The 144,179-nt window shown below is 42.7% G+C and overlaps 1 protein-coding gene across 2 annotated transcripts; it reads left to right on the top strand.

Annotated features, from left to right (window-relative positions):
- Positions 1 to 5,839: 5,839 nt before the first annotated feature.
- Positions 5,840 to 113,023, top strand: TMEM38B (transmembrane protein 38B). 2 transcript variants are annotated; one of them, XM_033918538.1, is made up of 7 exons: positions 5,840 to 6,229; positions 14,923 to 15,114; positions 44,297 to 44,453; positions 47,427 to 47,611; positions 83,673 to 83,760; positions 97,526 to 97,643; positions 112,571 to 113,023. In XM_033918538.1, the coding sequence occupies exons 3-7, from the start codon at positions 44,302 to 44,304 to the stop codon at positions 112,820 to 112,822; spliced, it is 795 nt and encodes a 264-aa protein (XP_033774429.1). In that variant the 5' UTR covers positions 5,840 to 6,229; positions 14,923 to 15,114; positions 44,297 to 44,301; the 3' UTR covers positions 112,823 to 113,023. The 2 variants fall into 2 exon arrangements, with proteins under 2 accessions (XP_033774429.1, XP_033774420.1); XM_033918529.1 differs by lacking the exon at positions 14,923 to 15,114 and having other exon boundaries at positions 5,849 to 6,229.
- The last annotated feature ends 31,156 nt before the right edge of the window (positions 113,024 to 144,179 follow it).

The raw sequence follows: 144,179 nt of genomic DNA on the forward strand, positions 1-144,179 counted from the left end.
ATGAGCAAGATGTGTTGCCCAATCTATAGAATTGGGCAACACATTGACGAAATGGGTTGGAAACTGGCTTGGAGGTAGGCTTCAGAGGGTAGTGGTGAACGGCACCCCCTCCAAAATGACAGAGGTGATCAGTGGAGTGCCGCAGGGCTCGGTCTTGGGCCCGATCCTATTCAACATCTTTATAAGAGACTTGGCAGAAGGGCTCTGAGGTAAAATAACATTATTCGCCGATGATGCCAAACTAAGCAATGTAGTGGGCAAAAGCACAACGGACAAAAATCCAATGCCCGACAACATGAGGCACGACCTACTCCTACTGGAGCGCTGGTCTAGGACCTGGCAACTCAGCTTCAATGCCAAAAAATGCAAAGTCATGCACCTGGGCAGCCAAAATCCATGCAAAACTTATACCCTTAATGGCGAGATCCTAACAAGAACTGTAGCAGAACGAGACTTAGGGGTGATCGTCAGTGAGGACATGAAGGCTGCCAATCAAGTGGAGCAAGCTTCATCCAAGGCAAGACAAATCTTAGGTTGCATACGCAGTGGTTTCGTCAGCCGTAAGCCTGAAGTCATTATGCCATTGTATAGATCCATGGTGAGGCCCCACCTGGAATACTGTGTGCAATTCTGGAGGCTGCATTATCGCAAGAATGTGCTGAGACTGGAGTCGGTCCAGAGAATGGCCACCCGGATGGTCTCGGGACTCAAAGATCTCCCATACGAGGAACGGCTATATAAATTTCAGCTATACTCACTCGAGGAACGCAGAGAGAAGGGAGACATGATCGAGACGTTCAAGTATCTCAGGGGCCGCATCGAGGTGGAAGAATATATCTTCTTTTTCAAGGGTCCCACGGCAACAAGAGGGCATCCGTGGAAAATCAGGGGCGAGAAACTGCACGGTGACACCAGAAAATTCTTTTTCAGTGAAAGGGTGGCTGATCGCTGGAATAGTCTTCCACTTCAGGTGATTGAGGCCAGCAGCGTGCCTAATTTTAAGGCCAAATGGGATCGACATGTGGGATCTATTCACAGAGTACAGGTAGGAGAGGGACATTAGGGTGGGCAGACTAGATGGGCCATGGCCCTTATCTGCTGTCTATTTCTATGTTTCTATGATGTGCATCTACCAATGAAGGGAATTAGTGTCTTCAGCAGCAGACTGGCTAACCTGCTGAGGAGGGCTTTAAATTAGAACTGTTGGGGCAGAGTGACCAAAACCCCCAGGTGATTATAAGCCCTCAAGTAAGTGAATCACTAAATACCTCTACACAAAAGGCATCCCAAGTCCTCTAAATTTTCTTCACACTTCTACCTCTAACCCTCTGTTGTAGTTCCTTCCTATTTCTCCTACTGTAAACCGCGTCGAGCTCAAAAGTGTATCAAAAACCCAGGATGAAGGAAAAGCCTCAGAACCCCTCCCACACCGACTTTAGTTGGAAAAAGTGTGAGAATTCAACTGGGGTGAATTCCTTCATCGGCATAAAAAGCTTCTCAACTGGGTAACGTCAAAAAGAGCCTTGTGCAATGCAGAGAACAGTAGTTAACAACTGAACAAATCAATCATCTATGTTTGTCTAATGAATTTGAATGAAAAGGAGTACTTATCCCAATGTGGAGTTCTTCTCACATCGACGATGGCCAGCATTTCACCGGAATCGGCTACCTCTTGGAATATATATGAGCATATTCATTGCTAATATTTAAATTTCCAAAAGTTCTAAGTATAAATAGTATAATTTTTTTTCATTTTTCTGGTTTACCCATTTGTGTACTCTGTTCTCCAGAGCGTCTAAGCAGCTTCACAAACATGGCAGCAGGAAGCTCCACCCATTAAGTCTGCTATGCATGGAAAAACTAACCAATCACTCTTCTCGTTGGATACATGCCCCTATGACAATAAAGTTCAAAACCTGTGGATCTATCTAGGAATCAATGGAATCCTAGATAGATCTGCAGGAGGATGGGTGGGAGGAAAGCTGCTGTAGAGGGGGAGGGGAGGGGTAGAAAGATGCTGCACTTTGAGGGAAAGAGGAAGAATTGTTGGGGTGGAGAGGAAAGGAATGATGAAACAAGAGGTAGAAAGGGGTAAGAGGGAGAAATCCTGCATATGAAGGGGAGGGAGATATGCACAGAGAAGAGAGAGGGTGAAATGTTGGACATAAGGTGGAGGGCAGGAGAGATGGTGTATAGGGAGAAAAATGTTGCACATGATAATGGAGGGGAGGAAGGGAAAGATGCTGCATGGAGGGGAATAGAGAGGTTTGACTCAGGGCACAAGGCAGTGAGAGATGCTAGATGGTGGGAAAGAAACAAATGTTGGATATGGCAGTGGAAGGTAGAAAAAATAATTTTATTTTCTATTTTGTGATTACAATATGTCAAATTTGAAATGTGTATCCTGCCAGAGCTAGGACTTAAGTGAGAGGAAAAGCCTTTTTTATTTATTTTGTTTACACCACAGTGCTGGTGTGGGGTTGAAGAGGGCAAAGGGGGTGGGGTGGTCGAAAAGGCTACAAGCAGCGGCATAGTAAGGGGGGGGGGGTGCAAGAGGGTGGTCCTCCCCGGGCTCAGTCTTCCACGGGACGCTGGCACCCCTCCTCCTCTCTGCCTCCCTTCCCATTCCTTCCCCTTTCCACAGCTGGTTCTTTTCTGCCCTGAGAGAGACACAACTTTTTAAAAAGTCAGTCAAAATTGGTGTACACGTTGCACAAGAAGCTCTAGCTCATCCTTGCTGAACTCTGGTGCAAGTGCCCGCTTCTTTTTGACCATGGTACTCTGTGACAGCACTTGCACCTCCACCATGTGGTCTGCTGCTCCATGTGCTGTTCCATGCCAATAAAGGGAAATAAAAACATTTGTCGTATGATTGTGTTGCAAAAGGGAGTCACAACACAGGTATACCCAAGAACCCCCCTCCCCCACACACACACCTGCTGTGCTAGGCTAGCAAACAAATAAAGACAATGTCAACAGGGATAAACCAACTCCCCCCCCCCAGCATCGGTAATGTTGCAAAAGGGAGAGCAACCAATTCACAGCAAATAAACCAAAGGATCACCCAGCTATCATACTCACTGATACATAATTATACAGAAAAATAACCAAATAAAAAAAAAGTCACAGAAAAGTCACAACACTGCCTGACTTTTGCTTTTCAAACAGCTGCTACCAGCCTGTTAAAGCACAGGAAAATCATATTTATGACTACCACACGAACAAAAAGGAAAAAAGCTGTAGTCTTTTTAAATGGCTTTTGTAACACGAGTGGCTTACAGCTATAGATACATATGACTTGCTACAATAAGGCACCCCCTATTATTAATGTCCATGTGTAAGTATGGCATAGCTTGTCTTGGCACATGCGCATGTGTCGTTTGCTTTCTCCTACGACCGATCGGATGGGATTATGGTGACCTCCGTGAACCTCCTTTGCTTGCGAAGTTGTTTGAACATCGTTTTCAAATTGGACAATTTACTGGCATCATAGCAACTCACAGGATTTTAACGGTGATTTTAGAGCATCTGGGCCTAAGTGCGTTAAATTTATTTTTTTTTTTTTCTGTTACATAAAGGGCTGGCTTCTGACTAGAATTTATTTTAGAACATACCCTGTCTGCCTTTAAGGCATGTATTTCCTCATATTGCTATATTAATAAACAATGGTTAAACTCAGACTAGAGAGCTGCACGGGAACGGGGATGACGGGAATCCCGCGGGACCCCGCGGGTTCCCCCTTTGGGGCACGGAGATCCCGTGGGGACGCTCCCTAGGGTCGCGGGGATCCCGTGGGGACGCCCCCTAGGGTCGTGGGGATCCCGTGGGGACGCCTCTGAGGGTCGCTGGGTTCCTGCGGGGTTGGATCGCAGTGCACTCTAGCCGCGAGGGTAGTCTCCTTCTCCTTACCTGCCCTGTCGCAGCACACAGCCAAACGGAAGTCTTCCCGATGTCAGCGCTGACGTTGGAGGGAGGGCTTAAGCAAAGCCCTCCCTTCCTCCGACGTCAGCGCTGACATCAGGAAGACTTCCGGCCGGCTGTGTGCGGCAGGGCAGGTAGGGAGAAGGCAATGGCGCACGAAAAAAGGGGGGGGGGGGCAGTCCGCCCCGGAGAATGTGCACAACCGGTCAGATCCCCCGATCGACCGACAACAGGCCCGGCCGACAAACCTCCCTGCCCTGTAGCTGCGAATCTAAATTACCTCTTACAGCAGCTTCACTACTCCAGCTGCTGTAAGAAGGTAATTTAGATTCGCGGCTACAGGACAGGGAGATTTGTCCGACCGGGCCTGTTCTGTTGTCGGTCGGGTGGGGAAGCGCCACAAAGGTAAAGGGCAGGGAGGGAGAAAAGGAGGAAAGGTGGAGTGGAGAAGAAAAGACGCTTAAGGGAAATGGGTAAAACTGAGGGGGGAGAAGGCCGCTGAAAGCACATTGGGAAGACGGGGGGGGGGGAGGGGGAAGGACGCTGAAAGCACATGGGGAAGACGGGGGGGAAGAAGGACACTGAAAGAACATGGGGAAGACAGGGGGGAGGACACTGAAAGGACATGGGGAAGACAGAGGGGGGAGAAGGATGCTGAAAAGACATGGGGAAGACAGGGGGGGAGAAGGACGCTGAAAGGACATGGGGAAAACAGGGGAGGAGAATGCCGCTGAAAGGACATGGGGAAGACAGAGGGGGGAGAAGGACGCTTAAAGCACATGGGGAAGACAAAGGGTTGGAGAAGGACGCTGAAAGGACATGGGGAAGGCAGAAGGGGGAGAAGGATGCTGCCTGACAGGACATGGGGAAGATGGGGGGAAGAAGGACGCTGAAAGGAAATGGGGAAGAGAGAGTGGGGAGAAGACGCTGGCAGGGAAGAAGACAGAGATGCCAGACTATGGAGGGAGCGGAGGGAAGAAGATGGGTGCCAGTCCAATTTGGGAGGGAGGAGAAAGGGAGAGGCACAGTAACAGAGCAAATGGAAGACACAGAGAGAAGAGAGACAGTGGATGGAAGGAATTGAATGAGAACATGAAGAAAGCAGAAACCAGGCAACAAAGGTAGGGAAAAAAATCTTTTTTTTGCTTCAGGATAAAGTAGTATATTAGTTGTGTTGATAAAAATGTATAAACTTTAGAGGCTCTGGTAGAAACCCGTTTACAAAGTATGTATTCTTCCCAATTAATATTTCCAAATTAATAAATTCTTTTTACTTATTTTTAAATGGGTTTCTACCAGAGCCTTTAATTCAGTAGCATAATTAAATGAAATAACTATTTCTGTAGTTTATAGGGACGGGCGGGGACGTAGGGGATTCCTCGCGGGAACGGGCGGGAGTCCTCACGGGGATGGGTGGGGACGGGTGGGATTTCTGTCCCCGCGCAACTCTCTAACTCAGACAGGCTAGTGTCTAGTTACACACCTTGTGTTAAGGAGCCATGTGTTTTCAAGAAATGTACACCCTTCTTTACATTCAGGAGATAATAACAGTAGAAATTTGCTAGAAGGGGAATAGGGGTTACCTTAAAAAACGAATTAGTCCAATAAAAAAGTATCTTATTTTGCGAGGTAAATGCTGACGCTCATGCTTGGATGCTCAAATAATTCTTATGAGCGTCTGAGCATTTATCTCGCCAGCAAGTGCTAAAAACGTTTAGTTAAATCCAGCGTTTATGTCTTTTTTTATTTCTATATATTTTCATTTAAAAAGGTTTAAACACCATGCTCTCACAGCCTTCTAAGTTTTTTTTTGTCTGCATAAACTAAGTTGCATCAAGGCCTCACTCTGCCCAACAGGTTTGCTAACAAAAAGTTTTGTGAAGTTCCCAATACTCCCGTAAGCCAGGCTCCAATGGGGCAGAGAGAACGCAACCCTTCTTGCACCTGTTCGAACACGCTGCTCTGGATACGCCCTACCCAGCTCCGATGACGAAAACGATGGGGGCGGAGCCAATGGACGGCGCGCGGAGCTTCGGCCAACGGCAGTTGGCTCCCTGACGTTTCTCGTGCACTCGGACCCCACCCCCCGCAGCAGTTGTGAGTTTCTTTCGGCCGTCTGCCCCTCTGGCCTTCTTCTGAGTTTCCAACTTCTGAGCCTCCGCAACAGCGCTACCCACAGCATAAGCTGCCGCCGCCGCCATGGAATCTCTGCAACGACTGTCGCTGCACTTCTCCGAGATCTCCATGTTTCCCTTCTTTGACATGGCGCATTACTTGTGCTCGGTGCTAAGCCTACGTGAGCAGCCAGGTGAGGAGCCGCCTACGCCGGGGTCAGTCACACCGACGCGAAGCCCTGGGCTGATCGTGACAACTTTGTACCACGAGAACCGGGTGGGAAGTCATGGAAGGAGCAAAACAAACAGCCAGTGGAATAAAGTGGTGATCTCCATTGCGCGAGATCAAAAATTTCAACACTGAGAGGCTGATAACTTCTGAAATTTTAGGAAGATAAAACAGATCTGTAAGGGCCTTGCCATGAGTAGAGAATGACACGGGAAGTGTCTCCGACTCCTCCCCGCCTGTCCCATTCCTGCAAGCTCTGTCCTCAACTGAACAAACCTCAAACACTTTAAGACAGCTTGCAGGAACGGGAAGGGAACAAATTTGTCCCCATGCCATTCTCTAGTTGAGCTCATGAACTGCCGTTCCCTCCCCCACCCCTTGAATTTCGGAAGGTTCCGAAAGTCAACTATGTAAACGTTTGTCTCTTCTCTCCTCCCCTCCTCTGTCATCTAGTTCAGTGTTTCTCAACCTGTGGTATGTGTACCCAGGGGGTACACGGGCTGGCCACCTCCCGGGATCTCTCCCTGCCTACCCCCCTCACTGAAGCCGCCGATTTCTCCCTGTCTCTCCACTCCACCCCTGAATCTGTCATGCTCCATTCCCCTCCTTCCTCCCTCCCTCCCTCCCCCCCCCCCCCCGCCGACCCTGCCACACTCAATTCCCTTGCTGCTGCTGATGCAGCAACAGAGACGGGCCAGGCACGTGCAGCAACTGAACAAGCGGCCGGCCCACAAGCCTCCCCCCCCCCCAACGTCAATTTTGACATCGGAGAGAAATTTCTGGGCCAGCCAGCCAGCGATTGACTGGCCTGGAACTTCCTTCTGACATCACAATTGACATCGAAGTTGTGGGACGGCCGCTTGTGCAGTTGCTGGATGCGTCTGGCCCATCTCTGTTGCTGTATTGGTGGTAGGGGAATGGAGTGTGGCAGAGGAGGGAGGGAGGAGGGGAATAGAGTGTGGCAGCTTTGGGGACGGGGAGGCAGGGAGAAATATGTGGCGGTGGTGGCTTCAGTGAGGGGAGCAGGCAGGGAGAAATCCCGGGCGGCGGAAATGGAAACAAAGAATGGAGAAAGGAAGGAGGCACTAACTTGGGACATAATGGGAGAGGGAATAGAAAGAGAGAATTGTTAGGCATAAGGGTGAGTGAGAGATGGTGCACATGGGGAAAGGAAGAAAGAGGAAACTTGGGCAGAGAGAGAGAGGACTGAGGTAGTACTGCTGTTATTTCTATAGCGCTACCCAGTGTTCTCCCCAGAAATTTTTTTCCAGCCGAGTGGCATGAAAAAGTAGCCGGGCAGGACAGGGAAATTTGGTGGTTAGAATAGGGTCATTAAATCCAGTGGCGTATCTAGTATATATGACAGCCAGCAGTCAGTGCTGATCATTTTTTAACAACCCCCTCCTGTATATATAAAAATTATTTTAAGTAATAATCCATAAGCCACGCAACAAGGGTGCACCTAGGAAAAGGCAGCATCTTAAACACTGCAGTGAGCACTAGAACACTAACACACACATTGTAAAACTAAACAAGCCAGATCCTGCACAGTCAATTGATTTTGTACAGTCAATGCTAACAGAAAACCATGTCCTTTTCATACACACAGAACACAGAAACACCCTCGCCCAATATGGAATAATCACAAATTAAAAATAGAAATATGTAGACAAAAGTTAAACTAATGCAACACCACAGTGACACATGTCCCCTAATACTGTGCAAAATATAAAGACAGTAGATGTAAATGTGAAAAAACTGATACATAACAATCACCACTTTAAAAATTAACAAATAACGAGAAATAAGAAAATACCATTTTATTGGACTAATCCTTTTTTTAATTAGCTTTCAGAGGCCAAATCTTTCTTCAAGATAGTACAGTATACTGCTGTTATCGTATCCTGTCCTGACCTGAGGAAAGGTGTTTAGTCCAAAAGAAATTGCCTTATTTCCATTTCCTATTTATAAAGTTTTATCAATATATTTACAATACTACTTGATTCTATGTAAAGCAACAAAAAAAAAAATTATTTCTACCTTTTTTAGTTTCTGCTTTAATCATCTTCTCTGCGCTCTTTTCTTTCTATACAGTGTTTGTCCTCTCTCCCTTCCAAGCAACATCTGCCCTCTATCTTTGCCCCTTCCACACAGCCTCTGCTCTCTCTACCCCTTCCATCCACTGTCCACCCTCTCTCTGCCCTTTCCATCCAGTGTCCGCCCTCTGTCTCTTCCATACAGCATCTTCCCTCTTTTTATGTCGCTTCAATAAACTGTATATCCTGTGCCCTTTCTCTCTTTTGTACATGATTCATTTCAGCTTCATCCCCTCTCCATTTTTCTGTCTTCACTCCCTCCACTATGTACTGGCATCTCTCTCTTCTCCTTTCCTTCCTTCCTTCCCACTCCACCCCTCCCCCCTATGGTTTGGTATCTCTATCTCCTTCCCTTCCCCATGCCGTGGCATCAATCTCTCCTATCTCTCGTTCTGCTCTGGCTCCTCCTTCTCCTTCCTTTTCCTCTGGTCTGGCATTTGTCTCCTTAGTTTCCCTTCCCTCCCCCTTGCCCTGGCATCTCTCTCCTCTCCCCCTCCATTATCTGGCATCTCCTCTCCTTCCTTTCTCTTTCTCCCTCCTTCCTTTCCCCTGGTCTGGTATCTGTCGCCTTCCCCCCATGCCCTGACATCTCTCCCTCCATGGTCTTGGCATCTCTCTTTCCTCTCCCTTCCTGGTCTTCCTTCTCCCTCTTTCCCTCTCTCTTCCCAATTGGGTGCAACAGCAGCATTTTTCTTCCCCTCTCCCCCCTCACTCTCCTCCTCCACTGCTCTTCCACATTCCCCCATCCACTCTCCTCCTCCACTGCTCTCCCCTCAGTCCTGCTGTAGCTTTCCCTCTTCCATTTTAAGTCCAGCAGCACTCCTCTGTTCCCAATCCAGCAGCACCTCTCCCTCTCTATTTCCGTTTCCCCCAACGACTAGCTGCAGTACCTCTCCTTTCCACCTCCAGGGCCAGCAGCACCTCTCCTCTCCGACTAGCAGGGCTCCTCTCCCTCCCCTCTGACTAGAAGCAGTACCTTACCCACTCATCTCTCAGGTCTAGCAGCACCACTCCCTCCTCTCTTTTCCTCGCCTCCTATCAGCACCCTCCCTCTTATCTCCCAGGTCCATCGGCACAACTCCCCCCTCCAGATTAACAGGCTCTCACTGGCTTGGAGATTCCCTGGCCTGACTCAACACAGTCTGAAGTTCTGTGTTCGACTCCGGCCAAAGAAAGTAAAAAAGACCCCCCCTCCTGAAAAACCAGGCGATTTTTCAACCCTTCCCGTAACACTAGCCTGGACTAGCAGCAGCACCATTCTCTCCTTATTGTAATTTGCCTGACTGCTGCCGTAGCTTTAGTGAGTCAATTCCCTGCAGCAGCCTTGGGGCCTCTGCTAGGCCGTCCCGCCTCCGAGGAAGAAGGAAGTTGCATCATCGGAGCTGGGGCGGCTTAGCAAAATCTCCGAGGCTGCAGAAGGGAATCAATTCGATAACACTACTGCAGCTGTCAGGTGCTGCTGCTAGTTCAGGCTAGTGTTATGGGGAAGGTTTGAAAAACTACCTGGTTTTTCGAGGTTTTAAAAAAAAAAAAAACTTTCTTTAGCCGGAGTCGAATACAGAACTTCAGGCTGTGCCAAGTCAGGCTGGGGAATCCCCAAGCCGGTGAGAGGGGTTTTTAAAAATGTTTGAGAGGCATTGTCAGCAGCAGCAGCAGGATTTGCAACCTTGATGACAGCTGGGCATTCACCTAAATTAGCTGGGCAGAGCGCCCTGCTAAAACGCTAGGGAGAACACTGGCTACCAGACGCATGCAGTGTTGCACAGAGTCATAAAGAGTAAGAAAACAGTCCCTGCTCAAAAAAGCTTACAATCTAAATAGGCAAGACAGACAAACAGGATGTCATGGATACAGTTAAGGGAAATGGTTAATCAGCGGGCTGGGTTGGAGGGCAGAGAGTATGGTTAAGGATTAAAAGCTATATCAAAAAGGTGGGTTTTCAGTCTGCTTTTAAACAAGGAAAGGGAAGGGGCTTGACAGACAAACTTGGGTAATTTATTCCAGGCATAGGGGGCAGCTAGATGAAAGGAACAAAGTCTGGAATTGGCAGTGGAGGTAGAGATGCATAGAGAAGAGAAGGATGAGAGGGAGAAATGTTGGAAATGGTGGTGGAGAGAGAACAGAGGGACATATTGAAAGGGATGCAAGGGGGAGGAATGTTGGGCATAGTGATTGAGGGAGAGATGTGGCATGGTGTAGGAGAAGGGTGATAGAAGGAGAAATGGGCATGAGGCTGGTGGGCAGTGGTGAAAAATGCTGGGAAATGATCTGGGGAATGAAAGAAGAAGAAAAGTTGGACTCATGGAGGGACAGAGAGAGAGATGTTGGTTGGGGAATAGAAGGAGGTCTGGAGGAGAGGAAACATGCAAGAGACAGAAAGAAATAAATATTGGATGCACAGTCAGAAGGAAGTGGAACCAGAGACTCAAGAAATCAGCAGACAACAAAGGTAAAAAAAAAGTGATTTTTATTTTCAATTTAGTGATCAAAATGTGTCAGTTTTGAGAATTTATATCTGCTATCTATATTTTGCACTATATAGTGGTATCTTGGTTTACGAGCATAATTCGTTCCAGAAGCATGCTCGTAAACCAAATTACTCGTATATCAAAGCTAGTTTCCCCATAAAAAGTAAGGGAAACTTGCTTGATTCGTTCCCACCCCCCGAGGCTAGTGGCATTGCTCTACCCCACCCCAAGAACCGGCATTGCTCCCCCCCCCGCTCACGAAGGCCCCTGATCCGCCATCCCCCCCACGATCCAGGAATCCCCCCCCGCTCGCATTGCTCTCCCCCCCCGCCACGATCCGATATCCTCCCCGTACCCATTATCCACCTGAACACATCACTTACCCCCCCCCATCTGGCACCGGTACCAACGCACAGGACATGCCGGTGCCCAAAGATCTGTCGTCCTTTTTGCTGGGCCTTGATCATCTGCGCATGCTCAAGGCCTTAGTTCCTGCTCTCTCCGAGTGCCGGGTGCCAGATGGGGGGTAAGTGATGTGTTCGGATGGGTGATGGGTAAGGGGAGGATGTCGGATCGCGGCGGGGGGGTGTGTGTGCCGGATTGCGCGGGGGGGGGGGGGCGCTCGTATATCGAGGCATGCCGATTTTGCGGATGTTTTGCTCGTCATGCAAAACACTCGCAAACTGGTGCACTCGTAAACCAAGGTACCACTGTATTTGTCTACTGAGGTGACATTGTATATTTTAAAGTCATCTGCCTTGACCTCTTTGAAAACCCCCCAAATATAAATGATAATTAACATATTTTCTGTGTACAGTGGTGCTTTGTGTTTTTATAATTTTGTGGTTACCATTATGTATTAAGATATTGTGTGTATATAAAAAATGGATGGTAGAAATTGCATTACAATTAGTACTATTATTTATGGGGATGGAGTCAGGGTGGGTCTGAGGTGGGGCTTGGGCAGGGGTACTCGGTTGGTATTTGTTAGGCTTGAAAAGGTTGAGAAACACTGATCTAGTTGTCCTGGGTAAAAGCAGGTGAGCTGGAGCCCAAAGGAGGCTGCTGGACTTTGATCACTGCTCTTTGTAACAGTTGAAAATATCCCCCCCCCCCACCTCATTATTTGTGACTATCTCTGGGAAAAGATAAGTCACTAGAAATGAAAAGAGTTCTGTCAGAGCAAATAATTTGTAATAAAAGAATCCAAACTACATCCTTTTATGTGAGAAAATAAAAAATTAAGTTACAGAAGTTCAGTCATGCAACTTTGGCAGATTTTTTCATGCCATAGATCTAAAATTCTCAATATTTTGATCTGCTATTTTAGTTAACTTTTTCCTAGAGATGGTCATTTTTAATGACAAATTAACTGTTCATGTATGTTCATTGGATTTATAGTCTTGCTAAACCATTTTAGACCAGTGATCATTGCTGCTCTTCCAGTGAGGAATTCTTTTGTGGATGTGGAGACCTTGATGAGTGGACTGAGAAAATGAGTGCGTGGACAAGTCTGATCTTCGTTTGGAGTGTTATTTACTTGTCTTTGAATACTTTGTTGAGAGCCTTCATTGAAGGGCAACCAAGTGCTATTCTGTGGAGTATTTCTTCCCTGCTAGATGCTTCTTTGTTTATAAAAGAGTTCAGGAGATTGTTTATGTTCAATTCTAATCTCATGTTATGACTTTCGGCATGCCTTCTTTGCTGCTGGGGATGAGCGTTGTATCATTTGCATAAGTTTATATTTTGACCACCAACTTTGAAACCAATGCTCTTCTTCCAAACTTTTCTGAGGATGATTTCTCTGTAAAGGTTGAACTTGTAAGGTGAGAAGATTCATCCTTGTCTGACACCATGTTTTACTGGAAACCAATCAGTGTTGCCATATTCTGTTCTTATTGCAGCTTCTTAATTTTCGTAGCAGCTCTTTTATCAGCTGAGTTATGTGTTTGGGGATTTACATTTGTGCTAGAGTTCTCTACACTCATTCTTTCCATAAGTCCATATTCCCTTCACACATTCTCCCCTTGGCTCCTTTCCACTACACCAGGGTTTTAAGGATTTCCCCAATGAATATGCATGAGATATGTTTGCATGCACTGCTTTCATTGTATGCTAATAGATCTCATGCATATTCATTGGGGAAATCCTGAAAACCCAACTGGATTGCGGCCCTCGAGGAGGGACTTTGACACCCCTGCACTACACATTTCTGCAGAACCAAACCAATTTGATTCCACTCATTGTTTCCACCAGTCAGCCTGCTCTTTGCCATCCTGTCTACCTTAAACGCCTTCAAGTTGGCCCTCATTCTAGTGTTTTAATCCCCCTCCACCTTATGTTTTCTGTGGAGACTTGGCAGCCTCTGGAACAGCTATTTTTCTTTCAGTACCATATGACTCAGTAGGTTTGAATGGAAGGCTGTCTTGATGCTCAAAAGCTTTCTGTGCTGGTAAGATTTATTAAACCTGTCTTAGGTGTCACAGAAGCTCAGCCTCTAATGTTTAAAAGGGTTCTCGGGAGCTTCTACTGATCTTTGGTAGCAGCCACTGAGAATCCTATGCAAATGCATTACAAGGAGTTCATTAGTATTTAAATGAGCTCTCCTTATGCACAAAAGGGAATGCTTCCTTTTTACAGGGCAAAATATTCTGGCAGGTCTGGACCTGCTGGTGTGTGTATGTTGTCTGAGTGTGTTTCCTGCGCCTATGTGCAATGGACACATGCACCACAACATGCGCAGAATAACTGGGACAAACTGCCAGGTTTTGGAAATCCCTCCATCGGGTAACCCTAAAACTCCAGTACACCAGGGGACAGAGAAGAGGAGAGGCACCAGTGCCAGCAGTGACAGATACATACATGATCTGTCTCTTGTGGCACAGCTGGAATCTCGCTGCAGCATACTTGTGCTTAACACGGTTTGTAATACACCGCTCTAATGGTTTCAGCACAGACTGCATTTTAAAGCGGTTATTAAATGGCATACTAAAAAAAAAAAAAAAAAATATTGTCAGGTGTGATTAGCGTCGGCAAAAATGACGCTTGGTCTGGGGTAGCTTTAAAAGGGTTGGTTGAGAGAAGGGGTGTCTGACACCCCTTCTCTCAAAACAATCCGACCACTCTGTCTCAAGCAGGCTTCCCTGAAAACCTTAGCCCTGGTGGTCCAGGCAGGACCCAAGGACACCATTTTCTTGGTGGCCTAGGGGCCCACCCCAACATACCTTTAAAAAAATCCAGGAGGTAGGGAGGAGAGAGTAAGCATCCTTCTTTCCTTCCTCTGGGGTGTTGTTATCAAAATGGCAGCATTTAGGGGCCACCCAGTGCATTCTGGCATGCACTGAGCAGAGCCTAACTACAAAATAAGGGATTTTTGATCTAGGAGAGAAATAAGTCGCATGTTAAAAAGAAAAATTACCTTTAATTCTGAAGTGATTTTTATCTCTGAACCCTTTGTTTAAGATTGTATAGCCTTTTAATTTTTGCCTTGTGGAATAAGTCATCTTTTCTAATGATTGATTCTCTTATATATGTTTATATAACTTTATGATGTCATCAGCAAGGGACAACTCCTGTTTTAGTTTTATTTATACATGTATTTTTAAACTAGACTACAATTTAAAATTATCTGAAGGTTCAATGCAGGAAATATGTTTTTAGAAATAAGCTTGAATTCTGTATTAAACAAGGTTATTGCTACTGTTAGAATAAATAAAACTAAAAAAAAAGTGTGGAGTTATTTTTCAGTCACAAAATTTACTAAAAGGAAAGAAAGATAAGACTTCTTAAAGCTAGAAAAAGTATGAAGGTTGCATAATGTACTAACTTATTGCAGGCTTAGACTCATTATTACAGGATTCCTACAAAGTAAAAACAAATAGTTTCACTTTTGTGTTTTGTATGGTAATGAATGTTCTTTTTTCAGACAGGATGATTTTTGGTAACTACTTAGTTAAGATTATGGTAAATCTCTGCAATTGTTTGACCTGGTTGTGCTTTATAACAACTGGTAACTGGAATCATGCTGCTTTTTTGGTCTATGGTTGCTTTCTGCTGCACTTGAAGATACTATCCAACATCCTATGTCATTTCAGAGTGCATGACAAAGCCTGGTAATGGTTGGCAGCAAGTAGGCCATGAACATTTTTTTCAGACTGCAGGATGTTCAACGACTGCGCAGAAGGTTTCATTAAAAAAACATAATCAACCAAGAAAGTCAACTCGCCTGCAGTCAGTCTTGGAACTTCCAGTTTAGTGCAAACAGCATTGAATTTATCTTCATTCAGGTATTCAGAGTTCCATTGTGCTTTGTTTGGTTTCTTGAGATCCAGTCCAAATTAATCAGTTACTTCATCTGTAGCCAATGGAGATTGTTCATATTTATTCCAAAGTCTCTTGTAGGTAATGTAATGTAATGTAATGTAATTTATTTCTTATATACCGCTACATCCGTTAGGTTCTAAGCGGTTTACAGAAAATATACATTAAGATTAGAAATAAGAAAGGTACTTGAAAAATTCCCTTACTGTCCCGAAGGCTCACAATCTAACTAAAGTACCTGGAGGGTAATAGAGAAGTGAAAAGTAGAGTTAGAGGAAAAATAAAAATAAAATAAACATTTTAACAAGACAGCATTGATCTAAATACTTTGGAAGGTAGAAGAGAGGAGAGAAAGGAATAGAAGCAGAAGGGGGAGCCGTTGAACAGTAGAATTCTGGAGAAATTTAAATGATAGAAATAGAACAAAACAAAGACAAAAGGCAAAACAATAGATAAGATTAAAGATAAATCATAAGCTGGAAAGAAAAATAAAATAAAACTTTGTCTTCAATCCACGGTTTCAGCGTCAGTGATGAAGTGGAGCAAGTAAGTTTAGGAGGAGCGATTGACGTTTCCAGAAAGGGCTTCTTCAGGGAAGAGACTTGGCAGACAGTCCCAGGATGCCTATGTCTCCTCCCCTGCGATGTTCTCCCATCCATGCATTCCCTCCCAGACACACTGCCCGTGCCCCAGCCGCTCCAAGGAGGCTGCCCCAGATGAGGCCCACGGTGAATGCAGGATTCTCTCCTCTGCGGGAAAGCCGCCCGGAGCCGACAGTCGATCTTCTTAGCGGATTGCATGGGGGGAAGAGTTCACACTCTTGGTAGGATCGGGTCTGTGTGCTCTCGGTGGTTGTGGCTGGTCTCGTTGCTGCTTAGGTGTAAAAGCAGTTGATCTCCACTGCTGCTGATATTTAAAAGCAGGCAGATTGATCTCTCCAATGGACTGCAGGGGGAGGAGTTCACACTCCTGGCAGGATCGGGTCTGTGGGCTCTTGGTGGTTGCGGTAGGTCTCGCTGCTGCTTGTATGTAAAAGCAGTTGTTTTTCTACTGCTGCTGATATTTAAAGCAGGTAGATTGATCTCTTAAACGGGATATAGGGGGAGGAGCTCACATGCCTGGTTGGATCGGGGCAAGGGCTCCTATTATAGGCTGCTTAGGTGTAAAAGCAGTTGATCTCCTACTTCTGATGATATTTAAAAGCAAGCATATTGATTTTTCCAACGGAATGCTGGGGGAAGAGCTTACTTGTTTGGCTGGATCAGGGCAAAGGGCTCTCGGTAGTGGTGGCTGGTCCTGTTGCTGCTTAGGTGTAAAAAACAGTTGATCTTCCTAGTGGACTGCAGGGGGAGGTGGAGCTCACACTCTTGGCTGGATCGGGTCTGTGTGCTCTTGGTAGTTGCGGATAGCTCCGCTGCTGCTGAGGTGTAAAAGCAGTTGATTTCCCACTGTTGCTGATATTTAAAAGCAGGTAGATTGATCTCTCCAATGGACTGCGGAGGGAGGAGCTCACATGCCTGGCTGGATTGGGGCAAAGGGCTCTTGGTAGTGGTGGCTGGTCCTGCTGCTGTTTAGGTGTAAAAGCAGTTGATTTTCCTAGCGAACTGCAGGGAGGGTGGAGCTCATATTTTTGCAGGACCAGGACTGTGGGTTTTTGGTGGGTTGGTCCCGTTGCTGCTTAGGTGTAAAAGCAATTGATCTCCCACTGCTGCTGATATTTAAAAGCAGGCAGATTGTCCAGGGAGAGGAGCTCTGCACTCAAACTGCCATCCTCCTCGCCTCCAAGTTCCGGAATTGAAATGAAAATCACTTTGTTTTATCACCATCAGTAGTAGACACTAGTGCTGCCCGATTCAGGAAAAAACATTTTGATTCGATTGAGCCTATTGAATGATTTTTCTGCCCAATTGGGTGTTTTTTTCAAACATCCTGGTGGGTTTATTTTATACCCAAACAAAAAACTTGGGAACACACGTAGGTGATACAAATACAAAAATATAAAAAGCCACCCACTATTGCACATATAATACCAATTTACAGGTGTCAGTAGCGCTCAGAACCAATTCAATGGTGTAAGGATCACAAACGGGGTTAAACCCTGAAAAGTTGTGCCTTTAATATTCAGTCACTTCACTTTGACCACTGTGATGATTGCAACAAGTCCAAATACTTTATACTGTGAATAATTTTTAAAAATAGTACTCAACTAGGGTGTCCGAACTCTTCCAGGTTATGATCGCGTTTCGCCAGACCAGGCTTCCTCAGAGAACCCATCATGCAATGCTTAAACAGAGCGTGATCTACAAAACATAAAACAAAATATAATGTGTGAACCAAACCTGTTTTAAAACATATTTAAAAACACTCTCGACGACGCTGGAGATTACTTCATGTTCTTCCCTTCTTAACTTCCTCTTACAGTGGATTACTCCCCAACTGACGTCCATTTACCCGCACTTCACCGGAAATGAAGTCATACTTGTCAGCGATGAAGAAACGCCCACCACACAACCTCCCGATTTAACCCATTGGGAGCCAAGGTCTACCATCTGAAAATCCAGGACTGTTCTTTCTTCCACAACCAGGTTTTTAGGTTTCCCCCCCGGAGCATGACAGGAGCTTCCAAAACAATAAATTTCAAATAATGTTTGGAGTGGCCAGTGTCAAGCCAATGTTGGACAAGTGGGGCAGTAATTTCATTCTGCCGTACCTTACTCAGATGTTCCATGATTCTTACTTTAATAGTTCGTTTGGTGTGTCCAATATAAAAAAGGTTGCATGGATGCTGAATAAGGTAAAAAACAAAAGGAATTGACCCCAAAATATCCACAAAGAAGAAAATCCAGAGAAAACAAAAAAAACTCTGTGGAGTGACGATGTTCCTAAATGGACTTTATTTGAAAGTGTCAAAGTTCCAAAGGTACACTGAAATCATCCACATAAAAATAAATCATCCACATAAAAGCCTTAAAGGACCTAGTCCGCTAGGGATACAGGACCCAACACTTTTTGTCAAAACGCGGACCGTGTTGGGTCCTGTTTCCCTAGCGGACTAGGTCCTTTAAGTCTTTTATGTGGATGATTTATTTTTATGTGGATGAAATTATTTTATGTGGATGATTTCAGTGTACCTTTGGAACTTTGACACTTTCAAATAAAGTCCATTTAGGAACATCGTCACTCCACAGAGTTTTTTTAGTTTTCTCTGGATTTTTTTGCTGAATAAGGTATACAACCCCTGTAGAATCACATGTAGTGTGATGAAAAAGATGGTGTGAGAGATGTAAACGAGAATGAGCCACTACAATGGCATGATCACACACGGTACAGTGTCTACATCTATAATGTCCCCAAAGGTTACTATCTACAGTGCTCACACTTGCCTGGAAATGGGATTTGCTTAATACCGTATTTTCGCGGATATAACGCGCGCGTTATACGTGATTTTACGTACCGCGCATACCCCTCGCGCGTTATATGCCTGAGCGCGGTATACAAAAGTTTTTAAACATAGTTCCCACCCCGCCCGACGCCCGATTCACCCCCCCAGCAGGACCGCTCGCACCCCCACCCCGAACGACCGCTCGCACGCGCTCCCACCCGCACCCGCATCCACGATCGGAGCAAGAGGGAGCCCAAGCCCTCTTGCCCGGCCGACTCCCCGACGTCCGATACATCCCCCCCCCCCGGCAGGACCACTCGCACCCTCACCCCGAAGGACCGCCGACTCCCCAACAATATCGGGCCAGGAGGGAGCCCAAACCCTCCTGGCCACGGCGACCCCCTAACCCCACCCCGCACTACATTACGGGCAGGAGGGATCCCAGGCCCTCCTGCCCTCGACGCAAACCCCCTCCCCCCAACGACCGCCCCCCCCCAAGAACCTCCGCCCGTCCCCCAGCCGACCCGCGACCCCCCTGGCCGCCCCCCACGACACCCCCACCCGCCTTCCCCGTACTTTGTGTAGTTGGGCCAGAAGGGAGCCCAAACCCTCCTGGCCACGGCGACCCCCTAACCCCACCCCGCACTACATTACGGGCAGGATGGATCCCAGGCCCTCCTGCCCTCGACGCAAACCCCCCTCCCTCCAACGACCGCCCCCCCCCAAGAACCTCCGACCGACCCGCGACCCCCCTGGCCGACCCCCCCCACCCCCCTTCCCCGTACCTTTGGAAGTTGGCCGGACAGACGGGAGCCAAACCCGCCTGTCCGGCAGGCAGCCAACGAAGGAATGAGGCCGGATTGGCCCATCCGTCCTAAAGCTCCGCCTACTGGTGGGGCCTAAGGCGCGTGGGCCAATCAGAATAGGCCCTGGAGCCTTAGGTCCCACCTGGGGGCGCGGCCTGAGGCACATGGGCCAAACCCGACCATGTGTCTCAGGCCGCGCCCCCAGGTGGGACCTAAGGCTCCAGGGCCTATTCTGATTGGCCCACGCGCCTTAGGCCCCACCAGTAGGCGGAGCTTTAGGACGGATGGGCCAATCCGGCCTCATTCCTTCGTTGGCTGCCTGCCGGACAGGCGGGTTTGGCTCCCGTCTGTCCGGCCAACTTCCAAAGGTACGGGGAAGGGGGGTGGGGGGGTCGGCCAGGGGGGTCGCGGGTCGGTCGGAGGTTCTTGGGGGGGGGCGGTCGTTGGAGGGAGGGGGGTTTGCGTCGAGGGCAGGAGGGCCTGGGATCCCTCCTGCCCGTAATGTAGTGCGGGGTGGGGTTAGGGGGTCGCCGTGGCCAGGAGGGTTTGGGCTCCCTTCTGGCCCAACTACACAAAGTACGGGGAAGGCGGGTGGGGGTGTCGTGGGGGTCGGCCAGGGGGTTCGCGGGTCGGCTGGGGGACGGGCGGAGGTTCTTGGGGGGGGGCGGTCGTTGGGGGGAGGGGGTTTGCGTCGAGGGCAGGAGGGCCTGGGATCCCTCCTGCCCGTAATGTAGTGCGGGGTGGGGTTAGGGGGTCGCCGTGGCCAGGAGGATTTGGGCTCCCTCCTGGCCCAATATTGTCGGGGAGTCGGCGGTCCTTCGGGGTGGGGGTGCGAGTGGTCCTGCCGAGGGGGGAGAAGAATCGGACGTCGAGGGGGGGCATCAGGCTTTCAGGATGGGGACAGGACTTCAAGGGGGGACAGGCAGATCTTCAAGGGGGACAGGCAGACCTTCAAGGGGGACAGGACTTCAAGGGGGGACAGGCAGACCTTCAAGGGGGGACAGGCAGACCTTCAAGGGGGGACAGGACTTCAAGGGGGACAGGCACGGAGAGGCGGGGCAGTGCACCGAAAGTCAGGGCGGGTGAACGGTGAGTCGGGGCAACCAGAGGAGAGTCGGGGCAGTGCACCGAAAGTCAGGGTGAGTCGGGGCAACCAGAGGAGAGTCGGGGCAGTGCACCGAAAGTCAGGGTGAGTCGGGGCAACCAGATGAGAGTCGGGGAGGGCGAAAGGAGAGTCGGGGTGGCCAGAGGAGAGTCAGGGAGAGCGAAAGGAGAGTCGGGGTGGCCAGAGGAGAGTCGGGCAGCATGCGCGTTATATGCCTGAGCGCGGTATAGAAAAGTTTTTGTACATATCATCGTGATTTCTGCGCGCTATACCCCTGTGCGCGTTTTACAATGGTGCGCGTTATATCCGCGAAAATACGGTAATTGCTGTAGGTTTTTAGAACAGGAAAAGGCAAATCTTGCAGCTGATTGAAAACCTCATGATGATGTAAAATATGCCAGTTCTGCTTGTTGATGCGCTTGATCTTGAACGCATGACAAAAATAAGGTACTACACACACTGAAGCGGGGTCCACAGACCTTAGAGAAGATTGTAAGAAAAACTCCCTGTGTGCATATAATGCCCTTTTATATGCTTTCTTGATGACTCCACTGGGATATACTTTCTTCAAATCTCATACTCATGTCCCCAGCTTGTATTTTAAACTCTGTACATGAGGAACATAATCTTCTCAACCGTAAAAATTGGCCAACAGGAATATTTTCACGTAGATGTTTGGGGTAAAACTTTCAAACTTCAACAGATTATTCCTATCGGTAGGCTTGCGATACAACGTGGTCTTAAATTTACCATCTTGCATTGTAATCAAAATATCCAAAAATGGAATAGACTCCATACTTGTGGTGGCTGTAAAAATTAGGTTGGTATTGCATGAATTAAGCCAAGATATAAAATCAGAAAAAATTGATTCAGAACTAGACCACACCACAAATATGTTGTCTATGTATCTCTTCCAAACAAGGATGATGTTGATTGTAAACAGACTGGTATAAAAACTTATCTTCAAAATTGCTAACATAGAGGCAGGTATAGTGGGAGCCATTGCCGTGCCCTTGATCTGCATATAAAATTGGTCATCAAATCTGAAATAATTTTTCTCTAGCGCAATTTTAGCCAGAAATATTAAGAATTTGATCCTGGTTGCTGAAAGAGACTGAGCTTCAAGGTGTTGCCGTATCACTATTAAAGCGGTGTCCTGAGGGACGTTAGTATACAACAGTGATGTCAAGTGTAGCCATAAGCGCATCCCAGGGCAAATCTTGATAGGACTGAAGAAGATTAAGCATGTCAGTAGAATCTTTAACAAAAGATCTGGCTTTTGGAACTTCATTTTTCAAGTAATGATCAACAAAAGTATGGTTAAATGGATGTCAATTGGGGAGTAATCCACTGTAAGAGGAAGTTAAGGGAAGAACATGAGGTAATCTCCAGCGTCGCGGAGAGTGTTTTAAAATATGTTTTAACACAGGTTTGGTTCACACGTTATATTTTGTTTTATGTTTTGTAGATCACACTCTTTTTAAAGCATTTCATGGTGGTTTCTCTGAGGAAGCCTGGTCTGGCGGAACACGTCAGAACCTGGAAGAGTTCGGACACCCTAGCTGAGTACTATTTTTTAATTATTCACAGTATAAAGTATTTGGACTTGTTGCAATCATCGCAGTGACTGAATATTAAAGGCACAACTTTTCAGGGTTTAACCCTGTTTGTGATCTTTACACCATTGAATTGGTTCTGAGCACTACTAACACCTGTAAATTGGTATTATATGTGCAATAGTGGGTGGTTTGGGGTTTATTTTAAAGCCTCCTCATCCACCCCACTCTCTTTGCACTCTCTTACTCATATTGGTGCTGTGATGTAAACAAAAAAGACTTTTCCTCTCTTAAATGCTAGCTCATGTTCACGGTCTAATACCAGCTCTGGCAGGATACACATTTCAAATCTGACACATTATAATCACAAAACAGAAAATAAAATTATATTTTCTACCTTTTGTTGCCTGGTCATTATTCAAATCAGATAACTCGCTTGCCAGGCAGGGTCTCCTGCCCATTTGTCCTTTTCTTCTTTCTCCATGTTAACCATCCATCTTCCATCTCTGTCCTCGGAGGTCTGGCATCTTTCCTTTTTTTCATCTCCATCCCCACAGCTGCAGCGATGGACCCCCACCATCCCCAGATCCACCATCTCTCTTTTTCTTAACTACCCTTTCAACCAGCATCTCTCCCTCTTTCCCCACCTCTTCAAGGTTCACCAGCTCTCCTTTTCTCTTCCCAACAACCCTCCTATCCAGTATCTCTATCTTCCCCCCCTTTACACCATCCCTTGTGTCCAACTTCTCTCCTTTTCTGTTCCTTCCCTCCCTAAATCCCATTGTCCACCCATTTCTCTTCCTCTCCTCTGTTTTTAGACCCATTATTTCTTTCCCCTGTCTGGCAAATGCATGTTGCTTTGAACCCTCCCCGTCCCTCCCTCCCTCCATGTACTTCTACACCATGGCCCCCTTCCCCCAAAGGCCTTCTTTGTAGCGTCCTCTGGCTTCCCCCCTGGCCTATAGTCTTGCACTACAAAATTACTTGCCCGTATTTGGAAAGCTGCTGTATTCTGCAGACTGAAAACTCCAGAGGGGCTGGTTTTAAACCACGAGCATAAGGTGTGGACTGCAAAAACTCATTTTATGGTCATTCCATCATTGTCTAGAAGTGAGGCGATCCCAAATTCAATGAATACCTTGGTCAAAACTTGAAGGGGAAACATGCAGTAGCCTTCCTTACATTTCGCAAAACCAGAAAAGGAAACCAATAAAGATCAATCTCATGCAATACACAAGAACAACTAAGAGCACGGCTTGCTTTTTGCACGATCCTCCAACTTTGATTAAATCAACGCATCAATGTAATTCTACTCTGGCTCTTGTAACCTATGATTGTTTTCCAGCTGCTGGGGAATGAGGTTTCAACAAACTCTACAGCACACACACATTCTTCCTCTCGAGAAAAAGCTTACTCCTTCCCCATTAGGTGTCTTCCACCTCCCTACTCCCTCTCTCCACAGAGCAACACTGTCAGAGTGTTCTGATTCCTTCTGAGAATGAGCTGTTGGTTCAGCGAAGGGAGGGGAAGTTTACATATTGCTTTGTAGCCCTTTTCTCTACCCCATCCCTTCGAACCTACAGTTTGGCTTGATCTGAAACTACTCACACAGAATCTACACCAGGGCCCCCAACCCCCAAAGGCCTGCATGTTCACCCCTTCTTTGTAGCGTCCTCTTCATTCCTCCTGCAGGGGTCATCAGGGATAGGTTTTTCCTCCTAGACGCATTCCCAGGCCTACTGCGAATTGGGAGGGGAAGCTGTATTTTACTAAAATCAAACAAGTGATTGCGTCGTAAAGCAATGACATTTTTAGAATAAAAGTGTTAACAGTTTATGTAGACCTTTTTTTCTCATTCAGTTAAAAGGGTTGCAATTGTTTTGGTAGATACTTAAGTATGTGGGTGTCTAGATAGACAATTGTCTTTTTCAAAATAAGTTTCAGCTGTTGTCAAAACATGTTTCTGTATCGTTAATCAATTTTGGGTACTTTGACCTTTTCTTATTGAACCAGCACAACATACAGTACTGTTCATAAGTCCTACATCAATTGACAAAATCTAGTTTTATCCCAATTCAAGTGTAACATTAATACTGAAACCTTATCAACTTTATGTATTTGATTATCCAAATAAAATTTAATATACTTATGTATAGTGTGCTCAGTGCTCCAACTCATAAGTCATAATAAAAGAACCAATGATACTGGGAACCATCACCCTAATACCAAGTTCCTCTTGCACACCAATACAGTTTTTCAAGAACATGTATTGATCTTATTCTTTAATAAATGATATAAAAATATAAAAGTTTTCACTTTTCTGAATGATCTTGTGTTGAGTCCTCAATGTTGATATACTATCATTCAGAGAACTACAATGACTGTAAAATTTCATAAATGTTCTCAAGTAACATAATCCATATCAAAAAGAGGGGAAACACAAAATCCAATGTGAAAAAATTATCCGTGAAAAATAAAAAGTCCAAATGTGATCTCAAAATACTAAATATACAGTAAATCCATATATCCATCTCTGAATCCAAGTTATAACTCCTGAACTCAAGCTTAGTTTCTCGTGTGCTTCCAAGTTTATTAAAATTTTGATAAAACGCAAATCAAAACTTCTTCAGGAGGAGTACTAAATTCATAGTTGCAAGCATAAAACAATACGAATAAACCATAATACACTAAATAAAAAATAGAATCCCTCTCAAAAAATCTATATGGAGTAGAAAATGTCACGGTGACCAATTACTGCAATAAAACCGCAGGAACAGGTAAAATTTATATCTGCTTACCATCGGTGTGGGAACAAAGCTTTTTGCCATTCCGCGGAGTGGTAAACAGTTTTGTTTCCTTGGGTAACTCCACCCACCACAGCTCCCCAATATCTTACCATCTCTGCCCCCATTGTGGGTCCTGTGAGTCCAGGCCCTGCCCCCCTTGCTTGTGGGTCCAGTGGCTCCAGCCCACCCACCCTCGCTCGTGGGTCTGGCGGCTCCATCTGGCTTCCCTCCCTCCCTGCCGCTGGCATGTACCTTGCAGAGTGATCCGATCTCTACATAGACTTGCTCGTCAGTGCTTGCGGTTTCCCTCTTCTTGGCTTCTTTTGATGCAACTTCTTTTTTTAAGCAAAGAAAGGAAGTTGTGTCATAAGGAGGAGCCCAGCAGAGGGAAGACCGCGAGCAAGCCTGTGTAGAGATCAGCTCGCTTTGCAAGTGTGTGCCAGCGGCAGGGAGGGAAGCCGTCTGGAGCTGTAGGACTCACGAGCAAGTGGGGGAGCTGGAGCCGTCGGCCCCGATGAAGAGAGGGAGCAATGTAAGGCAAAGTAGATGGGGGAATTGGCCCAGGAGGGGGGTTGGGGCCGGACGAAAGGACACAGGAGGGGAGGGGCAGGAGCTGAAGGTAAGGGAGTTAGATGTGCTTGACCTATGGAGGGGAGGGCTGGAGCTGAAGGAAAGGGAAAGATCTACAGGACCTGCAGGAGGGGGAGCTGGAGGGAAGGGGAAGAGATGTACCTGTAGAAGGGGCCTGATGGAGGAAAGAGAAGGGAAAAGGAGATGCTATACTAAGCGAATGAAGGAATAGGGAATGAAATACTGAACATAGCAGAGAGAGGGAGAGACACAGAGAGGTATCAGAAACAGAGAGGAAATAATGGGCATGGAGAGGAGAAGAGGGACAAGGATACAAAGGGAGATACTGCATGAGAATGGTACATGGATAGAGAGGGCAATGTCAGACATGGGAGGGGGTATAAGGAGCAGCAAAAGGGAGAAGAAAGTCCTTGCCTCGAAAACCAGACAGTACAAAGAAAAGAGAGTCAAGGGAGGCGTCCTATCAGCCAAAAGAATAGTCTTTATTCAAACAGATGGACACAGAGGGAAAGTACTAGATATGAGAGAGAATAGGACTACAGAAGTGAGATGAGTAATGCATGACGTAGAGTAGTAATGATAAATACAGGGAGATGGACACAGAAGAGATGCTGGACAAGGAAGTACAGGGGACACAGAGGAGGGAAGATAGGTACACAAAGATGGATGGTGAACAAAGAGAAGAAGAAATGTCAAATGAGCAGGAGACCCTGGCAAGTGAGTTAAGAGATTATAGAACAAAACAGAAATCAGAGTCTGGGACCAATATTGTCTGAAAAATAAAATGACCAGACAAGAAAAGGTATAAAAATAATGTTTTCTATTTTGTGATTAGAATATATGAGAACTGAAATGTTTATCCTTTCGGTGCTGGTATTAGACATGAGTAGGGCCCAGGGCAGAAATTTGGGAAGGGATTCGAAAAGCCCACTACTACTAGTACGTGCCATCTTCAGTTTTCAGCAGGCTTAGGGCTTTCTCTAGCTAGGGGGTAGTTGCCCTAACTGCACTCCTTGGCCTAACTCCATCCCTGACATATTTTGCACAGTATAGGATTACATGAATCTTTTTATTTCTTTGGTGTTGTACTATATGGAAGGTGTGGCTTGTTATTTTGGTTTAATTTATTTTGATTATTTTTGGTCAGTTATGTATTTCATTTTGTGTTCTGTATGTGTGACAGGTATTCTGTTAGGATGAATTTTCTATTTACCATTCTATGTACCTGATAGTGGAGGGGATATTGTGAGGAGAGATGGGTTTTGTTGATCCTTTTTCTGTATTTATCTAATATAATAAAAGGCTAAGCCACGCATGCGCACTTTCTATGCGTGCGTCCGTTTTCCGTGAGCTGTAGCGACCCATAGGAAGTGCGCATGCGCGGCCTAGCCTTTTATTATATTAGATAAATACAGAAAAAGGATCAACAAAACCCATGCACCCGTTAATGTAACGGGCTAAAATACTAGTGATTTATAAAATGACAGTTGTACAGCATATTATTCCTTTCAATACTTTAATAAAATTATTTCAATATAAAATAGCTGTTCAAGACTTGTGCCACCTATACATTGCCTCTCTCAGCTCCTGCCTAGACCAGTGTTTTTCAACCTTTTTACACCCATGGACCGGCAGAAAAAAAAATTATTTTGTGGACCGGCAAACTACTAGGACTAAAATTTAAAAACCCTGTTTCCACCCCATCTCCGCGAGCTCGGCCACCTTGAACTATAGAAAAATAGACAAATATAGTGCAAAATATAGACAGCAGATGTAAATTCTCAAAACTGACACATTTTGATCACTAAATTGGAAATAAAATCATTTTTCCTAACTGCTGTCTGGTGATTTCATGAGTCTCTGGTTGTGTTTCCTTCTGTCTGTGTATCCTTTCTTTCATTTCTTTCTTTCTGCACTCAGGCCCAAGAATTGTCCCTTTCTATTTCCTCCCTTTTTCCTTCCTATGTCCTTAGTGCCCCTTCCTTTGTCTTTAGTGTCCCCAGTGCCTCCTTCCCATGTCCTTAGTGCCCTCAGTACCTCCTTCCCATGTCCTTAGTGCCCCCAGTGCCTCCTTCCCATGTCTTTAGTGCCACCAGTGCCTCCTTCGTATGCCCCTCTCACTGCCTTCCAGATTTTGTCCCATCTCCACCCCCGAAGCCAGCTTGTCTGCTTGTCTACCTCCCTGTCCAAAGCCAACCTGCTTGCCTGCCTACCTCCTTCCCTCCCTGTCGCGCAAAAAAAAAAAAGCCTCCCTCCTTCCTTTCCCCGGTCCGCTGCTATCTTACCGCCCTGCTGCTGCTACTGCTAAAGCCGACACGAAGTCTTCTTTCCGACGTCAATTCTGACGTCGGAAAGGATGTTTTGGGCCAGCCAGGCAGCGATTGGCTGGCAAAGAACGTCCTCTTCAACGTCAGAATTGACGTGGGAAAGAAGACTTCCTGTTGGCTTTAGCAGCAGGGCAGTAAGATAGCAACGGACCGGGTGAAAGGAAGGAGGGAGGCTTTTTATTTTTTGCGCGACAAGGAGGGAAGGAGGTAGGCAGGCAAGCAGGTTGGCTTTGGCCAGGGAGGTAGACAGGCAGGCAGGCTGGCTTCGGGGGTGATCGCTTGTCCCGTTGTCCTTGAGCACACATTTCGGCATCCCGAAGCTGTGTGTGGGGACAACAGGACAGAAGGTCACCTTAATCTTGCCAGCCCTGTGCAAGAAAGACCGGCAGAAATTTCCTGAAGACCGGCGGTTGAAGAACAGTGGCCTAGACAAACGGCCTAACCTCCTACAGCTATGCAGATGACATTACCATTCTCTTACCTTCAACCAACCAACACTGACCTTGATAGGCAAAATACACAAAACACTTGAAACAGTAGCTACATGGATGCCAGAACACAACTAAAACTTAACCCTGATAAAATAAACTTCATCCTCTTAGAAAACAGCAAAACCCCAACCGTAACAAACCTTGTAATTAACTCAGTCTCATACCCCATTTAACTCACGCTAAAACTCCTTGGAATACTGATTGACAGAGGCTGTACCATGCAACCACAAATCAACAAAATAATAAAAACATCATTCACAACTTTGAGAAAGCTAAGGCAAGTTCGAAAATTCTTCAACAGAAAACAATTCAAACTTTTGGTATTATCTCTCATCCTAGGCATAATAAACTATTGCAACATACTATATCTCCCCTGCCCAGCAACCATGATAAAACAACTACAAACAATATAAAACACAGCCTTAAGACTCATCTACTCGCTGAAAAAATACGACCACATCACAGAGGCATACCACGACTCCCTATACAAGCAAGAGTACACTTCAAATTCCACTGCCTACTATTTAAAGCCATAAACGGAGACAGCCCAACCTACTGGAACAACCGACTAACTCAATCCACTTCAATAAGACACAGGAGAACCCACACACCATTCATACACCTGCCAACCAAAAATGTCAAACGAAGAAAAATGTATGACAACCTAATGGCCACCAGAGCATCAAAACTGGACAGACAGTTCACTGATCTGCTATTTTGGAACACAGTCTACAAAACCTTAAAAAAAAAAAAACCCTACTCTTCAAAAAACACATAAAAACCTATATAACAAAAACAGATCCTCCCAAGCATCACCTATGTTACTATCTACTTCTTAGCAAATCAAAAATGTTCAAACCACTCCTTATGTATCTCCTAATATCTTGACAATTCTCATGGAATCCACTTTATGTATTTTGTAATATCATGACGATTGTATGTAATCCGCCTTGAACCGCAAGGTAATGGCGGAATAGAAATCACTAATGTAATGTCTACCAGCCACCCAGCTATCTAACTGTCTAATGATTGAATCTCCAACTACAACGACCGTCCTAACCTTTCCCTTTTAGGCAGCAGCCCCTGGAGACACCTCCTTGGTGCGAAAGGATATTACATCCCCTGGGTAGGTCCTGGTTACAGGATTGCTTCCTAATTCATCATGTTTTTATCTTTTTGAAGGTGTGGTCTCCAGAATTGTACACAATATTTTAAATGAGGTCTCACAAGAATCTTATATAGGGGCATCAATACCTCATTTTTCCTATTGACCGTTCCTCTCCCTGTGCACCCTAACATCCTTCTAGCTTTCGCTGTCACCCTTTCAACCTTTTGATCATCCCATACTATCACTCCCAAGTCCCACTCCTCTTTCTTGCACAAAAATTCTGTAGTATTCCCTTGGGTTTTTGCAGCCCGGCAGTAAATCTTAGCTGCCAAATTTCAGACTGAGCTTAACTAGATCCTTCCTCTTGTTATTCACACCATCAGGGGTGTCTACTCTATTGCAGATTTTGGTATTATCCGCAAAGAGGCATATTTTAATAGAAAGCTCTTCAGCAATATCGCTTATAAAAATTTAAAAAAGAACAGGCCCAATAACCAAACCTTGAGGCATACCACTGGTAACATCCTTTTCCTTAGAGCAATCTCCATTGGCCACTACCCTCAGTTGCTTTCTACTCAACCTATTACTGACCCAGTTCATCACTTTGGGGCCCATACCGAGGGCACTCAGTGGACTAGTGTTAAAAGCTTTGCTAAAATCTGAATACAAAACAGAAGAAACACCTCCACAGGATAAGAATTCGCACAGATTTGCATGCACTGCCTCCTTGAGATGCAAATCTAGCTCATGCATATTTATTGTGGATATCCTGAAAACTAACCTGCCTGTGGACCGGAATTGCCTACCCCTGGGTTACAGGATCCGAGGCAACATGGCTTTACAAAAGGTAAATCGTGCCAAATTAACCTGATTGAATTTTTTGATTGGGTGACTAGAGAACTGGATTGAGGACATATGCTAGATGTAATTTACTTAGATTTCAGCAAAGCTTTACGGTTCCTCATAGGAGGCTCTTGAACAAACTGGAAGGGCTGAAGTTAGGACCCAAAGTGATGAACTGGATTAGAAACTGGCTGTCGGATAGACGCCAGAGGGTGGTGGTTAATGGAAGTCGCTCGGAGGAAGGAAAGATGAGTAGTGGAGTCCCTCAGGGTTAGGTACTGGGGCTGTTCAATATGTTTGTGAGTGACATTGCTGAAGGAAAAGTTTGTCTTTTTGCGGATGATATCAAGATTTGTAACAGAGTAGACACCGAAGAGTAGTAGGAGAGGAACAGAGGGGGAAAGCAGGAGAAGTTCAGAGGAGAAAAGCAGGAGAGAAGGAGGCAGGAATAGAAGGGGTAGCGGCAAGAGTTAGCTCTGCCCACCCCCCCGACGTCATCCATAGGAGCGCTCCCTTAAAAGAGGAGGGGCCAACGGCGCACAGCTGTTCGGCTCTGTAAAAAGCTCAGAGAGGAGAGTAGCAGAGGAACAGAGGGGGAAAGCAGGAGAAGTTCAGAGGAGAAAAACAGGAGAGAAAGAGGCAGGAACAGAAGGAGCAGCGGCGAGAGTTAGCTCCGCCCACCCCCGACGTCATCCATCGGAGCTCCCCCTTAGCGAGAGTACCTTTGCGAAGGACCTTGAGAAGGGACGAGCCACCACTAAAGGAGAGCAAAAAGAGACCACAGTAGATACAGAGACACACAACCAGGCAGACACAGCAGGTACAGAGGACACAGCAGATACAGAGGACACAACAGGTGCAGAAGAAAGCCACAGCAGGCACAGAGGACACACAACCAGGCAGACACAGAGGGCACAGCAGGCACATAGGACATCCACAGCAGCCACAGAAGACATCCACAGCAGGCCGGCAAGCGGGCAGCAATGGAAGCAGCAGATCGAAGCAGGATACTGAGCTACCCAGTTTTCTGCACCGTCTGCCATATGTATTACTACCTCCCCTCGGAGGCGATCTTATGTTTGCGCTCGATGGCGGAGAACTGGAGAGCCGAAGAAACAATTCAGACTCCTGGAGGGCAGGATACTGGAACTGGAGGCACTTCAAGCAGTGGAGGAGGAGGACAGAGATGCAGAGAACATCAGGACAGAGGACACCATCAAGGAAGAAGTCCAGAAGCTGGAGAACTTCATAGAGGAGACATACAGGGAGGCCATGGAAAAACAGCAGCAATAGTGGAACTACCAGGATACACCTACAGAGAGCGTGGACCACCAGATGGACAGCCACCAGGAGGAAATGGGTGACACAACAGTGAGATCTGGAAACAGCGGAGGGAACTCACAAGAAGACGAATGCCAGGATGAGAGGAAATGGATGGGAACGAAGGATATGGACCTATAGCTGGAGAGATGGACATACACCAGGGACACAGACCTGCGGCTGGAGAATCGAGAAGATAGGACAGCAATTGTCGTGGGTGACTCCATCATCAGGCAAGTCGACAGCCACATAGCGGGAGGAATACTGGATCGGCTGGTGACCTGCCTACTGGGAGCCAAGGTAGAAGACATAGCTAGCCGCATCGACAAGATCATCGATAGTGTGGAAGAAGAAGATATGGTGGTAGTGATCCATGTGGGGATGAACAACGTGGGCAACAGGAACTACAACAGAGAAGTACTGAAGGACCAGTTCCGCATTCTAGGAAGGAAGGTGAAGACCAGAACACAGAGGATAACATTTTCGGAGATCCTGCCAGTACCCAGGGAAGACGAGAAGAGAAGAAGCAGACGGAGCTGCAAGCAGCCAACGCGTGGATGTGGCACTGGTGTGAGAAGAAGGATTCCATTTCTTGTGCAACTGGACAATGTTCTGGGGGAAGAACAAGCTATTCAGAAAGGATGGACTCCACCTCAGCAGAGACAGAAGCAAGCAACATCAAGAGAGAAGTTGAGAAGTTTTTAAACTGAGAAGAAGGGGAAAGCCAAAAGTCGACCGAGAAAAAGTCGATGGTTTGGGAACCAGTATACCCGGAGGATACCGTGCAGCAAGATAAAGGGGAAGACTCACCGGATCACAGGCAAGACAGATCGAAAAGAGGGAAGGAAATGCAAGAAAGGAACAAGCCGCAAACTCAAGTGTATGTACACAAACGCAAGGAGCCTAAGGAATAAGATGGGCGAATTAGAAGCTATGACACAAAAAGATAACCTTGACATCATCGGCATCACGGAAACATGGTGGACTGAGGAAAATGTCTGGGACACTGTGCTACCAGGATACAAACTATACCGCAGAGACAGAGTGGCTTAAAAAGGTGGGGGCATTGCCATATACGTCAAAGAGGGAATTTAATCTACTGGAGAGAATATTCCACAACAGACAGATAAGTTAGAGTCTCTATGGGTCAAAATTCTGGGAACAGATGGACTGGAAACAAAGATCGGCATCTCCTACCGACCCCCAGGGCAGTCCGAAGAAATTGATGGAGAAATGACGGACGAGATTAAATGTAACTGCAAGGGAGGCAACACAGTTATCATGGGTGACTTCAACTATCCGGGGACAGACTGGAACCTAGGCACCTCCGGCTGTGCTAGGGAGACCAAGTTCTTGGATGCTGTATGTAGGCGATTGCTTCCTGGAACAACTTGTCAAGGAAAATACAAGAGGAAATGCAATTCTGGACTTAATTCTAAATGGACTGCGAGGACTGGCACAAGGTGTAGAAGTAGAAGGGACACTGGGAAACAGCGATCACAACATGATCCGCTTCGACCTGGATGCAGGGGTGAAATATCGATCCAGAACGACAGCCAGGGCACTGAAGTTCTGAAAAGGGAATTACAAAGGAATGAGACTCCTGGTGGGGAAGAAGATTAAGAAGAGGATAAGAACTGTAAAAACGCTAGAGCAAGCTTGGTTCCTTTTTAAGGATACAGTCACCGAGACGCAAACTCTATATATACTGCGTATCAACAAGAGATCCAAGAGGAAAAAGAACAAGGAACCGGCGTGGCTCACTGTAGCGGTGAAGGAACGATCAGAGACAAGAAAACTTCGTTTAAGGAATGGAAAAGGTCAAAAACGGACAAAAACTGGAAAAAGCACAAATAGCATCAACGCAGGTGCCATAAAGTGGTAAAAGGGGCCAAAAGAGACTACGAGGAAAAAATAGCCAAGGAGGCAAAAAACTTCAAGTTGTTCTTTCGATATATTAAGGGGAAACGACCCGCGAAGGATGATCATGGAATAAAGGGAGTGCTAAATGATGACAAAGCTATCGCCGATAAACTGAACACAGTTTTTGCGTCTGTATTTACTAAAGAGGATATACACTACATACCGGAACCTGACAGGCTATACGCTGGAGGCGGAGAAGGGAAACTAACAAGGTTGACGGTCAGTCTAGAAGAAGTATGCGGGCAGATTGATAGGCTTAAGAGCGACAAATTCCCAGGTCCGGATGTCATCCATCCGAGGGTCATTAAGGAACTGAAAGGGACTGTAGTTGAACTGCTTCAACTAATAGCCAATCTGTCGATCAAATCGGGAAAGATTCCAGAAGACTGGAAGGTGGCATATGTTACACCAATCTTCAAAAAAGGTTCGAGGGGAAATCCGAGAAACTCCAGACCGGTGAGTCTGACCTCGGTACCGGGAAAGATGGTAGAGACGCTGATAAAAGATCGCATCATTGATCACCTCTATGGACACAATCTGATAAGGACCAGTCAGCATGGCTTCAGTAAAGGACGATCTTGCTTGACGAACTTGCTGCACTTCTTCGAGGGAGTAAACAGGCAGATAGACAATGGTGACCCGGTCAACATTGTATATCTGGATTTTCAGAAGGCATTCGACAAGGTTGTACATGAATGACTACTTTGGAAAATTGAGAGCGGTTGTTCAAGTAGGCAGGGCTGTCTCCATTAATGGTTTTAAATAGTAGACAGTAGAATTGGAATAGTGTTGTTACTTGTATTTGGAGCCAGTTTGATTCGAGGTATGCCCTTATGATGTGATCGTGTTTCCTCAGTGAATAGATAAGACTCAGAGCTGGGTTTTATACTGTCTGTAGTTGTTTTATCATAGTTGCGGGACAGGGGAGATAGAGGGGAGTCTAGAAGATCTAGTCTGTGCTGGGAGGTGAGATGCTGATATGCACAGACGGGGAGAGAGACCTTGGGGTGATAGTGTCAGAAGATCTAAAGACGAAAAAAACAGTGTGACAAGGCGTAGCCAGTAGAAGGAAGAAGGTGTTGATGCCCCACTTGGAGTATTGAGTTCAGTTTTGGAGACCGTATCTGGCGAAGGACGTAAGAAGTCTTGAATCGGTCCAGAGGAGGGCGACGAAAATGATAGGAGGTTTGCGCCAGAAGATGTATGAGGAGAGACTAGAAGCCCTGAATATGTATAACCTAGAAAAAAGGAGGGACAGGGGAGCTATGATTCAGACGTTCAAATACTTGAAAGGTTATTAACGTAAAACAAAATCTTTTCCAGAGAAAGGACATAATTTGAGGTTGTGGGGTGGTAGATTCAAGAGCAATACTAGGAAATTCTACTTTACGGAAAGGGTGGTGGATGCCTGGAAGGTGCTCCCGAGAGAGTTGGTGGATAGGAAAACGGTGAAGGAGTTCAAAGAAGCGTGGGATGAATAGAATCAGAAAATAATAGTAAATATTGAAGAACTAAGGCCAGTACTGGGCAGACTTACACGTCTGTGTATATGGCCTTTTGGTTGAGGATGGGCTGGGGAGAGCTTCAATGGCTGGGAGGGTGTAGATGGGCTGGAGTGAGCTTTGATGGAGACTTCAGCAGTTGGAGCCCAAGCACAGTACCGGGTAGAGCTTTGGATTCTTGCCCAGAAATAGCTAAGAAGAAAAAAAATATATATATTTTTTAAAATTTAAATGGAATCAGATTGGGCATACTGGATGGACCATTCAGGTCTTTTTCTGCCATCATCTACTATGTTACTATGTCATTCTTTAGTGTCTATCTCAAACTCAGTTCTTCTACACCAGCATTTTTCAATGCAATGCTTTTGAGGTTCAGTGGTTGTGCCCATTCATACTCTGATTCTACCCTCTCTCCTTAAAGAATGGGATAGCCATGCAGATGGTAACTCGTAATTGGAAAAATTACGATCGCCTTAACTTTGCTTTTTGGTGGGCGAATTTATGAGGTATGAGAAGATGAATGCTGACATGTTGGGGCATAGTAATTTATTTAAACTGGTTTGGGGCCCGTTGACATCTTTTATTACTTCACTATAGTTGTCTTTTGTCTATAATTTATTTTTGTTTATTTCCATACACATCCAGGGAAGGGTGAGAGTGTGTGTGGGGGGGAAGCTATTTCTATCTTAATTTTAGCCCTTTGATATATACATCTAGGGTGGGTGGGAGGAGGGTAGGATTACATTACTACTTTAAATAGGGAAAGGTTATAGAAAGAATCTATGTTGTGTTTTTAATGGTTAGTCATGGGGGGAGGTGTGGGGGGGATAAAATGGTTGCTTATGTATATTTGTAAGATTAATGTGCTTTTATTGATTTATTATATGTATACATGTTTGTGTTTTGCATGTTGATGTTTGGAAAATCAATAAAGAATTTTAAAAAAATGACATGGAGATGGTTTCCCGTGGGGACAGGAACGGTGATGAATTTTTTCACTGTGTCATTCTCTATGGACAAGACATCAAAAACCAACCAAAAACACTTACAAGTTAGTATAAAATAAACTAATTAATTAAAATATAAAAATATGTCTAAAATACTTAGAATTCAAAACTGAGCTCTTAGGGAGAATGGGATAGAAAACAAATTAAATAAACTAATAGAAAATGTAAATGATAAATTGCAAACACATCAACTGTCCTCTAAAAATATCAAAATAGTCTTCTAAAAGTATACTAGAATCAAATTTCACAAATTGCAGCACAACACCCTAAGTGGCATAATGGCATGCGTCAACTCTTTTAATAAACTAGTCAAGGGTGATTCTCCTTGCAATAGCACCTAAACCCGTGGCGTACCTAGCATATGTGACACCCGGGGCCCATCATTTTTTGGCACCCCTCCATCTGTACGAAAAACATGATTTTTAGTAACAAGCCACACATCACACATGAGTACCTAGGAAAAGGCAGCATCTTACATACTGCAGTGAGCAGTACATCAATACATCCATTGTAAAACTAAACAAGCCAGACTACCAACTGGAAAATAGCTACAGTTACTCCAATACTGAAAAAATATAATGCCAATCGTAATGACGTATCCAATTACCATCCAATCTCCAATTTACCCTTTTTAGCAAAACTAACTGAAAAACTGGTCTTCGAACAGCTTTCGGACTTTATCGAATCATCTAACGTACTACACCCTAATCAAACGGGATTTCGCAAACATCAGAATACTGAATACTCAATGTTAGGTCTCATAACCAACATCCATTATTACCTAGATCATCATAAATCGGTTGCCCTTTTTTCTTTAGATCTTTCTGCGGCTTTTGACACTATCGACCACGCTCTTTTACTTAATCGTCTGGAATCTTTTGGCATCAGTGGACAGGTCCTAAACTGGTTTACTTCTTTTCTCTCTAATCGTTCTTCCATTGTTACAGTTAAAGACGATCACTCTACTTCTTACTCTTCACCATTCGGAATCCCCCAGGGTTCTATTCTGTCACCTCTTCTCTTTAACATTTTCCTTTCCCCACTACTTACTATTTGTCAATCATTGGGCTTTACTTCATTTTCTTATGCTGATGATATTCAACTTCTTTACCCGTTTGATCCCGAAAAAGATGAAGAAATTAAAACAATTAATAGTAAACTGGATACAGTAAAAAACTGGCTCAACCTTAATAAACTATCTTTAAATATACAGAAAACGCAAACAATGATTTTTACTTGGAGAAAAGACATCACCCCAATTTCCTCTTTTGTACTTGACAACACTCCAATAGAACTAGTATCTACTTTAAAAATCCTAGGCGTAATCATTGACAATAATCTAACCTTTCATAATCATATTAGCCAAACCATTAAATCCTGCTTCTACAAACTCCGTCTAATACGATCTATTTCATCATTTCTAGAACCAAAATCTATCAACATACTTATCCATTCTATGATCATCTCAAAACTAGACTACTGCAATTCTCTGCTGTTCAATGTTTCGCAAAAAGAAAAGAAGAGACTTCAAATAATCCAAAACACTGCAATAAAACTCATTCACAAAGCAAAAAAATATGACCATGTAACACCACTTTTGATCAAATCCCATTGGCTGCCTATTAATCATCGGATTACTTTTAAAATAGCATTTTTAGTTTTCAAATTACTGCTATTTAACGAACCACAGTTCATATCTAGAATGATTATTCCTTATCATTCTTCTCGAGCTCTCCGATCTATTATCAGTCCCGTCCTTAAAAATAGTGGGTACAAGGAGAAATGAAATGTTTTCTGTTTTAGCTCCTCAAACTTGGAACGCTCTGCCTCTCTTTATTAGAAAAGAAAAAGATCTTATCACTTTTAAAAAACTTTTAAAAACATTTCTATATAATGATGCGTTTTCTAACTAATCTTCTAAGGCTATGATCATTTTTTCAAACCAACTTTTTATTTTTTCTTTTATTAATTTTTTTTTTTCTCCCCCCCCTTTTGTGTTTTTACCTCTTTTATGTTTTTTACTAGACTAAGATAATTGTAACTTTTTCCCCTTTCCCTTTGTGTATCCTGTTTGTCCCTAAATTATATTTATGAAGAAACCTTATTTGTTTTGATTTCGTTTGTCTTTTAAACTAATGTTTTTAAACTTTGTTAAAATGGTTTTAAGATTGTTTTAAGATTGATTGTTCCCCCATAAGTTGTTTTAAACTGTGCATCGCTTAGAATATTTTTTTATATAGGCGATTTATCAAATAAACGTGAACTTGAACTTGAACTTAGTACAGTTCAATCCTACACCGTCAATCCTAACAGAAAACCATGTCTTTCGAACACACTGAACACCTTCGCCTAATATGCTAGTATGAAATATGTCATCACAAACTAACCCCTCCCCCTTTTACAAAACTGTAGCGTGGATTTTAGCCATGGTGGTAACAGCTCTGACGCTCCATAGTTTTGTAAAGGAGGGATAAAATAGAAATACATAGACAAAGGTTAAATTGAACCAGTAAGAAGCTGGACTCTGTATATAATGCAACACCACAGAAACAGTAACACATGTCTCGAAAAGCAATAAATAAATAGAAAATTTTTGTTCTACCTTTGTCTTCTCTGGTTTCTGCTTTCCTCATCTTCTTGTTACTCTCTTCCTTCCATCCACTGTCTCCCTATATGGCATCTTCTCTCTTTCTATGCCCCTTCCAGAAACTGTATGCCTCCCCCCTTCCATCTCTCCTTTCACCCCCATTGGTCTGGCATCTCTCTCCTCTCCCACACCTCTCTTCTGCAATCCCTTTCTTCACATAACTTACTTCTTCCGGAGCAAAGCTGGCATACGAGTCATCGGTGGACCTTCCTGCACCTTAGCGCATCTGCCAACTCTGCCCTAGAGCAGTGTTTTTAACCTTTTTACACCCGTGGACCGGCAGAAATAAAATAATTATTTTGTGGACTGGCAAACTACTAAGACTGAAATTAGAAAAACACATTTCTGCCCCGTCTCCGCAAGCTCAATCCCCGCAAACCATCTGATCCCATCTGCACAAGTCTCAGTTATGATTTTATATAGAACATATTTTATTAAAGTATAAAAAGAAACAATATTCTGTACAATTGTCATTTTATAAATATAAATATACAGAGCAAGGACCAACAAAACCCCTGTCTCCCCTCCCTTTCACATATATCCCCTCTACTATCAAGAAAACTGAACAAGCCAAATTATTATAGAATGCTACACAGAAATATCATGCTAACAGAATACTGCAGTCACACATGACAGGAATAGTGTTAGGGGAGTGCAACTAGGGCAACTGCCCCCTAGTCCGAGAGAGCCCTAAGCCAGCTAGAATTTAAAGAAGCACTGCCTGGGCTTTGCAGTCCCCAGTTATGTCTCTAGCAGGATATATATTTCAAATCTGATATATTCTAATGACAAAATAGAAATAAAATGATTTTTTTCTACCTTTTGTTGTCTCTGGTTTCTGCTTTTATCTTCGTTTCACTCTTTTCCTTTCAGCATCTGCCCTGTCTCTTCAATCCAGCATCTGCCCGTTCCATCCACTGTCTGCTCCTTCCAGAAACTGTCTGTCTCTCCCTGCCATCTTTCCTCTAGACCCCTCCCCCTTTGGTCTGGTATTCATCATCTTCCCTCTGTTCCCTCATGGTCTGGCATCTTTCTCCTTTCATCTCTCTTCCCCCCCCTGTGGTTTTTAGTATCTCTCTCTTCTCATTTCCTCCACTCAGATCTGATATCTCTGTCTCCTTCCCCTTTCTCTGGCATCTCTCTCTCTCTCTCTTCCCTTCTCTGGTCTTCCTTCTTTATTTTCTGCCTTCGTCTAAATTAAATTCTTTCTTACTATGCAGTCCTCAGTTTCCCTCTTTTCACTATGTCTACGCACAGCATGCCACCCCTTTCCTTCACCCCTCCACTATCTCACTAACTCTATCTTCTTCCCCCATCCAGCATGTGTCCTTTATCTTTATCCCTCTTTCCATCCAGTATGTGTTCTTTTTCTCCACTTTCATTCAGCATTTGCTCTCCCTTCTCCCTCTTCTCTCTCCCCCTTCTCTCAACTTCCATCATCTGCCCCTTCTCTCTCTTTCCCCCCACTTCCATCATCTGCCCCTTCTCTCTCTTTCCTTCCACTTCCATCATCTACTCCTCTTCTCTCTCCCCACTTCCATTATCTGCCCCTTCTCCCTACTTCCATCATCTGCCCCTTTTCCCCACTTCCATCATCTGCCCCCTTCTCTCAATCTCTCCATCCAGCACAGGCCCATCTTTCTCCCTTCCTCACCTTTCCGATTTTGACAACAAGATTGGCAATGCCCCCTCCCCCCCCCCGCGATGACACTTAAGATCTGCAACGGGCCTCCTTCTACCCCCGGCATCAACAGAACTTCAGATCAGCAACGCGGTGCTCAGTCAAAAGCGGAAACAGGAAGCTGAGTCAGAGGGAAGCTTTTGACGTGAGCACTAGAGAATAACATGGGGAAAAAATCTGTCCCCGTCACTGCACCGTCCCCTTCACTGCTCCATCACTGTCCCCGTAACATCCATACAAGCCTCAGTACTGCAATATTTAGCTTATTCCTTCCTTATAAATCAAAGTTCTGGCTGCTGAACTGGAGAAAGAGATGTTCAGCTGGCAGGGCTTTGTTTATAAATTTTTATCAACACAACTAATATAGTACTTTATCCTGAAGCAAAAGAAAAAGAAATAGAATTTTTTTTCTACCTTTGTTATCTGGTTTCTGCTTTCCTCATCTTCTCATTCAATTCCTCATCTTCTCATTTGCTCTGTTACTGTGCCTCTCTCTTTCTCCCCCTTTCCAAATTGATCTGGCACCCATCTTCTTCCCTCCTCTCCCCCCCCTATAGTCTGGTATCTCTGTCTTCTTCCTCCATCTTCTTCACCCATCTTCTCCCCACTCTGTTCCCCATTTCTCTTCAGCGTTTTCTCCCCACTCTGTCATCCCCGTTTCCCTTCAGTGTCTTCTCCCCACTCTCTCTTCCCCATTTCCCTTCAGCGTCCTTCTCCCCCTCTGTCTTCCCCATGTGCTTTCAGCGTCCTTCTCCCCCCTCTGTCTTCCCCATGTGCTTTCAGCGTCCTTCTCCCCCTCTGTTTTACCCATTTCCCTAAAGCGTCTTTTCCTCTCCACCCCACCTTTCCTCCCTTTCTCCTTCACTGCCCCTTACTTATGTGGCGCTTTCACCTCCCCCCCTCCCCAACAGGCCCGGTCTGACAAACCTCCCTGCCCTGTGGCCGGCGATGTCTAAACTGCCTTCTTACAGCAGCCTGAGCATTGTAGTTGAATATGGCTGCTGTAAAGGTTGTCTCTGATGCAACTTCCGGTTGTGTGAGAGATGACCTTTACGACAGCCACACGCAGCTTCAACGCTCCAGCTGCTGTAACAAGGCTCAGAGGCCCTCCAGATATGGCAGGAGCTCATTGGGGTTTTCAAAAACCAGGAAAAAGAGGACATGTCTGGGTTTTCCCGGACGCATGATAGCCCCATATTTGGAGTCCCCCAAACACTCTCATTCCTACAGCAGTCTACAGAGGGTTCCGGCTGCTGATGTTGGCATTCCCTCACCCCACCCCCATAGGCTCAGTTTAATTAGAACCCCTGCACATATGTGATTGGGGTTGAAATGAGCATTCATGGGGGAGGGGGGAGTGCAATTCTGGTGTTAGCAGCTGTTAATGTGCTGTTGACTAATGCGGGAATGAGACTGCTCTTGAGGGGGACTCCAGAGAGGATTCAACTGATGGAGCCTAGGTATTCATTTTTATTACTTCGGGAGGGGGGGAGGGGGTAGCAGGTATAGAAGAAATTAGTGGTTTGTGCCCACCCAGTCCACCCAAAAATGAAGGTTCTAGCTATGCTACTGGGCTGGAGAGACAGAAGAGAGGAGAAATACAGCATAGGAGGAGGGAGAGATAGAGGCAGTGCTGGATGGGAGAAGAGAGATAAGCAGCAGGAATGCTGAATGATTCAGTGGGAAAGGGGCAGAGAGACGGGCAGTGCTGCATGTTGGTGGGGAAAGAGGAGGAGAGACAAGAGGAGATGATGAATGGGGAGAGGTAGAGAGGAGATACTGGATGACGGGGAGAGAGAGAAAGGCAATACTGTATAGGAGACGAGAGAGCAAGACGGGCAATACTGGATGTGGCAGGAGAAAGAGACTGGGTAATGGTAAATGGTACAAGGGAAGAGGAGTGGGAGAGAGAGAGAAAGTGGGGCAATGCTGCATGTCAGAAGCAGAGAGAGAGAGAGAGAGGCATGCACGGCTAACACAATTAGAAAAAAAATGAAATGGCCAGACAGCAATGGTAGAACAAAATTATTTTTAATTTAGGATGAAGTAATGTGGTAGCTGTGTTAATCCAGTTTAAAAGGTTAAAAAATAAATTTTAAAAAGTGGAAAATAAAAAGTGATACCTTTTTATTGACAAAATACATTTTTTGACAAGATTTCAAAGGTCAAAACTTCCTTCCTCTTTCAGGTCTGGACAGTATAGTATTGTTATAGTATGCTTGTCCTGATTTAAGGAAGGAGGTTTTGGGCTCTGGAAACTAGTTAAAAATCTAATATTTGCACTGTATGTCCAGGAAGATGCTGGACTTGGAAGCTAGGCCTGTCTGAGAACCAAGTGCTAACATACCCCCTCCTTCTAGCATGGGTGAGCTTCAGAGCAGATACCCCCGCTGCCAGCGCTAAAACCCGCATTATTCATTAGTGAAAGGGGGATATTTGTCCTCTACAATATTTCCTAATATGTCAAATATTGTTCTGTATTGTAACCATGGTTAACAATAAATATAAATTTACCTGGGGGCCATGACTATGGCAGAAGACTGTGGGGACCCGGCAGCTGTGGTGTTGCTCGTTGCCTAGGGGTGGCTATGAGCCATTGGGAGTGCCGATATGTGACTGTGAAGGCCACCAGAAGCAGGACGCTGAAGATTGCATCAGGCTGTGAGTTTGTTGGGCCGCCACAGGGCCGCCAGTCTGCCGTGAACTTGCTCATTGCCTAGGGTAGGCTTATTAGGGCGCTTGGAGCACCAGAAGTGGGCCCGAGTGTTGATGCGGCCATAGGAGGAGCTGCAAGTGCTGGCCGCGTATATGCTCATTGTCATTGGAGCTCTGGTGGCTGCGGCGCAACTTGATGAGGCCTGTTGGGGGGAGGGGTGTGTGAAAGCGCCAAGAAGGTAAGGGAGAAAGGGAGCCGATTCAACTCGGCGGCGGCAGTAAAGAGGGGAGGGAGCGCGATAGGGACCGGGCCCGCTGTGCACTCTCCCTAAGGCTGCACCTGGGGCGGACCGCCCTCCCCCGTCCCCCCATTAGTACGCCACTGCCTAAACCCCCCCCCAATGAGTACCTATATATCGCTCAAAAACAGAAAGAGAAAAGATAAAAAATAAAAGGAATGGATGGCTGCAGACAGGAGAATCCACAATTTGGATGTCCATTGTGCACTGCTCTGATATTTTGAAGTGACCAATCCCTTCTGCCTTTTGAAAATACTCTTCATCCTGTTTCAGGGGTTGCATAAAGATCTGGTAACCTCTGTCCTTTAGTGCAGTAGATTATGACGGGCTTTGAAACAGCTTACATCATCCATGGAAATGTGATGCTGATGGGCCTGAAGGCCCTTTCTGCCAAAGTAAAGGTACGGTAGCTTCTTGAGCAGAGGTCCAGTTGGTCACAATTGACGACATCTACAAAGTGGCTACTTGCTCATCGCTGCACTCCTTTGTGAAACACTGCAAGACTTGATATTCTGAACAGACTTGATATTCTGAACAGAGCCTTTGGCAGAGCAGTGATCCAGGGGGTCTTGTGTTGATTCAGGGGGTTTTGCTTGGGTACATCTTGTTGGTCTGGACTATTCTAGTGGGACTATAAGAAATATGAAATTTATTCATACCTCTTAATTTTCTTTCCATGAGTCCTGTCAGGCCAGTCCAAGGCTCGCCTTGGAAGATTGCAACATAGTGGATGCCTCTCGGACTAAGCCCACACTCTTTCAGTGTTGTGTATATAGTTCATTGGATGTAGTGTGCTCTTTCTGCTTTCTGCTACAAGGATTTTTATGGAGTTACATAAGCAGATGTGTGGCAAGATGGACCTAATTCTGCTTTGCCAGTGGCATACTGGAGACTAATAGACTGCACTGTCTCTAACATACCAGTCACCAGAATAGTTCTGTATTTACCTCCATTGACTGGTAGGGGGACACAAACCTGTTGGTCTGGACTGGTCAAATAAGACTCAAGGAAATGAATACATTTTACCATATTTTGGAATGAGGAAAAAAATATGTAGCTTACAAAATTTGACAGATTTGTTTTTATTAACAGATTTCCTTTTACTTTGTGTCATTTCAGGAACAATGGAAGTAGCATTGCGCAGTCCCATTGCATGCTGGTTCAGTTCTATGCTTTGCTGCTTTGGTGGGGGAATCCTGTCATCCTTGATGCTTGCAGAACCTCCAGCAGCATTCCTCACAAACACCACTAACATATTTTTGGCATCTGCATGCTGGTAAGCAAATTGCTTTTGTAAGAAAAATTTGAAAGACTAAATATATGCCTTCAGTATAGACAATGAATATTCTTGTACAATCCCACTCTATTCTTGGACAAGTGGATTATGCATCCCATGTTGCAAGAGTGCTTGCAGGAAGCCTCATTTGCATAATTTTTCTGACCCTCTCCTCTTACCTCAGGACTGCACCCTGGTCTCCAGTTGCTTTCCTACAAGTAAAACAGTAGGAGCCAGTCTTTTCTGCTCATGTTTAATTTTTTCTTCTATTCATTTTTTTGCACAAATTCACAGTCTTCATGCTGTAGAGGTTCCCTGAGGGGACAGCTCTGGCTGTGGGAGATTGTCTGCACTTTCAGATCAGGGCTCAGGGACCGTTCCCTTGGGAGCTGGCTCACCCTAGGTTCATACGCTAAGGGGTTTGAGCATAGGCTTCGTGGCTCCATGGAGGTGTATCCGGGATTGGAGTTGACGGTGTAACTCCGCCAGATCGTGTGCACAGTGTGTCCAGTAGGTGGCGGAGGTCTCCGGCTGTGTTGTTGGGTTTGAGGGACAGTTAGAAGACCAGCAGTCCAGGATACAAGGCTTGTTGAGGCAAAGGATCTTCCTGTAAGCTGTTTCAGCTTCCTTTACTGGAGCTCCCAGCATAGCATGACACAGTGAGTACAGGGCTGACAGCCTGTCACAGCAATTTTGATGATCTCCAAAAATAATTTTTAGGCAATTTGGGTGTTAGTCCTAGGTCCCCTCATCCCTAAAATCCCAGGCTATTTTCCTTTGAAAAGTGCTCCCAAGGCAGCCATCTTGGATTTTCCCGATTTGAATTTAAAGTTATTTTTTGCCTCTATTGTTCATTATGTTTATTGAAGTAACAATGAGATTCATTTTTAAAGAGAAAAGCATCCAAAAAATGGCATAAAGTGGCATTTGGATTCTTTGTTTGCTAAAACATCTAAATTGCCATTTTTGAAACATACTTTTTAGATGGTTTCTTATGCTGTTTGTCTGCAGTGTGTCTAAATCTTAAGGGGTGGGGTGTTGGGACATATATTGGACGGGATCATGGCAGACTTATGATTTGGATATTTTTCTGCAATAATGGAACATTGCAGGAAACATCCAGGGCAAAACTTGGATGTTTGAGGTTAAACCTATTTCATTAATAAATAGGTGCCAAAAAGGTGGCCAAACTGACCAGATGACCACTGGAGGCGAGAAGGCATAGCTACCCTACTTCCTCAGTGGTTACTAACCCCCTCCCACCCCCCAAAGATGTGAATGAAACAGTACATACCAGCAGCAAGCAGGTCTCTGGAGTAGCCTATTGGTCAGTGCAGTAGACTGTAGAGAAGGGGACAAACCCATATCCAACTCTAACTAGTACACTTGTGGTGAAAAATGTGAGTAGTTGGAACCTAAGAACTGTACCAGGCAGGCTTCTACAGTCTACAGAAATGTAAGACAATTTAATCATGAATTTATAATTGAATATTCAGGTCTCTATCTGCCTTCATTTACTATGTTACTATGTAAGAAGAAAACCAAGAAAGAACAGAGCCCTGAAATCCAAGTGAGGATAGTGTATCAAGGAGTAAGTGGTGATCAACATTGTCAAGAACAGTAGATAGATCGAGAAGGATGAGGATAGAATAGAGTCCTTTGGATCTGGACAGGAATAGATCATTGGAGACTTTAGCAAGGGTAGTTTCTGTAGAATGAAGCCTGATTGAAGTGGATCAAAAATAGCTTGAGATAAAAGAAAGTCAAGAAAACGGTGGTAAACAGCATGTTTAAGTACATAAGAGCATAACATAAGAATAGCCTTACTAGGTCAGACTAATGGTCCATCAAGCCCAGTAGCCCATTCTTACGGTGGCCAATCCAGGTCACTAGTACCTGGCAAAAACCCAAAGAATAGTTTGGATAAGAAAGGGAGGAGGGAGATGGGGTGAAAGTTGGAAGAACAGGTAGGGGTCCAAGTGAGGGATTTTTGAGGTGTAACTATGGCATATTTGAAGACATCAGGAACAGTTGTAGTGGAATGTGAAAGACTGAGGATATGCGGAAGACATGACAGTTGGAAAGATAGTGTTGAGTAGATGGGTAGGAATCAGATCAGAGGAATAGGTAGTGAGTTTGGAGGAGGAAAGAAAATATGCAATTTCCTCTTCAGTGATTTCAGAAAAGGAAGAAAAGGTGGCAGGGCTCTTTCACTTGCCAAAAAAGACTACTACACCCATTTGACAAACTCTCATGGATCCAACCCTCATCGTCTCTTTGCCGTACTGAACTCTGTACTCAAAGTGCCCTCACCTCCAATTCCACCTTCACTTCCTCCCCAGACTATGGCTACTTCAACAGGGTCAATCTTGTGAAGCTTGTCGTAGAAGTAGCCATAGTCTGGGGAGAAAGTGAAAGTGGGATTGGAGGTGAGGGCACTTTGAGTACAGAATTCAGTATGGCAAAGAGACGATGAGGGTTGAATCCATGAGAGTTTGTCAAATGGGTGTAGTAGTCTTTTTTGGCAAGTGAAAGAGCCCTGCCACCTTTTCTTCCTTTTCTGAAATCACTGAAGAGGAAATTGCATATTTTCTTTTCTCCTCCAAACTCACTACCTATTCCTATACCTATGCTCCGACCGCCTCTTCCTGCACTAAGTCAGGCCTTATCCAATCAGGAGCTGCGTGTCAAAGCAGCTCCTGATTGGATAAGGCACGACTTAGTGCAAGAAGAGGCGGTTGGAGCGTACTGCGAGTGATTTCCTGCACTTGCGGTGCTCCGGCTGCTCTCCTGCTGCCCTCCTGCTGCCCTCTCCTTGTCAGCAGTTCGCGGTCAGAAAATACTGCAAATGACCAGGATAGCGAACCGCCGACCGCGAACGACCAGGGGAACACCGTATACTCTTTTTAGCACTAATTTATTTAACAAAGTTTATCTGAAGAGTCCCTCACAAACTTTCTTTTAATATTACAGGTACTTAATATTTTACTATCCGCGCAACATATTCTATAAATGCTGTTCCTTTCTACCACTTCGACTTATGCTAGCTGGAATGAAGGAGGTGACCAGAACATGGAAAATAGTAAATGGCGTACTGCATGCCAACAGCCGTTTTAGTAATGCTTGGATAATTATGATTGCTATCGGCTGGGCGAAAGGTAAGACTTTACAGCAGACAAGCTGTCATGTTTGAAAAATGTTGGGCACAATATTCAGAAAATACTGAGCTCCTAAATTTATATTGAATTGGTTGCATAAGTTATTGGTTACTAGATCCCATGTAATAAATTTTAATGGAAAAGCATCTTCTGCATGGTCTCTGGGTTGCAGTATCTCTCAGGGGTCACTGCTGTCTCCAGTATTATTAAAGTTTATATGACTATACTAAACTTGTTATCTTTGGGATCAGGTGAATTTCTTTTCACCTGTGTTGATGATATTTATATATTGTAAGGGGTAAGTTCAGATTTGAGACATTGTCTTCTAATATTTGCTTTTGTATATCTAGACTCCGACTGGTTCTTTAAACTTCGAATGAAGCTGAATTCTACTAAAATCAAATTATTATGGATTGAATAGAACACCCAGAAATTCCAGAAAAATATCTTTCTGAATAGTGGAGAACCATTGTTTATTGAAAAATTTACTAGTATTGGGCATAATTCTGGATTCAAATCTTACTTTTCAACAGCACATAAATAATTTACTTAGAAAATGTTTTTTTCAGTTTATGTTGCCTTAAATCAGATTACTTTAACATCAACATTTCGCAGTTCTAGTTTGGTCAATTGTATTATCACAACTGGACTACTGCAATTCAGTTTACTGTGGTATTAGTGCTAGTAATTTGAGAATATTACATTTGATTCAGAATACCACAGCTCCTTTTATATATGGCAAATCAAAATGTGAGAATGCAACACCCCTTTTAAGAAGTCTTCATTGGCTGCCTCTTAATTAAAGAATTAAGTTTGAGAGTGCCTGAATAACTTTTTAAAATTTTATTATTGTCAGTCAGTAGATCCTTTGACATTTCTAATTTTGTTAGACAAACTAATTGTAGATCTACTCACGCATATTCTTTGATGTATCCATCTATTAATAGGGTATTTATTCTAAGAATTTACTTTATCGTTCTTTGTCATTTATTTTTACCTCTATTTGGAATGAATTGCCAGTCAATCTAAGATCATGTACATCTTATCAAATCTTTCGTAAATACCTGAAAGCTTTTATTTTTCAAACACTTTTAGAATGATAATCTTAATTAAAGTATTATTGTTTTGTTTCTAATAACTCTTATTCTGAACTGGGATGATGTGGTATAGCAAGACAAAAGATTAGAGAAAGAAAGTAGGTTATTTATTTATTTTCTACATTTCTATTCTGCACTATCCAAAGTTCTAGGCGGATTGCAAAAGACATGCACAGCATTAAATGAAACAATAGACAATGAGCAGTTAGTGGTAACAAAAACACCGAACTGAGATGGTTAGACAGTGGGTGCACTCATTAAAACTCTATAGGCATGAAGTAAAAGAATAGTTTTCAGCTTTTTTTTTTAAAGATCCAAAGCTGGACAATGTAAGGAGAGTTGAAGGCTTAGCATTCCAAAGTTTAGGTACCATGACATTGAAAGAGATTTTCTATAAGTTTCTAGCCAGACCAGTCATCTGAAGAGAGTTTCAAGAAGATGATCACCAGAGGAATGTAGCATCCTGGTAAGCTGGTAACGCTGCAACAATGCGGAAATTGGCGGGGAGGGAGGCACTAAATTAAGAAGAGCTTTGTAAGTTAGGCAGTTGGAAGCTTAGGGCAGGAGGGATGCCAGTACTAGTGTTGATTCTTTTTATGGCATTTTGAGCAAGTTGTAGGGTTTGAGGTTTCGACTAAAAGGCTATTACAGTGGTCAAAGCAGGTAAAAATTGAGGCCTGAGCTACTGAGTTAGAAAAGGATAGGATCTCACAATCCTTAACTTATGGAAAATCACAAAAACCACTCTCAAGATATGGTGCTTCATGGAGGGGCTGGAATCTAGAATGACTCCCAGATTGCGCATTTTATTCACTATAGCAAAACTGAAATTGCCAATCCTAAGGGATTTTGGAACATCAGGAGAAGGGAGATCAGATAGAAACATGCTACAGATTTGGGCATCATTTTAGCGTCAATAATTTATTGTGCAACAAATGTTCTATTAGGTTCAGATGTGATTTGAAGTTCTAAAATTGTCTCATCAATGTTGTTTTTAACCTTAAGAGAGAACTGAATGTCTCGGCATAGAGACGATAGACAGTGCCAAGGCGCAAAAGCAGTTTACAAAGTGTCAGTAAAAAAATATTGAATAGAGTGGGTGAAAGAATGAAACCTTGAGGAACATCACTAGTAATGAGAGTTTCATTGGATCTGCTTTGGGAAATAAATACAGAATAAGATCTATTAGAAAGAAAGGACTGAAGCCACGTGTATACTGTGCTCAATAAACCAATGGAAAGTAGTCTATTAAGCAGCACTTGATAATGGACATTATTAAAGGTGGCCAAGATGTCCAGGCTAACTAGAAGAAAATGTTTTAATTGACTAAAACCTAGGGCTTCTTTTATTAAGCCGCGCTAGTGGGGTTAACGCGCGTGACTTTTTATCACGTGCTAATCCCCTCGCTGGCCTAAAAACTACCACATGCTCAAGAGGATGCGATAGCGGCTAGCACGGCCGCCCTAGACAGATAAAGTCCAAAAATGATAGAAGAGTCTCAGTGTCTTGATAAGAGCAGAAACCAAACTGAAAGGGGTCAAGGATTGAATTAGTGTGCAAAAATTCAGTTAGTTGGTCAAAGACTACCGTTTCAAGAGCTTTAGCTAGAAAAGAAAGAGGATATACAGTCTGTAATTATCAATTAAGTTGGGATCAGAAGAAGGTTTCTTAAGGAGGAACTTCACAGCTGCTAACTTAAGACTATCAGGAACATGCCCATCTAGCAGAGATGTATTGGTTGTATCAGCAAATAAAGGAGCAGAATGATCCTTCAGGGCCTTTATAATTTTGGGAGAGCAGGCATCAAGGACACATTGGGAGTTGTTGATTTACGAGAAAATATGAGGACTGTTCAAAAAGTATCAGACGCTTATTCATAAAAAATACTCAATTTCAGATATAACAAATCTTATACTAATCTCCTTCAAAGTAGTCCCCTTGGGCTACTTCTTCCAACAGTTCTGCCACTTTCGGAAGCAGCGCTGGAACGGCTCTTTTGAGATTGTTCACAGCTAGTCTGTCGCATTCTGCATGTCTTCTCTTGACTGAAATCTGGTCCCTTTCGGGGGCATTTTCAGCTTGGGGAAAAACCAGAAGTCACACGGAGCCATGTAGGGAGAGTAGAGAGCCTGTGGAATCAGGTCATCAGGTGTGTTGTGTTTGGCCAGGAAACTCCGTATCAAATGTGAAGAATGAGCAGGTGCGTTATCGTGATGGAGCTGCCAATGCGAATGCGATGCAGAACCTCTTGGTAGTACCCCTTGGTGATTTGATGATCCTGCATCATCCTGGTCAATGACAATCTAATTTCTGGATGTTGAGGGCCTACCAGAACGTGCTTCGCTCTCCACTGATGTGCGGCCATTTCTGAAGAGGTTGTACCACTCCTTTATCTGTGTGGTGCCCATTGCTTCATTCCCGAAGGACTGTTGAGTCTTGTGGATCGTTTCCACTTGGGAATCGCCAAGCTTTACACAAAATTTAATGCAGTAGCATCGTTCAACTTTTTCTGTCATTTAAGAACATAAGAAGTTGCCTCCGCTGAGGCAGACCAGAGGTCTATCTCGCCCAGCGGTCCGCTCCTGCGGCGGCCCATCAGGCCCACTGCCTGAACAGTGGTCTCTGACTAATTTTATAATTTACCTCTAATCCTGTCCCTATAACCTTACCTCTACTCCTATCTGTACCCATCAATCCCTTTGTCCTCCAGGTACCTATCCAGACCTTCTCTGAAGCCCTGTAGCGTGCTTCTGCTTATCACATCCTCTGGTAGCGCGTTCCATGTATCCACCACCCTCTGGGTGAAAAAGAACTTCCTGGCGTTTGTTCTAAACCTTTCCCCTTTCAATTTCTCTGAGTGCCCCCTTGTGCTTGTGGTTCCCCTTAGTTTGAAAAATCTATCCCTGTCCACTTTTTCTATGCCCTTCATGATCTTGAAGGTTTCTATCATGTCTCCCCTGAGTCGTCGCTTTTCCAGGGAGAAAAGCCCCAGCTTTTTCAGTCTGTCAGTATATGAGAGGTCCCCCATACCCTTTATTAGCTTAGTTGCTCTTCTCTGGACTCTCTCAAGTACCGCCATGTCTTTCTTGAGGTGCGGCGACCAGTACTGGACACAGTACTCCAAGTGCGGGCGTACCATTGAACGATACAGTGGCAGGATGACTTCCTTCTCCTGGTCGTGATACCTTTCTTAATGATACCCAACATTTTGTTCGCTTTCCTTGAGGCTGTGGCGCACTGCGCCGACGCCTTCAATGTTGTGTCTACCATCACTCCCAGGCCTCTTTCAAGGTTGCTCATTGTAAATGAAAATCGGACAGCGCTTACTTGCACTTCCTCACTCATCGGTGGTCTACCGGTGACTGACAGCTTCTGTAGGCAGGAAAAAATTCAAGCATGCACATTAGGGTCGCCTACATAGGTGCACCAAACCATGTCTCCCTAGCTTTATTTGTTTACACAAGGAAAATTAAGGTCTGATACCTTTTGAACAGCCCTCATATGTACAGTATCTCAATGTCATCGTATGGAAAGACTCCCACAATGAAATGGGATCGGATAGTGGTGGAGATTTTAAGAGTAGGGATCTATTATTGAAAAATGAGTGAATAGAAGAGATTTTAGTAGAAAAACCATCGGCATAGTCTTGACCAGGGGTCCCCAAAGTCCCTCCTTGAGGGCCGAATCCAGTCGGATTTTCAGGATTTCCCCAATGAATATGCATGAGATCTATGTGCATGCACTGCTTTCAATGCATATTCATTGGGGAAATCCTGAAAACCTGACTGGATTCGGCCCTCAAGGAGGGACTTTGGGGACCCCTGGTCTTGACAGTTCAGTAAGCCACGACTCTACATGTGTAATGAGATGAGATTAGATACAATACGAAATAGCTCCTTGGATTGTCTTGGGGAGGTGTCAGTAAGTCTGTTGACGTAATCTTTTTTGAGGAGAGGATGAGGGATCTATAATTTTGTAGTGACATGTTGTAGTATTCCAGTGTATCACTGAAGGGTTTTTTTCCTGCAGCATCGTTCATGATGTCTCAATGCACGTCTGAAAGAGACAAGATTGGCATTGAACCAAGAGACTATGTGATGCCTTCTATGAGTAAAGAGCCTTATAGAGGCTATTTGATCTAAGGCTTGAAGCAAAGTTCCATTTCATGTTTCAACCATATGGTTAGAATCTAGATGAGTGCAATGAGCTAGTTTGTCAGAGAGCCTTTTCCAAGACAGAAAGTTTAAAATAACTACATTTAGAAAAAGTATGAGGAGAAGAAGAGGCGAGAATAGTATCTATTCGATAGAAAAGCTAATGAGATTATGATCTGACCAAGGCACAGGGAGGATCTGATTAATCTGAGTGCCTAGTGTGAGGGTGGAGTTAGTGAAAATAAGATCAAGTATGTGTCCTTTATCATGAGTTCAAGAGACTATCAGTTATGTCCAATCTATGGCATCAAATAAATTAAGAAACTGATCTACAAAAGGATTACAAAAGGATCACAATGCCTATCATCAATATACATGTTAAAGTTCACCAACTAGGATGGAAATTCGGTGACACAAATCTATATGAACCAGCTATTCAATGAAAGCAAAGTAGACACGAGGAATGTTGCTAGGAGCACAATAACAGAGAAGGATATTGAGTGGGAGGACAGATAAAGAAGATCAATGCTATCAAAGACAGGAGTATCACATTTAGAGAAGCAAAAGAATAAGCACTTTAGCAAGAATAAGGACCCTCCCCCCCTTTTTCCAGCATGAGATGGTGATAAGCAATGAATCCAGGTGAATATTAGGAGTTTATAACCACAGTATCTCCTCACAGAAGCTAGGATTCAGGGATGCACAGCAGGTCAGAATGGTAATCTCTAACAAGGTCAAAGATTATTTGGGTTGTTGTTTTTTTTTTACTGAGCGAGCATTTATTAGGACACCATTAATAGTCTGGGAGGATGGATAAGCTGTGTGCTGAATGAATTGTATTGGAACCAAGATATTTAGGGAGGACTTGCTTTTTTGTGAGAGCAACATAAATCTCCATAGCGCCCATATCAATCACTATAGAGATGGCAGATTCCGACATGATAGTCGGTGAAAATGGGACAAAGTAGTTTAATCCAGAGCTACCAGGAGTCAATTACTACAGGAGGGTTAACAACAAGGATTCAAGAGGGAAAAGCCCAGAAGCTTAGTAGAACAGCATATGAAATGGATAAACAGCCAGATAGTGTTTAAATGCCAAACCCTCCCTTCTTCAGTGCCACCTTTGTGATTATGACTAATTCGTAGATTTGTGAGATTGGCCATTTAAAAGTCTGCACTAAGCCCCACATGAAGTACCACACAAGGCAAAACACAGTCTAACAATGTCTCAAAACAGATGAAACACTCTCAAAAGAGCCAGGCTTTTAAAGCAGAGGTGATGCTGATTACATCAGTGGGCGAGGCTAACTTCTCCACTGGGAGATAGAAAATCTCAGTTCACACTGCAGGGAAAAGATTAGCCAGCTGAGATTCAAAGCCAAACATAGTCCAAAAGCAGATGAAACAGTCTCAAAAGTGGCAGGCTTTTAAACCAGAACTGATTCTGATGACAGTGGGCGAGGCTAGCTGCTCCACCAGAAGATACCTAAAGGGTATTGTACATCCATAAAACCTTCAATATTTTACCAACAAAGCAATAGAGCTCGTAAACAGGCCTATACTTTCTCTCTCAGCAATTGCTGATGATGTACCATGCAGCTCCTAGTTGTCAGCTCCTAAACTAGTTTCTGGCTAGTTTTGTTGAGCTTGTCTTCTTGATGGATTTAATGAGGAGAAATGAGAGCAGCTTTGTATGGAAACACTGGGAAGATTCCAAGCCCATTTCTCTGTTTCCCCCTGCCCTGGGTGAGATTTTTTGGGTTGAGGTATCTCTGGTCTGCTGCTGTGAATCTTACTCCTAATTTGTTTAAACAACAGTTGCGTATTGGGAGATATAGGAATTAGAGGGTAATATTCAGACCCTTTCTTCCATTCCCAATGCCAACTAAGCTGCATCACTTCAGCTGCACTCTGACAGCAAGTATTCTCACTATTGTTCAAGCCTTACCTTTCTACATCTCTGAGTTCTCTGTCGCAATTAATGTTTCTTCAGGCTGCAGTATTTCATATTGGAGCACTTCCATTCTAGCTATTTGCATAAAAAGTTTTTAAAAAGGCATTATGCCATATTTTGTTGCTTGTGTCACACTGTAGTTGTCTTCTCACTCCGTTTGTGTACCATTATGTTTAATTCTTTCCACCAGAAAATTGAAGCCTCCGCCATAACCTTTCTTCAGGTGATGCAATCACACGAGTGGCATTATCCGCAATATATTTGGAGAGTGGGCCATCTATTCAGCAGATCTTTTTGCCATTTAGCTCAACAATAAGGTCCTTTAGTTCTTCTCCAGACTGAGGTACACAACAGACTAGCATCATATGCTATCCCTCTCATAAAGAAAAGTCTACTAAAACTTGAGCAGGACCAGTGGGGCCATGAGCCTTGTAGAGAAATATGGTTACCTCATGAAAGACATCTGAGGAAATTAGAAAGTCATGGAATAGGATGTAATGGATTAAGAACTGGTTAAAAGAAAACAGAGTAGGGTTAAATGGTCAATATTCTCAATGGAGAAGGGTAAATAGTGGGATTCCCTAGGGGTCTGTGTTGGGACCGCTGCTTTTTAACATTTTTCAGTGATCTAGAGATGAGAATAACTAGTGAGAGAATTAAATTTGCTGATGTGAGATTTTCAAGAGACTTGAAAGACTGGGAGACTGAGCATCAAAATGGCAGATATTTAATGTGAGCAAGTACAAAGTGTCACATGTGGGAAAGAGGAACCTGATGTAGGGTTCCACTTTAGGAGTCAGGAAAAGGATCTAGGTGTCATTGCTGAGGATATATTGAAAGTCTTAGCTCACTGTGCGGCGGCAGCTAAGGAAGAAAATAGAATGTTAGGAATTATCAGGAAAGGAATGGAAAACAATGATAAGAACATTCTTCACTGTTTATCATTCTTATCACTTCACTGTGCGGCTGTACCTTAAATACTATATGCAGTTCTGTACTCCACATGCAAAAAAGATATATTGGAATTAGTTAAGGTACAGAGAAGGGCAACAAAAATGATAAAAGGGATGGGACGACTTCCCTATAAGGAAATGCTAAAGTGGCTAGAGCTCTTGAACCTGGAGAAGATATGGTTCAGGGGAGAAATAGAACAGAATTAATTTGGCAGAGTTAATAAAACAAGACCTTACAATATGTAATTTGTGGTTGAAAAGTTAGGGCAGAATCAGTATGGACTCTGAGGTACCTCATAGCCTCAACCAGTCAGATAGAGGATGAATGCAAAGAAGGGGAAGCTGAAGGAGTACAAGTAGTACCGATTACCCATAGATCTACAGTTTTCTGAGGATTGAGAACCAATTTGTTCTCTTGAGTTCAGGTATCAATCATATCAAGGCACACCTGCATAAATATAGCATCTTATTTGAAATTCTTGAATCCGGAATGCATGGGCTTTAAGAAAGATGTTTAATAATAAGGAGGAAGTACAGAGCCCTGGGGGATACCACAAGTCAGAGGACAACAAATCAAATTAGTAGAGGAAAAGGATACTTTGAAAGACCTGTCACTAAAAAAAAAGATTTAAACCATTCTAAAACCATATCCGAGATCCCTAGTATTGCTAAATGGGAAATAATAAGTGTCACTAAGTCAAAGGCTGCAGAGAGATCTAAAGAAATAAGAACTACTTTCCCTCGGTTATATGATGAATAACAGTAATTCATAAGTGAAGCTAATATTGTGTCTGTTGCATAATACTTGTAGAAACCAGATTGAGATGGGTGAAGGACATAACACTCAACATGCTGTATTAGCTGTAGAAAAACAAATTTCAAGAGTTTAGAGATAAATGGGAGATCTAAAACTGATCAAAAATTAGATGCCAATGAGTTGTCCAATCAGTGATTTTGAGGATAGGATGGACAGTAGCAGTCTTCCATTCAAGAGAAATAGTGCCTGTAGACAAACTTTTTATCATCATGTTCATTATAAGAGGAGATAACCCATTTCTATATTCCAAAAGCCCAGAATGCGGGAATTAAGTTTAATGAGCATTTGGACTTCCTTATGGAAGAGAGACATTTCTCAAAATTGATAACAGAGGGTATAGTGAAATGAGTCCAAGAAGAAGAATTTCCTAGCGAAGTTCTATCAGATGAAGAAGATGAAAGAACAGGAGAACTAACAGTTGGGACTGCAGGAAGGGAGAATGGAAATAAAGACTGAGGGGATAATACCTTTACATACAAAATGATCAGCTAGGTCATGAACAGTTAGTGATGAAGTTACAGAAGGAGTCGGAGTCAAACTCAATAGCTTGAACATTATTATGAAAAGTTGCCTAGGTTGATTGGAAGCTTTAGCGATAAGTCTAGTGTAATGAGCAAGGATCTCCCGTATGAGGAACGACTGGGTAAGTTGCAGCTGTACTCACTCGAGGAACGCAGAGAGAGGGGAGACATGATCGAGACGTTCAAATATGTCACAGGCAGTATCGAGGTGGAAGAGGATCTCTTTTTCCTTAAAGGACCCACGGCAAAAAGAGGGCATCCGTTGAAAATCAGGGGTGGGAAATTTCATGATGATACCAGAAAATATTTCTTCACCGAAAGGGTGGTTGATCGCTGGAATAATCTTCCACAACAGGTAATTGAGGCAAGCAGCTTGCCAGATTTTAAGAAAATATGGGATTGGCATGTGGGATCTCTTCATGGAGGTAGTTAGGGGGTGGGCCATTAGTGTGGGCAGACTAGATGGGCCGTGGCCCTTTTCTGCCGTGATAGGCATGGTATCCTGAGTGAGCAGATCAAAAAGCTTGCAAGTTGCTCTGGTCTTTTGTCCTATTCCATTGGCATTTACAAGTGTGAAGATGTGATTTAAACTGACAGTTTTTCAAGTACCAGAGCTGCCTACAAGTACTAAGGTGTTTAGGTGGTACAACTTTGGTAATGGCAGCAAGTAATGATAACTCCCATCTTGAAGCCTGAACTGCAAGCGAAAGAGAGGGAAAATCAGAAGGTAAACAAGTAAATAATAGCGACAGAGTTGCAAGATTGCAAGAGCGCATGTCTGAATAGGAGATGAAGGCAGTTGATGCTAGCTTGATCAGGATCTCAGGTGATGCAATGGTAAATTGAAGATAATGATCTGTCCAGGGCAGTGGGACGAAACAGGAAACAGAAGCAAACCAGGAATCTGGAAGCTGTGTAAAGATAAAGTCAATAGTATAGCCTGCTGTGTGAGTTTGGATCAAAACATGCTGTTTTAAACCCAGATCAGAGGCAAGAGAGCAAAACCTAAGATCATAGGAGTTTCTCAGTTCAACAGATGTGGAACTGAGTGCCGAATTGCTGGATGCCCTATACTTTGATGAACTTCCTGATCTTCTAGGTCCCACTTCTATTCGTTCACATTGCATTCACTCCGGTTAAAAGCAATCACGTTCTCACATGAATGAGCCACATGTTTTGAAACAGCAGTCTAGGCCTGGCCAGGTGTTCGAACTTTCAGAACTGCACCATGGCGTTGTGTGGACAAAAGTCTTTGTCTTTGGTTGAACGTGTTGATGTCTTAGAGACTTGACCAATGGGAGAGTCAGGTTTCTATTACAGCATTCATCCTAGCCAGATTTCTCGGATTTATAAAAAAAAAAGCAAGCCATATTGAAAGACTGGCAAAACAATAGCAATCCTACCAGAAAAGAATTGGGAAGGCTGGAGTCGTTAAACAGGTGTTGCTGTGATGGTTTACTGAAGCTAGAAGTTGACAACTGCCAATAAGAGGGCCTCTGCAGATGGAGAAAGCAGCACAGATATCCGAAGAACTGGGCATATAAGACTTCAAAGCAACAAAACGGATGGTTAAAGAGGTGGAAAGTTTGTAATGGCATAACATTTAAGAAGCAGCATGGTGAAAAACAAGACGCGGATGAGTTTGGTGCAGAAAGATGGGTCATGGAAATGTTGCCATCAGACATTGGTGGATATGAACTATGCGACGTTTTCAACGCCGATGAGATGAGCCTGTACTGGCATGCCATCCCTGATGGAACATTGGCTTTCAAACGCAGTGAAACTGTTGGCTTCAAGGTGCCAAAGGAACGATTGACATTGCTGCTTAGTTGCAATATAGACAGTAGTGAAAAGCTCGAGCCACTGGTGATTAAGAAGAATCAAAATCCTCGGTGCTTCAAAAACATTAAACGCCTTCCTGTTGAATATGAAAGCAACAAAAACGCATGGATGATGGCGACACTGTGGATTGAATGGTTACAGAAGCTTGACAATCTGATGAGAAGGCATAGGAGGCACATTGTAATGCTGTGTGATAACTGTGCAGCACACAGCAATGACGTAAGACTAACCAACATCAAACTCGTGTTTCTTCCGCCAAATACGACCTCTTTGATCCAACCGATGGACCAAGGGATAATCGCAAACTTCAAACGTCATTACAGGTCGCTTGTCTTAAGATATGTGATGGCAGTGATTGATGCAGGCACGGAATCCAGCCCCCGAGCTGCTGAGCTTGCGAGAAAAATGACGGTGCTCTTCACATGGTTCGGGAGGTGTGCAGTTGAGTCTCATCATCAATGATTTCAAATTGCTATCAACAGGCAAGCTTCATTCACGCATCTGATCAGAGAACTGAAACTGACACTTTGTCCATTGAACTCCCAGTTGGACTCTCACCACAAGAGTTTGAGTTGTATGTCGTCATTGACAACAATGTGTCCATATCATCTGACAGCACTAATTCCAATATCTGTACAGTCATAAAAGACACAGCAGACAACAAAGGATAGAGATACTGCTGCGGTCATCATGACTAATGAAACTCCTGCAGAGATTGTTTCCTTCTCGGACGTGCTGAAGTCCCTATACACGCTGCGTTGTTATCTGGAGGTAAATGGATGTCACGACTATGGACAGTTTTGCAGTATCAGTAGTCAGATACACAGCCTGAATCGTGCAATCTACTTGCAGAAAACAATGACTGATTATTTCAGTAGAATGTTGGTTTAAAAAAAGGTTTACAGTGTATTGCATTAGACGGAACAGTGCTATTTCTATAACTGAACCGTGTTAAATTGTATTCGGTGTGTTTTTTGTTGAATAAAAGTTTTATTGCATTTGACTACAGCGTTCTGTGATTTTTCATGACTTTTTTTTTTTAATATTCTTCATTTTTAAAATTTACAATAAGTGCAACAGCAGATAACATCAATTTATACTTAAATACATCACTTAATGTCCTATTAAAATCTAATTCAGATCCCATAATGCTCCCTCCCCCATATTCAATGACTTTCATCAAACATAAGAAGACATATAATAACCCCTCCACACACATTATTTGCACTTAAAAGAAAACCAAAATACACCCACCCTTCTCCTCCCACCTTGGATGTGCATATTTAAGGGGAAAAATGATATTCATTCATTACAGTATTTTGTTAATGGTTCCCAAATAGCCTGAAATTTCCTAAAATTCAAATACTGCATGGCATTTACTCTTTCCATTTTAAATATATGACAGAGGGAGTTCCATCAAAAGCTATAATTCAATCGATCCCAATTTTTCCAATTTCTCATAATCTGTTGTATGGCAACCCCTGTCATAATGAGTAATAGCTTGTTATTATTTGAAGATAATTGGCTCTTGGCCCTCATTGATTCAAGCAGCTTACCATCGGAAACAACATCAGTGTTCTCCTTAGGGCCTTTTAGCCAGGCGCTCCGCCCAGCTAATTTAGATGACTGCCTGGCTGTCATCTATCACAATTTCTTCTGCTGCCGCCGTTGCTCAACATTAAAAAACAAAACAAAAAAAACCTCCTCTCACCAGCTTGGAGATCGCCCGTGAGCTCTAAAGTGTGCGTGCCGGCTTCCCTTCTCTTCCCTCCGAAACCGGAAGTTACATCCCAGGGAGAAGAGAAGGGAACCCGGCACACACACTTTAGAGCCCCGAAGCATGAGTTCGCTACGGGCTAAGGCAGTTTTTGCTTTGGGCCTGCCTGTTTAGCTGAAGGGATTTCCTAACTTCTGGTGCCTGTTTTCTGCAGTCCCATTAGCAGTGCGCAGGTAAGCTACTATGGTACTGCATGTGTAGGCTTCAAGGGCTGGAGTTGCTGGGAGCTCAGAGCTGATTATGGGGAGCCAAAGTCGACCTTTGGGTCTGTGCAGGAGGCGAGTTCGGATAAGGAGGTTGAGTTTCCTATGGTAACGACCAGTGCCAGTGGGCTCCTCAGCGGCTGTTCCAGTTTCAGCAGGAACGGCCTCCATTTTGGATTCTCACTGTGTCTTGCTGCCACATACTCAGTCAGCGACGGATGGAAGTTAAAACTCTCTTACTTGCTTCGGGCCTTCCTCGCTGCCGGGTCCTGCCTAATTTCTGTTTCTGCAAAGGCAGGACCTGGCAATTAGGAAGGCCTGAAGCAAGGAAGAGCAGCAAGTTGTAAGCTTCCCTCCGTCTCTGACCTATGGAAGATAGATCAGTGATGGAGGGAAGCTTACAACTTGCCTAGCGACTCTGTCGACGGGTGTGTGAACTGGGAGGGATGGGAAGAGAAATGCTGTTACTGCACCCAATGGGGGAAAGGGAGGGGGAAGAGAAATGTTCTGCTGCTGCACCCATCTGGGGGGGGGCAGGGGGAAGGGAAGAGAAATGTTGCTGCTTCACCCAATTTTTTTGGGGGGAGAGGGAAGAGAAAAGCTGCTGCTGCACCCAATTGGGAAGAGAAGAGAAATGCTGCTGCACCCAATTGGGGAGGGGAAGAGAAGTGCTGCTGCTGCACCCAATTGGGGAGGGGGGAGGAGAAGAGAAGTGCTGCTGCTGCACCCAATTGGGGAGGGGGGAGGGGAAGAGAAGTGCTGCCGCAGCAGCACCCAATTGGGGAGGGAGAAGGAAGACCAGGGAAGGGAGAGGAGAGGCGAGATGCGAAGACCATGGGAGGGAGGGAAAGGAGCTACCAGACCATAGAGCGGGGGAGAGATGTCAGCACATATGGAGGGAGAGAAGGGAAGGAGATAGAGATGCCAGACCATGGGGTGGAGTGGGAAGGAAGGAAGGAAAGGAGAAGAGAAGATGCCAGAGCATAGGGGAGGGGGTGAAGCTGAAATGAATCATGTACAAAGGAAAGAAAGGGCACAGGTTATACAGTTTATTGAAGGGACATAGAAAGAGGGAAGATGCCATATGGAACAGAGAGAGAGCGGACACTGGATGGAAAGGGCAGAGAAGGTGGATAGTGGATGCAAGGGGTAGAGAAACAGGGCAGAGGCTGGGTGGAAGAGGCAAAGAGAGGACAGATGTTGCATGGAAGGCATCGAGGACAAACGCTGAATAGAAAGTAGAGAGTGAAGAGAAGATAATTAAAGCAGAAACGACAAAAGGTAGAAAAAAAATTTTTTGTTGCTTTACGTAGAATCAAGTAGTATTGTAACTGTATTGATTAAAGTTTATAAATAGGAAATGGAAATAAGGCAAATTTTTTGGGACTAAACCCCTTTCCTCAGGTCAGGACAGGATACCATAACAGCAGAGGTGCACAAATGGTCAATCGCGATCAACCAGTAAATCGCAAAGGCAATGTGAGTCGATCGCATTGCCTTTGCAATATTTTTCTTCCTGCCTCCCCGAGCCAGGCCAGGTGCGTACAAGAGCCGGACTCACACGACTTCACCTCCGACGTCAATTCTAACATCGGAGAGGAAGTTCTGGGCCAGCCAATATTAATAATTGGGAGGAGGGGGGAAAATGGATGTTTTCTTTAATAATGTGTGCAATATGGTGTATTTTATGCAATCTGTTAAAGTTATATTAATTGTAATACACTGTCAAAGCTTGAAAATTAATAAAGAATAAAAAAAAAAAAAGAATTGACGTCGGAGGTGAAGTCTTGTGAGTCCGGCGCTTGTATGTGCCTGACCAGACTCAGGGAAGCAGCAGGGAGAAATCGGCGTGGTGGCTTAGGGGGTAGGGAAAGAGTCAGGGAAGTGGAGAAATCAGCGTGATGGCTTGGAGGGGCAGGGGGAGAGAGAAAGAAAGACAGGGAGGCATGGGGAGAGAGAGAGAGAAAGAAAGGCAGAAATAAAGAGGGGGCAGGGGGAGAGAGAAAGAAAGACAGGGAGGCAGGGGGAGAGAGAGAAAGAAAGGCAGAAATAAAGAGGGGGCGGGGGAGAGAGAAAGAAAGACAAGCAGGCAGGGGGGAGAGAGAGAAAGAAAGGCAGAAATAAAGAGGGGGCGGGGGAGAGAGAAAGAAAGACAAAAAGGGGAGGGGCAGAAAGAAATATTGGATTTACAGTCGGAAGGAAGTGCAACCAAGACTCATAAAATCACCAGACAAAAAGGTAGGAAAAATGATTTTATTTTCAATTTAGTGATCAAAATGTGCCCGTTTTGAGAATTTATATCTGCTGTCTATATTTTGCACTATGGCCCCCTTTTACTAAACCGCAATAGTGTTTTTTAGCACAGGGAGCCTATGAGTGTCGAGAGCAGCGCGGGGCATTCAGCACAGCTCCCTGCGCTAAAAACTGCTATCGCGGTTTAGTAAAAGGGAGAGGGTATATTTGTCTATTTTTGTATAGTTGTTATTGAGGTGACATTGCATATTTTAAAATCATCTGCCTTGACCTCTGGAAAAAAACCCCAAATACAAATGATAATTAACATTTTCTCTGCGTACAGTGTGCTTTGTGTTTTTTAAAATTTTATTGTTGGTAGATCATTTTGACTTGGTCATTTAAAAAAAGTAGCTCACAAGCCAAAAAAGTGTGGGCACCCCTGCTTTACTGTCTTGAAGAAAGATTTGGCCTCTGAAAGCTAATTGAAAAATGGATTAGTCCAATAAATGGTATTTTCTTATTTCTCATTATTTGTTTTATATCTATTTGTTAATTTGTAAAGTGGTGATTGTTATGTTGCAGTTTTTTTCAAATTTACATCTACTGTCTTTATATTTTGCACAGTATTAGAGGATGTGTCACTGTTTCTTTGGTGTTGCACTATATGCAAGTCTGGTTTCTTGGTTGTTTAACTTTTGTGTACATATTTCTGTTTTTAGTTTGTGATTGTTCCATATTGGGCAAGGGTGTATCTGTGTGTATGAAAAGGACATGGTTTTCTGTAAGCATCGACTGTGCAGGATCTGGCTTGTTTAGTTTTACAATGGATGTGTTGGCGTTCTACTGCTCACTGCAGTATTTAAGATGCTGCCTTTTCCTAGGTGCACCCTTGTTGTGTGACTCATGAATTATTACTAAAAATATCTTTTTTTATATAGAGGAGCGGGTTGTTAAAAAATGATCCACACTGGCTGTCATATATATTAGGTACGCTACTGGATTTAATGACCCTATTCTAACTTTACTGTTGATGTCGGTGTTGTCCCACCTCCCCACACACACAATAAATAATTAAATTATAGTTGTATTAACATCAAGCAGCTTTCAAATGAGATTATAAGCAAATAAAAATAAAATATTTTTAATACATTGCTAATTATTACCTGCATCTTTACCTAAACTGTTTTGCCCTAGCTCTCACTTTGCACTACAGCAAAATAAAAAAGTAGCAGATAAAGATCAATCACACAGGTCTCCTTCAAGGCTCAGTAACACCTCTCCATAAATTATGTGGAAGAGGTCTGGAGGTAGGGATAGCATCTATTTCATATCCTCAGTGAGACCTCAGGAAGGAACCTGGTGATCAAAATATTATTAGAGGTGCTGTAGAGCCATTTCTTGTATGACTGGATGAGCTATATTTATCTTTTTTTTTTAGTTGTTTAAATTCATGCAGAAATAAATGGCTAGATTGAACCTAATGACTTTATTAACTCATTTCCATTTTTTTAAACCTCTTACCATTTGAAAGAGGGCAAATATCTAATTATTCTCTTCTAGAATTGGCTACTTCTTAAATTTAGCAAAAATATTCTGGCACAAGTGTCAAACCTTAAAAAAGGAAGTCATATTGAGCATTGGAAAATAATAACTAATAAAAATAGTACACATTTAGGGCTCCTTTTATTAAGCTGTGATAGTGGTTTTAGCACACGCAGATTTGCCGCATGCACTAGATGCTAACGCCAGCATTGAGCTGGCGTTAGTTTTCCCGCATAGCGCGGGGGTTTGTGCGCGCTAAAAATGCTAGCACACCTTAGTAAAAGGGGGTTAATTTTCCCCACCACCAAATTTCCCCATCCCGCCTACTTTTTCATGCCACCCGACTAGAAAAAATTTCTGGGGAAAACACTGAACATCATCCAGAGTAAGTATACCCGCCTTCATCTAATATTTCCAGATGACTTTAAATCCGCCAATTTGAATCTTGGAGTTCAGCCATATGGTTTGATAAGTTGATTTATTAATTGGAATAGCTGTTAAATTGTTCACACATTTTAATGTTTTCCATGTATCAACTAGTATTCTATTGTCCTTGTATAACCTTGGCATCTTAATACTTAACACATGACTCAATCTCAATGGTGACATAAGTTGCCATTCCAACAATAACCAATCTGGGAGATTTTCCATGAGCTCTGGGAGGATCCAATATATACCCTAACGCATAATATAGGATTGATGGTACCTATAAAAATTAGGAAAATTTACCCCACCCTCCAAAATTGGTCTTTGTAAAGATACTAAAGCAATTCTTGCAATTTTACCCTGCCAAATAAATTTTGTCAGCATATTGTTCAATTTTTTATAAAAGGAACCCGGAAAAAGAACTGGCAACATACCCATTTGATAACAAACCACAGGCAAAATCATTATCTTTATCGTTTGAACTCTCCCCCACCAAGAAAGATGTAACGGGTTCCACTGCTCACACATTTCTGTGACCTTTAGCAGTAAGGATTTTTCATTTATTTTCATTCTCTCTTCCAGCGTATTTTTTATCCAAATACCTAAATATTTTATGCCCTCTTCTTTCCAAAGAAAGGGGAATGAATCAAGTAAACCTTTTGTACAGTGTACATTAAGTGGAAGAACCTCTGATTTACTCCAATTTATCTTATATCCTGAAAATTTCCCAAATTTCTCTATCAAATCCAATAAATGTGGAATAATAGTTTCAAGATTCCTCAAATGAAATAGAATATCATCTGCATATGCAGGTACTTTGTATTCACGACTTGCATAAGGAATACCCTATATCTCCTCTGCCTGCTGAATAGCCAATAACAAGGGTTCCAATACAATATCAAAAAGCAAAGGAGATAACGGACATCCTTGTCTAACTCCTTGTTTCAGAGAAAAATGCTCTGAGAAATTATTATTAATATACAGTCTGGCAGAAGGGGAGCTGTACAAGGTTTGAATCATTTGAATAAATCCTGAACCAATACCAAACCATTCCATTGCTTGATACATAAAGGTCCATTCTACCTGATCAAAGGCCTTCTCTGCTTCCAAAGATACTGAGAAGGCTGGATCATTCATATTTTTTGTTAAATTCAACATATGAAAAGCCAATCTAGTGTTATTAGAAGAACGTCTCTGAGCAACGAACCCTGTTTGGTGCATACCAATGATATGAGGGAGAGCCTTGGCCAAGCATAAATCCAATCATTTAGCCAAAAGTTTTCCATCTACATTAATTAAAGAGATAAGCCTGTAATTTGAAACCAACATGGGATCTTTATTTGGCTTCGGCAAAACTATAGTTAAAGATTTTGCCATAGTACCTGTAATACAACCGTTAGTTGAACCTGATATAAATTTAACAGATGTGGTAATAGGGTATTTTGAAATGATTTATAAAACTCTACAGTGAAACCATCACCACCTGGAGCGGATCCAACTCTAAAGGACTTCAACGCTATTTATAGTTCTTTCATTGATATAGGATCCTCAAGACTTCCTTTTATATGCTCAGGAATTTTTGGTCCCTTAATTTTAAAAATTCTAAACCTTCTAATTCCTTATTTGAATAAGGCTTGGAAGAATATAAAGCTTTATAAAAATTCAAGAATTGTTTTAAAATAGTTCCAATTTGAGAATGGGTATCACCCTTCTCATCTTTGACTGCAACAATTTTTACCTTTATTTTCTTTGCTTTGAGATAATTTGCTAATAATCTTCCTGCTTTATTTTAGTTTCCATAATACAGGGCCTGCTGAGAAATCTTTCATGACCAATTTAGAAGAAATCTCATTGTACTTACATTTAGCTTTTAAAAAGAGCCTGCAAGGTAATTTATTCCCATTTTCCAGCCAATTTTAACTCCAAAGCCTTAATTTCTTGTTCCATATTAGAAAATTACCTTTTGAGTTGTTTCCTAATATAATCTGAATATGAAATGATTTGTCCCATCATGGTTGCTTTGAAAGCATCCCACAAGGTTTCTAAGGAGATTTCCTCTGAGGTATTGATCTGAAAATATTCATTCATTTTTAACTGAAATTCTTCAAGAAAGTTTGAGTATGCAAGCAATGTATTATTAAATCTCCACACAGGTCTACTACTATCTTGCTCAGCAAATTTAAATTCAATCCAAACTCCACCATGATCTGACAAAATGATTGGGTCTATGGTGGCTTTTGTTACTTGCTGAACTAATTGATCTAAAACAAAAATATAATCTATTTGTGAAAATGATTTATGAACATGGGAGCAAAAAGAAAATTCCTGTTCATTAAAATGAAGGATCCGCCATATATCTTTCAAACCACAAGATTGTATTAGATTTTCTAATCCCAATGACTTCAAAATCTTACTAGGATTTTTTTTCCCATCAATGGATCCATAACAGCATTAAGATCCCCTGCCACTACTATATTAGAAGCTAATACATCTTATGCTTCAAAAAGACGCCTCAGCCCCACCACTCCTCCGCTGTAATAATTTATACTGCGGGAAGCATACCGTGGTGCCTCATCATTGACTGTCCATTTGTTGTATTTTTTAATTTGCTATTATTATTAAAGTATTTTTTTTAGAATAAATAACTTAAATGAATCTCTTCGTGTCTTCAATATTATAGTATAAATTTTAAAAGTATAATGAATACTTATCTCAGCCAAACCTGGGAGTCAGACCCGACATGTTTCACACAAAAAAGTGTTTTATCAAGGGTCTCCCTGCAAAATATAGAACAGAAGCTATCACATCCAATTGTGTCTTGCCCCTCTCCTAACAAAATTCATCCATAAGTATTCAAGTTTCTATATATTGCACTCACCAAGGCTGCCGCTGCCATCCGACTCCAATCTTAATGTGAGAAAAGATGGCGTCGTCGTCCTTTTCTTCAAATTTAAATCCTCCCTCTCTGCAGATACTGTGCCCGCCCCCTGCAGCTCATTGGTCCCGCAAGGAGTTAAGAGGCTGAATCTAATACTAAAGAATAAAGGCATCTAAGAAACAGTATTAAAACATTTGAAAATAAATCCATTCCAAATGAACATATTAAATCAATTGTAAAATTATCAATAAAAATCCATGGATATCCATCTTTATATTTAAATCATGTTATATTTAAACCATTTTTAATCAATTAAATAAATAGACTATTAAAAGTTCCCCTTCCCCATTCTTATATCTAACAATTAATTATAGATCTTTTAAAATATATCATTCCTAAAATAATAGTGAAAATCAATTGAAAATACTCTATAATACCTCACTAATATTCTTAACCTTATTACTCATTCTTTTATTTTATTAATAATAAAATATCAATGTGATAAAATAAACTTAAAAAACTACAAATAGCATTTATCAAATAAGACTACCATATTCTATTCCAACATCCCATCCCCAATGAAGTGATCAATAAATCATGAACTTCCCAATGAACAATTAAGTCACTAAATTCATTAATTGACTGACCTAATGATCCATCCTCAAATATATTTCAATGCCCATATCCCTTAAATTAATATCAACTAAAAATGCCCATAATAATAAAATAACAAATTGATCAAATAATCTCAAAAAACTACAATTACCATATATCAGAAAAGACTGCAATATTCTAATCCAACCTCCCCTCCATAATGATGTGATCAATAAATCAACAAATCATGAACTTCCCACTAAATAGACAGTTAATACCCTATATTCATTAAAAACATGTCAATGTATATATATCATTTAGAATAATACCAACTTAAATGCCCACAAAAAAGATGAGTGCAGAGCCAAGCCTGAAAGAGACCCTCAGTTTAATAAATGAATAAATATAAGAGATCAAATGGATAACGCCTTCAAGTCATTTAGTTAAATTAGTATTTGAACAGATCCCACAGTTTCTGGATCAACTTTACACCTTTCCTTTTGACCTTCTTATCCCAGATCTGCAGCGATTTACAACCAATGGTGTACAGGATAAACTGTAAGACGCTCTGGAAGGTGTTCTTGCACATGACACGGCTTTGCGCCGACTCCCGGCAAACAGGACACCATGTTCACAGTTGGCAATGAGTACAGTCAGCCTCCGAATAATCCCAAAGCCGCCGGTCCAAGGTGGCCCCTGAGTGCCACAGACAATACTGAAATTCAGGGCAGGAACGAGCGATCTTTGTGCTGCTGAACTGCCATCTGGGGCTCTGCTCTGCACTCAATCCTTGTTTGACAATAGACTTTTGGCAGTCAGTTTCAGTATGCTACGGGTGAGGAAATCCATTTAATTCGGCAAAATAACAAGGCAGCAAAAGTAGATAAGAAAGTGTTTCCGTTGTGGAAAGCATCGAACACCAATGGGTTTGTGCTCTGTCGGGTTGCACAGGCGCTTCTGGGGAATATATCATTATGTCAGCAGTTAAGGCAGCATTTTCCTACCTGAAATGCCAGTTCACTTACCCCGGCTCTGTCTGTGGCCACAGCCTTGCCAACAACCCTAAAAGCAAACAGCTGACTGATTGAAAGCGCACTTCCCTTACTCCCGACAGCGGTTTCTTTTCTCAGTGAGGCATTGGCAGGAGTCAGTGGTAACAGTAGAGCAGAATTCAGCTGTACATGTGGGGTAGAAGGCTGCTCTAGCGGCGGAACACTATGCAGGCTGACACGGAAGTTGATTGAGTAAATTTCACTCCCAAAGCCTTTCGGGAAAAGCAGCCCATCTTCACTCAGTCATGTAAAAAAAATAAATAAAAATTACTCAGTACTCAAAGACAAACAAAAATTTTCTGAGTCACTTATTCAAGTCATCGGCTCAGTACATTGTAGAATATATTATTTTAGTTTGTCCGGATCATCACATTGTACGGTTTTGTTTAAGTGTGTCACCAACATCTGAGTTCATAACGTGCCCCCAGCTGCTTTAACTCTGGACATAGGGCTAAAAATCTCTTCCTCACGTTGGCTGTATTTGGAGCAAAATCTGGAAGAAGAGTTAATTTTGAATCGTGCCAGGTAATGTTTTTAATTTCTGTAGCAGAATTTAAGATCTGCTGCTTCTACTCTTTTTTCCAACTGATCCACTCTGGCATTAGAGATTTAGTGATCCTATCCGTGATTTTCTGCAGCCAGTCTGTCATGGACCTCAGCTGATTCAGAACCTCCCTTTTCTCCAATATATCCTTAGGAAGGGGGATTTTAGAAGGAGTGATAGGCTCTTGTTTTTGCCTCTTGGGCTGGAATTCCAAACGAGATTGTTTCCAGAAGACATCTTTCAGCCAAATACTGTATAAACAAAAGCAGCCAAAATAATTACTATTTATCTGAAAAAACCCAAAAAAACATTTAGAATGCCTGGGAAGGAGGAGCAGCACACTCACGTCCATCTTTGTTGGCATCCAAGCCACGCCCCCCCCTGATTTTTCATGACTAAAAAGTGGTACTCCGATTAAGTGCACACGCCGTTTAAGTGCACGTGGTAGTCCAGAGGCCTTGCACTTAAGCAGAGTCGACTGTACATGTCCTGCTGTCCTCAGAGAGCATCTGCTACAGGTAAGTAACTTCACATTTCATTAATCTATGAAAAAAGAGAATGATTATATTTATAGGGGCTCAACTTAATACACTCTAATCTTTAAATTACAACTACAAAGGGAACACATTACTTTTCACATATCAGATATATAATACACATTTCCAAGCCTGTGCACATCAGATAATACCACTCTATTGCCAAATAACAGGCGAAGAAGCTTCCAGATTATACTCAAGGAATCAGAATTGGTTACGTCTTACATAAAAATAACTAGCTGCTGCTTTTTACTTACAAAACAGCAAAAAAAGAGGGACAGGACCTTTGGGACCTTGGAAAGCCCCTTCTTTTTCCGGTCCAATAACTTCTACTACTGAAATATATTAGGAAAATGCCTCCAAAGCTACTGTTGCCCCCCAAACTACTTCTGCCTCTGTCAGACTGAGAGCATGATATAAGGCAAGAGACAGGGGTTCTTCTAGAAGTAAGGAGATCTTGGATTCTCTACAGAGAGAAATCAGCTTAGCAGAGTTTAAAAAAAGGTTTGGATAATTTGCTAGGTACTTGGGACCTGGGTTGGCCACTGTTGGAAACAGGATACTGGGCTTGATGGACCTTCAGTCTGTCCCAGTATGACAATTCTTAAATTCTTACATTCTTAATTGTTTCAGTAGGCAATAATGGAGCCTACTCAAGCTGGGCTGGTTAAAGGAAGTTTTGCCCCCCCCCCCCCACCACACACACATTTTGCCCCAGGTATGTTTCGTCCCCGCACATTTTGTTCCTGGGATCTTTTGTCCCTAACATTCACTGCAGTAATGAATTCCAATAACATAACATAAAATGCTTATATATCATAGCTACCTCGGTTCAGTGCGGTTAACAAAAGATAGAATTACTGAACATTCATAATCATTAAGCATTATCATCATTACCATGTTTGTTGGCCTTGCTCATTTGAATATGCCACTCAAGTAAATTTTTATGGCTACACAGCGTTTTTTTCATTGTGCACATTTCAAATCTTTTGCTATATTGAAGAATTTTTTGACCCATTCATAATTCCACAATGAAATTTTATTTTTCATCAAAAAGTCTAAAATCAAGTTAAAATAATTATAAAAGTAAAAAATACATACTGGTAGTAAACACAAAGCAATCAAGTATAAAGTCAAAGCAACAAGGGAAGCATACAAAACAAAATCATAAATCTTTGTTCATAGGTTACACTGCACTGGCATATTCAAATGAATATTCACGTTCAAATGAATGGTTGATGCTGTTCTCTTGACCCAGCATCACCCTCCCATTTGAAAGTGTTCATTTGAATATGCCATTGTAACCTGTGTTTACTGACCTAGCATTGATACTTCTCAGCAAGTCTTTGTTCATCTGAATATGCCATGGTAATCTTTGTTCACTTGACCAAGCAACAACCTCCCATTTGAAAATGTTTGTTCATTTGAATATGCCATTGTAACCTGTGTTTACTGACTTAGCATTGACACTCTCTGTGCAAGTTTTTGTTCATCTGAATATGCCATCTTTTTTTCATTTGATCCAGCATCAACCTTCCATTTGAAAGTGTTTATTCATTTTAATGTTTACTGACCCAGCAATGACCTGTCATTTTGCGAGTGTTTGTTCACCTAAAATGCTATATAAAGCGGTTCAACTTCAAGAGGTTCAGCATCACAGCAAATCATTCAACATCTACAGCATTGTGTCACAAACTTTCCGGCCGGCGGCACACTAAATCCATTGTCCCAGCCGGAAGTCGACACGATGACATCACATGCGTGCATGACATCATTGCGTCGATGTCCACACATGTGCGGAGGCCCGTCTGGCTGCAATCCCGCCAGTGGAGGGATCTGAGAGGTACCGGGAGAGGAGGAGAGATGCTGGCCAGGAGGAGAGTCATCTGTGATGGCTGACTTCCTACAGGATGCGCCTCTCGCTGCGAGAGGTATGTCCTGTAGGCAGGCAGCCAACCTGGGCGACTCCCTCCTCACCAGTATGTCACAGCACACCAGAAATCTCAGGAGGCATACTGGTGTGTCGTGGCACACAGTTTGCGATACACTGATCTACAGCAATTAGCTTCATCTAACTTCAGAATTTCAATTTTCTCTATATGTGGGAAAAGAGGCTTGTCCATGAGAATCATATCTACTTGTTTTCTAAATGAGTAGCTGATAACGTCCATGCCATTGGGTATGTGAAAAACAATCGACTTGCAAGGGGTGTGTTTGGACCAGAGGAATCAATGGCGATGTTATGAATGTTGTCAATCCCCACAACCATGCAGCACAGGCAGCAAGACCTGAAGCAGCCTGAATCTTCAATGAAGTAACCGCCAGGACAAGGACAATACAGGAAACACCACAGCAGATACTTACAAAAGTTGATTTAGGGGTCTATTCCAATGTTGGTGCGCTTCAACCAAGAAAAGATTCATTGAAGAGATCGATTCGATCAGCAAGACAACGTGAGAGCAAGCCATTGATGAACTTGTCCCCCAGAAGTTGCAGGAGATGTTTGTTTATTATTTTATTTATTTATTTAGTTTTCTATATTCTAGGGAAGCTCAACGGTTTACATTAATTTATTCAGGTACTGAAGCATTTTTCCTTGTTTGTCCTGGCGCACTCAAAATCTATCTAATGTACCTGGGGCAATGAGTGGATTAAGTGACTTGCCTAGAGTCACAAGGAACAACTTGGGTTTGAACCCAAACTTCAGGCTGTAGCTTTAACCACTGCGCTACACACTCCCCTTTTTTTAGTATTTATATACTGCTCTTCACAACAACAGTGTGGTTTACAAAAAATAGAAAAGGAAAAGAATGCCAATATTAAAAAGAACAGGAAAAATAAATCCACTAGGCTGATGGATGCTTCAAGACCAATTTCCCCTAAAATTATAAATTTCAAAATACAAATTTCAAAAGGTAAAAACATTAATAAAAACCTAAGAGTAAAAAATTAAGAAAATGCCAATCCAAAAAGGTAGGTTTTCAATAAAGTCCTAAATTTAGAATAAAAACCTCAAAGCATAATTAATTTGGAAGAGAGTTCTACAAAGTCAGAACAGAAGCAAACAAAGCAGAATTACAAGTTGATGCCAGCTTAACCAGATGAACTGAAAGTTAGGCCAATTGATGAGAAATCAATGAATGCAGAGTATGGGTAGGTCTATACAGCACAAAAAATTTTGCCAAATAATCAGGCTGGTGCACAGCAGCAGTTACTTCTCTGTAACTCAGGTAATCTCTTGCTTACACTGTAGATAGGGAGGAAAGAGCCAAGGGAATTATCCTTTGGATCTGCCTTATGTCAGGGTTTATGATGGTTACTGGTGCTAAAACACGAAGTGCATATCAAATAAATTAATTCAAACCAAAACTGAATCAATTAAAATCTAAATCAAATCTAAATTCTTTATATAAAGGTACCTTGATCAAAATTTGATGCCACATCAAATCATTTGATTATTCATAACCAATGCTTCAAAATATATTTACAATGAACATCTAAGGTAAGATTTAATATCCAACCATTGTGAGATTTAATTCCCTCCTAAAATTTTTGACTATGCAAATATGTAGGTTCTTACTTAACTTTAAACAGTTGAATAATACATTATTGTTATTCACCAGTTCAAAAATCTGACTTTGTTTTTGTATTCTTTTTCATTTTTATTCAGGAAATGAACACAACCTTATGCTGATTTTTGGAACGAAGCATAGAGTGGTTCGCTGATAGAACGTTTTCCACTGTACCAGCCTTGTTTGAGCAACTTTAACACAATCAATGCAGTCCACAATGGCCTTATTGTTCCAGTATTGTATGTCTTGTTGCCGAACAAGACCCGTTTAACATAGCAGAGACTGCTTCAAGAACTGAAGAACATGCAGCCAGGATTCCAGCCACAAAAACTGATGATTGATTTTGAACAAGCTGCAATCCAGGCATTTGATATTGAATTTCCTAGTATTGAAAACATAGATTGCTTCTTCCACCTATCACAGACAGTTTGGCATAGAGTTCAAAATGAAGGACTCAAGGTACAATACGAAGGTGATCACAAATATGCCCGTTGGATTCACATGATATCAACCCTTGTCTTTTGTTCCTCCTGAGAATGTTGTATAATCATTTGAAGAATTGCAGGAAGATCCCAACTTTCCTCATGAAACAGTACCAACAGCAAATTACTTTGAAGACACCTATATTGGCCAAATTAATTGCAGAGGACGTCAAGCACCACTGTTTCCAGTTCAACTTTTGAACGTGTATCAACAAATGTTAAATGATTAGTATCGAAACAATGACATTGAAGGATGGAACCGCAGCTTTCAAGAGACATAGGGTACCCATTCTCCAAATATATACCAGTTTATCAACTGCCTGAAACTTCAGCATGGTGTTCATAATTTGGAAATCACTGAAATCATAGCCAACAATCTGTCAATACAAGAAATAAAAAAAATATGCTGCAATTTCAGCAAGAATCAAACGTATTGTGCAAGATTTTGAGAATCGGAATTTGGTTGACTATCTGAAAGGCATTTCATACAATTTTGAATTTTAGTTTGTTGTAACATGCTTTCTGGTGTTTTCTTTAACTTTTTCTTTAACAGTTATGTTTTTACTGTATATTTTTGACTTATGATTTTTTTAGTGCTGGCTCATTTTAATTTGTTCGCTTTTTTACTTGATTGTTTTGTGTTTACCATGTATTTTTTTACTTTTTGATGAAAAATAAAATTTCATTGTGGTCTTATGAATGGGTCAAAAATTCTAACATTCGCAAAATGAGGATCAAATACATTGTGCAAGATTTTGAGAATCAGAATTTGGTTGACTATCTGAGAGGCATTGCATAAAATTTTGAATTTTAGGGCCTGTTCTACAAAGCCGCGCTAGCAGCTGCCGCGCAGCAACAGCCCAGAAGCCCTTTAAATCTTTATGGGCTTCGGGGCCGTTACTGCGCAGCAGCCGCTAGCGCGGCTTTGTAAAACAGGCCCTTAGTTTGTTGTGATATGCTTTCTGGTGTTTTCTTTGGGGTCCTTTTATCAAGCCGCGCTAGCGGGGTTAGCGCATCGGACATTTCATCACGCGCTATCCCCTGGCCAGCTAAAAAACTAATGCCTGCTCAATACAGGCGTTAGCGGTTAGCGCGGCAGGCGGTTTAACGCGCATTAAACCCTACCGCAGCTTGATAAAAGGACCACTTTGACTTTATTTTACAGTTATGTTTTTGACTTATAATTTTTTAGTGCTGGCTCATTTTAATTTGTGCGTTTCTATGATTTTTTAGTGCTGGTTCATTTTAATTTGTGTACTTTTTTTACTTGATTGTTTTATATTTACTATGTATTTTTTACTTTTTAATGAAAAATAAAATTTCATTGTGGCATTATGAATGGGGCAAAAATTCTAACATTCGCAAAATGAGAGGTCAGTTCTGGGTCAGTAATGATATTGATACTGATAATTACTGCTCAAACTAGATCCTCTCTTCCTATTGTACTTCTCTTAAATGTCTTACTGCTATACATTTTATGGATTTCCCCCATATCCTTCTGTCTCCAATATGTCTGTAATGTCCTGTCTGTTTAGATTTATATTATTAGTTTGTAATTCTTTTTTGTTGTTTATTTTATATTCTGTACACCACTTAGAAGTATGATAAGTGGTATAACAAATTTTAAATAAACTATAACGATTATGATATTGATATGATAATGGGTTAGTAATGATTATGGTTATGATATTGCAATTTAGTACAGCAGTGAATGTTGGGGATGAAACATCTGGGGGGTGAAATGTGTGGGAGCGAATGATCCTGGGAGCGAAATGTGTGGGGGTGAAACTTCCGGATACCAATGCTTATAACTGGGGTGATTGTTTGTCATCTAATGATCATGGGATAGTGTGGTTCAAAATTAAAAAGACATGCATTGGGAAGATTTTTTTTTCCATTTTGAAGGGTTTAGATTTCAAAGGGGGGGGGGCCTTGACTCGAATAACAGGGATCAGATTTGATATAAACTCAGAGTAAATACACAGAAGAAATCTAATCCATTAGCACTTAACTTTCAAAAATGATACTATGATAAAATGAGGAAAATGGAAAAAAAAAGTACTTAAAAATATTGGTAGAATAACATAATGGGAACATCTAGATGTCAGTTTCAGCATTTGATGAGCCACAGACCCATGAGGACATATCATCCTTCTGATTGCCTATGAAGAGTGTCCCATCTAGATTTCTTAATGATAATAAAAAAGATAACATGTATCTGTTAATATTCATAAGAACATAAGATTTGCCACTGCTGGGTCAGACCAGTGGTCCATCGTGCCCAGCAGTCCGCTCACACAGCGGCCATTATGTCAAAGACCAGTGCCCTATTTGAGTCTAGCCTTATTTGCTATGTTCTGTTCCAGTAGGAACTTATCCAACCTTGTCTTGAATCCCTGCAGGGTGCTTTCCTCTATAACAGCCTCCAGAAGGGCGTTCCAGGTTTCTTCCACTCTGAGTGAAGAAGAACTTCCTTATGTTTGTATGGAATCTTTTCCCTTCTAACTTTAGCGAGTGCCTTCTCATTCTCTTCACCTTGGAGAGGGTGAACAATCTCTCTTTCTTTCTTTACTAAGTCAATTCCCTTCAATATCTTGAATGTTTCGATCATGTCCCCTCTCAGTCTTCTCTTCAAGGAAGAAGAGGCCCAGTTTCTCTAGCCTCTCATTGTACAGCAACTCCCCCAGTTCCTTAACCATTTTCGTTGCTCTTCTCTGGACCCTTTCGAGTAGTACTATGTCTTTTTCATGTACAGTGAACAGTGTTGGACACAGTAATCCAGGTGGGGGCATACCATGGCCCAGTATAATGGCATGGATAACCTTTTCAGATCTGTTCGTGATCCCCTTTTTAATCATTCTGTTTGCCCTTTTCACCACCGCTGCGCATTGCGTGGATGGTTTCAGTGACTTGTCTACAAGTACTCCCAAGTCTCTTTCCTGGGGGCTCTCTCAGAGTATAGTACCGGACATCCTGTATTTGTTCATATGATTTTTGTTACCGACATGCATCAGCTTGAACTTATCCACGTTGAACTTCATTTGCCATTTCGCTATTAGTTGGAGCAGTTCAGCTATAACCCCTTTCAGTTCCTTGATTACCCTCGGGTGGATGCCGTCCGGTCCCGGGGATTTATCATTTTTAAGCCTATCAATCTGTCTGCATACCTCCTCTAGACTGACCGTCGTCCCTGTTAGTTTCCCATCTTCATTTACTGTGTAAAGCCTATCAGCTTCCGGTATATTGGATATATCCTCTTCTGTAAATTCAGATGCAAAAAACGCGTTTAGTTTGTTGGCGATGACTTTGTCCTCCTTTAGTACTCCCTTTATTCCCTAGTCATCTAACGGCACCACCGCTTCCTTTGCGGGTCGTTTCCCCTTAATGTATCAAAAGAATGGCTTAAAGTTTTTGGCCTTCTTGGCTATTTTTTCTTTGTAGTCTCTTTTGGCCCCTCTTACCGCCTTATGGCACTTGCTTTGATCTTTGTTTGTGCTTTTTCCAGTTTTCTTCTGTTTTTGTTCTTTTCCATTCCTTAAACGAAGTCTTCTTGTCTCTGATCGCTTCCTTTACCACTACAGTGAGCCACGCCGGTTCCTTGTTCTTCTTCATCTTGATACACGGTATATATAAATTTTGCGCCTCTGTGACTGTGTCCTTAAAAAGGGACCATGCTTGCTCTATCGTATTTACAGTGCTTATGCTCTTCTTAATCTTCTTCCTCACCATGACTCTCATCCCTTTGTAGTTCCCATTACGGAAGTTCAGTGCCGTGGCCGTCGTTCTGGACTGATTTATTGTTCCTGTGTCTAGGTTGAAGCGAATCATGTTGTGATCACTGTTTCCCAGCGTCCCTTTACTTCTATACCCTGTGCCAGTCCCCGTAGTCCATTTAGAACTAAGTCTAGAATTGCATTTCCTCTCGTATTTTCCATGACAAGTTGTTCCAGGAAGCAATCGCCTACAGCATTCAGGAACTTGATCTCTCTACTGCAGCTGGAGTTGCCTTGGTTCCAATCTATCCCCGTATAATTGAAGTCGCTTATGATAACTGCGTTGCCTCCCTTGCATTCATGTTTAATCTCGTCCGTCATTTCTTCATCAGTCTCTTCGGACTGCCCTGGGGGTCTGTAGTAGATGCTGATCTTCATATCCGTTCCATTTGTTCCCGGTATTTTGTCCCATAGAGACTCTACCTTATTGTTTGTTTCCGGCGTGTTCTCTCTAGTAGACCTTTCTGTCCTACTTTGTCTCTGCAGTATAGCTTGTATTCTGGTAGCACAGTGTCCCAGACGTCTTCGTTCTACCATGTTTCCGTGATGCCAATGATGTCTAGGTCATCTTTTTGTGCTATAGCCTCCAATTCCCCCATTGCGTTTGTGTACATACACTTAAGAATGCGGCTTGTTACTTTCTTGCACTTTCTACCTCCTTCTGTCTCCTTTGCTTCTGTCCTTTCGATCCTCCGGGATTTCTATCGTGCCTATGATCTGGTGAGTCTTCCTTACAATCTTCTTACACAGTATCCTTTGGGTATACTGTTTCCCGAACCATCGTCTCTTGGTTGACTGTCGGCTTTCCCCTTCTTCCTAGTTTAAAAACTTCTCAATTTCCCGCTTGATGTTACTTGCAAGTAGTCTCATCCACACTTTGACTGCCTGCAGTTCTGTCTACCTCTTCCCGTCAGCCCTGGGTACCAGTAAGATCTCCGAGAATGCTACCATCGGTGTTCTGATCTTCAGCTTCCTTCCTAGCATCCGGAACTGGTCCTTTAGTGTTTCCTTGTTGTAGTTTCTATTGCTCACATCATTTGTCCCAACGTGGATCACCACCATATCTCCTCCTTCCGCACTGTTGATGATCTTGTCGATGCAGCTCACTATATCCTCCGCCTTGGCTCCTGTTACCAGTCGATCCTGTCTTCCTCCTGCTATGTGGCTGTCAACTTGTCGGATGATGGAGTCTCCCACGACGATTACTGTCTTCCCTATCTTCTCTTTTCTCTCTAGCTGCAGGTCTGTGTCCTTGGTGTACGTCCATCTCTCTAGCCACAGGTCTGTGTCCTCGGTTCACTTCCATCTTTCCTCCTCCCGGCGTTGGCCTGCACTGGACTCATCTTCCTGTGGGTTCCCCCTGCTGATTCCAGGTCCAGCAGCTCTGTCATCTAGTCCTTTCTTGTGATTTTCCTCATATCTTATTTTTTTGGTGACAATTAGCTCACTCTGCTCTCCAGTTGCCAGATCTTTTTCCCAAATGATTCCAGTTTAATTTTAAACTGTGCCCTTAGTATTAAAAAAGTCATTATTATTTATTGTCAAATTGGCTTCAGCCTACCACAATAATAGCATCAGGGTGAAATCCCCGGGTCCGGACGGAATCCATCCAAGGGTTCTGAAGGAATTAAAGGAGGAGATAGCGGAACTACTGCAGCAAATTTGCAATCTATCCCTGAAAATAGGCATGATCCCGGAGGACTGGAAGATAGCTAACGTTACGCCCATCTTTAAAAAGGGATCAAGAGGTGACCCGGGAAACTACAGACCGGTGAGTCTGACCTCGGTTCCAGGGAAAATGGCGGAAGCACTGATAAAAGAAAACATCTATGAACATTTTGAAAGAAACAAACTTCTGATAACCAGCCAACATGGTTTCTGCAAGGGGAGATTGTGCCTAACGAACTTATTGCACATCTTCGAAGGAATTAACAAACGAATGGATAAAGGAAACCCCATAGATATCATATATCTAGATTTCCAAAAAGCCTTTGACAAGGTGCCCCATGAAAGCCTACTCCAGAAACTGAAGAACCAAGGGGTGGAAGGAGACGTACATAGATGGATCAGAAACTGGTTAGCGGGTAGGAAACAGAGGGTAGGAGTGAAGGGCCACTTCTTGGACTGGAGGAGGGTCACGAGTGGGGTCCCGCAGGGCTCGGTGCTCGGGCCGCTGCTATTTAATATATTCATAAATGATCTAGAAACTGGGACGAACTGCGAAATAATAAAATTTGCAGACACAAAACTATTTAGTGGAGCTCGGACTAAAGAGGACTGCGAAGAATTGCAAAGGAACTTGAACAAACTAGGGGAATAGGCGACGAGATGGCAGATGAAGTTCAACGTTGAGAAATGTAAAGTATTACATGTGGGAAACAGTAACCCGAAGTACAACTATACGATGGGAAAGATGTTATTAAATGAGAGTACCCAAGATAGGGACTTGTGGGTAATGGTGGACATGACAATGAAGCCGACGGCACAGTGCGCAGCGGCCGCTAAGAAGGCAAACAGAATGCTAGGCATAATCAAGAAGGGTATTACAACCAGAACGAAAGAAGATATCCTGCCATTGTATCGGGCGATGGTGCGTCTGCATCTGAAGTACTGCGTCCAATATTGGTCGTCGTACCTTAAGAAGGACATGGCGTTACTCGAGAGGGTTCAGAGGAGAGCGACGCGTCTGATAAAGGGGATGGAAAACCTTTCATATGCTGAGAGATTGGAGAAACTGGGTCTCTTTTCCCTGGAGAAGAGGAGACTTAGAGGGGATATAATAGAGACGTACAAGATCATGAAGGGCATAGAGAGAGTGGAGAGGGACATATTCTTCAAACTTTCAAAAAATAAAAGAACAAGAGGGCATTCGGAAAAGTTGAAAGGGGACAGATTCAAAACGAATGCTAGGAAGTTCTTCTTTACCCAACGTGTGGTGGACACCTGGAATGCGCTTCCAGAGAGTGTAATAGGGCAGAGTATGGTACTGGGGTTCAAGAAAGGATTGGACAATTTCCTGGTGGAAAAGGGGATAGAGGGGTATAGAGGATAGAGGATTACTGCACAGGTTCTGGACCTGTTGGGCCGCCACGCGAGTGGACTGCTGGGCACGATGGACCTCAGGTCTGACCCAGCAGAGGCATTGCTTATGTTCTTAAGTGGTCTGTGTTTTTCTTCCATACTGAATGCCAGCTATCCTTGCATCTTCAGCTCTGGTGTCACCCACATGTGGCTGATTATATCCTGCTTATCCTTGTAGAATGTAAGCTTATTTATCTGTATCATAGGTTCTCCTTGCACACCAGGATAAATCACACACAAACACTCCTGTCTCCCCTTACAGTTGAAATAGACTAAGCTTTGGGACAGACTGAGGGGGAGGAACAACAGTCACACAGAAGAGAGGACCCACACTTGCCTAGATTTTTTCTAAACTCTTCTGGGTTCTGGGAGAGCAAATATAGGCCCCTTTTACTAAGTCGTGGTAGAGGTTTCTACCGCGGCTTGGGGTGCTAAATGTTCCAATGCTGCTCTGACGCTCATAGAAATTCTATGAGCTTTGGAGCATTTAGTGCTCTGGGCTGCAGTAGAAACCTCTACCACTGCTTAATAAAGGAGTGGAGGGGGAATAAGCTGGAGCACTCAGGGATGATGTCACTCATGTTGTTAAATATACCATACTGTCAATAATAATAATAATAATAATAATTTTATTTCTTATATACCGCTATACCATAAGTTCGAAGCGGTTTACAAAGAAGATCGTGCAGTGTTTACAGCAGGAGACATATGTTTACAACAAGATACATATGTTTGGAACAGGAAATAAGCTAGGAATTGGAACCAGGGATTTGAGATACATAGGCTAAGTTGAAGAGTGTGCATAATAAGTCGGAATTACAATGAATAATATACAGGGAATTACAATTTGGAAGCGATAATGGGGGAAGTTTACAGAGAGGAGAGGATATTGCAAAGAGAGCAGGAACAAGATACAGGAACAGGAGATGATTACAATGCGATACAGGTTAATACAAATTGAATAGGATATTACAAAGTGACCAGGAACAGGAGAAGTTTACAATACGATACAGGTTAATACAAAGTGAGCAGGTTTACCATAGGACAAAGGAGAAAGTCTGTTACAAGTAAGTACAGTAAACGCTCAGCTATCCGGCACCCATAGGGATTAGTGGATGCCAGATAACTAGTTGCTTGGGAGTTACTGTAAAAATAGTTTTGTCTCCCCACCTCACTCTATCATCCCCCCACCCCCACTTGTTGGTCCAGCATCTGTTCTTCCCTCACTTTCTCTTCCCCCTTCTCACCACTTTCTCTCCCCCCGTATCCCCTCCACTTATGGGTCCAGCATCCATCCATCTCCCCTCATCTGCACCTTGCTGGACCTTCCCCCCACATTTCTGGTCCAATCCTCCCCCCCCAAAAAAATATGCCCTCCTGTGTATTGGTCTGGCATCCTGGATCTCTCTCACCGAAGCAGCAGCAGATCAGCAGAGGCAGCGCTTTAAGCAGGCTACTCTTGTCCAGCCCCGGCAGGGCCTTTCCTCTGTTGCATCAGAAGTGATGCATCAGAGGAAAAGATCCTGCTGGGGCTTGCTGCAAGTAGTCTATTTTCAGTGTTTCCTCTGCTGACCGACTGCCACTGCTGCTTCAAGGGAGGGAGGGATGAGGGGGGCTTCACGGCTCAGGACCAGTGCCGCTGCTGCTGCTTTGGGAGGAGGGAGGGGGTGTTCATAGCTCAGGAACGCAGCCACTGCTGCTGCTTTGGGGCTGGAGGGAGGGGATTCATGGCTCAGAACCGCTGCCACTGCTTCGGGACTAAAGGGAGGGGGGTTTGCAGCTCAAGACTGCAGCCACTACTGCTTCGGGGTTGATTTTCTTTTGCCGGTTGCTTGAATAGAGGTTAATCGGGATTCTGCTGTAACCCTACGTTTAGTTGGTTTATCATAGATAAAGGAACTGGAGAAGCATGAAGCATGAAGTGATTGTCAACGCTAGTATTGTATTGCTGTTAGCATATCCTGCTAGCATTTATACTGTACTGTGCAAGCTCAGTACAAAATCTCACTCATAGTTTTATATTTTAAGGTGCTGGTGGTGGTCTAATCTCCAACTTTGAACAGTTGGTTAGAGGTGTTTGGAAGCCTGAAAGCAATGAACTGCTAAAGATGTCCTAGTAAGTTATGAAAACAATATTCAAATTATTTTAGCGATTGATTGTTTCAGTATTCTAGTTAGGAACTTTTTAAAAATAAAATTAGTAACACTAGCTGATTAAACATACAAAAGTGTGATGTTAATATGAACAAGTAAGGAAAACATGCAGCAGAATGTGGCTCATGGAATTCTTTCCAACCCCTCTTGTTTGTGTGTGGGAATGCATGTATGAGTGCTGTGTGTCTGCATTTTTGTGTTAGTCTCCTGACTTGGAAAAGAGAGGGATGGTTTGAATAGAGGTGTACCCAAACATTCTGTTGGTTTGGAAAGAATTTTTATAAATGAAACCAAGTATGATAATATATTTAACTATTAAATGTTACTGTTATCAGATTTCTAAAGATAGATTTAACCAGTATTGTGTTGCTTTTTCTCCGCTAGATGGCAGTACACATTGCAACCAGTAGCAACCTATGTGGTTAAATCATTAGATGTTACTATACAATAACAGTAGTAGGTTTCATGGTACAATTTATAACAAATATAGTGAAAGATGAGTCTGAATCACTTAAGGGGGAAGTCATCAAGTTACAGTAACAGTTTGCCCTGGAATCAACTACCATTTACACTACGATCTTGTGACCACTAACTCCAGTTCAAGAAACTTCTAAAAGCATTTCTGTACCCATACAATGAGCCAACCCTGAAGTAACTGAAATGATAATTGTAAAAGCCAAATTCTAAACTGTCTAATGCAACTCCTAGGGCAAAACGAAGAACCGCCAATGCCCTCCTTATAACTATATATTCTTTAGCAACCTTCCAGACCAGCATAGGTTAATCTTATAAGCGGGTTATATCTCATCATGACCAGCAGGTGGAGACAGAGACAAAACTTTGGAATAGTACATATCATGTGACTCCTCCCTAATTACCTCAGTCTTCTCTGTCTCCAGCGAGTGTGGTGAGCTGTACCTATCTCCCTTGGCAGGGCTGTTGGAATTTGTTTAGGAATTTTTGTCCCCTTTTTGGTGCTGGATTAAGCTTGGGTGGACCCTGTTTGGGGGTCCATCCGACCTTGAGGGTGTCAAATCTGGCGGGTCTCGAATGGGGATTCTTCCCCCCTTTCCTCCACCTCCCCATTTTTTAGAGGTGCCTCAATGGTAAGCCTTACCCCCTGGTGGGTAAGGCTTAATGTTTAGAGAACCAAGGGGAGTCTGTTCTGTAGCGACCCAACGGACTACCTGGTTCCTACAAAGTTTGAGATTCAAAATCAACTTTCCCAAATCCCAACTTCAGCCCTCACAGAATCTACAATTCATCGAAGCTGTTCTGGACATTGTCCAACTCAGAGCATTCCTCCCACAACAATGTCTGGAAGCTCTTCTTCAACTCTGTCATACAGTGTCTTCCCGCTCTTCCATCTCAGCAACACACATGATGGTGCTCCTGGGTCACATGGCCTCCATAGTACATGCGACTCCTTTTGCCAGACTTCACCTCAGAATTCCTCAGTGGACCCTGGCATCTCAATGGACGCAAGTTTGCGACCCACTTTCTCGACACATAACAGTCAGTCCTTCATTGATGCAGTCTCTCCATTGGTGGATGCTCTTTTCCAATCTCTCCAGAGACTTGCTTTTTCAAACGCCCCCCCATCAGAAGGTCCTCATGACAGATTCTTCGACCTATGCTTGGGGCGCTCATCTCGATGGTCCCATCCCAGTGGGGGATAGGACTACCTTAAAGTGATGGACGCAGTAGTCTCAGCTATTGCTACGCGGCATACTGTGCCCCTTGAAGGCAGTTCTGTCTTAACAACTCTGAGGAGCGTAAGTTGGAGACCATTCTTAAACAGAATTTTGATGTGTCTGCCTTGGGGGTCCAGACAGCTATTTGTGCGGGACTGGTGGCTTGGACCATGTTTCAGTGGGCCGAGTGGGTCCTTGACAGTGAGTCTGATGGCCAGGAGGTGGCGAAGATTCAGTTGGCTGCCTCTTTCCTCTCAGACTTCTTACAGACGTCTGCCAAATCCATGGCTGCACGTCGGACTTTCTGCCTTCGGGCTTGGTTGACGAATGCGGTGTCCATCACTAAAACTCTCTAAATTTTCTTTTTCAGGGGTCCTTGTTATTTTCCAGAGGTTTTGGACTAGCGTGGGACTGCTCCCTACCCAACCTGAGAATCCTTCCACCGGTTCCCCCACTGTCTGTCCTGCCCAATGACTCTGTGCCCGGGCCCCCTCTGGTTCCGGTGGGTGCTTGGCTGGAGGTGATTTGGGACGGTTCTCTGCAGTTTGCCCATTCTCTGCCAGATCATTTTGTAGCTTCTCTTTGTCAGGCAGCGTGGAAGAAGCAGGATTTTTGCCAGAGCCTTAAAAGATTGCATTTTCCTTTGCCCAGCAGCTTCCCAGACTCCTTTCCCTCCTCCCCTCCTAGCAGCATCTCTCATCCTTCTCTCCAGGTCTAATAGCAGCTGTCCCTTTTTTCCCCTTGCCCTGCAGCTTCTTAGACTTCTTTCCCTCCTCCCCTCCCAGCAGCATCTGTCCTTCTCCCTCTCCAGGTCCAGTAGCAGCTGTCCCTTTTTCTCCTTGCCCAGCAGCTTCCCAGCCTCCAACAGTGGCTTTCTCCCCTCCCAGCAGCTCTTCTTACTTGCCAGCGCAGCAATTCAGGAAGGCAGCCTCGGGTCCTTTGTTGGGTCGCGCCGCCTCTGAGGAAAGAGGAAGTTGCATCATCAGAGGCAGCTGCGACTCAGCAAAAGCCCCAAGGCTGCCTTCCTGAATCGCTGCGCTGGTAAGTAAAGGAGAGCTGCAGAGAGGGGAGAAAGCCACTGTTGGAGGCTCCCCATGATCTCTCCGGCCCAGCGCAGACCAGCTGGAAATAACTCGTCGATCTTGCCAGCCCTGCACGGACCAGCAGAAATTTCCTGCGGACCGGCACTGGTCCGCGGACCGGTGATTGAAGAACAGTGGTGTAGTGTGTCTGTCATAGAGGGCTTAGATTGATCAAAAGGTATGGGTATGGGAATGGTAATGTCGTCTGCATAGCTATAGGAGATTAGACCTAGTTTGTCCAGGTATGCACTGAGTGAGGCCGTATAGAGATTGAATAGTGTGGGGGATAGCAGTGATCCTTGGGGTACGCCGCAGGGGTTGGACTGATTTTTCTGTGTCTGATTTTACTCTGTATGTTCTGGATTTTAGGAAGCTTTCAAACCATGAGTATACTTTATCTGAGATACCTGTTGTGTCCAGAATATGTAGTAGAATGTCATGGTCTACAAGGTCCAGGTATGTGGGCAGGTCCAGGTATGAGCAGCATTTTTGTCCTGTGCTGAGGTATTGTCTAGTTGTGTCCATAAGGGAACCTAGTAAAGTCTCTGTGCTGAAGTTGGTTCTGAAGCCCGATTGTGTGGGGTGGAGTAAGTTGTGGTCCTCTAGATAGCTAGTGAGGAGTTTGGCAACTAGTCCTTCTGTTAGTTTGACGTATAGTGGTATTGAGGCAATGGGTCTATAGTTGGATGGTTGATCTGTTGAACCTTTTGGGTCTTTTAGGATCGGAGTGATGATGATTTCGCTGAGGTTGTTTGGGAAAAGGCCATCTATGAGTGTAGTTTGTATCCATTGTAGGAGCAGAGCACGGAAGTTTGTGCTGGAGGTTGTTAAGAGATATGGAGGGCAATGGTTGAGATCACAGGATGCGTGGCTGTATTTTTTGTAGTTTATTGAATTCAGGCCATTGTACATTGGGGAAATGGGATCAAGTTCTTTCTGCTGCGGTTGATTCTTTTTCTGTGGGATGTATTGTGAATTCCATTAGGTGGGTTGGGTACCATCGAGGGTTGCTCTGGCATTTGTAATTTTATTCTTGAAGTGTTCTGCTAAGATGGTGGCTGAGGGGGGAGGGTGTTGTTAGTGGTCAGGTAGGGTTTGGTGTCAGTCAGATCTTTTAATATTTGGAAGTTTTTTGGTGTCTTGGGTTTCTGTGCCTATTAGATTGGAGTAGTGTGCTTTTCTTTTATCCTTTAATTGTAGTTTCTATTGTTTGTTGATTTTTTTCCAGGCAATTTTCATATGTTCTAGGTTAGTTTTTCTCCATTTTCTTTCTAGTACTAGGCAGACTTGCATGGTCTGTGTCCTGTATATGGCAATTTGGTTTATGATGGACTGGGGAGAGCTTTGATGGAAACTCCAGTAATTTAGAACATGAGGAAGGTGCTGAGGAGCTTTGATGGCAGCTCCAGTAGTTGGAATCCAGGGTATCAAACTTTAACAGTAGCTCCAGGCAGATGTCTGTGGTCTAGCATCCAGTAATATATATATATATATATATATATATATATATAAAAAGAAAAGACATTCAGGTCTTTATTTGCCATCATTTACTATATTATTATGAGATGAGAGAGGACAGATACTGAGGAGCTGCCGACTGAATACACTTGTAGGTTAGTAAGAGGAGTTTTAAGGAATCAATGAAGTTACTTGAGGAGAAAGGTAACATGGGCATAGTGACATTGATGGAATATGAAGCATTCGGCAGAGTTCTGAAGGGGAGAGAGATAGTTTAGTGGAAGGCCATCACTTGAACCCTCCCCGAACTTTGTGCAGGCACCAGAACAGATGGATATGCATGTCAGAAATGGGCCTAATCTGACTCATGAAAAGCACTTCAGGATCTGAAGCAAGTACCACAGACATAACACTCCTATATCAGCTCTGTCCAAGATCAAGGCCTGAGTTTGTAACTATCCTCATTATAGTGTGCCACAACTCCCATATCTATGATTTGGAAAGAAAGGGGTGAGGGGAAGGGCTTTGGACAGCACCCTCCAGTGACCAATAGAAAAATAGCCAGCATATCACACCTATTACATTGTAGCCACTATGGCAGGGTAAATAAAACAGTAACCCAAATCAAACCCATGGCCTCTACACTGAGGGCACACATCCCTAAATCCCTACACATGTACCTGACAAAGAAATTTTCAAGGAAGACAGTACACTGACCACAGAGGGCTGTGAGAGCACACATTACTATACATATGAAACATAGAAACATTAAGGCAGGAAAAGACCATATGGCCTATCTAGGCTGCCTAACATGCCATCTACTATCTCCTCTTCTCTTAGAGATCCAATGTACTTATCTCAAGCTTTCTTGAATTCAGTTTCAGATACACTTTTTTTCTCCTCCACCAGGAGGTTGTTCTAAGCTGGTGACCTCCTCCACGGGCAAATATAGGAGACCCCCCCCCCCCTTTTCAATCTCTTCATCTTCTCCTTCTTCTTACAAACAGGGCAGCTATACATCAACCCCTCAACTCGCCCTGCGGAACAGATTCCAGATTCTTCAGGAAGGAACTGCCGATGAGGAACAGGAACAGGAGCAGGCCCAACACACAGCTCCATCTCCAGGGACAACTGACCGGCTCCCCCCAAAGAAGCGCAGAGTAATAGTCATCGGGGATTCCATGTTGAGGGGCACCGAGGGACCAATTTGCAGACCGGATATGCAATCTAGGGAGGTCTGCTGTCTGCCTGGAGCCAGGATACGAGATGTCACCGCCAGTCTGGATAGACTACTCACGCCCCGAGACCACTTTCCTATGCTTCTTGTCCACATAGGAACCAACGACACTGCCAGGAACACACCGGAGACCATCACCAGAGACTTTGGAACACTGGGTGAGAGGCTGAAGCGGACAGGAGCGCAGGTGGTTTTCTCATCGATCCTCCCAGTTAGAGGCAAGGGAAGAGCCAGAGATGAACGTATCCTGAGGACGAACGAGTGGCTACAGGGATGGTGCCGGGATATGAACTTCGGATTCCTAAACCATGGGGAAGCGCTACAAGGACTTCAGGGACCAGACGGACTCCATCTGACCAGTAGGGGTAAGAACGTCTTCGGCCACCGACTAGCCCGCCTGCTTCACAGGGCTTTAAACTAGGTAAGTCGGGGGAGGGTACCCATTCACATATTAGTGCAGAAAGGAATTATCCTGATGAGGTGAGTCGAAACTCCGCTTCCATGTCCAAGGTAAGTACCCACATTGCAAACAGTTCTTTGGGAGTCACACCGACTCGGGTAGGATACGCCTCACAGGGACTTAGCAAACACAAGATATGGAGGGCCATGTATGTCAATGCACACAGTTTAGGTAACAAAATTCTAGAATTGGAGGCTGAAATAAGGAATGCCGACCTAGATGTGGTGGCAATATCTGAAACTTGGTTCACGGACTCACATGGGTGGGATATGGCTATACCGGGCTACAATCTACTTCGTCAGGACAGAGAGGGCAGGTTAGGAGGGGGGGTAGCTCTATACATTAAAGAGGACATCAAAACCACCAGGATCACAGATGTCAAGTACACCGGGGAGTCCCTCTGGGTAAACCTGGCAAGAGGCAGAGAAAAATGCCTGTATCTAGGTGTGGTATACAGACCCCCAAGACAACTGGAAGACATGGATGCAGAATTAATTGAAGACATAGAGAATATCACTCTACGAGGAGAAGCTGTACTGCTAGGGGACTTCAATATGCCTGATGCAGACTGGAACTCATTTTCAGCGACAACCAGCGGTAGCAGGAGGCTCTTAACCTCCATAAAGGGAACACGTCTCAAACAAATGGTAACGGAGCCCACTAGGGCCCAGGCGATCCTTGACCTGGTACTCACCAACGGGGAAAGCGTCTCAGAGGTCTCAGTAGGAGATACGCTAGCCTCCAGCGACCACAACATAGTATGGTTCAACCTTAGGAAAGGCTTCCCTAGATCAAACACGAAAACAAAGGTACTCAATTTCCAGGGCACAGACTTCGCACGCATGGGAGATTTCGTCCATCAGACGCTGCAGGACCAAGCGGAGACCGATGATGTAGAAGCTAAGTTGTTAACACTGAAATCAACCATACATGAAGCAACTAGCCGCTTCATAAAATCAGTAAATAAACGACAAAGAAACAATAAACCCCAATGGTTCACCGCGGAGATCTCGCACCTCATTAAGGAGAAGAAAAAAGCGTTTCTCTCCTACAAGCGCACGGAGAAAAGAGAGGCAAAAGTAGAATATAGGACCAGGTCTACAGCGGTCAAAATGGCAATTAGGGAGGCAAAACTTCAAGTGGAAGAAATTCTGGCAAAAAACATTAAAAAGGGGGACAAATCCTTCTTCAGGTATATTAGTGACAGAAAAAGGAACACAGGCAGGATAGTACGCCTTAGAAGACCGGACGGAAGTTACGTGGAAGCAGATTCCTATAAAGCCGAACTACTGAATGAATACTTCTGCTCAGTCTTCACCTGTGAGGCACCGGGACACGGTCCGCAGTTGAAGGCAACACAAAGCACAGAAGACCCGTTTCAGAATTTTGAGTTCACACCAGGTGAATTTTACAGTGAACTGGCAAGACTCAAGGTGAACAAAGCCATGGGACCAGACAATTTGCACCCAAGAGTGCTCAGAGAATTGAGCGATGTCCTGGCGAAACCGTTGGCTGAGCTATTCAATCTCTCCCTAAGTAAGGGGAAAGTTCCCCTGGACTGGAAATTAGCTAATGTCGTTCCTCTGCATAAAAAGGGTTGCAGGGCAGAGGCTGCGAATTATAGACCGGTGAGTCTCACATCAATAGTGTGCAAACTCATGGAAACACTAATTAAAAGCAAATTGGACACGATCTTGAATGAAGGGAATCTTCGGGATCCCAGTCAGCATGGATTCACCAAAGGTAGGTCCTGCCAATCCAATCTCATCAGCTTCTTTGACTGGGTAACAAGAAAGTTGGACTTGGGAGAGTCTTTGGACATTGTGTACCTGGACTTCAGTAAAGCTTTTGACAGTGTCCCACACCACAGGCTGCTAAGCAAGATGGAATCGATGGGGTTAGGAGAGACACTAACTGCATGGGTCAATGATTGGCTGAGTGGCAGACTTCAGAAGGTGGTGGTTAATGGTACCCTCTCTAAAACATCGGAGGTGACCAGTGGAGTGCCGCAGGGCTCGGTCCTGGGTCCACTCCTTTTCAACATATTCATAGGGGATCTGACTCAAGGGCTTCAAGGTAAAATAACACTATTCGCCGATGACGCCAAACTATGTAATATAGTAAGTGAATGCAGTTTACAGAATTATATGGCGCAGGACCTGCTTACATTGGAAAGTTGGTCCTCAACCTGGCAGCTAGGCTTCAATGCTAAGAAATGTAAGGTCATGCACCTCGGAAGCAGAAATCCATGCAGGACGTACTTCTTGAACGGAGAAACTTTAACTAGGACTTCAGCAGAACGAGATTTAGGAGTAATCATCAGTGCAGACATGAAAACTGCCAATCAAGTGGAGAAGGCTTCATCTAAGGCAAGGCAGATATTGGGTTGTATCAATAGAAGTTTCGTCAGCCGAAAGCCTGAAGTCATAATGCCGTTGTACAGGGCCATGGTGAGACCTCATCTGGAGTACTGTGCGCAATTCTGGAGGCCACATTACAGTAAAGATGTGCGCAGAATTGAATCGGTTCAACGGACGGCCACCAGGATGATCTCGGGGCTCAAGGGTCTCTCGTACGAAGAGAGACTGAACAAATTGCAGCTCTACATTCTTGAGGAACGTAGGGAGAGGGGAGACATGATCGAAACATTTAAGTACCTCACGGGACGTGTCGAAGTGGAAGATGATATTTTCTTTCTCAAGGGACCCTCGGCCACAAGAGGGCAGCCGCTCAAACTCAGGGGCGGAAAATTTCATGGTGACACCAGAAAGTATTTCTTCACAGAGAGAGTGGTTGATCATTGGAACAAGCTTCCAGTGCAGGTGATCGAGGCAGACAGCGTGCCAGACTTTAAGAATAAATGGGATACCCATGTGGGATCCCTACGAGGGTCAAGATAAGGAAATTGGGTCATTAGGGCATAGACAGGGGGTGGGTAAGCAGAGTGGGCAGACTTGATGGTCTGTAGCCCTTTTATGCCGTCATCTTCTATGTTTCTATGTTTAAGCATTCACCAACCTTTCCATGAAAAATGATTTTCTGAAGTTACTTTTGAAACTGACCCCTTTCAGCTTTATCCTATGCCCCCTTATTCCAGAGTTTCCTTTCATACATAGGTATTTAAATGACTCTATCTCCTCCCTTCTGCCTTTCCTCCAAAGTGTACATATTGAGATCTTTAGTACGCCTTATGACAAAGACCACTGACCATTTTAGTATCCTTCCTTTATCATGTTTATATCTTTTTGAAAGTGCAGTCTCCAAAATTGAACACAATATTCTAAATGAGGTCTCACCAGAGTCTTACACAGGGGTATTATTACATCCTTTTTTCTACTGGCCATTCCACTCCTTGTGCACCCAAACTCCTTCTAGCTTTCACTGTTGCCTTTTCAACCTGTTTGACTGCCTTAAGATTATCACATACTATCACACCCAAGTCCTGCTCATCTTTCATACACAAAAGGTCTTCACCCCTAAACTGTACCATTTCATCAGGTTTTTGCAGCCCAAATACATGACCTTACATATCTTAGCATTAAGTCTTAGCTAACAAATTCTGTACCATTCCTCAAGCTTCACTAGGTCCTTCCTCATGTTCCTCATATTCCTCATCAGGGATATATGCTGTATTGCAGATTTTGGTATCATCTGCAAAAAGGCAAATCTTAAAAGATAGCCCTTCAGCAATATCATGTACAAAATATTAAAAAGAGTAGGCCCAAGAACTGAACCTTGTGGCACACCACTGGTACAGGACCTGAAGCAACATGGATTCACTAGTCAGTTTCTTTGACTGGGTGACCAGAGAATTGGATAGAGGGAGTGCATTTGATGTGGTGTATTTAGATTTTAGCAAAGCCTTTGACAGTGCTCCACACAGGCATCTAATAAATAAACTGAATGCCTTCTGTATGGGCCCCAAAATGACAGACTGAGCAAGAACTGGTTGAGTGGAAGGCGACAGAGATGGTCAATGGAGATCACCATGAGGAAAGGGATGTTACACTGTCTTGCATATTTCTCAGACAGATTCCTTGGCTATACTTTTCACCAAATGAGGGGCCAGGGGTGCCTTCAGGACCTTGGCAGGGCAATATCTGACCTAATGACTCGGCTCTGGATAGGCCCCACTCCCAGATGGCCTACAACCATTGTTCATCTGAATTACTTTGCTCCCATAAGGATAGCATTGGAGGAGGTAGGCTTAACCAGATTTAAAGATCTGATGGTACAAGGGTATATCTATTGCATCGCTTCAAGAGCTGTTATACCAGAGGATCCCTTTTTTTTCCAATATTTTCAAGGTAGAGACTTTCTTCATAAGCATTATATACAAGGGCACCTTAAAGAGACCTTAAAGAGACTGAAATAGTGATATTTAAGTCCCAAATGCACAAGAAGTTGTTATCGAAGATCTATTCTACATTATTAATAATAATAATAATAATAATAATAATAACTTTATTCTTCTATATCGCCATAGTCAGATGACTTCTAGGCAGTTCACACTGAAGAAAGCTGGACAATCAGCGAATTACAAAATGCAAATAGAGAAAGTACAACATATTACAGAAGAAATAGACAGAGGAAAATATAAACTTAGTGTGGCTTCTGTTTAGGAGATAAATCTGTCAAATAGTACAGTTTTAATTTTTTTCCGAAAGGCGCCCTAAGTCAGCCTGGCTCCGTTTGATGTAACCAAGACTGCTGTTTGCTTGCTTGAAACATGAAAGACCTATCCAAAAAGGACTTATATTTACTCCCAGTGATCCTTGGGTATGCAAATAAGTTACAGTTTCTGATTGTCCGTGTGGGGCTGTGTAGCACAAAATGAGGTAGGAGATAGGAAGGAGCTAGACCCCAGGCCTGCTTGAAACAAATATAAGCAAACTTAAACATTATTCATGCCTCCATTAAAGTGTTGCCATCTAATTTCAACAACCTCTGTTAAGCGACAGTGGGAAATTTGGTTGGGGATGCTGGTCCCCAGAGGACTCCTGGACTGTGATATATACCCTCACTCATGCTTTCTTATTCCAAACTATAAACAATATCAGATCATTCATAGGGCATATTGGATACATTCCCGCATGTTGCATATTATGTCTGAGCATAGGGGGCTGTGTTGGAGAAATTGTGGGCAACCAGGCTCTATAGAACACATCTGGTGGGATTGTCCTATTATATAGAATTTCTAGATATTAATTTTAGACTATATCTACCATTGAACTGGAGAAGATTACTGTCAAAATAAAGGAATGTGTATACTGCGTATAGCTTCCCAGCAGATGGTAGGAGGCAAATCACTATCATGTCACAAATTTTATTATTTGCATAGCGAGATACTGGAAGACTGCCCTTGGTCCTACTGTGAAGCTCGGGTAAAGGGAACAAGCATGCACGCATTTGATCATCAATTCCTATTAGATTGTCCCACTTAAGTTATTTTGGCAATTGAACAATAGAGGTTTGCCCAACAATTCTACACCTCATGGTAAAAGGTTATGTAACGGGATGAGAATTACACTCTTCACTGAGGGGAGGGAAATTGGGGGGGGAGATGAGGGGAAGGGAGGTGGGAAAGAACAAAGAGATTAGAGGATATTATGGATGAATAGGTTGTACTTTATTGTTATTATTGTTGTTTGTATTTTATTAAAAGTTAAATTTCTAATAAAGCACAGTAAAAAAATAAATAAGAAGCAATCAAAAACTGGTCTTGGGCGATTCCTTACAATATTTTCCTCAAAGCAGTTTAGTAGGAAAACAGAATATCTTAGCGGACAAGTTGAGCAGACTTCTGCATGAGTGGTCACTCAGCTCAACTACTCTACATAAGATCTTTGCGACTTGGGGGACCCAAGAAATGGATCTCTTCACTTCTGTTAACAATCACACTCTCAGTTGTCTGGAGTTTGGATGATTTTCTCCTCGACTGGCAGAACCAGTTCTGTATGCTTTCCCTGTAATTCTTCTCTTTGGGAAAACTCTACTCAAACTTCGCCAAGAACAACCACCATGATTCTAATAGCACCTCAATGGCCTCGACAACCATGGTTCCCTCTCCTCCTACATCTCACTGTTTGGGAACCCATCACACTTCAGATCTTTCCTACCTTACTGACATAGAAATAAGGGTCTCTCCATCCCATTCTACACTCATTGACTCTCAAAGCATGGCATCTCTCTCTCTGCTGCTAAATACATGAACAATATCCGCACCTGTGTCAACCATCATTGAAGCCTCTAGAAAGCCATCTATTCAGTGCTGCTGTCATTTCAAATGGATTGTTTCACAGTCTGGTGCAATAACAAATCACTAGATCAAATCTTCTGTCCTCTTCCATCGATCTTGGACTACCTTCTACATCTCTCTGACTTTGGTCTAAAAACTAATTCAGTCAGAGTTCATCTCAGTGCTATTAATGCTTTCCACACTCAGCTAGACAAAAGGTGCTTTGTATGTCCTTTAGTTTCCAGATTCATGAAAGGCCTCCCATACTAGGCCTCTAATTAAATCTCCTCCAGTGACTTGGGACCCTAATGTTGTACTTTCAACTCTGATGAAGCTTCCATATGAGCCTCTTTCGACTTCATCCCTAAAACATCTTATTTGGAAAGTGATCTTCCTTGTAGCTATCACATCTGCTTGTTGAGTCAGTTAACTTCAAGCGCTTGTATCTACCTTATACAAGATTCTACCATGTTAGGGTAGTTCTTCGAACTCATTTGAAATTTCATTTAAACCAATCTACAGTTCTCCTTATCTTTTTTTTTCCAAGACCACATTCTCACCTTGGTGAAATGACACTCCACACACTGGATTGTAAATGTGCTCTTGCTTATTACTTGGATCACACTAATCCTCACAGGATTTCAACTCAAATATTCCTGTCATTTGATCCCAACAGACTAGGAGTTCCTTTCACGAAAAAAACCATTTCCACATGGTTGGTGGGCTGTATCCCCTTTTGCTGTGCTTGAACTGGGCTGACACTTGAAAGCCATGTTATGGCACACAAAGTTTGAGCAATGGCAACTTGAGTAGCTCATCTACATTCCACTCCCATTGAGGACATCTGCAAAGCAGCTAGTTAGTCTTCAGTTCATACCTTCAAGTCCCACTACTGCCTAGAGATTTATTCCAGAAGGGATAGTCAGGTCGGCCAGTCAGTTCTACAAAATTTATTTTCCAATTAGAAACCATCTTCCCTCCAACCCTGTTGGTTTTGCCAGGCTTGTAGCAGTTGTCAATAAGCCTCTTTTAAGATGCATGATCCTGGCAGCTAGGGAGTCCCATGTGTGAGAATATGCTACCTGCTTGTCCTTGGATAAAACAAAGTTAATTACCTGTAGCAGGTGTTATCTGAGGACAGCAGGCAGATATTCTCACAACCTGCCCACCTCCCCTGTTTGGCTTCTTAGTTTTTTAACTGAACTGATGGTCCTGCAAGCCAGCAGCAAGCGAGAAGGCACTCGCTCATACACAGTATGTACAGTTTAAGATTTTTCTTTTAAAAGTGACATTACACTTTTGCACTGTCTGTACTGGGTTCCATGGATGACATCAACCACATGTGAGAATATCTGCTTGCTGTCCTTGGATAACATGTGCCACAGGTAAGTATCTTCACTCTTCAGACTACCAGGAAATTTCATCAATATTGTTTGTTGTAAGCAGCGTTATGTACTTCACAGTGCTATCAGTGATAAGGATAAAAAGCTTCTGATGATTTATAATGGAAATTTTTAAAATTGTAAAAATTCCTGTTTTATTTTTGTTTTTATTACAGTCCTGTAAAGGTGACATTGATTGGAGCAGTATTATTCACATTACAGCAAACTCAACATTTACCGGTATCACGTCACAGCCTTATGTTCATGTACAGTACTTTTTTAGTGGTTACAAAGGTAAGAACTTCTATCTTTATCACTATATTCTACAAATATCAGATCAGTAATGTATTATGGCTGTCAGTAATATGAGTTATGGACCCTAACTTGTCAAATGTCATAAGAATCAGTCAGGTATTGCTTGTGTCCTGGGTGTAAAGGTAAAATGCCTTTTTCAGACTGTCAAATACCATAACATGATGCAGCCTGCAGCATGCAAAGAGCTTTCAAGAGGAGAAACAGCTCCCTCTTCCTTGCTATATGGCTTTCTGGGGGGTCTATCACTTATGTAAAAAGTAAGGGAGTGGAGTTTGTGGACATGCAAATGTATATTTTATACTGTACATATTCATATTCATTATGGATGTACTGAAAATCTGACTGGATCAGAGTATAAGGGATTAGGACTTGTATACTGCCTTTTTGTAGTTGTACAACCACATTGAATGCAGTTTACATACAGGTACTCAAGCATTTTTCCTAACTTGAATTAATGCATGCAACACTCAATCCAATCTACCTGCCAAAACTTTTGCGAAAATTTTAAAGACTTTTTGCAGCAAAAAAAATTGACTGATACCATGCACACCCATCCATTGGCTTACCCTCCTTATATATGACAATTATACTATCATCATACATCATTTGGGGACAAGATTCATCTCACGAGAGGATCCCCTGCTCTTTAACAGTTATGCATTTGATGGAGGGGGAGAGGAGTTCTTAAGCTGTGGTAAAAGCTGGCATTTTACTATGGAAGTTACTAATTTGTGGTATCTTTTCACTGCAGTACATGAATAATGCAACTTGCAATCAGCTTTGTAAGCTGCATTATTCTTTCTCCCCAAGGCCGACTCAGACTCCGATTCTCAAAAGTTTCCATACTGATAAGACTTGTTAAAGCAGTCATACAGACATGGATGCTTAGCTTCTGATTCACAAAAGGGTTTTCTGTGGCTGCTACCATCCTCTTAGCAGCCACCAAGAACTCTATGCAAATGCATTACAAGGAATTCATTAGTATTCTAATGAGCTTTCCTTGTGATGCTCCCCCCCCCCCCCTTTTTTTAACAGGGAAAAATTTCTAGCAGGTCGGGAGCTTCTGGTAGCTGTTGTGCACTCACACAACAGCTGCCCCCCCCCCCCATAGTAAGCAGGCAGCCCCTGTTCTCCCTGCTGGCTCAACTTGATCATGGCTTGGAGCGGCAGGGGAAGCCCCAATCAGATGAGCTGGCAGAACTCCCTGAAGTCACTTCTCAACACGAGTATTGCCACAAGATCTTTCAAGATAATTTAGCAACCCCTCAGTGAAATTTTTGCCACTCATCTCAACAACAAGGTTCCTCAGTTCTGCTCCAGACTTAGATAGCACAGCAGACTAGTTTCGGATGCCTTCCTCCATGATTGAGGGAGGACCTTCTGTATGCATTTCCCAGTATGGCAACTCATATGTTCTTATGTTCTCCAATCTCTCTGATAGGGGAATCTTTGCTAAAACTCATTGCGCCATACTGGCCAAGACAAATCTGGTTCCCTCTTTTGCAGTTATCTTCTGAAGATTCTTAGAGATTGGCGTGTTTTCCTACCTTCATCATGCAGAACAAAGGGGTTTCTTCTGCATCTCAACCTCTAGTCCAGTGTCTCTCAAACTTTTTTAGCTCTGGCACACTAAACGGAGCAAATGTTTTTCATGCACATTATAATTGAGATTATAAAATTGCAAAACCAACAAAAAATTAAATTTGAGAGTTATTTATTTAAAGTTCATTAAGCTATTTATAGGTAATTGTAACAACAGTGAAACTAAAGTAGATAGAATAGAATTGCTGTTCAAAGTAATGGATGTGCTTGCTTTTGAGTGCAAATTAACTTAAAATGCAGCTCAATAATCAACAAGGATATTCGCATTTCATCATCTGCCATCTGCAGTCATTCTCTTTTCTTTTTTTTTCGATTTCTGTCAGAGCTGAAAATCCAAGTTCACAAGAAAGATCCAAACAGTAACAAAGCCTTGATTGCTTTGTTGCTCAAGTTAGGATAACTACTGCATAAAAATAAAAAAATAACATTACTTGCCATTAGTTTTCAAGGACCAATCACATCAAAAAATTACACTTGATACTTGTCTGGGTGGTTGTATCCTTATGCACCCAGATGCTCATGACATTGACAGACTCTTGCGTACACGACATATATGTCATCTATTCTAGTGAAGGGAATTTTTTAAATTAAAGTAAAATTTTGGAATCTCTCGTGACACACCCAGAATTTCTTTGGAGCACACCAGTTTGAGAGGCATTGCTGTAGTCCATGGCCTTCACTGCCTGGATGTTGAAAGCTTAAAATTTTCATCCCTACAACTGCCTGATAAAGTCTCTAAGATCCTGCTAGCTTCCAGGAAAGATTCTACCAAAAGGTGTTATGGTTTTAAGTTGAAGAGATTTGACATCTAGTGTGAGGGCAAAGCTTTAGATCAGTGGACTTAATTAATTTTTAAACTGGAGCCACTTTGGATTCTAATGAACTAAAAGAGAGTAGCAAATATCTTCCAATATGTATGAACAACACAGCCTAAGACAGTTTATCATGGCCGATTCAGCAAAGCCGTTTCATCACTGAATTGGCCACAATGAATCATCCGACCTTTTGTGGGGTAGGGAACTGTGACCCCCCCCACCCCTTCCAAATTATGAGCTCGTCCTCCCCCAGTACCTCTTCTCTGCGTCCTGATCACCTGGGGGGGCTATGCTCCCCCACACCCCCTAAAGTAGGAGCGCCCCTATCCCCCCAAGATAGAAGTGCCCCACCTGGCCTACATACCTGTTGAAAAGTTCACCGGCATGAACAGCATCTTCAGCCCCCTGCTCATGCAAGCCTCATCTTCCCTTTGATGTCACATCATGGTCCCGCAACTAGGAAGTGATGTCAGAAGGGAGCCAAGGCTGCACAAGCAAGGGAGTGGAAGATGCACTAACAAATTTTTGAAGAGGTTGGGGGGGGGGGGGCAGAGCGGATGAGATACATCAGCAGGGGAGAGGGGCAGAAAGGAGAAGAGTTGTCAGTGGCAGGCTAGAAGGAGGGAGGAGCAGAGAGAAGAAGAGACACCTGGATTTATCATGGCTAAGTGAGGAATCGTCCCATTCCATCCACAACAGTGCTGGCCAGTATGTATCAATCACATTTATCCCAACTGGTCCATCCTCAAACTTCACTGGGGGGGTATACTCAAGGTTGTGAGCGTTTCCAAATGCATTCTGGTTTGTCTATTGAGAAAACCTTGTACTGTCTTTACCTATTAGCATAGACTCTGTCCCGGTTCAGACAGTTACAAAGGTTAAAATACTAGGGATAATCTTGGATCAAAACTTAACCTTTCATGAACAAATCAGCTCGGTCGTTCGGAAATTCTTCTTTAAATTAAAACTTATACGTTTGATCACTTCACCTCTCGACCCCCCCATCTATGAACATTCTTATTTGTTCTTTAGTAATATCTCATATTGATACTGCAACTCATTGTTTCAAGGCATTACACAGAAATAAATCCAATGATTACAAATTCTGCAAAATGCAGCAGTTAAATTCATTTACCATGCAAAATATTAGACCACGTCACCCCAATCATGCACAACGCACATTGGCTTCCCATCTCGCACCATATCATCTTCAAAATTCTCCTTCTCACTTACAAATTTAAACACTAACATTCCAGCCTTTATTGACAAATATCTGATCCCCTATTCTTCAACCAGAACACTTTGCTCCAACAATCAAAATCTGTTAGTAATCCCTTCCACTCATGAAATATTCTATGATTCCACCCAAAAGGCCATCTTCTCTGTGACTGCACCTACACTTTGGAATGCTCTTCCCCTTCATATTAAGTTAGAACCCTCCCCCCAAAAATTCTGATCCAAAATCGAAACCTTCCTCTTTAAAGACGCTTTCATTACCTGAGATACCTGAGCCCCTCTCCTCTCCGTTCAAGGACTTCTTTATAGCACAACTCAACAAAATACTTCTTTAGAAGTTACCCCTTCCTTCTTGAATTACCCCCTTTTGAATTATTTTTTTATCTCGATGTATTTTTCACTCCCTAATGTTCCTTTCTTCCTGTATAGTTAGTTCTACCTGTCCTGTAACCCCCTTATTATAGCGAATTTTAATTGTCTGTACTTGTATTTGATTATTTTATTTTATACTACATGTTTTTATATATTACTTACTATAAACTGTCTAGACTCTAGATAATCTTTGATAGATGGTATATCAAATGAAAAATAAACTTGGAACTTCAAGCATGTGGCTCTTCCCACATCCACTTTCCCTTCTCTGTCCTGAACCTAGGTGGAAGGATAAAGTAACAGAAAAAAATCCAGAAAGACAATAGGGCTCCCCCAAAGGTCTCCAGGGGCCACCATTGGTGCCCAGGTCTTGCATTGAAGAACACTGTCTTAGATCCTCTCTCTTATCCTACACAAAACTGTTTGAGTACCTTATACATATTTCTGAATCTGTTTTAAAAAAGCAACTCTGTAAGGGTTCACCTCGGTGCAATTAATTCTTACCATCATTGCAAGCCTATCTCTATACAGCCTCTAGTTCAATTCTTAGGAGGTCTGCTGTTAACTAAACCCCCTACCAAACCTCCAACTGCTATGGAATCTCAACGATGTCCTCATTCAGCTGATGAAGGATTAAGCTTCTTTTGAGCCACTTGATTCCTGTCATCTGAAGTATCTTACTGGAAGGTCTTGTTTTTTCGTGGTGGTCATTTCAGCTGAGGTCTTAAGCAGAGTTTCAGCATAACAGCTTAGCTCTCTGTTTGCATCCTAAGGTGGTGTCAGAGTTCCATCTTAACCAGTCAATTGTTAATTCAACATTTTCCCCAAAACCTCATGCCCATCCTGCAACCAGGGTGTAACCAGACACCAAATTTTGGATAGGCCTGAGCCCAAAGTGGGTGAGCATGACAACCCTACCCCCCACCCCACCCAGCATCTCTCCCTTCCTCCTTGGATGATCAGAAGATCATTTAACTATTCCACCTTTCCCCCCTTCCCCGGTACATTAATATCTTTTGGATTTTGCTGGCAGCCAGCAGCAACACATTCCCTTGGCTCATGCTAGCTCCAAGCCTTTTTGCTGATGCAACTTCTTGGCCCCGTGAACAGGAGGTTGTGTCAAAGGGAAGGCTTAGGCCAGTATGAGCAGAAGGAATGTGTTGCTGTTCACTGCCAGCGAAGAACTGAAGAATTTAAAAGTACAGGGTTGGTTAGGGGAGTGTAGTTAAGTGCTTATCTGATTTCCTGGAGGGAGAAATACCAGGAGTCTTCAGTTGGCTTGGGGATACCCGCCAACCACATCATTGCTATGTCACTGCTGAGTGTTCCCGAGTCCACCCAGGCTCACACATGGCTGTGCCACTAGCTTGCAAATGCACAATACATACCTTGGACTGCAAGCAATTCTTAGCTTTCTATCTGTTGTGGACTAAAACCCAACGTATTTTTCCTATGACCCAAACAAGATGGGGGCAGTCATTGATAAATGTATTTTATCCAAATGACTAGCCGATTGTATCTTTCACTTATGTTCAGGCTGGGATGACTCTGGAGGATCCTGTTGTGGCTCATAATGTTAAAGCCATGATTGCATTTGTGGTTCACTTGAGGTCAGTCTCCATTAAAGAGATTTGCAAAATTGCAACATTGTCTTCAGTCCACACATTCACATCTCATTACTGCCTTGAGCAAAATACCCTTCATGACAGTAGGTTTGATCAGATAGTTCTATAGAATTTGTTTGATGTCTAGAATCCAACTCCACCCTCCAAGGCCCATATTTATTCTATTCGAAACTTAACCCTCACAACAAGCGTGTATATAAGTTCAAGATGATTGGTTCCTGGTTGACCTTGCCATTGCAAGTCCCTGTTGTATTTGGGTTGTTGTTTTTGATAAGCTTGGTAGCTAGGGATTTCCATATGTGAGAAATAATGTTCTTGTCTTCAGAGAAAGCAAAGTTACTCACCTGTAGCAGGGGGTTCTCTGAGGACAATACAACATGTATTCCAGTGCAATAGGTGAGACATTCTTTGTTTTAATAGGCGCTTTCTATGAGTGACTCTTTTAGGTTTATCCTTTTATTCTTATGGAGTTCTTTTCCTTATTATAATTTTATGTATTTTGTAAACTACTTGGAACTTTTGGAAGCTATAGCGATATATCAAATTTTAATAAAACATAAACAAATGGGTTGTATCCCAATGACCGCATGCCATATGCAGGAAAGGAATTCACTCTGGATTTTTTTCTGTAATTCTGTGCTACTTCACTGTGCTCTCTGGCTCCAACTCTAGTTTTTTCCTTCGTCCGTTCTGCTCTTTTTATCTTATTTTATTTCAATGTTTTCATCCTTTTTTGGGATTTTCTGTTTTCGGAGCATTTCTTCAGCTCTGCCTATGTAGAAAAGATGCAGACTTTGGTCTACAGCTGAAAGCCCAATTCTTGGTGATACCTGTTGGCTAGCTTGCATTTGTTTCTTTAGAGTTCGGGGCCATCCCTGCTTTTCTCTCACCCTCTGTTAAGCAGGGGTTCAAGCCGTAGGCTGTTAGGCATTCTTTGGGAGTGTAGTGGGTTCAAACCCCACGTTGCTCCCTGTGCCTCTGGGCAAGTCACTTAATCCTCCACTGCCCCAGGTACATTAGATAGATTGTAAGCCCAGCAGGACAGATAGAGAAAATGCTTGAAGTACCTATATGTAAACTGCTTTGAGTGTAGTTCTATAACTATAAAAAAGGCGGTATACTAGTCCCAATCCCTTTCCCCTCTCAGGGTTCCGGCTGCGTTTTTGCCTCCACCCGTCCATAGAGGTGGAGGTAAGGTCAGGCACTGTGTCTGACTGGTAGCCCAAAGAGCAGCGTTGAGGAGGCATTCCCAGCATGAGGCAGTGATTTCTTCTCATCCAGCTACTGTGGGCTAAGACAGACTGCAGCACACTTCCAGCACAGGCCACAGTGAGTAAGGCTGTCACAGCCAATGAGGTGATTTGGAGGGGGTGGGGGTTGAATTTCACTGTTTTGGAGGTTTCTACATGTCCACCTGTGTTCCTCCACCTGAAAAATCCTAAACCAACATTTTTAGACTTTGCTTTCTATGAAAATATTGTGATTTTGGTGCGAATTTCTTAGTGGTGGCCATCTTGGATTTTTAGCAATAATTTTTTCAAAAGTTCCCTGCACTTCCACAACTGCATTTTTTGCCTTAATACTTGGGATGGGGGTCCTTGGGCTCCTTTGCTCCAAATTCATGCCAGAATTGCACAAAATTTGTGCTTCAGGTGTGTTTTGTGCCACGTTGCGTGGCTGGGAGAGGCGAGAGCACAAAGCCTGCCCTCTACCTTGTCTAAGCAGGTGACAAAAAGGGCAGCTGCCTTTGTTTTCAGGGCCCAACAGTGCTGCCATTTCTGTGTGAAGGGATGTGGAAGCCCTGAAGCCTGGGAAAATGCAGGTCATCTGAGGGTGACTTCACGTTCCCTAGTCAGGATGTCCTTGCAAATTTCTGACATTTTTGTGTCCTGCCAGAACAACCATGCTTCTACTGTGCCTCAGACTTGTCTCTCCGCGGCTTTGCCATCCTGAGCATGTCCTATTAGCAGAGCCTGCTTTTGTGATACTCATGGTGGGGATTAGTTGTTGACCCCTTGTTTTCTGGGGATGCCTTTGCCATGGCTGAGGACCTGCACCAGCATGCCTGATCTGTGGGCCCTTTTCTGGTTTTCCATTCTGGAGATCCCATGGTTCTGAACTTCTTGCAGTCTGATGTCTTATTGCACAGCTAGTTTCTCTACCTCTTCCTCTTTCATGTGTGGAGTGAGTGATCTGTCTTCCTCATTTTCTTGGCATCCTGTTCCTGACAGTCTGCTAAGGGGCATGAGTTCCTCTGGCAGGGCTCCTCAGTTGCATAGGTGGTTGTTGTTTTTTTATTATTATTATTTCTTTTTATTCTGCATATCATACAATTCTATGCAGATTACGAATTATTCAGGTACTCCAATGATGAGAGACTACTCCTGGATCTTCTGCAGGTGAATGCAGTTCTTGAAGTCCAGTGGTTTCACAAGTAGCCAGTGCGATCTGCCATAGTAGTGGTGGCCTCGGGACAGTCCCTTGCCTCGCTGGTTCTCACAGGGGCTTCCTTGCATTTTTTAGGTGCACCAAAATTTCTATAATTTCATGTTCTGGAATATTTTTCACAGTTTTCCACTCTGCCTTTTGGCCTGGCAATGGCACCTCATATCTTTACCAAAGTGATGGTTGTCGTGACAGCTCTCTTGAGGGAGATGGGTTCAAGGTGTACCCCTGCTTGAGCAATTGACTGATCCATGCCCCCTCATTAGAATGAAGGTTTGTGTCCTGTGGATTGAGTGGTCCAGATTTTAGAAGGCCTGGACTGGTTAGTTTAATATTTCTCAACTCAGTCCTGGAAGTACCCCCTTGCCAGTCAGGTTTTCAGGATATCCACAATGAATATGCATGAAAGAAATTTGCATATAATGGAGGCAGTGTATGCAAATCAAGTTTCTGCATATTCATTGTGGATATCCTGCAAACCTGACTGGCAAATGGGTACTCCAGGACTGAATTGAGAAACACTGGGTTAGTGTATTGCCACAAAAAACAAACAAACCAACAACAGCACTTTCATCCCGTTGCAGTCCCTGGTATATCTAGGGGTCTTAAGAACATAAGATTTGCCGCTGCTGGGTCCATCATGCCCAGCAGAGTGCTCACGCGGCAGCCCTTAGATCAAAGACCAGTGCCCTATGTGAGTCTAGCCTTACTTACGTATGTTCTGTTCCAGTAGGAACTTATCCAACCTTCTCTTGAATCCCTGAAGGGTGCTGTCCCTTATAACAGCCTCCGGGAGAGCATTCCAGACCTCTACCACTCTCTGGGTGAAGAAGAACTTCCTTACGTTTATCTGGAATCTTTTCCCTTTTAACTTTAGTGAGTGCCCTCTCATTCTTTTCACCTTGGAGAGGGTGAACAATCTCTCTGTCTCTACCAAGTCAATTCCCTTCAATATCTTGAATGTTTCGATCATGTCCCCTCTGTCTCCTCTTTTCAAGGGAGAAGAGGCCCAGTTTCTATAGCCTCACGTTTTACGGCAACTCCCCCAGCCCCTTAACCATTTTTGTCACTCTTCTCTGGACCCTTTCGAGTAGCACTAAATCCTTTTTAATGTACCATGACTAGTGCTGGATGCAGTATTCTAGGTGGGGGCGTACCATGGCCTGGTATAATGGCATGATAACCTTTTTAGATCTGTTTATGATCCCCTTCTTAATTATTCCTAGCATACTGTTTGCCCTTTTTGCCGCATTGGCACATTGTTCGGACAGTTTCATTAACTTGTCTACAAGTACTCCAAAGTCTCTTTCTTGGAGACTCTCTCCGAGTATAGCACCGGACATCCTGTATTATGCATATGATTTTGGTTACCGACGTGCATCACCTTGCACTTATCCATGTTGAACCTCATTTGCCATTTCGCGGCCCATTCCTCAAGTGTATTTATGGCTCTTTGTAGGTCTTCACAATCCTGTGTCCTCACTACTCTGAATAACTTTGTATCGTCTGCAAATTTAATCACCTCACTCGTCGTGCCAATTTCTAGGTTGTTTATAAATATGTTGAAGAGCACAGGCCAGAACACCGAACCCTGCGGCACTCCACTCGTGATTCTTTTCCAGTCCGAGTATTGTCCATTCACCTCCAATTCTCTGTTTCCTATCCGTCAACCAGTTTTTAATCCACGTGAGTATATCACCCTCAATTCCTTGGCTTGCAATTTTTCAAAATAGATATTCATGCAGAACCTTTTCGAATGCCTTCTGAAAATCTAGATAGATGATTTTGACCGGGTCACCCTTGTCTATATGCCCATTTACTCCTTCGAAGAAGTGCAGTAAGTTTGTCAAGCAAGATTTTTCTTTGCTGAAGCTATACTGGCTGGTCTTCATTAGTTTGTAACTGTCAAGGTGATTGATGATGTGGTCCTTTATCAGCGCCTCTACCATCTTTCCCGGTACCGAAGTCAGACTCACCAGTCTGTAGTTTCCCAGATCTCCCTTCGAACCGTTCTTGAAGATCGGCGTAACGTTCACCACTTTCCAGTCTTCTGGAATCTTTCCTGATTTGATCGACAGATTTACTATTAGCTGGAGCAGTTCAGCTATAACCCCTTTCAGTTCCTTGTTCAACATGGGAACTGGCCAAGCTTCTTGTCCAGAGGCTGCTCTGTATGCGTGTGACTAACTCCAGGTCCTGGGGTCTATGGCAGTCTCCATTGATGTGGTCCCTTGGACGAGGGAACATATGTATCTTCTGCAACTCACAGTGCTCTCCCTCTTGGTTCTGCTGGTGAAAGCATTACAGGCAGCTCTTCCTTGAAGTCTAGAGGCCCGGGCCAGCATGAATTGGTGGCTCCTTCTGCAGTCCTTCTCCAGGGGAATGCCGCTGCGGATTGCATCTTGGCCAATTGTTACGACAGATACTAGTCTCTGTGACTGGGGAGCCCATTACAACCATTGTCCCATTCGGGGGCATTGGACACCCTCTCCAATGACATGGTCAATTCCGCCTTTTGAAATTGTGGGTCATTAGTTTGGTTCTAGAGAACTTGTAGTGATATTTATGGTAGCCATTCTGTTAGCATTTTAGACATGGTGCTTTAAACATTGCACAGCATTTCTGGCACCTTCTGCTGTGTCCATGGACACATCAGTGAGCAGCTTTAAGTCTGTTCTGGTAATACAGACTCAAACAAGGATTTTCCCAGCCAGTTAGTTGCCAAACTAGCTTCTCTGAAGCTGAGAATTTTTCCCCGTGTGTAATTATCAAAAGTCTAATACTTCGAAAGTAGTCCGACTCTGACTACCTTCTGACCCCCCTTACAATATCTTTAGTCACCCAGACCCTCAGAAATGCCACCGAGATACTCAAGTGTTTCATAATATCTGGCTTTATGCATTTAATCGTCATCGGGTCTCTTAAAATGATTTGTGATATTTTTTGATGTTGAATATAGTTGTGTCTTTCAAAACAATAAATAATTTATAATAAATATAATGAATATGTTTTGTGCTAGTAATTCTTTATGATACTTAGCTTAAAGTGATCGAGTTCTAAGGGATACAAAAGCCGACATGTTTCACCTTGAGGGTTTCTTCAGGGCTACTATCCCTACAACGAAGGAAAACCTCATCATTAACAGAATTAATAAAATTTATCGTTTCAAATCGACATATTCACCATATCCTTATCATATCAATTTGTATCGAACACTCTCAGGTATAATTCTCACCTTTATGAAGCTAATCTTCCACGTCGCGACCACCGAGTTCTTGTTGTCAATATGACCACGGCGTGCATCTCCCCATTCTAAATACCTCCCGGTCAGCTGTACATGACGTCACAAGGACAAAACCATCAGACTGGCCGGGGGGTAATGTTTACCGAAAACTGTACTATGTTACTAAAGCACTCCCCTATATATCGTTCTTACTTTCTTGTTCAAAAATGAAGATCGGAGACCCCCCCAAAAGAGCCCTCATATTAAAGATAACCATTCCAATTCTAAATTAAAGCCAAAGGGGATTACTGTAATGAGGCGGTATATCCACCTCTTCTCAAGAAAGTTCAATCTTTCCTCCCTATTTCTCACCCCCCTCTGGTCCCTCAAGTTGTCAATGACTCTCCATTTAATTTGATCAACTGAATGATTCTTCGATCTCCAATGTTGGACCAGAGGGGCTGAGAGGGTATCTGTAGAAATACGAGATTTGTGCTCATTCAAGCGTAACTGAACAGGTCGCTTTGTGCGGCCCACATATACTAGGAGGCAGGGACACTCTATGATATAAATGACCCAATCTGTCTTACAGTTAGTGTTACTCCAGGCATGGACCATTAATTTGGTCTGGGGTCTTGCCACCGGGTGCCCTCGATGGTTTTCTCACACCATTGACGACATGAACATTTGGTGTGAGAACCATATTTTTGAATAGAATCCCCCCGTTGTTATAACAGTTGACCTATCATCCCGCTCTTAGTTTAAGCAATCATAGGGAATTCATCCAAACCTCTTAGACTACTCAATATGGGCCAATGTTGTCTGATATAACACACCATAGCTTTGACCACATCTGAATAGGGTAACACACATACCAATTTCGATTCCTCTACTGCTAGTTGATTTTCCCTAGACTTATCTAGCAATAGTAGGTCCCGTTGAGCATACTGTGCTCGTAGGTATGCTTGATGTATAGACTTTTCTGGATACCCTCTCATGCGAAACCGTTGGCTAATGTCTCCTGCCACCCTCTTAAATTCTGCCAAATCCGAACATATTCTCTGGGCCTTTAGGAATTGACTAACAGGGAGACTATATTTGAGTTTGTATGGATGAAAGCTAGAAAAGTGTAACAAAGTGTTCCGAGCTACAGATTTTCTATATAAGGTGGTATTGAATTGGTTACCCTCCCTAATGACCAAAACGTCCAAAAATTCAATTCTTGTGGTGTTATAAGTCGCTGTAAACTGTAAATTTGCATTTTTCGTATTAATCCAAAAAATAAACTTGTGGAGTTCTACTTCTGTGTCCCCCCATAGAAAAAATATGTCATCCAAGAACCTCTTCCACATTAGAATATGAGTGTGATACTGTGTTAAAGGGTATACTACTTGTTCTTCAAATTTGCCTATATAAAGGGTAGCTACCGAGGGAGCTAAAGTAGCTCCCATCGCCACCCCTTGGACTTGTTTATAAAATACTCCTTCAAATGTGAAATAATTTTCTTGAATCACCCATTTGGCCAGAGTGACAAGAAAGTCCGTCCTTATTCTTTCTTGGCCTTCCCTCGCCATTAAGGTAACCCTAATAATCTCCAAAGTACCCTCCTGTGGAATTTTGGTATACAAAGAAACTACGTCTAAAGTGACTATCCAAAATTGTTGGGATAAATTTGAGATTTCCATAAGTGTCCTCAGAAAATGAGATGAGTCTTTTAAATAAGATCAGACTTGCATGGCTGCTCATTTGAGGAATATGTCCACAAACTTGGATAAAGGTTCAAGGAGACTATCCCTGGTGTTTACAATTGGTCTACCCGGGGGAGTATCCAAATTCTTGTGAATCTTAGGTACAAATTGAATTTTAAGAGACCCAGTGAAGATTAAATGCATAAAGCCAGATACTATGAAACACACTTGAGTATCTCGGTGGCATTTCTGAGAGTCTGGGTGACTAAAGATACTGTGAGGGGGGTCAGGAGGTAGTCAGAGTCAGACTACTTTCGAAGTATTATATTCTATACTCTCTCATTATTATTGAAACACGCTGTCCATATAATTAATTATCAAAAGTGGCATAAATCATCTTTGAGAATTATCTGTTTTTGTTGGAGATGAGATGGGAGTAGTCCTGTAAAATTAGAATTTTCTTATTACTGTGCTGCAAACCATCCCAGGCCTTGCATGCGCTAAGAATCAGTCAGTCAGCAGCATAAGAATCAGTTAAGCATAAAATTCAAAATTTGATGATATACAGTCAAAGATCAATCATTTCCCATTTTGACATGGGGGGGAGAGGGCACCAGCATGAGGCAAAGGCTAAGTTTGTTTGTGAACCATGGCTTCAGAAAAAGGAGAACAGATTGAGACATCTGGAGTTTACTTCCACTGAAAGCAATGGAAATAAAACCTGGATGTCTCAATCCATCCTCCTTTTTCTGGAGTCATATGGTAACCCTATCCAAGAACTCTGACAGTTCAGCATCTGCTGTAGAGTCTCACAGGCTCACAATTTGTAGGTTGTTTTTCTGTATCCAGTTTTCTAGGTCATCTATCTTAGCTTCCAGTTTCACTAGCATAGAATGAAGCTGTTTACTTCCACCATTGGACCCACCAGGGAGTCCTTCAGTGAGGACATACGCTACTTAGCTTCAGTACCTCTCCTGTTAGTTTCTCCTATTGTGGCATTTGCTCTGTGGAGCTGCTGAGAGTTTTTCAGATTTACATTCTAAACTTGTACTACTACTTTGGTAACTTACAGGACCAAGCTAGAGCCAGTTTTAGAGCCCTATTTCTTACCCAGTGCCATTTTGTCTGCATGGTCCTTCTCTCTGCAAGTTTCTGCTGGGGTTTGATTTTTTGGATTTATTTGTTCATATACAAACCTACATCAAAATGAAGCCCAGTGATGGGTGTAGAACACTGAAAATTACCAAAGGAGGACTGGACAGCAGGGGCATAGTGGAGCTCATATAAAGATGACCATCCTTACTAACACACGATATTGTCTCCCCTCATTATTTATTAACTGCCTTTTCATGAAAAGATTCACATAAAGTGATTTACAATATATTGAATAGTAATAATCAGGTGATCTTGGATATTTTCCCTATCTGTCATTGCAGTCTAACTGTGGTACCTGGGGCAATGGAGGTTTAAAAGATTTGCCCAGTTACTTACAACCTCAGGGTGCTCATGCAGCAGCTTTAACCACTAGGCCACTTCCCCCTCCATTAGTGAATTTTAAACTATTGTGTGCAGAATTTTCAAAAGGTTTGTACAGAACTATGTTTTGTTATGTATTTTTGTGGATAAGTCCCCCAGGGATAATACTCCTCGACTCATTTATATCAAGGGGAAAGAATATTAGGAGTTGATATTAATACACAAATGTCCTATTGACTATCTGGAGTGGTCCTGACTTAGAACATGTGTTATGCTGTTCACACACACTATGTTTTTTTTATCTTAAATTTTTGTGATCATTTACTTTCTTCCTCTTGTTATTTGTCAATCTTTGGAGAAATGAGAAATAGCTTAACACTGGGGCTAACCTAGAATGTTTTCTTCTATTCAACTATCATTATAGATAACCATGATGCTGACACATTCTACAACATCTCCATTTGCCCCCTTTGAGGCAGTGCTTGGGCGAATGCTATTTGGCTTAGAACAGACTTCTGCAAGCATAAAGGGTGAAGCTTGTACATCCCTAAATGGCTCTCACCAAGCAGTCAAACCACTTGTCCGTGAATCTAGTGACTCTTCTGCCACTTCAGATGCTATCGAGAGCGAAATCAGCACAGTCACGAGGGAAAGACGATCTAAAAAAGCAGATTGAACTCCAGTGACCACCTTGCAGCAGATAAACCTAGAAAATATACAGATATATTTTTAATTACTGTTGAGTGCTAAAATATTTTTGGTTTCAAATATGTATAAAAACAATAGTTGGGTAAAGAAGATACCTTTATTAAGCATTGCTAATGGAAGAGACCTTATTAATCCCAAATGCTTCCATTTTAAAATATTACCCCCTCCCCCCCCCCCTCTTTTTTTTTTTTTTTTTTTTACTAAGCCATGGTAGAGGTTTCTACCGTGGCCCGAATGCTAAATGCTCCAACACTCATAGAATTCTTATAAGTGTCAGAGCAGTGCCAGAGCATTTAGCACTCCAGGCTGCGGTAGAAAACTCTGCCATGGCTTAATAAAAGAGGGCCTTAGTCATCTTAGTGAAGGTATCAATTCTACCCACTTAGATATATTTTTTGATGAGCTAATATAGTACATTCATTTTCTTTCAAATGATGTGAAATGAAAATAAAATAGAAGATAATATGAAAAGACAAGACAGGATTTAAATTGTGTACTTCCCTCTAGTGAAAATAATATACTAGTCAGCACACTGGAAATGTATATGTGTTCATTGTATTCAGGCTTGTTCCTAGTATTGGTTCTGTTGCCATTATGTCCCTGTATCCATTAGTGGCTTTCTTCTTTTTATTCTTCTCTTTCTGCCCTGGATCACTTAACTGGGTAAATATGTGAAGAAGTCTTCTCCAAGGCTTATTCAGTGCTTATTCTATCATTTTCATGTAGGAGCTGACCTTGTAAATATGATTCTTCTTCTTTTAATTGCATTGTTTCTATAACGAACAGTGTGTATTCTAAACCTCTACCCAGAAAATAAAGACTGTATTTATAATATATAGTTCTGGGCTCTTCTCAACCTCTTTATAGATTTTTAAACTATTTTATGAGCCTCAGCCCCACCACTCACCGCCTCAAAATCCTTTCATCGCGGCAAGCTTTACGTAGTACTTTCCTCATTGGCTCATTTAAACCAATTATGTTCTATCTTTTTTATCTTTTTTTTTATATATATAACTTTACAATATTGCACACATGCACTTTTAAGAAAAGTTATATATATAAAAAAAAGATAGAAAATAATTGGTTTAAATGAGCCAATGAGGAAAGTACTACGTAAAGCTTGCCACGATGAAAGGATTTTGAGGCGGTGAGTGGTGGGGCTGAGGCTCATAAAATAGTTTAAAAATCTATAAAGAGGTTGAGAAGATCCCAGAACTATATATTATAAATATTGTTTCTATAATGTGCATAAAGAGCATGGCACATGAAACTCTTATAGTTGTTTGAGCCACATGCACTGTTCTAGCTGAACCATAAGACTGGTCCATTCATTAGCGTTAGCAATTAAACACTTTTCCTTTATGGATCCTCAGTAATGATGCTACAGCTAGTCAAGTTTTATCTTTACTGTACAAAAGAAAGCCTAAAATGATTTTTAATGGATTGCACATACAGACATGGACATTTTGTGGTGTCCAATGTATCTATTCAGCAAACAGAAGAGCAAAAAATGAATAACTTTTTCTCACCAGAGGGAAATTTAAGGTGTGTTCTGTAGTTATCTAGATATTAGAAATCTGTTTTGTATCATGTCAAAATTATCTTTCCATAACATTTTGCTATGCTAGTCCAGACTGATTGTTTATATCCCCTTACCAGCAAATGAAGACAGAGAAAAAAACCCTGAAGATTGTAATGACATCACTGTGTAGCCAGGATCCTGTCAGTATTATTCTGCATAAACTGGATGTTCGTAGAACATTCATTATCTAGAGGTCACTAGTTCATTTCATAAATCGGATCATCTGTTTGTACTTCCCCTCTTTAAAAGGCATATCCCATACAGGAAAACTTGGAACATCCCTCCTCTTCAGGATCACCGATCTGTGGAACAGCTTTACTGCCCATCTTCGGAGTTCGACCTCCCTCCAACGCTTCAGAAAACATTTGAAAACTTGGCTTTTCTCCAAAATGTAACTACTCCCTCCCTCTCCATTATTCTAAGTCCCCTCTTTCCTTCCTGTTTACCAAGCCCTTCTTCTTTCCATTGGAGTTCCTTTCTTTTTTAATTCCTGTAAACCGTGTCGAGCTCCACTTCTGTGGAGATGATGCGGTATATAAACTTAAGGATTAGTTTAGTTTACTTTTTAAGATGCATGTTCATGTAAGAGGCAAGCAGCATCTAAATCATTTCTGGTACATTCAATCAAGGTAATTGAAGCAGTGTACATTTTTAATCAGAACATAGTCCTACAAGCTCTCTACATTTATTCAGCAAGAGTTCAAGCGGCTTCTTGGGCAGAAGCCAGAGCGATGTATCCAGAAAATATTTATATTGAAGCAAGTTGGTTTTCACTTCATTCATTAGTCAGGCATTATAAAGATGTCTAGGCCAGAGGAGACAAGCTTGACAAAATCATTTTAGAGCAGGCTTATCCAGCCTTTTTCTATCTGGAGCACATTTTCTAATTTGTAACAGAGGGTCAAAATACATGGGTGTATGCATACACTCAAGCTTTTTTAAAAATATAGAATCAAACACTCATACTCTTGAGAATGCCTAATCTCTTTCTTTCTCATTCACTCCCTCATAGTCCTCACTCTGTTTCTCTCTCTTACTTTCATGTACCCCTCCCCCGCTTAATCTTCACCCAGTATATAATGTACTAACTCTCTCCCCCAGTCTCCACCCAGTTTCTTTCCCCTTACCTGCTTCCCTTGCCACAATTTGGCTGTCTGTAAGCTTGAGCCAAGCAGTGCTGGAAGTTCAGGTAGTTTCAAGTCTCGAGATTTGAAAATGCAAGACTAACTTGAATTTCCAGCACTGCACAGCTCAAGCTTGTAGATGTCTGAGTTGCAGCAAGTGAAGCAGGAATCTCACCAAGCTTCTGAAAACTAGGTAAAAGCTTTTAGTGAATTGGGTTTTGGTATGCGGGCCATAGGTTAGACAAGCCTATTCTAGAGGGAGCTTTGTTTTTTGCCCACTTTGAGAAAAAGCTGGTAAAAAAGGCTAAGAAGCATAAGCATTCATCTCCATCTAGGCATGCATCAACATCTTAGCATACATTGGCATCTATCAATGCATTCTAAGCATCAGTGCATTGAGGAAAGGTTGCCATCTTTACAAGAGGGTGTTTTCTTGACGATGTGCCTCATCATCAAGGTCACCAAAGCCTAAACACCCAGCATCATGTGTACCAATGACAAACATGCCCTCTTTGCAGGATCAGAGAGCAAGTACAAAGGGAATTGGTTGGCATATTACAGTTCCAAACACCACTACTAGTCCCAGTGGCTCCACAAAAAACAGATTCCTTATACAGAATCCCACAGTTTGATAAACCACAACTCCAGCATCATTCACTAACAGTGGAGTTTGCTTTAAGGAAGACTAGCAGTTCCAGAACCTATGTTAGCTCCCTTCCAGGCAGAGAAGAAAGGACTTTGGATAAATTTGGTTGTAGACTATTCTAGAACTCAATGCTAACAAGTAGAATATTGAGCTATAACTTCTATATGACCTTTTTTTTGAAGTCGTTTGTTCAGAAACTATCCCAATATGAGCAATATATTCTGGACAACCAATTGAGTAATTTCAAACATATTTTCAATAACCTCCTGGAAATGAGAAAATTTATGGCAAGGTCAATCTTTGATTCCTTTGATGCCACTTCAAGAGCATCAGCATGATGTATTGCCATAAGGAAGTAAGCATGGTTGAGACTTTCTGATTTGGATGTCCAGGAGTGCTTGGCCAACTTGGGTGATGAGCTCTTTGGAAAGAAGATAGAGGAAGCCACCCAAAAAAATCACAAGGCATGAGCAGTCCATGACTACTCGCTCAGCTTCAAGATCTTACAAACCTCAACCTTCAAAATTGCGCAAATATACACCATTCTCTACCTCTTCAAGAGCTCCTTAAAAATGCCTCAAACAACAGAGGGCACTGAAGACCCAATCACAGTCTCAGAAAAACCTCAGCATTCGTTTTGACTTAATTCTAGAGGTTAGCCAGCATACCATATCCTTTACCTCAGACTCTTCCTGTCAGTGAAGAGTCTTCTCACTCACTTCTGTTACCATTGGCTCTTATAACATCAGGTCAATGGGTACTAAAAATAGTGAGATGAGATTATACCCTTTATCTAAAACATACACCTCCAAACCATCCTCAAAGAGAGTCTGCTTTCAGTTCCCTTCAGACCACCCTTCTTCAACAAGAACTCTCAGCCCTCCTCCAGCTAATAGAATAAGTTTCGCTACAGGAGAGAGGCCAAGGGTTCTATTCTCGGTATTTCTTAACACTGAAAAAGATTGGAGGTCTTCATCTGATACTAGATCTCCGTGCTCTCAACAAATACTTAGTGAAGAAAAAGCTCAGAATCATCTCTCTGGGAAACCTTTTACCACTTCCATAGAAAATGACTGACTCTGCTCTCTGGATCTCAACCCACAGGAAATATCTTCACTTTCAAATGGGCGGACATCACTTCCAATACAGGGTGCTTCCATTTGGTCTTCCTCCTGCACCCAGAGTTTTCACAAAATGTTTAGTTGTAGTAGCTGCAACATTCCGCTCTTGCAGCTTTCATCTATTCCCTTATCTAGACAGCATTCTTAGCAAACACAGATAAGCACAGCAGAGGAGCACTCATAAGAGGTGCTTTAGTGAATGTCACTGACAAAGTCCAAGGTACTCTTGTCATTATAATCTGCTTATATGGTGAGCCCTCCAGAACCCACCCAAAACTTGCTGTACCCACCTGTATACCATAACAATAGCTCTTATGCCTAAAGGTGTCATTTTTACATAGGTTCAGTGGGATTTGGAGGGCTCACCATACAATATAAGCAAGATATAGTGGCACCTGTACCTGAGACTTTTAATGTGACATTCACTGCAGTAACCCTTAGAGTGCCCTCTGCTGTGCAGATGTATGTGAGCCAGGTGAATCTGTCATACACGCTGGAACGTAGTTTTTTTTTTTTACACATCTTTGTGTGGTGGGATGGGGTCAGTGACTGCTGGGGAAGTAAAAGGGGGGGTCATGCCTTAATCCCTCCAGTGGTCATCTGATCAGTTTGGGCACCTTTTTGATCATAAGAATATCCTTACTGGGTCAGACCAATGGTCCATCTAGCCCAGTATCCCTTTTTCACGGAGGCTAATCCAAGTCACAAGTACCTTATCTAGACCTCTTCACCTCAAGCAGTTCAATTAACCATGAACTCGACAGTATGTCTTCTAGAGTTAATCTCATCTCCAACCAACTCAAACTCTGGAGTTTATTGGAGCCCTTCTGGACAGAACGCAAGCTTGTGAATTCCTAGCACAACAAAGACTCAACATCCTTATTCAAATTCGCCACAAGGTTTTCACTCTTCAACACATCACAGCATGCCAAATGATGCGTCTTCTAGGTTATATGGCATGAACAGTTTATGTAACTCCATTTGTCTGGTTCTATCTCAGAGAACCTCAGTGGGCGCTATCAACTCAATGGTCTCAAGCCTCACACCCGTTATTCTAGAGACTACTTCATCAATCTCTTCAATGGTGGTTACAACTAGCCAATCTCTCAAGAGGCCTTCTCTTCCACTCTCCGCCTCATAAGAAGATATTAACAACAGATGCTTTCATGTTCACTTGGGGAGAAAACCTCAATGGCCTACATACTTAAGGCAGCTGAACTATTCAAGATAAATCTCTCCACATTAATCTCAAGCTGCGAGCAATGCACAATACTCTCTATGCCTTTCAAGATCAGTTCTTAATCAAATATTACTTATCTGGACAGACAACCAAGTAGCCATGTACTATGTGAACAAACAGGAAGGGACAGGATCGCACCCCCTTTGTCAAGAAGTGATACAGACTTGGTCCTGGGCAATTCCCTACAACATATTCCTCAAAGCCATTTACTTAGCAGGAAAACAAAACACTCTAGCAGACAAACTAAGCAGATTTCTACAACCTCAAGAATGGTATCTCAACGATGTGACGTCAGATATTTTCCAATTGGAGAATTCTGGAGATGATTTCTTTGCTTCTCAATCACAAACTTCCAGTTTTCTGTTCCTAATGTACATTCCCAACTGCCTGGAGTCAGATGCCTTCCTTCTGGATTGACCCAACAAATTTCTGCATGCTTTTCCTCCAGTTCCATTATAGAGAAAACCTTGTTCAAACTTCGCCAAGAACAAGCTACCACGATGCTCATAGCACTTCAGTGGTTGTGACAACCACGGTTCCCTCTTCTTCAACTCAGTATCCAGGAGCCCATCCCACTTCAACAAAGGGTCCCTTCTTCATCTAAATCTATATTCCTTGCCTCTCACACCGTGGTTTGTCTCCCCTAGCGAGTAGCTGCATTTATGCTATCTGTATCAGTGTCGACCATCATTGAAGTTTCTAGGAAACCTTCCACTCAACGTTATTACCAATTCAAGTGGACTAAATTCACTCTTTGGTGTTACTGCCAATCATTGCATCCAGACATATGTCCTCTGCCATCAGTCCTTGAATATCTCCTATATCTTTCCAACTCTAGTCTTAAAACCACTTCAGTCAGAGTTCATCGCAGTGCTGTTAGTGCTTTTCATACACCGCTGGATAAAAAGCCCCTATATGTGCATCCATTGATCTCCAGAGTCATGAAAGGCTTTTTTCATACCAAACCACCAATCAAACCTCCTCCAGTTGCTTGGGATCTCAATATTATACTTTCAATACTGATGAAGCCATCCTTTGAGCAAATAGTGTCTTCATCTCTCAAACAACTTGTGTGGAAAATAGTATTCTTAATCTGTATCACTTCTGTACACCGAGTCAGTGAACTGCAAATGCTTGTCTCAGATCCTCCATAAACAACATTCTACCACGATAAGCTGATTCTCCGCTCACATCTGAAATTTCTTCCTAAGGTCATTTCAGATTTTCATTTGAACCAGTCTATAGTTCTTCGTGTCGTCTTTCCAAGACCACATTCTCATACTGATGACGCTGCACTCCACACATTGGACTGTAAATGTGCTTGGATAAAACCAGACCTCACAAGACTTTTCCTCTCATTTGATCCAAGCAGACTTGGACTCTCTATCTCTATCGCCAAGAAAACTGTCTTTACATGGCTCACAGACTGTATTACCTTTTGCTATGCTGAAGCTGGGCTGACTCGAGAGTCGTGTTACAGCAAATAAAGTTAGGGCTATGGCGAGTTCAGTAGCTCATCTATGTTACACTCCCATTGAAAATATCTGTAAATCAGCCACTTGGTCCTCAGTTCATATCTTCACATTACACTACTGTCTGGAGAATCATTCCAGACGAGATAGTAGATTCAGCCAGGCAGTTCTACAAAATTTATTCTCTACTTAAAAGCCAACTACTCTCCAACCCTTTTGTTTCCAACTAGGGAGTCCCATATCTTAGAATGTGCTTTATTCTAGGACAAGCAGGCAGTATAGATACTTACCTGTAACATATTTTATCCAAGGACAGCAGGCAGATATTCTCATAATCATAATACTGAACTGATGGTACTGCAAGCTGGAATCGGGCAGGAAGGCACCGGCAAATGCACGGTATGGATAGTCTCGGGACTTGCAAAGTCCCGAGACTGTATGCTGCCCTCAGATAATACCTGTCACAGGTAAATAATTGCTTTTTCTTTCTCAAGTATTTTATCTATTTAGCTTTTATCTGTGATGTTATTAGAATTATCAGGATTTTTTTCTTTGCCTCTATCTGCTGGTAAAGGGACATAATCCTCTATCGTTTATTGAATATTTCTATACTACTGATGACTGGGGAGTCAATTCAGACTGGTTTATCTGGATTAGTCTAGCAGGATTCAAAGAAAGGAAATTATCACATAAGAGTAAATTTCTCTATGATAACACAGATTGCTTATAATAAAAAGTATATATTTTTCCTTCTGTGTTTAGAACAATTTTCCATAAATTGACTTTCTCAGGTGTCCTCCCTCTGTAAGGCTAAAAATCCACACAGTGAAGAACAGAGTGTATTTTTAGCAAAATGTAGAGGGTACATTTTTGTTCAGAATTAGAAAATAATGTGCATAAATTGTATTTTCAAACAATACACGGGTTGTTTTTTTGTTTTTTTTTACAAAATCTACTTGCACAAAAAATATTTGCAAACATCTGTAGACTTCATCCCAGAGTGAATCGTCTGAAACGTGCTCCCATAAATGCAGAAGTAGAAAGTAAACAGCATTCTGGAGTAGATGCTTTAGAATTATTATTTTTCTAATAGAACATTTCTATAATATCTATGGAAGAAATTTTTTTTGAAATTTTATTTTTATAAGGCTCACATTGCTCTGTAGAGAAAATGACAACCTTTTAAGATTTTTTGCCATTTTAATACAGAATGCAATTACATCATACCATAAGTTTTTATAGTGTTGAGTACAATCCATCTTCATTATTATAATGTTATGCCTCATTCATTAGGTTGAACTGAGTGAAAAATTCCCATTTGAAACCTTGTATTCATCCACACATAAGAAAGTTGTTATTTGTCAGAAAAACTTTTATCTATCCAATAAACAAACAATTGAAAATGTTATTCTGAGGCAAAGAGTTCAGGTGAGATGTTATTATGTATAATGACTTGTCTGTTATGGCATAGAAGTTGGTATAGTAAATTTGCAGTTAACAGAGTTTTAGAACTGTGGCCTACTTTTATCAAACTGCGTAAGGGATTTTTTATTGCAGACTGCTGCAGTGAAAGCTCTGACGCAGCTTGAGAAAAGGGGGATATATATTATCTTCATCAAAGTTCATCTATAAAATTTGTTGATTATTTATTTGTCATGCACCAATATCTTACAAAGCCACTTATTCACGAATATATTGTTTGTATCTTCTATGGGAATAAATGATGAAAAGTAAATTATTTTTGCAGTTCTTTCAGTATTTTGTATACTTAGGGCCTCTTCTATCAAAGTGCGCTAGCAGTTTGTAGAGTGGTGAGCCGCGCTGAATGGCCCACGCTGCTCTTGATGCTCATAGAGTTCCTATGAGCGTCGGAAGCAGCGCAAGCAATTCAGCGTAGCTCTCTGAGCTAAAAACTGCTAGCGCAGTGTGATAGAAGAGGCCCTTAATGTGAAATGTCAAAAATACCGAACTTAAAAAAAAAAAGTTTAATTAGAATGATACTAAATATTACTGATTATTTGACATTTAAATTCTAACTCCTTACTGTCTTTTTGACCAAAATAACTTGAAGAAGATCAAATACAACAAATGTAGAAGGGAGTGGATGACAAGAGTGGGATTTGGGCATGATTGTATGTGATAATCTTAAAGAGAGCAGGGCTGGAACAAGCAGCTGAAACAGAAGCCAGAAACCAAAATAAGTTTGCTTTGGAAGCAGAACACAGTGGGGAATGGGCAGCAAGACAGCCTGGCTTGAAATCCAGAGGAGATAATTGTTGCCCTCACATCCTGAAGCAGCCAACCGTGGCAAAACATCCATCATTGGTATAGGTTGGAGTCTCCTAACAGATGAGTATTAAATTACTTTATTTTTCTCATCGAGTGACTTCGGTTTCATGCATTGTACAAGGCTCCTGGTATTTAAGAGGAGGTTTTTTATGCCGATGAGGTTCACTTACCCCATGTAAGGTTCTTTCACATTTAATCAAGATGACGTGGAAGGGGTTCTGAGGCTTTTTCCTACCTCTTGGATTTTTCTACCAGTTAATGAAGCCCTGGTTGTCTGAACCTGAAGTCACTTCATAATTGATAAACTTTTAAGTTTGTAACATCTTGCATATCACATGGTAAGTATGCTGATTGATATTAAGGAGTTTGTTTTATAGTGTGGTTTGTCTTTATTGACTTGAATTGGGATTCTATAATTTTAAGGTGGCCAAACAGGTTGAAAAGTTGACAGTGAAAACTGGAAGGATGCTAGGGTGCATAGGAAGAGGTAAGGCCAGTAGAAAAAGGAGGTATTGATGCCCTTGTATAAGACTATGGTGAGACCTCATTTAGAATATTATGTACAATTCTAGAAGGCCGCTCCTTCAAAAAGATTTAAAAAGGATGGAGTCAGTCCAGAGGAAGGCTACTAAAATGGTGTGTGGTATTCTTCATAAGGCATATGGGGACAGACTTTAAGATCTCAATCTGTATACTTTGGAGGAAAGGTGGGAGAGGGGAGATATGTGCATTTACGCCACGTAGGTATTTAAATGTCTCATGAGTCAAGTCTTTCATTTGAAAGGAAGTTCTGGAATGAGAGGGCATAGGATGAAATTAAGAGGTGATAGGCTCAGGAGTAATCTAAAGAAATTCATTTTTACAGAAAGGGTGGTGGATGCGTGGAAGTCTCCGGAAGAGGTGATGGAGACAAAGACTGTGTCTAAATTCAAGAAAGTGTGGAATAGGTACATGAGATCTCTTAGAGAGAAGAAGAGATAATGGTTACTGCGGATGGGCAGATTGGATGGGCCATTGGGCCTTTATCTGCCATCATGTTTCTCTGTTTAGATTTCCAGAAAGCTTTTGATAAAGTTCTTCATGAGAAGCTCCTGTGAAAATTAAAGAGTCATGGATTAATGAGCAATGTTCATTTGCAGATTAAGAATTGGTTATCAGATAGAAAATAGAGGGTAGGGTTAAATTATTATTTTTCTCAATACAGGAGGGTGAATAGTGGTGTGCCACAGGGATCTGTACTGGGACTGGGCAGATGAAGTATTGATCTGCAGGCTTTCACCACATGTGAGTCTGTTGGGGTCGTGTTATGTCATGTTATGTTCTTGTAACTTGGCATATATTGGGCACACTGCCAGACAATTCAAGACCCGAGTGTTTGAACACTGCTCTAATATACAGCATAAGAAGGAAATTGATGTGCTGACTAGGCATTGTGTGGTGAAAAACTATTCTTTTGATGATATCCGATGCTGTGTGCTGCAACATTTTCCTGTATGTCTGTAATGTCTTGTCTGTTTAGATTTACATTAGTTTGTAATTCTCCTGGTTTTTTGTTTTATATTCTATACACCGCTTAGAAGTACGATAAGTGGTATAACAAATTTTAAGTAAACTATAAACTATCCTGTCACCAATCGTAGAGGGTATGTTAAATGTGTCCTGTATCAGAATGAACAACGATGGATTTATTATTTAAACACCCTGTGGCCTTTGGGGCTGAATCAGCGCATCGAATGGTGCGTTTTTTTCTGAATATATTTGTTTTCATTTTTAAATTTTGGCATGCTGATGACATCTTTTGAAAGCCCCCTTGATGATTGGTTCTTGCATTGGAATGCCTACGTCACTCTGGATGCCTCCCACTTCACTTCTGTTAAAGTTAGCTGGCTGTCTTTGCCGTTTATGCGCCATGATAAAGAAAAACTAACTGGTATTGAATCCCTGAGGCAGCCGGTCAATGGTGAAACAAGGCTCTTGTTGGAGGCAAATGATGACTGGACTGTGAAGCTCATGTTTTTCCGGGTCAACTATCGCTGGTGGACAGCGTGAACATTCTTACCTCAGCTAAGTGAAACTTTTTTCTTTTCCATCTATGCACGGTGTTGGGCAGTTGCCCGATTTGAGATAAGATTTTCAATGTGGTGGAGTTTTTTGCCAATGACAAGAAGTGTGGCAACTTGAAGTCCTTTTGGTCTACTGTCCGTATGTTTAATATTTGAGGCTTTTTCTCCACCTTTTTGTCTGAATGAGTATCTCGTTTGGCCAGCCCACCTCTGACTTGTAGTATTTTTTGTGATTTTTTTTTAATTTAAACATTTCTATCATATCTCCCCTCTCCCACATTTCCTCCAAAGTATACAGATTGAGATCTTTAAGTCTGTCCCCATACGCCTTATGACGAAGACCACGCACATCAATTTAGTAGCCTTCCTCTGGACCGACGCTATCCTTCAGTGATGCTCAGATGTTGAGCGTCTACAATGAGGCATGCATCTTCATCAAGAGAAAGCAATTCATCTCATTCTCAGTGCTCCTGACATACATCCAGGCACGCCAGTCGACGTTCACCTTGACATTGCCCTCCATCTCCTAAATGCTCCTCTCCATGATCTCCTCAATGCCACTCTCAATTACTAGATCCTAGCATCAAGAACTATGACTCTGATCTCAGTTAACACTTTAATAATGACTGTCCAGAGTTGTCAGCGGATGAAACTTATGCTTCTTCTGATTCATCTCCTTCCCTGGCAGGAACTCCCAATAAAGATGGAGTCTGATTTAGTATCTCAGGTGCCTCAGGCTTCTCCCTTGGGACCTAGACTTCTAAGTGAAAGCAGTAACTCATTCCAGAGCTCAGTTACTTTGAAAATGAAAGAGTGGCTGAATCTCTTGAAAGTTCTATTTTTACCCCTAAGGGAAGAAATGTAAGTTTTAATTTATTTGAACTCCTAGCGAGATGAGATCTGTATACATTCTAAATCTAAAGGAACCAAAGTACGGTATTTTTCAATCCATAAGACACACTCCCCACCCCCAAAAGTGGGCGGAAATAAGGGTGCATCTTATGAAGCGAATATACAAAAAAATACAAAAACCTGGCGGTACCTTTCAGTGTTGGAGGTCAGTGGACGGCTGCCTGCTGCTTGTCAGGGCCCGTGGCGCACAAGCACGCTAATGCCTGGGCCCGGACACTTCCCTAATTGGGCCGGTTGCTGGTGCTTCGCAGGGCTGCTGCCTGCTGGTTACCGGCACGTCGGGGCCAGCAGAGCACAAGCACGCTGCTGCGTGTGCAGGCACCACTTCTGAATGGCTGCTCAGTTCTACGGACAGCAGACCAAAAGGACTTCAAGTTTCTCAGGGAGATGTCTGAGACTTTATCCATCCCCTTAGAGGCTGATTCTAAAAAATCAAAGCAATTCCTGGATACCTTGGACTATGATCAGCCACCCAAGGAACTCCTCAAGCTTCCCCTCCATGATATCCTGTGGGAAACTTTTTATAAAAACTTGGAAACGCCTCTTACCATCCCGGTGGCTCCTCGCAAGTTAGACTCTTTTTATAGAGTGGTTCCTATCCCCGGCTTTGATAAACCACAGCTTCCACAAGAGTCTCTCCTTGTGGAGTCAACATTAAAGAAGTCTTCAGGGTCAAGTGTTTATGCCTCTGTACCTCCTGACAGAGAGGGCAAAGGTATGGATCGGTTTGGCAAACGTCTATATCAAATACAATGTTAGCCAACCGTTCTGGCAACTATAATTTTCATTTTTCATTTTATATGAAATATCTCGTGAAACAAATTGCTATGTTTCAAAAATATCTCCTGGAATGTAAGCTTCCAGCTTTTCAGCACTTCATCACCAACTTGCTTCAGCTCCACAAGTACATGGTTAGATCCAATTATGACACCTTGAATGCAGCTTAAAAAATTATTTATAGTTCAAAAACAGCAAGCAACACTTATCTTAGCTTCAAACTGGAGTGAAAACTTCACAACATGATGCAAGCTTTGAAACTGCTTCCTCACGGAATAATTAAATAGCCGACGAAGGCCAACATTTCATGATTCAAAGATCATTTCTTCAGGGCTCTCTTGGCCTTTATTGGAGCTCGGTTGGGCACGACAGGTTCTTCAATCAATGTCTCTCAGCCTGCAAATGTATATTCCTGGTTTACTCCATGCAGGCAGTTTGAAAACATACACACACACTAATCAACCCATGTCGCACGTGAACGTGTAGGGCCAATAGAAGTCTGCGCTTCTGAGGCATTTTCCCCGGTATGTGTATACTGTACTTATGGAACTACCAGGGGTTAAGCTACTGAGTGTTTTCCCCCCAGTGCACTGGAGGTTACTGATTTATTGAGTTGGATATTTTTCTCCAGTTCCTCTTTATTTTTGTTTTGTTTTACATATTATAATACACTTAAAATAATGATGCATACATATTAAATATCAGAAAATAAATAGAAAAAAGTTAAAAAAAAAAAAAAGAGTAGGGAAAGAAAATGAATTCAAACAAGAAAAATATTTATCTATTTTATTGACAATGCTATGGTGTCTGACAGACTAAATCATAGCAAACTAGTAGAAATAATGTTTAGATCTGGTCTACCCAGGAATGCAAGCAGGTTAATCATGCAGTTATATTGGAATCAAATAGCTACAATCAGAACATCAGCAGGACATACAAAGAACATGAAAATGAAATGAGAAGTAAGCCAAGGATGCAATACTCTCCCCACTTTATTCAATTTATAATGTGAATTCTTAATCTCACAAACAATAGTCTAAATCTGACAATGATTCAATATGCTTACTATTGGGCAAAGACCTACAAGAGATGGTAAATAGATTATGCATACGGTAACTATACAGTGTATGGAATGAGCTTGAATATAAAGATGATGAAAAGTATGAAAATTGGAAAGTGGATGCCAACTCTAAAGAAATATTTGCTGACAAAATGAAAGAAGAATGAATCAAAGAATATAACTTATTTCTCATATAGTTAAATCACAGAGGATGGAAATATTTTACTAAAACAACAATTTTGGGGACTGCTGAAAACTTCTAAGGAAGAAATTAGACTTAAAGCTTAAATAAAATGTTAATAAGAAAAAAGTGAAATGGATGTAATAAAGAGATCACAAAAATTACAGTCATATGAAATATTGTGTTATAGGAAAACAAGATTTGCTAGACATGTACTCAAATGTGCTTTTCTAGTTTTGCTGTCTTGATTAAGTCTCTTGGCTTTGTACATTTTACTGGGGTGGTACTTCAGGGGATGCTGAGTTCCATTCCTCTATTGATGTCATTAAATGTCTTCACAATTTTAAGACACATTGATGAAAGGATGCCAATGAGAGGGTATGAAAAAGGGCTGTTCATCATCGTTGTGTGAACTGGGAGCATTCAACATAGGCCTAAATCAAGGTTTTTGGTGGACCCAATGTTTGATGAAGTTCAACAAATTGCAGATGTCTTAGGGCAGGGTATATGTGGTTCTTTGATTCTATAGATAAGTGTACTTTATTAAGGGGGTACCAGTTTTAATAGGGGTATGTCAGGTAAAAGGGATTACATAGGGCAATGGGTAATGAGAATGTCTTGCCATTAATCAATATGAAGTCAGTGCTTAAGACTGTTGCAATTACTGATTTTAATAATAATAAAAAAAATAATAATAACTTTATTTTTGTATACCGCCATACCCCGAAGAGTTCTAGGCGGTTCACATTATTTAGACAGAGATTACAAGTGGTTACATATCAAATTGATCATGGAGTAGTTTGACAGAGATTACGAGTGGTTACACAAATTGATCATAGAGTAGCAGACAGCAAGGAGAGAGTATTTACAAGTGATTACATATCAAAATGGTCATAGAGTTGCGAACAGCAAGGAGAGAAGTAGTGGGAAGAGGAGGGAGAACAGGGGGGGCGAGGATCAGAAGGGGGGGGAAGAGGATTGGAAGGGGCATTGAGGGTCTTGGTCTCGGAATAGGTGAGTTTTGAGTAATTTTCTGAAGTCGAGGTAGTTGTGGGCCTTGAGGACCATTTGGGCTAGCCAAGGGTTTAGTTTGGCGGCTTGGAAGGCGTAGGTTTTGTCTAGGAATTTTTTTGAGTGGCATAGTTTTAGGGAGGGGAAGGCGAAGAGTTGAATTTTACGGGCGTTCTTGTAGTTGTGGTTAAGGGTGAAGTGAGGGGTGATGTAGCTTGGGGATAAGCCAGATAAAGTTTTGTAGCAAAAACAGGCGAATTTGAATATGATTCTGGATTCTAGAGGGAGCCAGTGAAGTTTATGGTAGAAAGGGGTGATATGGTCCCATTTTTTCAGGCCAAATATGAGGCGGACAGCGGTGTTCTGGATCATCCTTAGTCTCCTGATGGTTTTCTTTGTGGAGCCTAAGTAGATGATGTTGCAGTAGTCCAGTATGCTGAGTATGGAGGATTGCACTAGGAGGCGGAATGAAGAGTCGTCAAAGTATTTTTTTATGGTGCGGAGTTTCCATAGAGTCGAGATACTTTTCCTGACTGTGATATCAGTGTGTTTCTCGAGGGATAGATGTTTGTCCAGTGTTACTCCCAGAACTTTTAAGGTTTGTTCAAGGGGGAATGTGGATCCTTTCACTTGAATTGTGGTGTCTTTGATTTTGTCTTTGGGGGTTGCTAGGAAGAATTTTGTTTTGTCTGGGTTTAGTTTTAGTCTAAAGGTTAGCATCCAGAGTTCTATCTGACTAATTATGCTTGTGAGGGAGTTGAGGAGCTCTTGAGTGAAACTGGTTAGAGGGATGACTATGATAATGTCGTCTGCGTATATAAAGAATTTTAGCTTGAGGCTTTGCAGGAGGTTTCCTAGGGAGGTGGCACTGTTCCCTCTAAGCTGAGCAGGAGTCCTCCACCCACAGTCTCACCAATAGAGGGTGCTGTTTTACTGTCACATTTTTCAATTGTGAGGGACAGGCAAGTTCTGCAGGACTCCAGGGAACATACCTGTCCTTAGCGACTGAAAATATTCCACCCCCTAGTGGTAGCAATGCAGCTGGAGGACACCTGCTCAGCTTAGAGGGAACACTGGGCCCAGGTGAGGTATATGTTGAACAGGGTGGGGGACAGGGGGGAGCCCTGTGGCACACCACAGGAGTTTTCCCATGGGTAGGAAAGAGAGTCGTTTTTGAAAACCCTGTAGGATCTGTTCCGTAGGAACCCATTGAACCAGTTAAGAACCTGGCCGGAGATGCCAATGTAGGCAAGGCAGTCTAGGAGAATGTCATGGTCGACTAGATCGAATGCACTGCTCAGGTCCAGTTGTATAATCAGGGCACTGGTTCCCCGACTGAAGAGTGTGTGTATGTGGTCTAGGAGGGAGGCTATGATGGTTTCGGTGCTGTGGTTGGAGCGAAAGCCTGATTGGTTGTCATTTAGGATATCAAATTTATCTAGGTATGTGGTAAGTTCGGCGTTTACCACCCCTTCTGTCATTTTGGTGAATAGTGGGATACTAGCGATAGGTCTGTAGTTGGATGGGGAGCTAGATGGTTCTTTCTTGTTTTTTATGATAGGAGTTTGTTATAGTACTTGAAGTCCCATTTTGCAGAGAGCATCTACAAGGGAAATGGGACATCCAAATTAGGATGTTTACATTTCTCTTAGTATTTAATAAAAGGCTCTGCCAAATGTGGAACATTTCACAAAATATGTGCTAGGATGTATACTTACTGGCATGTATGTGCAAAAGATTAGTAACACAAGGGGCCATAAATGTGTTAGCATCCACATGTGCCAGGGGTCAATTTCCAAATAATTGGCAGAAAATCTTTATCCTAAGAGATATCCAAATATACTAACCACTTTTTCTCAGGATAGTATGCACTACAGATTTTTAAAAGATATTCTGCTGTTATATTCAAAAGGTTCTTACGATACAATTTTTAAACAAGACTTCAGAAGTGTCACTTGTGACAAACCCAGAGCCAGCTCAGGGTTTGTCCCTATGAAAAGTCAGGATTTGCACTAATACATGTTTGGGTGCATGTCCCTTTAAGTCAGAAAGCTGCTAGCAGCAGGAGAATGAAGCCTGCTTGGGAGGTGTGGCTTGGAGCTGCTTAAAGGAAAGCTCAGATTACATGATTAAAAGAGAGCTGGCGGGGGATTTGCCAAGAGAGCAGGCAGAACGAGAGCCAGGCTGGAAAGCAGCTGGAGTTTCCTACCAGTGCTGACAACTCAGATTGGGTTATGCAGGAGGTGGAGGACATTTCTCCTAGCTCAGTTGCAAATTTCCTTTCACTGCCAGAGGCCATGGAAGTTACAGAAGGTATGCCTGAAGTCTATGAAACTTCTGAGATTCTATTGGGTTGTTTGGATGCTATGGGAATTTCTGTAAAAGTTCGAGACTGGTTTCAGGGTTTCTTGGCAAAAAGATTGTATCAAGTCTTTAGCAATGGTCAGTACTCCAATTCTTGGAATAACCCTTGTGGGGTACTCAAGGTTCACCATTATCACCCACGTTGTTCAACATCTATGTTGCTTTCTTGGCCAATCTTTTACAAGCTTAAATGTAATCTTTTACATTTATGCTGATGACATCACAATACTGATACCAGTCATTTCTTTTACTACTGAAATAAAAAATCAGATTACTTTTATCCTAAATCAGATTGAACAATGGACCACTGAATTTAAATTGAAATTAAACACTGAAAAAACAGATTCTTTTTGGCTAGTCCCAACAATAAAATTACAGGATAAAACTCTCTGTTTAAGAGGACAAGAATATCCAATAGCTTCATCTCTTAAAATTATAGGAATCATACTCGACTGCCATTTAACCCTGGGGGAGCATACTGATATGCTTGTAAAGTAATGTTTCTTTGCATTATGGAAGTTGTGTTCCATCAAAAAAATACTTTGACCCAACTTCTTTCAGATTACTAGTTCAAGCATTAATTTTATCTATTCTTGACTATTGCAATATAATCTATTTGGGAGCTTATAAAACCGTTTTAGGAAGATTAAGGCTAATCCAAAATACAGCGGTCCGTTTAATTTTTGGATTAAAAAAACAGGAGCATGTCAGCCCTTACTACCGTCAGCTGCACTGGTTGCCAATGGAAGCAAGAGTACTTTTCAAATTTGCTTGTATTTGCTATAAGATATTATTTGGATTAGCTCCGCTATATCTCCTCTCTCATTTTGAATGGTACTGTTCAACTATGCCTACTCGGCGTACTGGTTTACTTACTTTTCCTAATCCCAAAAATTGCCATTATAAAAAATATTTTGATCGATCTTTGGCTTATCAAGCAGGTAAACTTCAAATATGGTTTGACGACCTGATTCAACAATCTGCATCTTATTGCACCTTTAGAAAATTGGTTAAGACCTATTTGTTCAAAAAATTCGTTACTTGATTGATGACTGTCATAGTTTCTTATTGTATTTTTCACTATTGAAATATTGTACTGCTTTTCTGTGTGCTTTGTATCATCACTGGAATGTCCAGTCCTCTTTATTCTGTGAACCATCTAGAACTTTTTGGGTGTTGGCAGTATAGGAAAATAAAGTTATTATTATTATTATTATTACATATGATTTTGTCTAATGGTGCTGGGTTGGCTGCAAGAAGAATTATGCTTTATATTCTGGTATAACAAATGCTCTCTTACTTACCTGCCTGCTGAGAGGTGTTTTTGGTTTCATGAACTTTAAACATAGTAATTTGTAAAAGCTTATCTTGGAAAGAAAGGAGTGTGAATTTGTTTTGGGTTTGAAGCATTTTTTCTTTTTCCGGTCTGTGGTAATCAGTGTGCTCCGTTCAGCTGGGGCACCTCTGAGAGGTTGCCACGGAGACCAGGAACAGATTAAAATCTACAGGCTGTGTGCTACATTTCCCCTTAGCACTGCTAAAATTTTCCTGAGTTCTCTGTATGAGATACTTAAGGTGACCATATGTCCCATTTTCAAAGGGACAGTCCCGTTTTTGGACTGACCGTCCCGTTGTCCCGACCCACCGCTTTGGTACACCGAAATGTCCCGTTTTCAGGGACAGCGTCCCGAAGCTGTGCGCGGGGACACCAGGACGGGCGATCATTTTCCCTCCCTGCTGCGCCGATTCAAACCCTGGGCCGCCGCCGCTGCTTCTTGCCTTCTTCCCGACATCAATTTTGACATCGGAGAGGAAGTTTGGGCCAGCCAATCGCTGCCTGGCTGGCCCAAACTTCCTCTCCAATGTCAAAATTGACGTCGGGAAGAAGGCAAGAAGCAGCGGCAGTGGACCAGGGTTTGAATCAGCGCGGCAGGGAGGCAGACTGGCTGGCAGCGGTGGTATACGGACGGGCGGGTGGGGGGGGTTTAAATCCACGGGGGGGGGGGTGTTGAATCAGGCACTGGAGGGAGGGAAGGAGGTAGGCAGGCAGGCTGGCTTCGGGGGAGGGACAAAGGCAAGGGAAGACATAGGAAGGTGGCACTATGGACATGGGAAGGAGGCACTGGGGGCACTAGGGACATGGGAAGGAGGCATTGGTGGCACTATAGACATGGGAAGGAGGCACTGGGGGCACTAGGGACACAGGACAGAGGCACTGGGGGCACTAAGGACAGGACAGAGGTACTGGGGGGCACTATGAACATGGGAAGAAGGCATTGGTGGCACTATGGACATGGGAAGTGACATGTATATCCTGGACATCTGGATGATTCTACTGGACTCTACAGACCTGGATTTTCACTTGTGTATGCTGGAAACTACAGACATATTTTCCCATAGCCAGGCCCAGCCTGTGTACCTTGCTACAGCTGCAGCCTTTGCAATGCCAGCAATGATGTTCTTATTTTCATTCCCTGCTGGGAGATCTCTTCAAAGCCCTGCTGGACTCTTATCACTGCTGTATGACTTCATATGCCAGACACCCTAAAAAGCCATAAACCATTTATAATGAGCAAGGAGCTCTGCTCATGTGGGTGTAACAAGATGAAAGAACTTGGTACCAAACCATGGACTCTCTGTCTCTGAACCAAGCTATGGGAACCAGACAGCTAGATTGTTGAAAGGCCATCTCTTTGCCAACTTTTCATCTTACAAGGACACCAACTCGAATATGCATAGAATTGTAAAACCTCTAATTAGTAGCTGCAGGTCTCCGTGCTGAAAGATGAGAGTTCAGAACCAGTTCTCTGTTTCTGCAAGGCCCCCCTTTTCCTGGGGGGGTGGGGGAGTGTGGAGGTGAGAGAGAGGCGTGGACGATAGGGAAGAGTTAGCTGTACATTATTTTTATGTACCAATAGGGAAGTACATAACTAGAATTCGGGGATGGCCTTTTTTGGAACAAAGGAAGAATTTCTCTGTATAAAAAACACGTGCATTCTAAGAAAAGCCAGAGAAAGATTCACTTACTTATGCTACGGGGAACTGCTAGCCCCCTGCTAAGCATATGCGTTCAAATTCTTCTCTCCATTGTATATTCTGAACTGACAATACTTTATATATTTTTTTTGTGCTATGCCTTGGCTGCTGTAATATTGTAACTTTTTATACTAACAATAAACAAATATTGTCTGTTTTGGAAGATACAATGCCGCCTTGTAGTTATTCCAATGAGGTCAACAAAGCAGCCTTTTTATCTCAGAAGGAAGCACTGGGGCACTAGGGACACAGGCACTGGGGGCACTAAGGACAGGACCAAGGTACTGGGGGCACTATGGACATGGGAAGAAGGCATTGGTGGCACTATGGACATGGGAAGGAGGTGCTGGGGCATTAGGGACACAGGACAGAAGCACTGGGGGCACTATGGACTTGGGAAGGAGGCACTGGGGGCACTAAAGACACAGGACAGAGGCACTGGGGGCACTAAGGACACAGGACAGAGGCACTGGGGGCACTATGGACATGGGAAGGAGGCACTGAGGGCACTAAGGACATAGGAAGGAGGGAGGGAATAGAAAGGGACAATTGTTGGGCCTGAGTGCAGAAAGAAAGGATGCACAGTCAGAAGGAAACACAACCAGAGACTCATGAAATCACCAGACAGCAAAGGTAGGAAAAATGATTTTATTTTCAATTTAGTGATCAAAATGTGTCAGGTTTGAGAATTTATATCTGCTGTCTTTATTTTGCACTATATTTGTCTATTTTTCTATAGTTACTGAGGTGACATTGCATATTTTAAAGTCATTTGCCTTGACATCTTTGAAAACCCCCCAAATATAAATGATAATTAACATTTTATCTGCGTATAGTGTGCTTTGTAGGTTTCTTTTTTTTAAATTTTAAGGTACCATTATGAATTAATATGAAGATATTATGGGGTTCATAATCAAAAAAAAAGTATAAAGAGTGTCCTAAACGGCTACTTGGATGATAAAAAAGCCTGATCGTCCAAGTACCCATAACCAAAGCTGGTTTTAGACGTATCTAAAACCAGCTTAGTCCTTTCCCCTGCCACTAAACGCACAGAGAGAAAAGAGGCGTGTTTAGAGGAGGGGAAAGGGCGGGAGGTGAGCTGACCTACACCAAGGCGTGCAGCAGGTATAACCAAAACCTTAGGCAGGTTGCCTAGTCGGCACTTATATGTTTTTGACTTAGACGAAGTCAAAACAGGTCTAAGTGCCGAAAAAGTGGCTGCTGAACTGATGGTGGCTGCTGCGATCAGCTCAGTGGCCCCAGCAACCTGCCTACCCCCTACAGCAATGATCGCGGCAGGAGAGATGCCTCATCTCGCCCAAGCCGGCCCATGTGCATAAGGCCCCGCCCACAGGAGGGGCCTAAGACTCCCGGGCCTATTCTGGTTGCCCCAGGCACTTTAGGCCCCACCTGTGGGCAGGGTTTCAGACGCCTGGGCCAATCCGGCCCCATTCTGCAGCCGGCAGGCCTGTCTGTCCGGCCAACATGTTACAGGTATGGGGGGGTGGGAGGGTCATGGGGAGTCGTGGGTTGATGGGGGGGCCGATCGGGGTTCAGGGGGGGCGGTCATTGGGGGGGTTGTGTCAAGGGCAGGAGTGCCTGGGATCCCTCCTACCCGTATTGTAGTGGGGGGTAGGGGGTCCGCCTGGGCAGGAGGGGTTGGGCTCCCTCCTGCCCTGATCGTAATCGGGGGTGCCGTGGGGCAAGAGGTCTTGGGCTCCCACTTGCCCCGATGCTGTCGGGGAGTTGGCGAGGCAAGAGGGCTTGGGCTCCCTCTTGCCCCGAATGTAATCGGGGGGTGCTGCGGGGCAAGAGGGCTTGGGCTCCCTCTTGCCCTGAACATAGTCGGGGGTTTGGGGTGCCGCGGGCCAGGAGGGCTTGGGCTCCCTCCTGCCCGGATCGTTTTAAGGTGTGGGGATTCTGTAACCGGTGTTGTTTTTGACAGACACCAGTTACAGAATCCAGCTTTTAGGCGAAGGACTGGCTCCTCCTTCGCCTAAAAGCCCTTGTGTTGGACGTATGGGGCTTTCGCATTTTTTTGGTTCATTATGGGGTATAAGTGTAGACGTAGTGGTGGTCTGGGCGTTTAAACAGCTGAATGTAGAGGCAGGCCATTATCAAAAAAAGGACTTTTTTTTTGTTATGGACATTTTCCCTGCTTCTGCTTTCAATGTTTAAGGCCTTAGGCCAAAAAGGGACTTAGATGAGTTTTTTGATTATGACCCTCTATGTGTACATGAAAAATGAATGGAAGAAATTGGGGGTGGGACTGACAATTAATAGATGTCCCATTTTTAATGAAAAAAATAAATGGTCACATTATAGATACTGTGTGGTGTCAGGAACTATTAAAGAACTACCAGCTACTACTGTTAATTTTGATAAGTGAACTGTTTGAAGCGATCATATGAAAAGAACTGTGACTAAAGCCTGTTGCACACATTTCTACATGCTGTGTGTGTATTAATGATAAGAGCTGGCAAAGACTGTTATTGCCAAACTTTGCATAAACCAGCTCAACAGCAACCAGGAGTATATTTGTTTTTGTGAAGCATTTATTTTTTATTTCTGTTCTAATTTTGGACTGCCTAGTGAAGTTAACTGGGTCAGTGTTACCAAACCTTAGGGCTCCTTTTACGAAGGTGTGCTAGCTTTTTTAGCGCATGCACCAGATTAGCGTGTGCTATAGCACATGCAAGCTGAAAAACTACCGCCTGCTCAAGAGAAGGCGGTAGCGGCTAGCGAGCGCGCTATTCCGTGCGTTAAGGCCCTAATGCACCTTCGTAAAAGGAGCCCTTAGTTTCAGGATTGTGACCAGTTTTGTGAAACTGATTTGTTTTCTTTTTGATTTTAAAGTTATCTATGCTGTATGCCAGGAATGTGATACTGTTTTGAGACTCAATTTGGCCGGTGGCCTAAATAACCTTTATTTTCTTTGAACATTCTGACTGATGATTTGATCCTTGAGAGGAAAAGGCCAAACATACCAGTTTATGCACTCCTAGGCAGTTGCCTGGATCCTTTACAAGTCCTGAAGGGATCCTCTAGTTGCAGAGGACACGCTGGGGTAGTGTTTGTCACAGCAAAAGCGCACTAACGGAAGGAGTTAGGCACCTAAGGGTGACACACTCAAGGCTCATAGTAACATAGTAACATAGTAGATGACGGCAGATAAAGACCCGAATGGTCCATCCAGTCTGCCCAACCTTATTCAATTTAAATTTTTATTTATTTTTTTTCTTCTTAGCTATTTCTGGGCGAGAATCCAAAGCTTTACCCGGCTCAGTTATCCTCTCATTGTCATGAGCTTTACTAAATTAAACTAAACCTTAGTTTTATAGACCAGATCATCTTTATGTAATAAAGCTCGACTCGGTTAACACCAATTAAGAAAATATAGAAAAGAACATGAGTTTACAATTTAGACAATAACCATTTAAAAAAAAATTTTTTTTTTAATAATTATAACTTTTCACAAGTATAACAACTTGTGTAAGGAAATACAGAGCCATAATCCAAGTATAAATTAAGAAGTAATAACAGTCTTATGGAAATAGCTCTTCCTTAGACCACAAACAGAAAGAAAGGAGGAATAAAAATTACCAAGAGATAAGTCACAGGAAACTATTTAGGAAAAGGCTTAATATGTTAACCCCCCCTCCCCCCCCCCTCCCCAGTTACAAATTATTTGAACCGGACATTCCATCTCTGCTAAAGCCCTTGAAGTCCAAAAAGGATCTTAGCTGATTGGGTGCATAAAATATATATTTCAAACCCATATATTTAATAATACATTTACAGGGGTAGGTTAACATAAAGGTAGCACCCAATTTCTTTGTCTCATCTCTCATTGCAAGAAATAACTTGCACCTTTCTTGGGTTAATTTTGTTACATCATGATATAACCAAATTTTTTGGCCACAAAATTGTGAAACAGAGCTTTTGAAAAATAATCTCATTATAGAATTAAGATCTTTCTCAAATATAAAACTAACAATCAGTGTAGCTCTCTCTATAATATCAGAATACGAGCTTTCCAAAGCTGACGTTTAGTTCTGTAAATTAGTGTCAACAGGTAAACTATCGGACACAGGTAATCCAATGGCAGGTAATTCTTTTGTCTCAAAGTTTTTCCTTGAGGCAGGCAAATAGAACAATTTATTTATTTATTCATTTTCACATCAAAGAAAAACAAACTTTGACAGGAAATAAAATATACAAAACAATTTATTTGTTGGTGGTATCTGGTCAGCCGAAAACTTCAAATTTTCTATAAGAAATTTTTTAAAGAGCTCAATCAGGGGCATAGTAGAAATTTTTAGAAAGTTCAATACTCTCAAATTCAGGCGACAATTATAATTTTCAATCTTCCTTGAGGTTAAAGATTGTTTGCTAATAATTGTAGCAATAGAGTTTTTCAAAGAGACAGTCTCAGATTCAATTTTATCAAAGCATTCCTGTTTCACCTCTTCAACATTTAAAGAAAGAGTCCACGTTATTAACCAGTACATGCATATCAGAAGAAATTTTATCCACCTTTTCATCTATTCTCCTTATGGCTTCCAATAGTTTCCAGAGTTACTGCAGGGTGTTTAGTTGAGGTCCCCAAACCCTTACCATCAGCATTCTTCCATTTCTGTGCTCCATCCTGGAGCGTAGTTTCACCCATTACCTTCTCTGGCATCACTCCACCCTCCTCTCTGGAGAAGGAATCACTACTCTGCCCACTCACTGGACAGAGCGGTACAGAGATCTTCGGCGGCGACATTGATATCTGGAACTCCAAAGACTCGGGTGCTCCCTCACTCCAAGTCTGCGTGGAAGTCTGCCATCATTGGTATGACTGAGGGTCGGCTGTTGTCCGTAATTCAAAAAAGTGCTGCAGTGTCGGCTGTACCCGTGAGGAGGTGAGAGGCAAATATTGTAACTCTCTCACTACTCCTTTTCTTTTAGTGTGGGGCATGCTTCAAGAAAAAACGCAAACAGCATCTCAGAGCAGCATCACAAGGTAAAAATTTTAGAAGAAAAAATTCAACAATCGGACCACAGCCACTAGACGTCCGCCATCTTAGTTCCTCCTCTACCTACAGCAGGGGTGTCCAATGTCGGTCCTCGAGGGCCGCAGTCCAGTTGGGTTTTCAGGATTTCCCCAATGAATATGCATGAGATCTATGTGCATGCACTGCTTTCAATGCATATTCATTGGGGAAATCCTGAAAACCCGACTGGATTGCGGCCCTCGAGGACCGACATTGGACACCCCTGACCTACAGGTTTCAAGGTCTTAGCGCGTGATGAAATGTCCGACACGCTAAGCCCCGTAGCACGCCTTGATAAAAGGAGCCCTTAGTCTCCCCATAGCCCTTATTAAGCTTTAAGGAGTAAATAGGGGAAATTCTTGAGAAATCTGTTTCTTGTTTTTTGGGCGAAACGTGTCAGATTTATTCCCCCTGGCCGACGGACAGAATGCGTAAAAAAGATAAGTGATTGTCTCTACTCCTTAAAGCTTAATAAGGGTTATGGGGAGACTAAGTATTGATAAATATTTATTTAAACTATATTAAAAAATATATGACTTAGGAGGAGGTGGATGGGTAAAGCTCATGGCAATGAGAGGATAACTGAGCTCTTCTGTTTTGTACAAAAGTTCTTCACCTCCTAAACTGTACCATTCCTTCGGGTTTTTGCAGCCCAAATGCATGACCTTGCCTTTCTTAGCATTAAATTTTAGTTGCCCAATTTTGGATATTCTTCAAACTTTGCTAGGTCTTTCTTCATGTCATTCACACCATCCGGGGTGTCTATTTTATTGCAGATTTTGGTATCATCTGCAAAGAGGCAAATCTTACCTGATAGCCCTTCAGCAAAATCTCTTATAAAAATGTTAAAAAGAACAGGGCCAAGAACAGAACCTTGAGGCATATCACTGGTAACATCCCTTTCCTTAGAGTGATCTCCATTGACCACTATTCTCTGTTGTCTTCCACTTAACCAGTTCCTGATCCAGACCATCACTTTGAGGCCCATTCCAAGAGCATTCAGTTCATTTATTAGACATTTGTGTGGTACCCTGCCAAAGACTTTGTAAAATTCTAAATTCAGCACATCTAGCACACTCCCTCTATCCAATTCTCTGATCACCAAGTCAAAGAAATTGATCAGATTTGTTTGACAAGACCTACCTCTAGTGAATCCATGTTGTCTCTGGTCCTGTAATCCATTCCAGAAACTTCATTCTCTGTTTTAAAAGCATTTCCATTAATTTGCTTACCATCACAGAAGTCAGACTTACTAGCCTGTAATTTCCTACTTCTTGCTTCCACTTTTGTGTAGAGGGACCATATCCGCCCTTCTCCAGTCCTCTGGTACCATTCCTGACTCTAGAGAAACATTGAAAAGATCAGTCAATGGAGCCACCAGAACTTCCCTAAATTCCTTCAGCATTCTCAGATGTATACCATCCAGCCCCATCGCTTTGTCTACCTTTAATTTAGCTAACTCCTCACAAACACAACCTTCTGAAAATTGATCGAGGTCTACCACTCCACCGTCCTTATTCGCATTTGTCTTCTGCGGTCCCGCACCTGGATCTTCAGCTGTGAACGGAGATAGAAATATTTAAGCAATTCAGCCTTTTCTTTATCAGCTTCTACATATTCCTCCCCTTCACTTTTGAATCTCACAATGCCACTTTTGTAAGAACATAAGAACAGCCTTACTGGGTCAGACCAATAGTCCATCAAGCCCAGTAGCCTGTTCTCACGGTGGCCAATCCAGATCACTAGTACCTGGCCAAAACCCAAGGCATAGAAATATTCCATGCTACCGATACAGGGCAAGCAGTGGCTTCCCCTGTGTCTTTCTCAATAACAGACTATGGACTTTTCCTCCAGGAACTTGTCCATACCTTTCTTAAAACCAGCTATGCTCTCTGCTCTTACCACAACCTCCGGCAATGCATTCCAGAGCTTAACTATTCTCTGAGTGAAAAAAAAATTTCTCCAATTAGTTTTAAAAGTATTTCCCTGTAAGTTCATCGAGTGTCCCCTAGTCTTTGTAATTTTTGATGGAGTGAAAAATCGATCCACTTGTATCCTTTCTACTCCACTCAGGATTTTGTAGACTTCAATCATATCTCCCCTCAGCCATCTCTTTTCCAAGCTGAAAAACCCTAATTGTTTTAGTCTTTCCTCATACGAGAGGAGTTCCATTTCCTTTACCATCTTGGTCGCTCTTCTTTGAACCTTTTCTAGCATCACTATATCTTTCTTGAGATAAGGAGACCAGAATTGAACGCAATACTCCAGATGAGGTCGCATCATGGAGTGACACAGGGGCATTATAATATTCTTAGTCTTGTTAACCATCCCTTTTTAAATAATTCCTAGCATCCTATTTGCTTTTTGGGCCACCGTCGCACATTGGGCAGAAGATTTCATTGTATTGTCTACAATGACACCCAGATCCTTTTCTGGGGCGCTAATCCCCAAGATGGACCCTAGCATCCAGTAACTGTGATTCAGGTTATTCTTCCCAATGTGCATCACTTTGCATTTATCCACATTAAATTTCATCTGCCATTTGGACGTCTAGTCTTCCAATTTCCTAAGTTCCATCTGCAATTTTTTTACAATCCGCATGCATTTTAACAACTTTGAACAGTTTAGTGTCATCTGCAAATTTAATCACCTCACTCGTCGTTCCAATTTCCACATCATATATAAATAAGTTAAATAGCACCAGTTCCAGTACAGACCCCTGCGGCACTCCACTGTTTACTATCCTCCATTGAGAAAAATGACCATTTAACCCTACCCTCTGTTTTCTATACGATAACCAATTTCTAATCCACAACTGAACTTTGCCACCTATCCCATGACACTTTAATTTTCTCAGGAGCCTCTCGTGAGGAACTTTATCAAAAGCTTTCTGAAAATCTAGATATGCTATATCAACTGGCTCACCTTTATCCATGTTTATTCACACCTTCAAAGAAGTCAAGCAAATTTGTGAGGCAAGATCTCCCTCAGCTGAACCCATGCTGACTCCGTCTCATTAAATCATGTTTGTCTACGTGTTCCACAATTTTATTTTTTATAATTGTTTCTACCATTTTGCCCAGCACTGAAATAAGGCTTACCGGTCTGTAATTCCCCAGATCTCCCCTGGAGTCCTTTTTAAAAATCGTCATACTTCTTCGTATCACTGATATATCCAAAAAATGTTTTGTCTCCCCATTTTACCATGTCAGCTATTTTTTCTTCCATTTGTATCTTTGCTTTCCAGATTTCTCGACCAGCCTCTCTCTTTTCCAGATATTTTTGCCTGTCTTTCTCTTTCTGTGATCTTTTGTAGTTTATGAAAGCTAACCTCTTATTCCTTACCTACTCAGCTACTACTTTTGAGAACCAAAGCGGCCTTCTTTTCCTCTTACTTTTATTTACTTGCCTCACAAAAAGATTTGTCGCCCTTACAATAACTCCAGTTATCATGGGCGACTTCAATTATCCAGGGATAGATTGGAACTTAGGCAACTCCAACTGCAGTAGGGAGACCAAGTTCCTGGATGCTGTAGGCGATTGCTTCCTGGAATAACTTGTCATGGAAAATACGAGAGGAAATGCAATTCTGGACTTAAAATTCTAAATAGACTATGAGGACCGGCACAAGGTATAGAAGTAGAATGGACGCTGGGAAACAGTGATCACAACATGATCCACTTCCACCTAGACATAGGAAGAAAAAATTGATCCAGAACGACTGCCATGGCAATGAACTTCCGAAAAGGGAACTATGAAGGGATGAGAGTCATGGTGAGGAAGAAGATTAGGAAGAGGATAAGCACTGTAAATACCCTAGAACAAGCATGGTCCCTTTTTAAGGACACAGTCACTGAAGCGCAAAATCTATATATACCGCGTATCAAAAAGGGTTCCAAGGGGAAGAAGAACAAGGAACCAGCGTGGCTCACTGTAGCAATGAAGGAAGTGATCAGAGACAAGAAGACTTCGTTTAAGGAATGGAAAAGGACAAAAACGGACGAAAATTGGAAAAAGCACAAACAACATCAAAGCAAGTGCCATAAGGCGGTAAGAGGGGCAAACTGGAAAAAGCACAAACAACATCAAAGCAAGTGCCATAAGACGGTAAGAGGGGCCAAAAGCAACTGCGGGGAAAAAATAACCAAGGAGGCAAAAATTTTAAGCAGTTCTTTTGATATATTAAGGAGAAAAGACCCACGAAGGAAGCAGTGGGGCCATTAGATGACCATGGAATAAAGGGAGTACTAAAGGAATACAAAGTCATTGCCGACAAACTGAACACATTTTTTGCATCTGCATTTATCAAAGAGGATATATCCAGTTTACCAGAAGCCAACAGGATACACACAGGAAGTGAAGACGGGAAACTGACAGGGTTGATGGTCAGTCTAGAAGAGGTATGCAGACAGACTGATAGGCTTAAAAATGATAAATCCCCAGGACTGGACGGCATCCACCAAGGAACTGACAGGGGTTATTGCTGAACTGCTTCAACTAATAGCCAATCTGTCGATCAAATCAGGAAAGATTCCAAAAGACTGTAAATTGGCGAATGTTACGCCAATCTTCAAGAAAGGTTTGAGGGGGGGATCTGGAAAACTACAGACCAGTGAGTCTGACTTCGGTACCAGGAAAAATGGTAGACACACTGATAAAAGAATGCATCATCGATCCCCTTGACGGACACAAACTGATGAGGACCAGCCAGCACGGCTTCAGCAAAGGAAGATCTTGCTTGATAAACTTACTGCACTTTGAGGGAGTAAATAGACAGATAGACAAGGGTGACCCAGTCAACATCATATATCTAGATTTACAGAAGGGGTTTGACAAGGTCCCGCATGAACGTCTACTTTGAAAAATTGTGAGCCATGGAATCAAGGGTGATATACTCACGTGGATTAAAAACTGGTTGGCGGATAGGTAATAGTGGGGATAAATGGACAATACTCGGACTGGAAAAGTGTCACGAGTGGAGTGCTGCAGGGTTTGGTGCTCGGGCTTGTGATCTTCAACATATTTATAAACAACCTAGAAATTGGCACAACAAGTGAGGTGATAAAATTTCAGAGTAGTGAGGACACAGAAGGATTGTGAAGACCTACGAGACAAACACACTCGAGGAATGGGCTGCAAAATGGCAAATGCGGTTCAGCGTGGATAAGTGCAAGGTGATGCATGTCGGTAACAAAAATCATAAGCCCGAATACAGGATGTCCGGTGCTATACTCGGAGAGAGCTTCCAGGAAAGAGACTTGTAGACAAGTCAATGAAACCGTCTGCGCAATGTGCAGCGTCGGCGGTGAAAAGGGCAAACAGAATGCTAGGAATGATTAAGAAACAGGGCAGGATTAACCAATAGGCCAAGTAGGCACGTGCCTAGGGCCTGAAATGGTCAGGGGGGC

This window comes from Geotrypetes seraphini, chromosome 1, assembly GCF_902459505.1.
Source record: "Geotrypetes seraphini chromosome 1, aGeoSer1.1, whole genome shotgun sequence".
Lineage (NCBI taxonomy): Eukaryota > Metazoa > Chordata > Amphibia > Gymnophiona > Dermophiidae > Geotrypetes > Geotrypetes seraphini.

Excerpts from the sequence above, each read along its gene's own strand:
- TMEM38B (XM_033918529.1), top strand. The coding sequence starts at position 6,121 with ATGGAATCTCTGCAACGACTGTCGCTGCACTTCTCCGAGATCTCCATG. Across the intron at positions 6,230-44,296 it reads AAGCCTACGTGAGCAGCCAG|GAACAATGGAAGTAGCATTG; the intron begins GTGAGGAGCCGC and ends GTGTCATTTCAG. Across the intron at positions 83,761-97,525 it reads GAACTGCTAAAGATGTCCTA|TCCTGTAAAGGTGACATTGA; the intron begins GTAAGTTATGAA and ends TTTTTATTACAG.